Source organism: Diadema antillarum, unplaced genomic scaffold, assembly GCF_040938485.1.
Source record: "Diadema antillarum isolate AM-2024a unplaced genomic scaffold, OU_Dant_1.0 seq00000354_RagTag, whole genome shotgun sequence".
Lineage (NCBI taxonomy): Eukaryota > Metazoa > Echinodermata > Echinoidea > Diadematoida > Diadematidae > Diadema > Diadema antillarum.
Genome location: NW_027271360.1, coordinates 300,925 through 445,103, shown reverse-complemented (window position 1 = coordinate 445,103; position 144,179 = coordinate 300,925). Strand labels below are relative to the sequence as shown.

Below are 144,179 nucleotides of genomic sequence, written 5' to 3'. Positions count from 1 at the left end.
GGTTATCACTGAGGACAAATACAGATACCCTATTTCTTCTACCAAAACCACAGCACTGTATATTCTCATATTTCTACAGTATTTCGTCTCAACACTTGCCCTATTGATATTTCAAAGCATGTTTCCCTGTGCGCTCAAGAAACTCCCCCATTAAAGGAGACCTCCGGGTGATTCTCAGATTTTTACATTTGTACAACTATGAATTAGTTATACTGAGGACAGAGTTTCAGAATTTGTGATAATTGGGATGAAGAATAAGAACATTTTCAAAAAATAGAACAAATTGCAATGAAAAAGGATGATGACATGGGAGAGTCACCATAAGAATGCATGAGGTGGGGGTCAAGGAAGCAGAACAAAAGAATAAGGCATGCATAGATTATAGACTGGTGAACTCGCAAGCAAGCGGTATTGTTATGGAATTACACTGCTATCATTTCTGAAATATGTGAACTTTATAGCTGGTAAAATTGGGTCTTTGAGAGCGTCTGGGGGCTACGCCTCACCACTTACAGCGTCTGGCAACGGTCATGCATTTATTCTGTAAGTGTAAGAACAAGTTCCAGTGGGTTTCATGGGGTTACTTTCCTAATTTTCAGCTAGGCTAGCCTAGCTGGTAAGAGTTTGGTCTTTGGGGCGTCTGGCGGCTATTGTCTGGCAACAATCATTCAATTATCCTTTGAGTGTATCACAAGAACAAGTTCCAGTGGGTTTCACAAGGTTACTTGTTCAGCTAGGCAAGCCTAGCTGGAAAAAAGTTTGGTCTTTAAGGGCGTCTGGCGGCTACCCCCCACCACTTAAAACGTCTGGCAATGGTCATCCATTTATCCTGTAAGTGTAACGAACAAGTTAAACAGTGGGTTACATTAGGTTACTTTTTCAGCTAGGCTAGCCTAGCTGGAAAAATTTGGGTCTTTAAGGGCGTCTGGCGGCTACCCCCCACCACTTAAAACGTCTGGCAATGGTCATTCATTTATCCTGTAAGTGTAACGAACAAGTTCCAGTGGTTTTCATGAGGTTACTTTTTCAGCTAGGCTAGCCTAGCTGGAGTTGGGCCTTTAAGAGCGTCTGGCGGCTACCCCCCACCACTTAAAACGTCTGGCAATGGTCATTCATTTATCCTGTAAGTGTAACGAACAAGTTCCAGTTGTTTTCATGGGGTTACTTTTCCAGCTAGGCTAGCCTAATTTTGGGGGGTCCTTTTTGTGGCCCTCCTGGCCACACCCACCACCAATGACCAGCCAGACGTGCATTTCCATACTCAGGGGCATATCCACTAAATTGCTATACACATAAAAATTGGTAACCTTTTCAGCTAGGCTGACCCCCGCTGGCTCCCGGACGCGTTTTTTTTAAGACGGCACAGATTGGGGCATGGCGCGTGTTAAACCTATGGGAAAAACGTTGGGTTGGGGTTTTTGGTTATGGTTATGGTTAGGGTTAGGGTTAGGGTTGGGGTTAGGGTTAGGGTTAGGGTTAGGGTTAGGGTTTGATGGTTAGGGTTAGGATTAGGATTAGGGTCAGGTTTAGGGATAGGGTCCGTCTAAAAAAAACACGCCGGACGGACTATGTCTTCTGTATGTTCACAGGTGTTCTGTTGCAAACGCGGTGCGCTTAGTCTTTATTCAAGGCAGCGAAGGGAATATCCAAAGGTTATGATGTCCACAGCGCTTAGTCTTTATTCAAGTCGGCGAAGGGAATAGCCAAAGCTTATGATACAGTGTATATCCTTTTATCTAAAAGCAACAACAACAACAAAAGCAATTTCTCGAGAATTTTACCGTATTTTTCAATTATTTATCATTTTCCGGTGAAAACGCTACGGTGTAAATGCTAACACCACGCCAATGTTGCTTTATTTCCATCCAATAATAAAAGATAATGCAAAAACAATGTACCGTTACACTATAATACATTATAATGAATAATACTGTAAATGGACAGGGTGATTTTTGTTTAAAACTGATGTATTTGTTGAGAGGGTAGTATAAAAACAGTATAGATAATCCCTTTATGAGGAACTTTAGATATGATAACGGTACATTGGTCTAGATAAAGACTAAGCGCACCGCGTGACAGCTGTGGACATCATAACCCTTTGGATATTCCCTTCCCTGCCTTCAATAAAGACTAAGCGCACCGCGTTTACAACAGAACACCTGTGAACATAATGAATACAGTGCTCTTCTTTGTATAGCGGTTAGTTTCGATTCAGAAGTATAGGGATATAAAAACGAGACCAAATTGGTTAAAAAATAATTTATTATGACTAAGCTACTCATTTGCAAATGCTATCATAGCTTGATAAGCATATCTATGCCCGACAAACAAAATGACACCAAAAAGGTTTTGCTACCACAGGTGGTACCAACAACCCATTTCTCGAGCCTTGGCCCATGGACTACTAGAAAAAGGTCTAGCTCAAGCAATCTATTGCTTAACTCCGTATGCATAACCTTCTGCTTGTGCCGCACTAGTAAAGCGGGCGACGTATTTTTAGCCTAAATGAGTCCTTGATTGACAATCGATAGAGGGCGTGATGCAGGAGAGCTCTGTAGCCGGTGTAGTAGTCGACTAATACGTCTAGAAAGAACCTTAACCTCCTAAAAGAGGCGTGAAACCGGGTGTAGAAAGACAGTTGCCTGTCGTCAAAAAGTTTCATTGGTTGAGCACCAATGTCAATCAAAACGCATTGCAGCGCCCGAAGGAATTCTAGTCTACTCTCCTAGGTATACAGAGAATTTCCCCGTCTCTTTAACATTTTTACAGTATTTTCTCATCATTTCTCGTTCATTCTGCTGTGTATCACCTTTTACCTTTTCCAATACTTCAAATAAAAGAATGATTGCAGTCAATGCAAATATATGCATAATGAACATTCATGGGGGTTGTTGCAGTACAAATTGTCGCCCCCGGCACAGGGCGAAGGGGCAATTAGGAGACGTGTGGAAATCATTACAATACGTACGTACTTCCCAAGAAAAATAAATCATGTGCAATCACTCAGATTAATCATGAAGGTAACGATGTGATTGATAAAAAAGAAAAAGCTGAGTTATTCAATTCATATTTTGTAAGTATTGGCAAAAAGATTCAAGGTAACATTGAGATAAGTTCAGATAAAGATTGTAATGATAAGCAAATCACTTCAAGTGCAAATACAAACGTATTCCATTTCGGTGAAATTTGTGAAAGTGAAGTTTTAGATATTGTTAAAACTTTACAAGTAAAAAAAGCAAGTGGACTAGATAACATACCTGTATCAAAAGTGCAGCAGACAGCATCTTACATTGTTAAACCATTAGTTCATATCATTAATTTGTCTCTCACTCAAGGAACGGTACCTGTGCCATGCAAGTTATCTAGAGTAACTCCAGTATTTAAGAGAGGAGACAAATTAGATCTGGGAAACTATTGGCCAATATAAGTTCTGAATGTGTTTACCAAAATATTGGACAAAATCTTTTTCGGACAATGGATACCTTAAACAACACTCATTATTATGTGAAAATCAATTTGGATTCAGACCAAAACACTCCACGGAGACGGCACTTATAAATGTAACACAAAATTGGGCTGATTGTCTCGATAAAGGGAACGTAGTTGGAATGCTTACCCTCGCTTTTCAAAAGGCATTCGACACTGTTGATCACGATTTGTTGCTATCCAAACTCAAACGTCTGGGGATTAGAGAAATATCACTAAAATGGTTCCACGAACCGGGCACAATGTACTGTAGTTAACGGTATATCGTCTACATTGCAACCGATCGAGTGTGGTATTCCACAGGGTAGCAACCTCGGCCCACTGCTCTTTGTTATATACAGTACGTGAACGATAATATGTCAACCTGTTTGAAGAATTGTAACATCTCTTTGTACGCCGACGACACGTTAATTTATGCGCAAGGCAAGAATGCAAATAGAGTTGTCGATACGTTAAATAGGGAACTTAAAGTAGTGGATGTATGGCTTAATGATAACAAATTAGCACTGAATGTGAAGAAATGTGAATTCCTGATGATTGGTTCGAGGAAACGAATCAAACAAGCTTCTGTTCCAAGCGTTTACCTGTTTACAGTATATAGGACAAAAACAAATTCAGCGAGTACGAAAATGCAGGTACTTAGGGGTTATATTAGACGAACATCTGGACTGGACTGCTCAAACAGAATCTGTTATCAAAAAGGTGAATAAGAACATTTATTTACTTAAGAGGATTAAGGCTTTTATCAATCAAAAGGTAGCATTGGTGTTTTATAAGTTCGTAATTCAGACTAAATTTGATTATTGTGATATTGTCTGGGGGATTATGGGGACAGGACTACAGAACAGACTTCAAAAGCTACAAAATCGTGCCCTTCGAACAGTTATGGGCGCAAACTGGGAATTTCCTTCCGAATCTATATATCGTGAACTGAAAATTGATAAACTTGAAATTCGGAGGAAAAAGCGAATTCTTTATACAATGCATGAGATCGCACATGAAACGTTACCTCACGTTATTTGTAAACTTTTTCAATTTAAGAATAATGAGCACAATCTTAGACACCAAATGAACAATTTTCAGTTACCAAAAGTCCGTACTGAATTAAAAAAAAAAGAAGTTTGTTGTTTAGTGGGGTAAGAGTGGAATAGTTTAACGAATGAGATAAAAGGGCTTGGTTGGAACGACTTCAGGAGACAGGTGAATAATTTTATAACGTGAAACAATTGAGTTCAGTAAACACTGGAGATTAGTAAAATAAGTGGGCGGGGGGAGGGGGGGGGGAGAGATCAGTCTGCAATTAGCTGATTTCATTTGTGTACCTTACTATGACAATTATCTTAAATCTTGTATAATTACTGATAATACTATTCTGTACATATTTGTAGGTCTAAAGTTTTGTAAGTTTGTCATGCTGTTTTGTATTGTTTTGTTTGTTTTGATTTATTTTTCTACTCATTTTCAGTTATGTAACTTTTGTATTGTCCAATTCATTGTGTATCGTGTATCTTTAATTCACGGACTGACTGAAAAACTGCCTCCGGCTGAGTCCGGTACCGTGACAAAATAAAATAAATGAATGAATGAATGAATGATGTTACTGATGTGCTTCGTATGTATTACGTAACCTCTTTTTGTAGACCCCCTAATATCTTTATGGTTGTTGGAAATCGAATGTGCAAGTTCTCATATGTATGCTCCAAACATCTATTATAGAAATTAGAATGCAACAACGAAATACGCTGTAATAAAGCGAATAAACAAGACATATGACAGACGTTTTTCTCTCATGAAAATAATGATCGGCATTTGAAATTTGCAGCATTTCAACAACAAAAAGAGCAGATTAGATATCCCATATTACGTTGATAGTGACAATGGTGATTTCGACTGTTTAGTCTATTTTCTATTTTTTTGTATGAATTCTTTATAATCTGCTTATTTTCGGCTGTAGTCGCTCGATCATTCTTCGAACGTTTAGAAATCTGTGTTTTTTTTTTAGTCCATTGCTTTCGTAATTTCATAGTCAAAATGATTTTGCGATCATTAAGTTGCAAGGATTTTAGTCATACTCGACTGGTTGTAGTTCAATCAATTTTCATTTAGTCACATATGACAACTCATGCCCCCCCCCCCAAAAAAAAAAAATCTATTTGTCATTCAAAATTTGAAAGCACGCAAAATTTGCGAAGGGATCATTCAATTCTGCGAAAGAGATGTGATTACGGAGCGCTTCAATTGTAATACTCGACTATTTGGGAGCAAGGTATTTCGAGCAATAAAACGACGAAATGATTTTCCTTCTTAATTGATGTAATTAATGTTTTAATGCTATCACTAAGGCGGTTTAAGCACTCATTGTGCATGTGTCTTCTCTCTATCTATCGAATTATAGACTTCATGAAATCGTGTTGCAGCATTTTCATATTCATAAACGATTGCAGCAAATGCTCGTTTCCTTTATACAGTATGCTTATTGATGTTTAGAATAGTACTTCATTTTCTGTTTTTTATCGCGCGATGATTGATATACGCAATGAAACAAATATTGATTTACACTCATGAGAGAAGAGAAGATCGTTTCAGCGGAATTAGCAGTCTGTTATGAGAGGTCGAAGAATGTCAGAGAAATGTTGTATATTTCAACAAACATAATTGTCTTTTCCATATTTTCTGAAGTGATATACAGTGTAACGATGTTAACCATTCTTCCATGGTCATGTCGACTTCTTCAGCTTCCAGGCGGCCAACCTTTTGTTGCTAAATTGAATGAACTTCTCCGACGAGCTCGGAAATGCTTCCTGCGACTCTGAAGAAAAAAAAAACACGCTCTATCGCATAGAGACAAATGTGAGTTCTCGATGGGCAGTCTAAATTGAAAAGTGTGTAAATGCTACATGTTGAAGGAAGGAAGGAAGGAAAACAAAGCTGAATGAACACCTTCATGGAGCTATATCTTTTTCTTTTTTCTTTTTTTTTGGCGATTTTGAATTACCCAACTATGGATTGAAAGACAAGCATAGACAAAAAATGACTGCAAAATCTTTGCGTAATTTTGCACCATTTTGAACAGTCAAGTTTACCATTTTGCTTTTCATTTATCATACATTTGCTTCGATGAGTGCTCCTTCATTTTATCTCATCACATTTCATCACGTTCCTTTCCAGCAATCCACTTCATTCTCGTCTACAAACGTATAGATTTAGATAGGCCTACATTCATTGATTCCATTAGACTTCGTGAAATCGCATTGCAGCATTTTCATAGTCATAAACGATTGCAGCAAATGCTCTTTTCCTTTATACATTATGCGTATTTAATGAGAATAGTACTTCATTTTCTGTCTTTTATCGGGGGATGATGGTACACACATTAAAACAAATATTGATTTACACACGTGACATAAGAGAAGATCATTTCAGCAAAATTAGCCGACTGTCAGACTGTTATGAGAGATCGAAGAATGTCGGGAGAAATGTCGTTTATATATACTTCAACAAACATAATTATGGTCTTTTCCTTATTTTCTGAAATGATGTTGTGATTTAAGTTTCTCAAGCCTATGTGGCTTGTGCTTGCCATACTTCCGTAATTATGTCGGCTTCGTCTACAGCTGCCGGGTGGCCAACCTTTTTGTTGCCAAAATGAACTTCTCCGATGAACTCGGGAATCGTACTACGGAGCCCGTAAGGGGACATGGCAAGAATTTTTTTTTTTCCTAAGTCGTTCCCACGACATACTAAGTCGTTCCCTTGACTTACTAGGTCGTTCCCACGACTTACTAGGTCGTTCCCTCGACTTACTAAGTCGTTCCCACGACTTACTAAGTCGTTCCCTCGACTTACTAAGTCGTTCCCTCGACTTACGTATATCGTTCCCTCGACTTACGTAAGTCGTTCCCTCGACTTACTAAGTCGTTCCCACGACTTACGTAAGTCGTTCCCACGACTTACGTAAGTCGTTCCCTCGACTTACGCATAATCTCATAGAGACACGCCCACAACTACGTCACAACTGTCTGCTGCCCTCTAGTGGTTTGTAATTCAACAAATCAAGGTCTTGCATAAGAAAAACTTCACATGAAGGTAGTACAGTGCACTCCCGTTACAACGAACACGGTTATAACGAAATTTCGTTATAACGAAGTAAATCATCTGGTCCCAAAATTATCACCATTAAAGTCTATGGTACAAAATTCGCTTATAACGAACACGGTTATAGCGAAATTTCCGTTATAACGAAGTCTTTTCCGAGTACCACAGACAAAGAAAAACAAAAGAAATGTGCTCCGTTATAACGAAATGCGAATTGCTTTCGAAAATACGTAGCGGAACAAGCAGTTATAGCGTCTCTGCATGGGTGAACGCTTCACACCACTGTGTGTTCGCTCCTTGCGTAACGCACAGTTTCTGAGGGGAACTTGCGTTTATTATTGTAATACAGTTATCCCATCACATTTCACATAGCTTTCCAGTGTATGATGAGTATTCAGCAAACATAATATGATATATATACGTGGTTCCTTGTTTTCGTTATATATTGTATTTGTTCGGTTATAACGAAATTTCGTTATAACGAAAGAAAACTGCCGGTCCCGAGCATTTCGTTATAACGGGAGTGCACTGTATTTCCTTTCAAATTTACGGAGATTACATTATAAAAATGAAATAAGGAATAATACACATCTAAGCGTGAAAATGTCATTCATTCTCCTGAAATTTAGTTATAAATTAGATTGGCTTGGATTATACAGCTATTGTGCCTGTCTGAATAAAAGAATCTATTCAAGTATTCTATTGATATCTCCACAATTAAAAACAAGATAGCTATTTTATGGGGGTGGAGGAGGAGCTCTCCCAGTTTTGGAGGCAACATCCTCAATACTATATTCTTAACGTGCAGAGGTATCAACATACAATATTTTATAATAATGTTTTCATTTCATATACATTGCACCGCACCTTACACGAAGTAAATCATCTCTAAGAATTTTACAGCTTTACGGAAGTTTGCGAATGTGGAAAGGTCATTTGAGAATGATGCCGTTTACTTATTAACATCAAAATGGAGAGAATCCTCAGGCATGCTCCATCAAAAAAGTGAAGCTATAGGTTGAACACCTGATGGAACGTACATGTGAAATTGATTCATCAACATTGTTTGACAAAGCAGATCCTCTTTATGGTGATTAGAAAATATCCTTCAGGACAAAACCTTATTGATACTACAGTAACTAGATGTATTACAATTCCTGCACTTGCAAAATCCACCTTTCCAACTCTTTGGGGAGCATGCAGGCCAGAAATTCATCTTTCAGGGGCATGCATACCAAATCGGGTGCTGTTCGTTATTCCGAAGGTTCGTTAATCCGAACACACAAATTACCTATACCTATATAGAGGTTCTTTTAAAGTCATGAAATTCTTCCGTCGAGATGTTTTCATTGCAACTGATTGGCAAATTGCCTTACATCGACGTAAATAAGCACTGAATTGATCAGTGTTTTTTAGTAGTAGCCGTGATAAAAATCATGGGCGTACATACACGAGCAGGATTCGATCCTACGACCTCCTGATCACCGGACAGGCGTCATCTCCACTAGACCACCGAGCTTTCGCCCGACAGCAAGTGTTAGTTCTAAAACACTATCAAAAAGATGCTTATTGCTAATCGATTGCAACTTTGCAATAGATTCAAGGATAAAGGTTGCAAATTTTTGCAATAGATTGCAAATGTCATAATTGCGGCTGCTATATAAATGCTGGGGGACAAATCTCCAAATTTGTTCATTTCTTGTAAAAAAAAAGAGGAAAATATTCCGTACAAATTACATTTTAATGAAATGTATGATTGTGTAAGATACACTTTTTTTGATACCCCCGCATACACAAAGTGTTTAAGGGGGTATAATAGGAATCAGCGTGTGGTAGGTCGGACGGTCCGTTGCAAATCTTGTGTCGTGAACTCCTTCGACAGTTTTGAAACAATTTCAATGAAACTGGTTACATGATGACATTGAGATGAACATATTATGCAAGACATGTTTTTTTGTTTTGTCGGAGTAAGCGTTGCAATGGTAACCACAATATAATGATCTATAGGTGTAGTTATGTAAGACACACTTTGTGTTTGTACCCTACAAGGCGTTGCCATGGTAACGGCATGTTTTCTTGAAAAATCTTGTGGAATATTTCTTGAAAAATCTTGTGGAGTGAACTACTTTCACAATGTTGAGGCAATTGAACTTGTTAAAATATGGTGTACATGATGACATTGAGGTGTAGATATGCCAGACATTATTTTCTGTTCGTTTGTTCGTTTGTCGGAGAAGGCGTTGCAATGGTAACCACAATTTTCCCCAAACATTGTAGAGTGAACTATTTCCAGTGTTTAAGCAATTTATTTCAAACTCAGCATGTAGGGCCTACAATAATCTATAGGTGTAGTTATGCAAGACGCTCTGTGTTTGTACCTCACGTGTTGCCACGGTTACTGCAGCAGTCAAACTCACCAGGTACTCACAATGTACTAAACACATCTATACAGACAAACACACACACACACACACATAGCAAGGTCAGTGCAAATTTGTGCTGGGCACATTTTTCAAGAGTACAGTTGAAATTCTGTTGCCATGGAAACAGTGCATTTTGATCGTGAAATCAGGTTTAAAAATGTAGATTTAAATTCATCTGCAGTTCTTAAGAAATTCAGAAGAAATTTTGGCACATGTCGGGATGGTAACTTAGAGCTGTACAAGAAGTATTTTTCAGCAGCTGTAGAAGCACTAGAATGCCTTTTTTTTCAATTTAGATGTAAATTATGAATATGATGCATTACACGCTATACATACAGTTGTTGTATACACCATACCACACTAAAATTAACCTACTGTATACGCTCAATATTCTGCAAGGTATTATCTTCACGAATTTCCCAAGACAGCTGCTACATGTATCCATGAATTTATAAACACACAAAAATATCAACTCTGACACTGACACTGACATGAGAAGGCATCTGCATACACTATATATTTGTACATTCAGTATACCGTGTACCCCACAATCATGAATTTAAGTACTTGCACAATCGTCTCAAAGTCTTGATAAATACTTGCTAAATATATGGCGTATACAGCATAGCAAATTAAGCTTGCTCCTCAACCCCCCCCCCCCAACATATTAGATGATGGGCGATTGATGACAAGACGTGATGAAGACACAAGACACACTGTCTCTTTACAGTTTTGTCGAACATAAATACTTGTATTGTTTTCATAATGCTGAATTCTCTTATGCAATGTACACTGTTTACCAAGAACAAGACAATGTGCACTTTCACAGATATGTAGGACCCCTACATTGTACCTCTTTTCTTTAATATTGCTCACATATTGAAAGAAATTTTCATATAATGAATGATGGTAAAGAGAAATGTGCAAAAGAAAAGCATACTAAGTACTACGAGTATGAAAAGGCAGTTAATGAGAATGCACACCTTGCTGAGTACAGAAGAGCCATTCATACACTCCTCACAATATGAAACACTGATTACACTAACAAAAGGATAAGGGGTGAGCAAATCAAAGTGTCAATATTGTTATGATATTCAACATTAAACTATTACAAAGAATTACTAGTTTCAATAATTCATTACTGCTGATAATCAGTATGTTTCTAACATGCTGCTCTTTACGTAGCTCCCTGTTCACTGTGTGATTGGCAATATTGTTATGATATTTAACATTAAACTATTACAAAGAATTACTAGTTTCAATAATTCATTTCTGCTGATAATCAGTATGTTTCTAACATGCTGCTCTTTACATAGCTCCCTGTTCACTGTGTGATTGACTCCATCAAAGCTGTGAACAAAGAGTAATGACTTCATTAGTCCCTTGCTTGTGATTTTTCTATTTGTTTTTATGTTTTTTTAATCAATAAACAGTTTAACCCCATGAATACTTTAAACTGATAAATTTAATGTTCTTTGTATCATGCTTAATTGCCAACTGGGTGACAGTCTGCTGGAAACTCTTAAGTCAACTAGCTATCCTCATGAATAGGATTACTTCACATTCTCTCTTCTAAGGACATGTAGGCCCATCGCTAAATGTGTCAAAGCCTCCACATCAAAATCTGTATTCTATACCAAATGTCTTCTCTGCAGTTCAGCACGAATGAACACATACATATGTACAGTGTATTACATGAACCTCTTAATGATAACATCATGCAATCACATCTGAATTACACCAAGCTCTCCCCATTGCATAAACCGTCATGGGCGTCACCAGGGGGGGGGGGGGGGGGGGGGGGGGTGTGTGCTGGGTGCGAACGCACCCCCTTCAGAACCTTTAAAACAGAACAGAACAAAACAAAACAAAACAAAACGCTTCAGTCTGCGAGCGACCTCAACGCCGGACGCTAAATAATTATTCTTTTTTATTTTTCTTATTTTTTTTTTGCACCAGGAGGAAAAAAAAAAAAACTAAAAAAAAAAAACTAAAAAAATCGCACCCTGGCTCTGGCAGCACTGATGCTATACATGCATCACGTGTTTACTATCTATCACCCGTACTGTATACGTAAGGTATATTTCATTCATTGTGCAACGGATTATCAATTCAGAAAATGCAAAAGCTCCGTCGCATGGGAGGGAGATACCCCGCCCACACCCTCCCCCGTTATAGGTCTCTAATTAGTGGCGTAACCCCCCCCCCCCCCCCCAATCCGCTGGTTGAAAAACAAAACAAAAAACCAAAATGGTAATTCACGGGTTGCTTAACTGCTTTTGAAATTGACATGAAAGGGTGAGCAAGAATTTTTTTTCTCTAAGATTTCTTTTAACCATAATTAAAGAGGCATCAATAGTGTGAAACATTAGGCGTTTTCTCATCAGCCCGATGTTTCGAAATAGCGCGCTATTTTCTGACTTGGAAAGTTGAAAAATATCTCGAGCTTGGATTTTTTTCGGGCTGATGTGAAAACGCCTATTGTTCAAAAAGCCCGGAGCCGACAAAAGATTGTGATTCAGCGTGATTCCTGGTTGGCATTCTGAATGATAAGCAGGATGGAGCAGTGTACTCAGGACATCCGAACGGCAAAGAGTCGCTGCAATGGTGGTCATTCCTCCCCCAATCATGAACATAGACCGACATCCTTGACTACAAGTGGCGCACCGGCCCCCCTTAATTTCCAAAGCGAAAAAACATAGCTACAAACGGCAGTTTTTGGACTGTAAAACGTCAAAATTTTCACGCTCGCTCGATCCGTTCGCTCGTATGTAATCGCTATGCCATTCTTCTGATGTTGCTGCCAGTATTAAATTGCCAGCAGTTGCGCCCGGTGCGACCCCCCCTCCTTACACCAAAGCGAAAAGGAATAGCTACAAACGGCAGTTTTTAGACGGTAAAATGTCAAAATTTTCAAGCTCGCTCGCATTTTAATCAATTCAATTCAATTCAATTCAATTTTTCGAAAAGAACATAAACATTTCACTTTCTTTGGTAACATAGAATAAGGTTGCACAACCAAAACAAAGTAAATTGAGAAAACATAATTGTGGAACTCTGGGGTAACAAAAACGTTGTAAGGGAAATAGATTGACTGAAGTGATACAGACGATGATAATCGTTATGCCATTCTCCTGCTCGCTCGCATTTAATTTTCATGCCATTCTCCTCATGTTACTACCAGTAATTGCCAGCAGTTGCGCCCGGTGCGCCACCCCTCCTTTATTTCCAAAGTAAAGAAATATAGCTACAAACGGAAGTGTTTTTTTTTACTGTAAAATGTCAAGATTTTCAAGGTCGCTCGCTCCGCTCGCTCCCATTTAATCGTAATTATCCCATTCTCCTGATGCGTTGCCAGTAATTGCCAGCAGCTGCTCCCGGTGCGCCCTGCTTAATTTCCAAAGCGAAAAAATATAGCTACAAACGGTAATTTGTTGTAAAATGTTCAAGCTCGTTCGCATTTAATCGCTTTGCCATTCTCCTGATGTTACTGCCAGTAATTGCCGGCAGTTGCGCCCGGTGCGCCACCCCCCCCCCCCATTTAATCTCCAAAGCAAAAAGATAGAGCTAAAAACGGCAGTTTTTGGACTGTAAAATGTCAAAATTTCAAGCTCGCTCGCTCCGCTCGCTCGCATTTAATCGTTATGCCATTATCCTCATGTTGCTGCCAGTAATTGCCAGCAGTTGCGCCCGGTGCGCCCCCTTCATTTCTCAAAGCGAAAAAATATAGCTACAAAGCGCAGTTTGGGATTGTAAAATATCAAAATTTTTCAAACTCGCTCGCTCCGCTCGCTCGCATTTAATCGTTATGCCATTATCCTCATGTTGCTGCCAGTAATTGCCAGCAGTTGCGCCCGGTGCGCCCCCTTCATTTCCAAAAAAAAAATATAGCTACAAACCGCAGTTTGGGATTGTAAAATATCAAAATTTTCAAGCTCGCTCGCTCCGCTCGCTCGCATTTAATCGTTATGCCATTATCCTCATGTTGCTGCCAGTAATTGCCAGCAGTTGCGCCCGGTGCGCCCCCTTCATTTCCAAAGCGAAAATATATAGCTACAAACCGCAGTTTGGGATTGTAAAATATCAAAATTTTCAAGCTCGCTCGCTCCGCTCGCTCGCATTTAATAATGTTATGCAATTCTCTTTTTTTTCTTTTTACAAAAAGTCCCTCCGTGGGAGGGGTATCCCCCTCCTACACCTTCTCCCGCTCGGTTGCTTCGCTCCCTCGCCGAGGATCTCACACCGTCACATAATGTACCCCCGTAATAGTCCTTCATAGTATTTCTATTTTCACTATGCTCTGTAAAGGCCACTTTTACACTCTTGTTTTTACACAAAATTCCTACAGTGGGAGGGGTATCCCCCTCCCACACCCTCCGCACTGAAGGAGCGGAATGGATCCTCGCCGAGGATCTCACACCGTCACATAATGTACTTCCGTATAGTCCTTCATAGCGAAAGATTCGGTATACAATCACATGTAATATGTACAATATATGTGTAAATGTACATGATGACACAGGAGCCAATAAATCAAATCAAAAAAAAAAATCTCACAGTTTACATTTACTGTGAAAACGCACCCCCCTTGAAAAAAAAGCTGGTGACGCCCCTGTAAACCCCATCTGTCCCAGATCCTACCATCAATTTACACTGAGCTCAAAATGAACCCACATCTTTGGCTGAATATACATGGGCTCATGTGTGTGTTCCACACTGTCAAACATTCATGCACGTCTTTTATGCATGCTTGGTCAAAGATGTACTAATACAGTTGAAAATCAATACAACAAGGTATCAAGGTAGCTTATGTACATGTAACTTATCTGCATTTGTATACTTGTGCTGTGATCTACTCATACAAACATGCCTTTATTAAGTTTATGGTAACCAAACGTTACACCGAAAAATAGTTCCAACATGCAGAACTGTTGATTTTGCTCAAAAGTGTATGCAAAAATTAATGCCCTTGAAATGTGTACAATTATGCTACAATATCACAATGTCAATTGCGAAACAACATATTAACAAAAATGGATTGGCCATTGTGTTCATTATATAGCTTTGTACAACTGATTAGTAATCTTATCTGCAGTTTGGTCCACAGCAGTATGTCTACTGATCCTTTATGCTAGTGTGAAACAGACGCAGCTTGTTGGAAAATATGGTTTATTACGTATCTCGTAACTACCTGAAGGAACCACCCCTGGGCCCATGAATGCAATACATCATCATAATTTTAACCAGTACTTATTTAAGAACTTTGTTTTACCACCGAGAAACATGAAATGTCTCGCAATATACCTTCGCAGTTTTGAGTAGAACGATGTTCATTATTAAAAAGTACAACAGTGAAAGGATAATGATGTGTCTCATTATCCGTGCTAATACTGCAGAATAAATGAGTTTCGTCAGGGGCAAAATATCCAGAGGACTCTTCAATATCTGTGAAAAGCACAATGTGCTATCATTGTAATTATTACACTTGGATGCATTTGATGTAGCCGAGATTATTACTGCCCATGCACTTGCTAAAGCTCTGAAACACTGCTTGCTTGGTGTTTCCCTTGCTTTTTAAGGATGATGACCTCAGCCTGATGAAACGTGTTTAAAAAAATCAGTGCCTTGTTCTGTTTGCACTTTTCCTCATTGTTGACAGCGAGCTGCTCATCCTTTGCAGTGTATACCATCTCCTGACATCAAGTTTGGCCTGTCTGCCCTCAGCTGCCATTCCCCTTCATTCACAGAAGTTATACCTATACCTGATATAAGAAATATTGAAGAAATAAATGTGTGCATGTATGTGTGTATTACTCTGTCTGTCTTTTTTTTGTTTTGCTACCGCTTAGGAAAATTTGTTGTTGTTGTTGTTTTTCTGCATTTTTTTCTCTACGAGGGGACTGCATTCTACAAGCTCTGCTTTTTAGCAGTCCCCTCCATTTCCAGCAATATCGTTTATGCATTTACCACAGTGACGTTACAGTTATTTGTATCTCTGTTGATAATTTACCTATATTTTTCTTACAATGTTATTCTGTTCATCGCATTGTGGTACTGATTTCATGACGTCTGTGTATATTTCTTTGTATTTCTTATTTGTTTGTTGGAAGTGAAATAAATCAACTTGAACTTGAACTTGAATAAGAAATAGAAAATAAAAATGGCAACATTGCACTCAAAAAGACATTTTGTGGAGATCTAGAAGGTGTTTTGTATAAAGGAATGGTGCCAACATCTTCATTTAAAAATGAGAGAAATTTCACATAACAATCAGTAAGATACTGATGAGTATTACATGCAACTTCATGCGCCAAAATTACACAATGTACCTGAATCATGAAGGCCTGTACTTCAGGTTATCTGACATGAAATAAAATATATTAAATCGTGCTTATTTTATGTGCGCAGTAATGGTAAGGCACATCGTGTACATACATGTACATACTTGTACCTACCCATAGGCCTATCCTATACATACACATATATACCCATATTCATAAAACATATATGGATAGATAAATAAATCGATATATGTATGCACACATACATGCATCATGTATCACGTACATGATCATATACATTTGATTATAATACCTTAAAGAAATCAGAATGTTATCCTGGGGAATACTACTTAAGGAGGTGAAATTTTAGAGCCTTCTTAAATGAATACATAGTGGTCATGTTTTTAATTTCGGTGGGAAGGGAATTCCAAATGTCAAGGCCGGAGTGTCTGATAGAATGATGCGCGAGTGCGGTTTTGAGATTAAATAAATGCAGATTTGTGGATTGTCTGGTAGGATAAGAGCGAATCTCTGAATTTGACCGAAATATTCTGTTCAATATTGGAGGCAGTTAGAGGTTTGACTTGAGGCAAAACATAAATGTTTGGGATTCTTTCACAGAAGGGACTTCCACTTTTTGTATCCAAGTGATGAGGTGCAAAGTGTTGTGCCTCTACTAGAAGGGACAGTATGACAACACACACCATTGCTCAGCTAGACTTGAGACAAGTGGAATTCGAATCCGCGCCGGAACGCAAGTCTTTAGACTGCAAGCCATACGCTACCGACTGAACCATATTGCACCTCGTCACCTTTCATGGTCAATTATATAACTTTCCAGCTGGCAAGCGATATGATTCTCCTTCTGCTGAAATTGATGTATGCCTGCTCTTCCTTGACAAGACAGCGTCTGCTTCTTCAGTGAAGGCAGCAATGGTCGAAGCTTCCAGGGAATCGAGTTCCTCAATCCAGGTCAGACCAGTATTTTAGGGGCAGTTAACTAAATTCGATCATTAAAGTCCTTTAAAGGGGATGGCTAGTAACCGATCAGTGGGAATCAGTGGGAATGCAGACACGGCTGAGGGATGATTGTTCTAATCCTTGTGGGATTCGTTTAAGAGTACATTATATATCTACTGTTGTGTGAAAATTATTTGCTTCAGAACGGTCTCATATTCAAGTAATGTGCAGATTAATGCCCCGTCACTGACCAGGCACGCTAACCTGGAAACATTAAACTGCACATTGCTTGAATATGAGACCATTCTGAAGCAAATAATTTTCACATAACAATCACTATATAATGTACTCTTAAATGAATCCCACAATGATTGGAACAATCATCCTCCAGCATTCCCACTGATTCCCACTGATCAGTTACTAGCTTTCCCCTTTAATGGCAGTATCTTATCAGAGTAGGTGAAGACAATTCAGCTGAAGGTTTTTTTCTATCTTTTTTTACTCTCTTTTTATCAAACGAAACCGTTTCTTTACTGAAAGCACAAAATGACTAGGGAAACTGACATCTATTGATGTTGTATGGGATACTGATCCTGAAGAAAATAATCTTAACATTTTTGCGCAGCAACACTGTGCAGTCGTCTGACAAGAGATGGTGATGGCACCACTCCAATTTCAAATCATGATTGGGAGAGCGTAGTGGTTTCCTGAAAATTAAGATTGAAAAATAAAGAACTGCCCTCATTTATCAGCGCATAGATATCCAAGAATAAATGGGACGGACAACTCATCCTGAGCTCCTGATTCGAGACGGAAATGTCCAACAGAAATTGTGATCTCACAACCCTTCAGCTTTCCAACAACTTAGATGTGATCTACGCAAAGATATCCTTACAAAGGATGACATGTTTTCTGAAAGCATTTTCTGAAAACAGTACACAATCGCACGGATGAGCATGACATCACATTTTCGGCAAGGACTGATGAGTAACAAGGTTTATGGAGCAGCCAGCGTCAACGAGGGTAGGCATCATCTCGTCATAACGTGGGAGCAGATCATCAGAAACCACCCTATCTGCTCAAGCGGCGCTGTATCAACACAGAGACCCCAACTCTCCCGCTTTCGACCGGAGATCTCCCGCCGGAAGCCCATTTTTGCAAAAATCCCCTCTTCTCCCGCTTGAGAGTTAATTTCTCCCGCCCCGGCTCTGTGTCTCCCGCTTGAAATGATTTCTTACTTATTGTCAACGTATGTTGAAAAATAAACCTTAGATAGCACGGAGAGAGAATCTATTTTAGAACCTTAGAACTTCGCGCTTCGCGCACATCAAGTTAGAGTCTCCCGTTCGCTAGGGGTTTCAGGCGGGAGAATCTCCAGATCAGAAGGGGCTTGTTGTTGGAGTCTCTGTCAACATTTCGAAGATGAGTGCTGCTGCAAGTGAGTTTCTACTGGAATCATGACAGCATGGGTCATGATGTGATCCCTGACTTCAGGGAGTGGAGTTGGAGGAAAGATGGCACAGGTACATGGCAATTACTAGTACTATCAGCCACTCTCCGCAATGTTTCACTACCAAATTTCGTTCTTCTGCACCACAGCTGTTTCAAGGCATGCATTGGGAGGTGGAAAACATGTAAATGGAAAAAAATAATGAAATTAATGAATGAATAAATCTTCTTGCTTATGAGGCATCAGCAGCTAAATAATGCCCTAAATTGTTGTAGCCAAGTTACAGTCTCTGGAGTAGGGTGTGTTAGGTCCATGTTGTCAGGAGGGCTGAGATCAGGGCACTCACTCAAGATGTGTTGAGCAGTCTGTTCTGGTGCACCACACTGGCAAGCTGCTGACGGACGTAGTCCCCAACGATGCATGGCTGCATTGAAACGCCCAACTCCCGTTCGAATCCGATTTAGAGACACCCACTCACTCCTTGAGAGGTTTGCTCCTGGGGGACAGATGTATTGGGCGTGACAACGAGTTGGGCAGGTCGTTGGGTGTCTTCCCAGCTTGTTCTCCATGTCTGGCAGATGTTAAAGTCTGATCCTCTCAGCGTTGCTACATGGCGGGAGAAAGGGCAGCGAGACTTCAGTCGCTGATGCCGCTGACCCACAGTTACAGAGCCCTCAACTACGTCATGGAGGAGGTCGTCCGGGTTACTGAAGGCCTTGGTGACCAACCTATGTGTGTGATGTTCTCGGCGCATGGGGCGGGAGCGATGCCTGAGAGAAGAGGTAGAATTCTGTTGGTGTAGGCCGGAGACATCCTGTAATTAATCACATGGTGTCATTTAGAACTGAGTCAAATTTCTTGGTGTGAGAGCTCCTACACCACGCAGGGGAGGCGTATTCCGCGGCACTGTATACCAGTGCTAGCGCACTAGTGCGGAGAGTGGTTGCCGCGCACCCCATTTTGAGCCTGCAACTTGGCGAAGGAGGTTGTTCCTTGAAGACACTTTTGCACTTATGGCCCTGAGTTGTTCCTTGTAGGTCAGCTGCCTATCCAACCTCACTCCAAGGTAGGTTGGTGTGGCATTGTATGGAAGAGGTGTTCCATCAAGAATGACACTGAGCTGCCGATTAGCCTCCTTGGTGTTCAGGTGGAAGGCTGTTACCGTTGTCTTGGACATGCTAATCTTGAGTCTCCAGATCCTGAAATACTTCGTGATTTGCGACATATCTGCAGTGAGTGTATTCTCTACATTTGACCAGGCTCTGTCAGAGTGAAGAAGGGCAAGGTCATCTGCATAGCCATATTGTCGTGAGGTTGTGAGGGGGGGGGGGTGTCACTGATGTATATGTTGATGAGCAAGGGGGATAGTACAGAGCCTTGAGGAACTCCATTCCGCAGTTGGCGTGGTCTGCTGGACAGTCCATCACTCGTCTTCAGAACGAACCTCCTATTGGCTAGAATGTTGCAGAGGAACCTCATCATGTGGCCAGGTCTGCTGGACTGTCTATCACTAGTCTTCAGAACGAACCTCCTGTTGGCTAGAATGTTGCAGAGGAACCTCACCATGTGGCGATCAGGGATTGTCTTTAATTCAGAGTCAGACCCTGGTGCCACACAGTGTCATAGGCTGCAGTGAGGTCGACAAAGATGGCGCCGGCTTTGTGATTCTTCTCGAAGCTGTCTTCGATGTCATTGGTCAGCTTGACAATTTGGTGGACTGTACTCCGACCATGGCGGAAGCCCGCTTGTTCATCTGGTAATTGTGGGTCAACCACAGGTTCTATCCTCGCCAGAAGGAGACGTTCCAGAAGCTTGTAAGGGACACAGAGAAGGGAGATTGGTCTGTAGCTCTTGGGGTCATCAACTGGTTTGTTTGGTTTTGGGAGAGCAATGACAGTGGCTTTTCTCCATATCTTAGGGATGACTTGGTTGGTGAAACAGCAGAAATAGAAATCTGTAAACCACTTCTGACATTTGACCCCGCAATGAATAAGGAATTCCGGTGGGATGTTGTCCGGACCTTGGGCCTTTCCACTCCTAAGTAGGGCTAAAGCATTAGCTAACTCCTCCTGAGAGAAGGGGCCGACAACCATCCATCCACTCCCGGGGCCTGCCATAGGTTGGAAGTCTCCTGTTTCGAGATCGAGTGTGGGTCTTGTGGGTCTTGTCACAGTCCTTGAACCGCCCATTGCTAACAAGTTGTTCCGCGATGGAATTGGCTGACTCGGGACATGTTCTAGATTTGGTACTGTTTCCAGTGAGGCGTTTGAGAGTCTTCCAAGCAACTCTGCTAGAGTGAGTGAGAGTGAAGTCTATCCCTTGCACAGTTTCTTCCAAACGTTTACGACGCTTCCTGTCTAGACAATCAGTCAGTTCTGAGGCTTTGGTGGAAGCCATGTCTCCAGGTTCAGATCGCAAGAATTGGTTGTAGATAGCATCACATTCTTCGTCCCAGGTGGGGATGTAGTGTCGGCGAAAGCCGCGCGGGATGGAATTCGTTGCTGCCTTGATGAGCATATTGCAGAAATCTGAGTAAAATTCCAACGCTTAACAGGGTCGGTTGTGACTGGTCGGACTGGGTTTACCGGTATGAGTAGTGATGGCCTGTGTTGTGACTTGGGAAAGGGGTCTAAGATAATCCGGTGAGGTGATGGGCCTTGAAAGTTGACAAAGGCTAAGTCAGGATTTGACGTTGTATTACATCTGTAAGAGTGGAAGCTGTCTGGCTGTTTTGGGTCAAATAGTAATTGGACACCAGCTGTTGAGGACCAATCTTCTAGTGCAAAACCATCTGGATTAGAGGATGAGTAGCCCCATGAAGTACTGTGACAGTTGAAATCTCCAGCGTAGATGCAAGGAGCACTGAAGATAGGAAGGGTATTTGGCTGGAGTGGAAATGAGGGTGGCTTGTAGATATTTATAATGGTAACCTCTTCAACTAACGTTGCCGTCCACTTCACTGGTGAGTCTGATGGACATGAAACCAATGCTTTCCAACTGTGAGTACTCTTGACAAAAGTTGCAATCCCATGAATTTCGCTTACTGTATGTGCGGCCAGTGTGAAGCCAGGGATCTTGAGATAAGAGCTGTCCTTAGCATGAGTTTCCTGTATAAGAACTACTGTGGCTTTATGTGTCTGAAGTAACTGTTCAATAACATTGATCTTGGCTTTGGTTAGGCCTTCTACGTTTAGTTGCAGCACGGAGACGCCTTCCTGTATGACATCAAAAGATGCTTGCTCTGATAACTTTGTGTCCGCTTCAGGCTGTGAACATGTAGGATTCATCTTGTTTAGAGCTTTACTGTTGCTGCTGCTGTCTCAGATTGTTGTCATTCGCCTGATAAATCAGTCACCTGATCGATCAGTTGCCCCGGGCCACCACAAGGAGGTTGACAACACGGACCCACAAACACTATCCGGTGCTACTCGATATTCGTGTGTATCGACTCGAAGGCTATTTATAGCTCAGAGTTCAAAAGGAGAAAAAAGTGGACGTGTCCTTTAGCTCTTGTGACGTCACAATAATGAATTGCGTCAAATCTGGCTGATTACCGGTGCTTTGTGTGCGTTCCTAAAAGTCCGACTTATTGGCCCGAATTCACGAAGGTGGTACAAATGAAACCATGGTTTAAACCATGGACAAAAACCACGGAGCGCCAAGTGTCGCACGAAATATTTCGTTACAAAATTGGTAATTTTGTTGACAAAATGACCGTTTCGTTAACGAAATTATCATTTCGTGGACGAAATGTTCATTTCGTTACAAAATGTTGTCATTACGTTACAAAATAATCATTTCATCGACGAAATGACTGATTTCGTAACGAAATATTCCATGCGACACTTGGCGCTCCATGGTTTTTGTCTATGGTTTAAACCATGGTTTCATTTGTACCACCTTCGTGAATTCGGGCCATTAGGAGTTAGCTGCGATGACTGTAGGGGATGACGTCTCAATGAGGTTTGTTGACTGTGCGCACTTGTTGCATGTTTCTAGCGTATTCGCCTCAACCAACAATATGGAGTTGCCCTCTCCAAAGGTCAAAGTACTGTTCCTTAGTTTAAAGTTTGAAGTTTGAAGTTTGAAGTTTGATTTATTACTCAACGACCCTCATGGGGTATGGGAGTACAATGTCAATTGAAAATACACAAAATAGAAAAATTTCAAATAAGAATTAACATAATATACATGTATAATACAAATATATACAAGATATCAACATACTTTTCAAATAAAATTTGCATAAAAGTATGTTATAAATAATATACTATACAAATGTAAATCTATCACATGAATTACTAACAATGCAGGCACTGCCTGATCCAAATAATCACGCAAAGGTATATAAAATAAACTAAATCAAACGAAATAATAAAGTACAGTAACTAAATAAAAAAGGACATTATTACCTTACAAAACCTCGAAATGTTTGACAAAGTCTTTTTCTTAGTGGAATTGAACAATTGATTATATTTAAATGTGTCAGGATACTTCCTATGATACTTTTCGAGAAATATTTTACGTTCTGTCTTTAAGGAGGGACATACAAACAAATAATGGAATTCATCACCAATAGTTTTAGAACAACAAGTACACAAACGTTCAATTCTTGGAATGTCTTTGTAACGCCCAGACACTATTGGAGGCTTATGATTAAGGCAACGAAAACGTGTTAAATATTTCCTATTATTTTCATTAAGACGAATAAGATACTTTTCAAAGCATAATTGCTGCCTTAAAATTCTATAAACAGTGCATTGATTGTTTAACTCAATATCACTGTGCCACTCCTGTTGACTCATATCTTTAATTTTTGTATCTATTATTCTTTTGAATGAAGATAAAGATAGATTACTTGCTTGACTCTTCCACACGTCAGAAAGGCCTAAACTATCAAGAATATTCTTTACTTTGAGAATCCAACCCATCTGATTTTTCCCCTTCAAAGAAGAGAAAAATTCAAAGCTATAAATGATGCTTGATAATTTAGCTGATTTCCCATTTACGAGACGATACCAGAACATTAGCATTAGACTAGTGATAGTTTTTTTTTTCTAATTTGTAGTGCCCAAGTTCACCGTATGTCATACAATTGGGAGTTCTCTTGTTCAGACCAAGCAATTCTTTACAGAACTTCAAATAAAACGTTTCAATTTGAATTACATTTTCAAAACCCAAAACCTCACATCCATGTAACAGAATTGGCAATATCAATTGATTAAATAGCTCAACTTGAATATCAACAGGTAGACAAAGAGATGCGATTTTGCTCTTCATGGAGTACATATCTCTTTGTGCTTGAGTTACTTGTTTATTATAGCTTTTTTAAAGCTATTGTTATAGTTGAAATTTGTTCCTAAATACACATACTCATCACTTACACTTAGAGGTTCATTGGCAAAATAAAACTTCGGAATATTTCTGACTTTTCCTCTAGAAAAAATAACAACCTTCGTCTTCGTGGTATTAACAGTAAGATGCCACAATTGGCAATAATCAGAAAGAGCGTTAAGAGCATTTTGTAAGTCATTCGCACTTTCAGCAAGTACAACAGTATCGTCAGCGTACAAAAGAGTGAATGAATTTATATTAACATCCATTTCTTTCTCATAAAAGCAATCGTGAATTGATGTAGATAGAGAGCTCAGACCATTGTATCTCTCTTGTAAAAAAGATTCAAAATCATTCAGATACAGTGCAAATAAGATTGGACACAAATTTTCACCTTACCTTACTCTTACGTTACTCTGAAAAAAGTCCGATTTTTGTTTAAACAATTTAGTTTATTTCCACAAGTTCAGGTGGAAATAAACTAAACTGTTAAATAAAAAAAAAACTTACCACCATATGAAATGCAAGATTTATTTGCACTGTATCTGAATCGCTTGAAATTTTGCACTGTATCTGAATCGCTTGAATTTTTTTTTGCATATACTCAAATGATGCCTCGCTCGGATGACCTCATCAGTTTGATCAACTTGCTATCTTTCTTAGCATTTATACCATAAGTTAATCATAAACATTATATACTATACTTTGTACATCCCGTAAACATTGTAATATTCTCGATATCTTGAATTCTGCATGTTACGTCACTTCTGACTTTGATATGCTGTACAAAAACCCTATGTTATATTTTTGGAGCCCACATCCTACAAGCTTTGCTTTTTAGTGGGTTCCTCATATTACACGTTAATTATATGTCCTTATACATTTGTGCATTATTGGTTCAAACTGACCATTGTGTGAAAAATCATTTCTGCTTCAAATCAAATGGAATATAAAACTTGTACGAAATGTGGAATATGGAACATGAATAAAAAAAAATTAGCGTTGTCGTATATTTTGACTACACGCAATAATTTTCCATCAATCCCGTCCTTCAATAATTTAATCCAAAGCGAACTTCGATCAACTAAATCAAAAGCTTTTTTTATAATCCACAAAAGCACAATACAATTTTTTTCTTTTTTTCTAAATGCCAATCAACAATTGCGTGCAATGAAAAAATATGATCCATCGTAGAATAACCTGACCGGAAACCGGCTTGAACTTTACCAAGTAGATCATAAGAGTCAATGAACAAAGTAATGCGTTCATTTAGAATAGCAGTGAATAGCTTACCAACACAACTTAAGAAGGTGATACCCATGTAGTTGTCAGCAGCATCAGGTGAGCCTTTACCTTTAAACAAAGTTTAATCAAGCCTACCACCCAGCTCGAGGGTGTAATACCTGTATCAAGCACTACATTAAACAGTTTGGTAACAAGTTTCAAAAGAGATTTAGAACTATTCTTTAACAATTCGTTTAGAATCATATCATCCCCAGGAGCCTTGTCATTTTTAAGACGTTTAAGCTGCTGTATCACTTCAGACTCATCAATTCTTCGATTCAATTCATAATTCATACCAATGCCATAATCAAGTTCGACGACATCAGTATTTGAAGCTTGATTTTTTAAGCTTTTAAAGTGTTCAAAGAAATCTTCTATTGAAATGTTCGAAGGCGCTGTAGTTCCTTTTTTTGTTTCTACTTATAATATTCCAGTAATCTTTGGGATTTTTACTTTTCAAACTCCTTATGTAACTTATAGTATGTAAGTCAGCAAAGTATTTTCTTCTCTTTGATCGTACAAAGTTTTTATAACTCTTGCCAATCTGTACCCTGTTAATGGTGTCACTGTGGCACCTGTGAAATATAGTATATTATGCTTGTTCCCTACGTACATGGCGTCACCAGGACCGTCATGTTCTCTGAACGGCATATTTAGCTGTGGAGGCACGAGGACATTAGAATCGAACTTTCGAAAATAGCAAATTGATGCCAACCTGATGTACTAAAAACTCTCTTAAACACGACAGATTTTTCTTTTTTCATCCAGATTAGGAGTGATCTTCATAATTATTATTCCATTGAATTTAAATCTGAATTATGAATATCTATTGTGATTGAGGATCCCTGAACTGCAACAGAAAAATAAAAAACACTTCTCTTTTTAGTGGCAACGTCATAAGGACGCTGGTAATATAGAGAGTAGCCCCCCCCCTTATTGCTAAACTATTAATATACTAGGTGGCAATAGGATTCTATTTCTCATATATGTATGTTTTTATTGCATTCCTTGCAGATGAAGATGAAAGTAATAATCCAATAATCAAATCTTGAAAACTCTTTGAAAGGGCATTATACCCATAATTCTAACTAGGCTCTTTTGGCTGTCATTAAAGCAAATGCAAATATATTGAATTCCGCAAATCGATGACAAGTCGCTGAGGACATTTCCTCTTAGCGCCTGTAATGTGAAAATACTTAATGGAATGATTGTGACATGAACTATGATATTCCATAGCTTTGAACGCAACCTCACTTAAAAGCTCGTGTAGCCATATTATAACAGGCCATAATTGAAATGATGCAGAAAAAAATTACCGTAAGTAATCATTAAAATGAAATTGAAGGGTTACCAAGTCTTCAAATTTTATTGTGAAATAAGGATCTCTTAAACCTAATTACTTTTAGAAAGGGGTTCTTATTCATGAGTGTATACCTATAGTGTTTGAAATCTTAACACGAAAGCACATATATTGATGTTACTCGTGAGACAGCCTACCTCTCCCTCTCCCACAGCCCTCAACAACTGCAATTCTATTAGCAGGGCTGGCATTCCTTCTACATTGACTATAGGCAAGCCATTTTCTAAATTACCTATTGTGAATCTAATGGTTTGACCCCAAATGACCTTTAGGGAGACCTTATAGGGAAAATGACATCAGACCATAAAAACAACTTCAGAATCGAATTCCTTGACCCATAAAACCTCTAAAGCTGACTTTTCAAATTATTGTAACACTTTAAAGGGTTTTAATTGTTATACTGGCCTTTAAACGTAGGTGGCAGCCATATTGGATTTTGCAAATATGCCGCCCCGGAGGGCGCCTTTCACAAAAACACACCTTTTTTCAGCCGTCGACAACTGCAATTCTATTACTAAGGCTGGCATTCCTGGAATATTGACCATGGGCAAGCCATTTCTTTTTCAGTAAACTGTTATGAATACAATGGCTTGACCCCTAAATGACCGTAAGGTGACCTTATGAGGAAAAATTGACTTCAGACCATAAAAACAACTTCAGATTTGAATTCCTTGACCCAGAAAACCTCTCAAACTGACTTTTTAAATGACTGTAACCCTTTTGTTTTCAAATGCAAGTGACCTTTAAACCTTGGCCGCCCCAGAGGGCGCCCTTCTTGGCGCCCATCAAAAATCGAAATACTAGGCCTATTGTTTGGGCTACATGTGTGCCAAATTTTGGTGCTTTTGGAAAAATTTGAACCTAGAATCCCTTTTGCGCCCCCACTACAATTACAAGACGTTTGCACATCTCCCGGCGTTTGTACATTTCCCGGCGAGACGTTTGCACATTTCCCGGCGTTTGCAAATTTCCTGTTGTTTGCACATTTCCCGGCTCCACAGGGGACTTATTTAATCAAATTAAGATCATATCACCATAAAGATATCATCTGCCAAGTTTAGTGAAAATCCCTTTTGGAGTTTATAAGAAAAGTATAACAGTAACGTCGGTAAGGGTTCATTAGCAATTTTCTTAGACAATATCATCGGTACGTAATACATGTGTAGCAGCTCAACTTTCTCTGCTTCTCTCTCCTCTACAATCTCTTTCTCTCCGCTCCGATCTCTTTGCCTTTCCCCTCTCTCTATGGGTCATCTCCGCTGCCTTGTGATCCTAAACATAAACAGCTGACCATAACTTCATGGACTCGCCCTCGATAATTCACTCACCGAAGACCATTGATAGCATTCCTCTCCTCCACCGTTCCCCTCGAACATCATTATGCGGCATAAACATGAGGGTCAGACATGAAAACATGAGGCATGGTCAGCTGTGGTCAACGACCTTTTCGGGTCTGGCCGAGCTGTTTACATATGCTCTCTTTTTTCCCTCTTCGACTCACTTCTCATTTCGTCATTCCAGCTTCCAACTGCTCAATTTTCTGTCTCTCTCGACAACCAATGCGTCCAACTTTTCAGCTAAATGTGCTGAGAAGAAATTTGATAAAGTAACGGATACTTTTGCCTACATCACGGTGTCGTCGGCTGAGATCATTACGTGTTCGGCTCCTTCCCGTAGATAAGTGCAGTGTGAATCACTAAACATCTACAAACACATTCTCACAAACTGGTGACCCCGACGTGATTACGGAAGGAGCGACAATGTCCAGCACCGATGCATCAGCTGAGGGTTCTTCGACGCCATCGACAACGGAAGACGTCAACGTCGCATCTCTCACTGTTAAACTGCCTCCGTATTAGCCCGCTGACTCACACATCTGGTTCGCGCAGATCGAAGCCCTTTTCGCTACTCGACGGGTATCAAGCGAAAAAAAAAAAACAAATATTCACATCTGATTTTGTCACTGACACCCGACATCGCGCAGGAGGTTCGTGATTTAATCATCACACCGCCAAGAGACGAGCCCTACACGAAACTGAAGGAGGCGCTCATTCGGCGAACCTCAGCATCGCAGCAGAAGCGCTTGCAGCAACTGCTGATGGAGGAGGAGCTTGGCGATAGAAAACCGACGCAATTTCTTCGTCGCATGAACCAGCTCGTCGGCGATACAAAACTGGATAATTCAGTGCTACTGCAACTCTTCCTGCAGAGAATGCCGCTGAATATTCAACTCATGCTTGCCTCCACCGACGAGACGATGGACCTGACGCGACTGGCCGAACTCGCCGACCTTCTTATCGAGGTCGCGCTGCCTGCCACTCCATGGGTGCAAGCCGTCACAAATGCACCTCCAACGCCCACACAGGATCCCGTCGCACAGCTTCACTGCCAAGTGAAGGATTTGGCAGCCCAGGTCAGCGCGCTCACTACCGAACTACGACACCGGGATCGCAGTCGTGATCGACCACGACAGCAACAAGGACAGAGCCGTCCTAGTGGGCAAAGACCGCAATCCCAGCTGACAAACACGAATTTGACTGAGTGCTGGTATCACCAGACGTATGGTGATAACGCTCGGCGATGCCGACCACTGTGTAGTCAAGGCCTCCCGCCCTCCTCCGACCTTCACAGCCGGGAAACGACCGAGCCAGCGAATAGCTGCGACGGAATCCGCTGGCACTCAGAACATTAGTCGCCTGTTTAATGTGATGGATTGCGATACAAAACGGCGATTTCTGGTCGACACCGGAGCCAAAGTGTCGGTCATTCCACCTACCCCACAGGAACGATGACGAGCTGGTCAGGGCCCGCAATTATGCGCCGTCAACACCTCGCCCATACGGACATATGGCGAGAAGTCACTGACCCTTGATATCGGATTGTGGAGAACTTACAAATGGATATTTGTAGTCGCGGATATCTCAACGCCAATACTGGGGGCCGATTTTCTCCTATATTGACTAAAGGCAAGCCATTTTCTAAATTACCTATTGTGAATATAATGGTTTGACCCCAAATGACCTTTAGGGAGACCTTATAAGGAAAATGACATCAGACCATAAAAACAACTTCAGAATCGAATTCCTTGACCCATAAAAAACTTTATGGGCTCTTGGTCAATGTCCACCGACGAAAACTCATAGACATCGCGACCACCAGGAGCATTCAAGGCATCACCTTTCCGACAGCCATGTCGCCACGCCCTGCTATCGCTCGTCTGCTAACACAATCGCGATTCACCGCCTTTATTAGCGAACTATCCCTGCCTCACTCGAACGACATTCACAGACTCGTCGCCCACGCATTCGACCACCCACCATATCGTCACGAAGGGGCCGCCCGTTAATTGCCGACCACGCCGTCTGTCCCCCGACAAATTCGTGATCGCTAAAGCCGAGTTCGACCATATGCTCGAGCTGGGAATCATTCGCGCGTCCGAAAGCTGCTGGTCGTCGCCTCTTCACATGGTCCCCAAGAAAACCGAGGGTGACTGGTGGCCATGTGGTGACTACCGAGCACTCAATGATGCAACCATACCCGACCGCTATCCAATCCCTCACATCCACGACTTCGCTGCATCGCTCGCGGGTAAAACTGTGTTCTCCAAAATCGACCTCGTTCACGCATATCATTAAATACCGATCGAGCCAGCCGACATTGGGACAACGGCCATCACGACTCCCTTTGGAATGTATGAGTTCACTTGAATGCCTTTTGGTTTGAGAAATGCCGCGAACACATTCCAATGATTCATTGATGAGGTCATCCGCGGTTTAGACTTCTGCTACGCCTACATCGATGATCTCCTAGTCGCGAGCGTGGACCATGACGAACATGAGCGACATCTTCGGCAGCTGTTCCACCGCCTAGCCCACCAAGCTGTTGTAATCAACCCCAGGAAATGCGAATTCGGCTACGAAGCGCTCGAATTCCTGGGTCACCACGTCGATTACCAAAGCGTCCACCTGCTCGACAGTAAAGTCGCCGTCATTCGCGAATTTCCAGTCCCGACATCAGTGAGGAAACTTCGCGAATCCCTCGGATTGGTCAACTTTTATCGCCCATTCATTTGTAGGTATTATGGTACGGGCCTACAATCATGTAATACCTAACAACTCACCGAATGGCGAACAGGACAACAGGGCTGAAGGTACCACCAGCAGGAATGGTAGGCGACCATATGACAGTAGTGTGGAAAGCACCAGGGCACCAGTAGAGGTGAACAGTGTCCTTGTAATGGGTATTGCGCTTCCTGAACTAATATGAAATAATATGGACTAACTCCGAATACACTTAGGGTGTCCGAAGACGACAGTGTCCCATAGAAATATGTACAAAAGATCCAGCGGCAGCGTGGAGTATCCTCCGAGTGCCGCGGCTAGCACAAGCGAGGGTAGAGTCGATCCACTGCTGGAGCGCTGGATAGAAGAACTGCGCGGTCCCTGGCTGTGGTAGAGTCTGCACACCACGGACAGCTCGCAAGCAGGACCGAAGCAGCGATGTGATGGGACGCAGATCGCGTTGAATGCAGCGATGTAACGAGGCGCCGATCGCGTTGAATGTAGCGATGTAAAGATCCCCAGGTTGGAGTGTAGCCTGAAGAAAGGGCGAGCCGCGATGTGAGAAGCAGCGAATGCCGCGAAGTACGAAATCCGGGAAAGTGTATCCGTATCGAGTATAATCCGTATGAAATGACAGTCCACGGCGCGAGGTATCGTCAGCGCGAGAAGACGTGGGAAGTACATACGGACGTAGTATGCGGACGTGAGTGACTCCAACGATAGGACGTGCTCTCGGGATGAAAGCTAATCGTGAAGTCAGGAAGCGTGGAAAATGAAACAGCGTGGTCAGAGAAAAGTCGTCACGGACAGGAGCTTTGAGAGTGGTAATCGGCTGGTGAGACTGCACAGCTCGCCACTAATTGGTAGCTTGTTTCCGTGACAGCAAAACAAGGGGTGTGTTTATGAGAATCCGACTACTGTTGGAATGTGAAATACGCGTACCTCGGCACGATGACAAAGGCGGAGAATGTAGCGCGCACCTGTCTCGTGCCGGCGTACAAAGAAAGTTCACGTGGCTGTTGACAGAATGCTGGGTTGTCAGACAGTATGATTGACAGCAGGCAGACAATTAAATACAGAGATATTGGAAACCGCTACACATTCCTCGCTGCGCACAAATCGTGCACCCCTTGACCTCGCTCCTCTCAACGAAAAACAAACGCTCATTTGAACTCGACCAACATGCGCTTAGAGCCTTCGAGGAGGTTAAATCCGCTCTCGCCAATGTCACCATGCTCGCTCATCCTCAAATCGATGCGCCACTGAACATCATGGTAGACGCCTCCGATGTTGCCGTCGGTGGTATTTTGCAACAGCAAATCGATGACCACTGGCAACCAGTCGCCTTCTTCTCGCAAAAACTGAAACCAGCTGAGACACGATGCAGCACCTTTGGTAGAGAGTTTCTCGCTATCTACCTCGCCATCCGTCACTTTCGCCACGCCCTCGAGGGACGTTCCTTTCATGTGCTGACCGACCACAAGCCTCTCCCGCACGCCCTACGCGCCATGTCCAATCGATACTCTCCACGCGAAATACGCCACCTCGATTTCATTTCACAGTTTACCTCTGACATCCGGCACGTAAAGGGCGAGGCGAATACCGTGGCTGATGTGCTGTTCCGAATCGGCATCAACGCACTCAACTCTTCCCGCGGATCCCTCCCTGTCGATTTTGCGGCAGTCGCTAGGCAACAGCGCGACTGTGAGGAGCTGGCTGCCATATTGACGAGAGATCCCGGGAGTATACATCGCTGAAGCTGGAATCAGTCGAAATCGCCGATTCAAACGAAACGATGATATGCGACACATCGTCCGGACGCCCCCGCCCCTTCATCCCTAGCGAGTACAGGCGAGCGGTATTCAATGCCGTGCACGACCTCGCCCACCCCGGGACACGAGCTACACAGCGCTTGATCGTGTGCGTTTTGTGTGGCCCAGTATGAACAAGGATGTGCGTATATGGGCCCAATCATGCATCGCATGCCAGCGTTCAAAAGTTCACCGTCATACCGTGAGCCCCATCGGCACCTTCGCCGCACCGGACGCTCGATTCAGTCACATACACATCGACATCGTCGGTCCGCTGCCTCCATCCGAGGGGTATTCATACCTCTTAACGTGCGTCGATCGCTTCACACGGTGGCCCATGGCGGTCCCCATGACGAACATGACCGTAGACACGGTCGCGAAAACTTTCGTCAGGCACTGGGTTTCGAACTTTGGCACCCCGTCAACAATCACAACTGATCGCGGTCGGCAATTCGAATCCGGACTATTCGCGCGTCGCTCACGCATCTTCTCGGGACTAAACACATACGCACGACAGCCTATCATCCCAGTGCAAATAACGGCCTCGTTGAGCGCTTTCATCGCCAGCTTAAAGCCTCACTCATTGCCCGCGCGTGATCATACCAGATGGACCGAGACCTTGCCAATGGTTCTGCTTTCCATTCGCACGACTATGAAAGCCGACATGAATCTTTCTCCCGCTCAACTGGTCTATGGCACCACGCTCCCCTTGCCAGGACAATTCGTCGACCCGACGCCGCCGGCAGCCGACGACGATCCCGCTAATTACGCCCATCGACTACAACGAGCGATGTAATCCATTCGGCTTACGACCCCGCGACCACGGCAATCTTCGTCGCACCTCCCGCAGGACTTAGCGACATGCACGCACACCTTCGTTCGCCACGACGCGGTTAATTCGCCGACCTCTGCAGCCACCATACGACGGTCCCTTCCCCGTAATCAGCAGAACTAATAAATACTCGCGCACCTCGAAGTCGAAACTGCCTTCCCCGGTCTCGCGCAAACGACATCGAGCCCGACCCATCCCCGCAGGCCTTACTTCCATCTGCCGGCCCTCCCCCGCCGGACCGTTCCCGAGAGCCCCATACCCGCACTCGCTCGGATAGGAACGTTCGTTGGCCGACGCGCGACTAGCCGACTTTGTCACAATATAATTAGTCACGGACACTCTGTTAATTGTAGCCCCAAAGCGTTTCACGTTGAACTTCTATGTTGAACAATGGATATTGAATATTGAACAATGAACATTGCCTTTATTATGGAACATTGAACATTTTCCTGTTTATGCGTTATCCTCCTTGCTTTATTTCTTTCGCCACTTCGTATTATTGTTGGTTTACATTTCATTATCGTCCATTGTGATTATCGCCCATATAATTCTGATTCTCTTCGCTTTTTCTTCCTCACTCTTTTGCGTTTTCTTTCTCCATACACTTTTTACGATTTTCCATCTAAAACTTCACTCCTTCCTGCAATTCAATCATTCTGCCGTAAGCTATAATATGTCATCTCATTTTTGTTTCCATGATTGCCGCCGATTGATAGGCGGCAATTTTCATGTATATAATTATGTATCATATATGTCTATGTTAATAGATTTTGTCACCAACGCGTTATTGGCAGTGTCTATTACGTGAGATATCAAATTCTTCGTGTAGCTATAGACTCTAAATATTGTCATCAACGTTCGTGCACTTACTGCGTTCCTCAATTTCCATCGCCATTCGTTTTCGTTACTTTCGCACTCAGATCGTCCTTAATTGTGTGCAGGTGCATTAAAAAAAGGGCAAAGTTTCGTCAATCTGTAATCTATTTCGCCATTGATGAATTTCATTTCGTACATCCCTAACGTACATGTATTACATGATACAGGGATAAAGTTCAATCGATTTCGCCTTGTTTTATGCTTTACATAGTTTCATGTACTGTGTATGACTCAGTTCTCAAATATTTGATACAAATTTGTACTGAAGGTAGTGTTATGTTCTCGCTCACTTGTATTGCATGGAATTGTTTTCTTTTCTTCTCGTTCGCCTCATCCTACTTTGTTTCTGACGCTCACTAGGGGGGGGGGGAGCTACTGTAGCAGCTCAACTTTCTCTGCTTCTCTCTCCTCTACAATCTCTCTCTCTCCGCTCCGATCTCTTTGCCTTTCCCCTCTCTCTGTGGGTCATCTCCGCTGCCTTGTGCTCCTAAACATAAACAGCTGACCATAACTTCATAGACTCGCCCGCGATAATTCACTCACCGAAGACCATTAATAGCACTCCTCTCCTCCACCGTTCCCCTCGAACATCATTATGCGGCATAAACATGAGGGTCAGACATGAAAACATGAGGCATGGTCAGCTGTGGTCATAACGACCTTTTCGGGTCTGACCGAGCTGTTTACATAATTATATGCTCTCTTTTTTCCCTCTTCGACTCACTTCTCATTTCGTCATTCCAGCTTCCAACTGCTCATTTTTCTGTCTCTCTCGACAACCAATGCGTCCAACTTTTCAGCTAAATGTGCTGAGAGAAATTTAATAAAGTAACGGATACTTTTGCTTACATCACGGTGTCGTCGGCTGAGATCATTACGTGTTCGGCTCCTTCCCGTAAATAAGTGCAGAGTGTGAATCACTAAACATCTACAAACACATTCTCACACATGCATGTACCGTTGAAATACATGTAGGTCCTACGTGATCTTTACATTTCCCGGCAGCGTTTTTACAATTCCCGGCAAAATTGAACGTTTTTACATTTTCCGGCGAGACGTTTTTACAAATCCCGTTGATGTAATATTCGAGATTTTTACATTTCCCGGCGGGACGTTTTTACAATTCCCGGCATTTGTACAAATCCCGGCGAGACGTTTTTACGAATCCCGGCGTTTTTACAAATCCCAGCTCCACAGCCCTCCGTTTGGGGGTTGATCCGTAGCCATCAAAGTAGTAGAGCAGATAAGCCGAAGAATTGTGCAAAATTTGACTAAAGCATGAAACTTTCACCATTGTTAGTACATGCTATAAGATTAATTTTAAAATCGGGAGGTAAGTCTGAATTGACCTCTGATGACCTCTAGAGGTCAATAACCTCAAAATCTAAGAAAATTGATATTTTACGTCATTGGTTATGTTGTAATAGTGGACCGGATTCAATGATGAACAGAGGACATAGTTGTTTAACGATAAATTGAACAACTTTAATCCACTATCACAAACTAGCGTCATGTAATGACTGCTGCTCTGACCGTATCACTCAAATATAGAATACATGGAATATGCGTACACTTGTGATAAATGTAGTGCGCTCATATAACACAACAGGTTAATGATAAACACAGTAATGATGTACTAAAACTTAATTTTTGTCACAGTGAAATTGTCTTTACGTTCAACAGAGCCCTGACAGGTTTCTACCTTTGGCCTCTGATGACCTCCAGAGGTCAATGACCTCAAAATGTCAGAAAATTGATATTTTGCGTCATTGGTTAATGATAAACACAATAATGATGTACTAAAACTTAATTTTTGTCACAGTGAAATTGTCTTTGTTCCACAGAGCCCCGACAGGTTTCTACTTTTGACCTCTGATGACCTCCAGAAGTCAATGATCTCAAAATGTCAGAAAATAGATATTTTAATGCGTCACTCATAACTGAAACACGATAAGTATGTACTAAAAACTAATTTTTGTAAGAGGAATTGCCTCAATGTTCCACTGAGCCTTTCGAGTCAGATTTCTACCTTTGACCTCTGATGACCTCAGATGACCTATGATGAGGTCAATGACCTAAAAATGTCAGAACATCGATATTTGGTGCAATTGGTTGATGATAAACATGAATTAGATGTTATATTTATTTGTATTACAATTAAATTGTTTTCCTATTCCACAGAGCAAGAGAAATTACTCACGTGTCTCTACCTTTGACCTCTGAGGAAGGTGACAGGTCAATGACCTCAAACTATCAGAATATTGATATTCTACGCATAGTCAATGGTCAACTTACACCCGATGTACAATCATTTATGCTATAATATACGAATAATTTATGAGTTGTGAGTGCATTAGGGCACGAATATCGCACGAAGCGCGAGATAAGCCGCTGGTCTATTCAACAAGGCGCGTAGCTCCGCGTTGAATAGACCAGTGGCGAATCTCGCGCCGAGTGCGATATTACGTGCCCCAATGCACGAACAAAATCATAAATTATTCGTTTTATACAACACCTTGTCCACAATCACAGTACTAAATAAGTGACCGCCAACTCAGGAAGGCCCAAAAATAAATGTAACAATTAGGCCGAGAATTGTAAACCACCCAGTGTACTGCTTTCAAACACTCGTCATGATTCGACCACACAGTCACAGGAATCACAAACTCTGCATGGTCTATTATTGTACCCATTCTACACTAACGTTAGATCGAGTTAGGCCTGACTGGTAGGCCGATCTGAGATGTCAGTAGATCTACTAGTAGCGTTAGGTCTAGACTTTGTCTATTTTCGAAAATGATTTTGTATAAAAACACAGAAAAATAATCAAAGTACGGTTTCTCAACTTGAAATGAAGTCTTGATTTTGGGATCACTGTGGTCCATGTAGCAGATGGAGTCAAAAGTAAAAACACAGCCGTAGGTAAGGCCGCAATACATGCAACTAGCTGCGCGTATTACACACGTTAACGTTGCAGTACTCCGCCGCGCCTGGTCTGTGAGACTTACCGGCAGCGCAGCACGTAGTTTGCTGGCGCTTTGCTAGCGTGAGCGGCCGTGCATTAGTAGCCCCCCGCGAAGCCTTGCTATAGTACCTTCGAGCCGTGCAATAGGCCCTTGCCATGGGCCTATTGCACGGCTGTCACTCTCAATGAGTTTGATAGGTATTTTCTATTGAATGCCATGTGACATGTTCTTGGCCAATCACAATTCGACATCATTCTAAGGTGTTGTATAATAGAAGAATCTTGTCATTCCATGGATGTATAGCCTGTGCATTATATTCCAACTTTGACCTCTCAGGACAATGAGAGGTCACCGAGCTTTTAGAATATCAGAATATGTGTAGGCTTACCTGTATTGATGTTTGGCTTCATTGGTTTAATCGTAAATGCTTAATCATGCACAAATCACGCATTGACGTTTTGATCAAACTATGTATGCAATTCCACAGAGCATTGGTTTATAGTAACAGGTCTCTGAAATGTCAGAGGTCGATTACTTCAGAAATAAAGCTTAAGTTTCTTGAGTGATGGCAGTGACCTCAAGTATAACTGTTATGTTTGGGTTAGTTATGTAGACTAGCAAATATAGGTAAATATGACCATTATCTCGACACTCGAGGAAAACAAGGCCCACGAGACTGATATACAGAGTGTTTAATCTATTCAGTGTAAGTCTCATAGATCTTTTCCCCCATTTGTCGGACTCATTATGGGACTGGTTTGCCTAAGTGTCAAGCTCATGGGCAATATTTGCATAGTTTCCAGCTGGTGGGTGTAATGTACGGTTGTGTACACTTGACAAACTCAGACCGTATTCAGGAATTATAGAACTCAACTTTATTGTCAGGCATCTTAGAGTGAGGCTGGCGGTTGCACTTTCGCCATGATAACAACAACTTATTGCCGTAGGTGGCGGCATACATGTGTATACATATAACTGCGGGATATTACATCCCTCCCTTTCTTTAGATTTGTTTTGTTCACAAAACACAATCAATTTGCTATGACTGTATGATTTGCTATTTCTTGAGTATTTCAATAAAGCCAGAAAACATTTACAAACGTTTTTAAGTTGTTTCATTCGCATACATGTCTGCTTCTAACCATATTGTAACTGCTAAATAATAATGGGTAACTGAGTATACTTCAGAACTGAATTAGTCAAATGGTGGTTTGTGTTACAAACTGACAATATCACAAAACAGACTTAAATTGTCCTATATAACATTATGTGGAGTATAAAACCACTTGGTAAAACCATATTTACATGAAATGGAACTTTCACAATGCAAAACTTAAAACAGAACTTTCACGATTACATGACATGGGACTTTCATAATATGAACTGTCTCAATATACTTCACAGACCTACGTACATGTGTAAACCATCAAAACATCCTTTGTACATTGTATAATGTTTTATAAAAAAAAACACACAGCTTGAGTGAGTAATTTATTGGACCGAAAACACAGTAACATTCATTTCACATATTTTAAACAACAATCATGTATAAAGACAAAATTGTCTGGTTTCATATTCCTCAAACACTTCCAGTTTAACATATTGTATACTGCTACAGTAAAGCTACTGTATGAACATTTATCTCTTCATTTTCACTTTTTGTAACTTCTCATTTTCCAAAGTTTCCTACCTAATTACAACAAAATTTCTTGTATGTGTGATACAAATAAAACCTTTGAGTACTTCTCCTGTTTTCTTTAATGTGAGTGTTTAAAAAAAATGTTACACAGTATACATTATCAACATGTATACATGTATGTGTTTAAAACCCCAATACATGATTATTATAATCAAATAGCAGCACCCGTGGAAATCCACGGGTCTGAGGGGTTTTATTTTTTTTTTCTCATAATACGATTTTGCACATTTTTATTGAAGAAATAAAAAGAAAAGTCTTCTCATTCTTTCGTTAATTGTGCTGTCTTCTAAATGACCACCCTTCCCAGAAATTTTATAATACATTTTTGTAGTATATGCCAGGCGATCCGGTCCATTGGTAGGGATCATTCCCGCCACTACTTGCTTTTATTATAGAACTTGAGTTTCGAGGGGTTATTTGCACCCGTTGAAGTCCAACAGTTGTCTTGTTGCCCCTCACCCCTCCCCCCACCCTCACGCACACACACACTTCCACCTCCGCAGGGCAAAAAACAAAAACATTCAGGGAAAAATTACCAAAAACGCAAATGAGATTCCCCGAAAGTTCTGCCCACAGGTTGTTCCCGTCGAAACGGGAAGATATTAACACTATGACTTTGATTACCCCCTGCTCTTGCATCCACGCGGGCACCCGCGGGAATCCACGGCTGGTCTCAAGGCCTCGGTTTGTTTTGTGTTTTTTTTTCATGTTTCTTTTCCCCACGTTATGAGAGAAAAATAAGATATTTTCGTCTTCATAATTTTGCTCCCTCCTTTTTGTTTTTAATCACCAAAACTTGGCTTGATATATCATATTAATATAGAACTACATCTGCTTCAGATTGTACATTATCATAATTAATATTAGGCCTACAATTATTGCTCCTATTATTGTTATTATTATATCATTATTATCATTATCCTTATTATTATTATTATTATTATTATTATTATCATCATTGTTATTATTTGGGGAGGGGGAGATCATAGTCATCAGGTTTAATAGGCACCCGTGGGAGTAGGTTCTCACGACCTCGTATTTTTTTTTTCTTTAATATTTTTCCCATGTTATGGAAGAAAGAAGAATATATACATCACTGCATTCGTCCTCATTTGCTCCCTCTTTTTTTTTTGTCACCAAAACTTGGTTTGATAGACCATAGAACCACACATTCTATTTCCACTTGCAACTTTAAAAATAGGCGGTCGGCAAAGCGAGGTTTTCCTCTACGTCCGCTCATCTTATGAATATGTATGACTACAGCAGCTCTGCAGTAAACGAATGGACACAGCTGCGCGTGTAATCTGATATGTAAGGGTACGTCGGCAAATATATTTAGCCGCGTCCTAAACAGTCTGCGTACAATGACACCGGACTTGAGAGCAAACGGCGAGCAAACTAAATGACGTACCTGAGCTGCATAACAGTATTCTGCAGTTGTGCAAAATACAATTACATAACCAACGTTCGTTGTTTTCATTTGGGGACGCCAATAATGGCGAACTGTACGTAAATGCCCTTGTAGTCCATATCACGCACACACAGATTCGTGTAACCATCGTCAATACATTCAGTACACGTAACAGGCGGAGGCAAAGGTACATCACAGAACTATACACACAGTGTAGAGTGTGTATAGAGTTCTGCGAGGTACATTGTGTGTGTGCGTGCGCGTCCGCCGGAAGATGTCAGAGATTTCGCTGCACCATCATCTTTAGTATCCCCCAGTGTCTCTGCAAGCTAAAAGATGGAAGATCGAGAAAGCAGGAGGCCAGCGCAGGTCCGTGAATATTGAAACGCTCGGCTCTTTCGTCACGCACAAAAATGCATTATGCATGTAGCTAATTAATTTTTCTTTTTCGTCCTCGACGTCGACACGGAGGCGGAGAGGGGACGAAACCCGCGCCATTCGATGTAGGATACTCTCCTGCGGCCGACGGCACCGGTCGCAACTGCCCGGAGCCGACGGCTCGGGAGGAGATAGAGAAACCAGCAACGCCGAAATAAAACAGGAAATACATAAGGCCGCGACAACAACAACAACTTCGAGTATTATAGTATAGGACAATTATCTTCTGAACAATAAAACGTATAAACTTCTTATCTTCTGTCATCAGTACACCTCTTCACAATTTTGAGGAGTCATTGTAGTTTATACATAAGCCTGTTTGAATTTTGCTTTGAAATCACTTTACATAATCCTTCAAGTAAGAAGGTGTATTTCTGGTGCGGCGTGTAACCGCAGGTTCCACATGCTCTTCATGCTGGTTAGAGATGTTAGAGTTTTGAGCGAGCTGTGACTGGAGAGGGTGATCGCTTAAAGAAGGATACATTGCGTGTGATCCTCCTGGATGTGGACTGACATTCAGCTGTAACCATATTTCCCTTTCTCGCGATAATCACCAATGGCGTAGGATCATATGGAGAGTCGAATTTGTCGCGTTGTGCATTTTTGTGCACAATGACGGTATCACCAACTTTGAAGTCACATTTTGCTGTGCGGAGTCGCTTGTCGGCATCGGATTTCTGCTTTGCTTTCGCGTCACGATCATTTACTCTCGCTTTTGTATGGCTAGCCGCGTTTTCGTCGTTCGAGTTGTCGCGAGTACCTGCGTCTACGTCAGGGAGGCGCGTGACTGGTTCGCGATTGAACATCAAACAAAATGGGCTAACACCTGTTGAGGAATGTGGCGTGGCGCGATACTGGCGGAGGTACGTGTAGAGTTCCTGCTTCCAGTTTTTCCTTTGAAGATGAGCAGCACGAATAGCTGTGATGAGTGGCTTGTTGAATGCTTCCGCTTGGGCATTCGCTCGAGGCCAGTGTGGAGTAATGCGGCGGTGCTTGAATCCACAGTGAGACGCGTATTCTGCGAATGAACTAGAGTTGAATGGGCTTCCATTGTTGCTCTTGATGACTTTTGGAAATCCAAACACAGACAAGACTTTGTCAAGAACTGGTATCACAGCTCTTGCGGACACTGAACTCACAATTTCCACAACTGGGTATACTCATCGATCAATACCATCAGATATTCCCCTGTGGGAAATGGCCCGCAGAAGTCGATACTCAGATTCTGCCATGGCCCACTTGGCATTTCTGACATTTTCAGCGGTTCCAATGGTGTGCGATTTTCACAGGTTGTTTGACATGTTGGACACTCGCTAACAAGAGCTTCTACTTTTCTATCCATTGACGCGAACCACACCTTTGAGCGGAGCAATGCTTTTGTACGCGTCATTCCTGGATGACTCTTATGTGCGATATCTATGACACGCGAATGGAGGGATTCTGGTATGACGATACGCTTATCCCTCAGGACAACACCATCGCTAGTGACTGCGATCTCTTTTCGGACATTCCACATTGCGCGATCAGTGCTTTTGATTTTTTCCCACTTTCCATCGCGATACGCTTTGATAGTGGCTTGGCGTGCAGGATCACGAGCTGTTTCCTTGCGAATATCATCGAGACTGACAGCTTTAGGTGTTGCGTGATGGGCCACAAAGTTGACGTAAGCTTCGACGTCAGGCAGTGATGCAGAAGGGTTGTCGTTACATGGATGCCGCGAAATGTAGTCCGCTGGGTTTTCCTTTCCAGGGGCGTGAATAACATCCATGTCGTAGTGCTGGAGTTTCAACATCCAGTCGGCAATGCATGCTGATGGTACAATCTTTGGCTTCCCAAAGATAGGGATCAGTGGTTTGTGATCCGTAACCACTGTGAAGTTGCGACCAAAAAGGTACGTATGAAAGCGGTGAACACCCCATGCTATGGCCAGGGCTTCTCTTTCGATTTGGCTGTACCGCTGTTCTGTAGGGGTGAGGGAACGGCTGGCATAGATGATTGTTTGTCCCTCTTGTGTTAGCATAGCACCTAGTCCCACTGGACTGGCATCGACATGTATGGTCGTGTGCTTTGCTGTGTCAAAATATGCTGAGACTGTGCTCTTCGATATGGAACCTTTCAATGCGTTCCAGGCTGCTTCATGCTCCTGGTTCCATTCAAATTTTGCACCCTTTGTCATGAGGCTACGTAGCGGTGCGGTGATCGTCGAGAGATTTGGAATGAAACGCGAGCTGTAGCTTGCCATGCCCAGAAGACTTCTCACTTCCTGAGCATTCGTAGGACGTGCAGCTTTGTGGATAGCATCGACTTTGTCGGGATCAGGCGATACCCCTTCCGCTGAAAAGACAAGGCCAAAGAAGGAGATCGTGGACTTGCAGAATTGGCATTTCTGCTTGTTCAATGTAAGTCCTCGTTCATGTAGACGCTTGAAGAGCGCGTTCAGCCTCTCGTCATGTGACGCTTGATCAGGTGCATGGACAAGGATGTCATCCGAGACATTGAGGACTCCTGGTATGCCCTCTATTGTCTGACGAATTGTATTTTGGAACACTTCACTCGCTGATGAGATACCAAAATTCAGTCTTTTGTATCGTTTCAGGCCGACATGTGTTGCAAACGTGGTGATGTATCTGCTCTCAGTTTCAAGTTCCAGCTGATGATACCCACATTTCAAATCAAGCTTTGAGAATACTTGCGATCCATTGAGCTCAGCAATGATTTCATCCATTGTGGGTGTAGGATGACGTTCCCTGATGATGGCTTTGTTAGCCGCTCTCATGTCCACACAAATGCGAACATTGTCAGGATCATTTGGTTTGAGGACTGCTACAATAGGTGATACCCATGGGGTAGGACCCACAGCATCCTCTATGATGTCAGCTTCTTGAAGCTCTGCAAGCTGCTTTTCGATTTGTTTTCGCAAATGAAACGGTGTGTTGCGATAACGCTGTGCAACTGGAGGAACCGATGTGTCAATGTGAAGTTTCACCTTCTTGTCTTTCAACTTCCCCACACCTGACCACAGGTTTGGGTACTCAGCTTCGTAGTCATTGGTGACAGCATTGGCAGTGTCATGATGAAGTGTGATCAGGTTCAGCTCCTGTGCAGTGCCGAGTCCTAGAAGACATCCTGCTGAGTCTTGAACCACACATATGTCTGCTACAGTGGTTTTCCTGTACGTTTCAATGAGACCAGTAAAAGTGCCAAGCACTTTCAGTGGTTTGCTTGCACATATGGAAATATTTTGATGGAAGTCTTCCTGAGTTTCATGTTCAGTTTCTTGAACGTGTTCTTGTCGATAATGTTTCGCGAACACCCAGTGTCGATGATCATGGAACATGGTATGCCATTTATATCCACGTGTGTCAATGGCTTGTTCATGGATACAGAGAACACATAGTCCTGCACGAAATCAACAGAACTCCGTGGGTTAGAGCTGTCAGCATTGTGAGGTTCAGCATTGTCATCACCGTCTATATACTGAACTGGTTTTCCACTACGGCACACTGAAGCAAAATGGTTGAGTTTATTGCATGCGTTACAGCGTTTTCCCTTGGCAGGACATTCTCCTGAATGAGGATAAGCATATCCACAGTGTCCACACTGTTCTGATTTTTTCTTTCTCGTTGCCTTGTCACCCTGCTTCTGCTTCTGGCGTGCTGGTGTCTTACCACTACCAGACTGGGTACCTGTGTGATTTGAGCGCTTCTTTTTGTGTTGTGTAGAAACACGATGAACCTGTGATGACGTATCACGTTCGACGCCATCTGCACGCTCCTGTGACAGTTCAATGGATCGAGCAAGGTCAAGAAGTTCTTTTAGAGAAATCTGCTTCTCTAGAGCTCGTCTTCGCAGCTGTCCAGATCGGCAACCAGTGATGATCTGCGTCAGCAGTTCACGCTCGACGTCAGCAAACTGACATTTCTCTGTCTCTTTCCGAAGTCGTGTGCAGAACTGTGCTACATTTTCATCCGGCTGTCGGGCAAGGCGGCGAAACAAAATCGTCTCGTAGACAATGTTCTTTTGTGGTACGAAATGGGCTTTCAGAGCGTCCCGTGCCTTTTCGTAATCATTTTCAGTTCCAGTGTCGGGCAGTGTGTCGAGCACATTCTGCAGAAGTTCATTTCCGTAGTGCAGGAGTAAAGCTCTCTTCCGTTTCGGTGTGGTGATATTAAACCCAACCATAGCCCCCTCGAATCTTTTGATGTATTGCTCCCATCTCTGACTCAGGGACGCACTGTCACCGTGTGGATCAAACGGCGGAAGAACTGGCATAGACATATTGACGATACGTAAATGGCAATGTGTGGGGCTAATCTTGGTACTCACTCACAACCGTGGGCAGACATGACGCTGGTAGAAGTCAGATATCTCACATACTGCAATATGGATGAAGTTAGAACTTGAACTGAGGCTCCACTACTCGTCGCCATTGTAATGTACGGTTGTGTACACTTGACAAACTCAGACCGTATTCAAGAATTATAGAACTCAACTTTATTGTCAGGCATCTTAGAGTGAGGCTGGCGGTTGCACTTTCGCCATGATAACAACAACTTATTGCCGTAGGTGGCGGCATACATGTGTATACATATAACTGCGGGATACTACAGTGGGCCAGTATTGGTTAGTACAATGTATGAAGCTGATGGGTTGTTACAGTATGACTGCGATGAATGACTCATGGTCCTGGAGTATACAGTCCACAGCTGCGACATCATGGATCATCGTGAAAACTTCGACACACTGTGAGGCCCCAACATGCATTCCACATGAAGCAATCCTGTGTATTGCAACTAGCTATTGCCATCCGAGACCTACCCAGGGAATAGATAAGCATTCATGGCAAACCATGGAGAAAGCGGATTGTGCAAAATATTTTGGAGTCTACTCCAATAGGAGGCTCAGCTGAAATCACATCGCCACAGCAGCTTAAAAAAGTTATACTTCTTCAACCAAAGACTCTCTCCAGACGAAGATATGAGTATCATAAAGTTCAGGCGTTTTGCTACTCCATGCCGCTCAGGACTGTCCTGGAATATGCATGCATCATCTGGGATCCATTCACCCAGGTGAAACATCATGAAGTTTGGAATGATCCAGAGAAGATATGCACTCTTTAGCTGCAATGACCATCATATGCAAAACAAGCAGTGTTACAGCCACACTTGAAAAAGAAAAAGAAAACCAAACAATACAAAACTATAATGGCAATCCCTGTAAGAAAGTACAGCACAGGCAAATTCAGCGATGATGTTCTGCATCAAGAACCCCACAACATCCACTCCGCAGGAAGTTGTGGCTCCATTGCTGCATTCATCAAAAAGGGCCAATGACCAAATATGTCAGGCATCATTTGCAAGAACACAAAGTAGGCCTACTCCCAAAAAAAGGTGGCGGCTACTCTAGGCCACTGTCTCTTGTATCTCTTTGAAACACTTCAGGAGAGAGATGCTCAATATTCAGCTCTGTTATTAAAGATACATAAATCTCTCTTTTTGTTTTTGCATTTGTTTGTTGTTTTTTGCTTCATATAGCTCTTTGGATACCTTTTTTAACCAATTAAGGAAAGGCTCCATGGCAGAATATTACAAGATTACACAGTATAATGAAGAAGAAGAAGAAGAAGAAGAAGAAGAAGAAGAAGAAGGAGAATAGGAAACGAGATCTGCTGTCAGTGATGCAGAGCCAATACAAATCAGTTCCATGGCAGATCTTAGTCGGCACTGCAAAGGTTTGGATGTCTCTCTCTCTGTTGACAAAGGATATTCTAAAGCTCCAAGTAAGTCCATGGGGTGGTTTACATTGTCTGGGCATAGAGGGTTGGATTGGGTATATGAGGATATGATGCTTTGTTATAACAATTAGGTCTGAGATATCCGTTTGTTATGTTTGTTTAAAACACATCGTTTTGACTATCCGGCATGGATCTCCAACGAAAAGGAATGATAATGTGTTAGACCCAGCCGCCACCGTGTTTTTTCAATAGATTTTGATATTACAGTGTAGTTGAGAAAAAAGTAACCGCTCATTGTCCTAGATGGAAGTCAAAATTGAACTGTGTGTGGAATACTCTGCATACAATTTTGGACACACACACACACACACACACACAATGCATTTTTTATACAATTATTATTTCATAAGCAGCTGGCCATTACAAACCAATGAGACCAGACATCAATATTCTTACACTTTGATGCATATCTTTCAATATCCTCCAGAGGTCAGAGGATCATCGCCAATGTTCATGTGAAATGAGTACACGCCTTTTGAATTGCTCACTTTTATTGCTATAGAAATACACAATATGTGCATCATGTCAATCATTAAATATTGTATCAGTTTTATTTTCAGTCTTGGATTATTTCTTCTATGTGCAAATAAAATCGTGGCAAAGTAAACAACTTTCACATCAAAATATAAACGAGAATACTAAAAAAGAAATAGATGTAATAACGTGCAAGGCAAATACCAGGCCTACATCATCTTAAGGTGTACAGGTGATGGAAATCACCTTATTGATAAACAATTTACTTGACTGGGATAGCGACCACTGAACAATGTAAATATTGTTTCTTAAAACTCTCTTTTCTTTTCAACAAGTGGAATAAAACACATGCACATACCGGGGCATCAGTTTGGAGGAGGGGTGGGGTGGTGGCAGGGATAGTTGACCCCCACCCCATTAAATTCTGAAATGTGGACTATGTTTTGTTGTTAGTTTTTGTTGTTGGTTTTTGCTTTTTAGACAGAAAACTGCCAAAATTTTTCATTTTAAGTGTGCATCGGATTGTTGAAATTTAATTCTGAAATGCAAAATCTCCGTTCTGTGAGAGGGGATATCTCTTTTCAATAGACTCCTTCCCCCTGCTTGGTTCCTTCCAGAGATATAACATACTTTGGGGAATTATAATTTCCCTGATTCTATGAAAAACGTTCTTAAGAGATATTTTTATTTGAATTCCAAAGATGAAAAGGCTTTCCTATGTATGCACGAGTGTTCATTTTGGAGGGCAAGAGGCATTTGCCCCGCCTCCCGAGAAAATAAGGGAGGGGGAATGGTGGGGACATAAAACTTTGCCTCCAAGTATTTCCTGAGATAGAGATTTTTTTCCCTCACTTTTTTGACAGAAAATGAATTGTCACTGAACATTTCAGCTATAGTATGCACCAGATTAAAAGGCAGAATCTCCTTTGCATACCCCCTCCACCACACTATCTTTCGTTATGTCCCCTTCCATATACGCTCAGAGCTTTTGTCCCATTTTTGTTCGATATCATCAAAAAGTATGTACTAGATCTTTAATTTCAGTTCCGACATATTAAAGAAAATCCCTCTTGTTAGAGGGGGTAGTGTATCTTTCAATTAACAATCCCTCCTCGGTTTCTACCCTTAGATTGGTACACTCCTTTTACTGATAATTTCCCAAATATTCCATCATAAATGTGCATACAAGATTTTTTTTTAACATTTCTATTCTTACTGCAAAGGCTCCCTCGCATGGGAATGGTTGGGGGACAGCCCCTTTCACACCCTCCTCTCGATCGCTGTATCAACCTCTCCTCCATGCATTGATTATGGCTACACATTTGGGTATAGACTTTTTTTTCAAAATGGTAGTTCAACCAAGAGTGGCACGAGATCATTGAATTGCAAACAAAAAAATGCAAAAACTCCATAATTTTGGAGTGGGATATCTCCACCCACATCCTTCTGTCAAGTGGTCTCCTTCCATAGATGGCTGACTTACTACACCTTTCTGATACAAATTTTGAGATATTCCTTCAAAAGTGCATGTGTGCCGGATCGTTGAATCTCATTTCTCAAAAGACAAGAGCTCTCTCGAATGGGAGTGGAATATCCTACTCTCGCCAACGCTGCTCTTGCTGGGTTTCCATCCATATAGACTTGGTACACTTTGGCGATCCATAATTTTCCAAATATTCCCTAAAACGTATGCATCAGATTCTAAAAAAAAAAAAAATCAAAAACTTCGTCTTTGGGAGGGGGGTAGGTGAGATGCGCCCACACCCCATCAACTTCCGTATAAGTGATGACGCACACATGCTAAACAAGAGCTACACTGAATCACTGATTTCAGGTCTAAGCCTGCAAAAATCCAATCCCCCACCCACACCCTCCCCCTCCCCCTCCACTTCATTCCTTTGCACCATGAACTTATGCTTTTACATATTTTCCAAGTCCCCCCCCCCCCCCCCCCCCACGTGAAAACAGATCGATACCCCTTGCTCTGTGCACATATCCGACTGAGATAATTACCTGAAAAGTTCTGCAGAATGAGTAGCCAGTTTTTTGGTAACAGAAATGCATGGTTTGTAAGCCCTACATTATAAACAATTATTAACTATTAACTATCGCAATATCAATATTAACATATTAATATCGCAATATCGCAATATCAATATTAACATCAATATTAACATATTAACATCCTCACATTTCATTAGAGGTATTTGACCTTGTGTGATTTTCATAGGTGAAAGGTAATGGCTCGTTAATAACAGGGAGGTGAGCTCTCACCTCCCTGTTAATAATAGTCTGGGTGCCAAAGCCACTTTTTGGGCCTAACCTTGTTTTACCGTCCACCCAATGTTTTTTGATGGTTTCGCCCTATTTCGAGGGTGCTGAATCCGAATCTGGATGATGCAACTCTCGCATCCTTGAGGGTTTTAAGATATTCAAGATGGCCGCCAAAATGGCCGCCCAAACCGGAAATTCCCATGTATTTCCTTCTAAATGGTGAGAAATTGAGAACAATTGATGGTTTTGCCCTATTTCGAGGACGCTGAATCCAAATCTAGATGATGCAAGTCTTGCATCCTTGAGGATTTTGAGATATTCAAGATGGCCGCCAAAATGGCCGCCCAAACCGGAAATTCCTATATATTCCCTTTTAAATGGTGAGAAATTGAAAACAATTGATGGTTTTACCCTATTTCGATGGTGCTGAATCCGAATCTGGATGATGCAACTCTTGCATCCTTGAGGGTTTTGAGATATTCAAGATGGCAGCCAAAGTGGCCGCCGAAATGACCGCCAATTAAAACCAGAAATTCCGATGTATTTCCTTCTAAATGGTGAGAAATTGAAAACAGTTGATGGTTTTACCCTGTTTGGAGGGTGTTGAATCCGAATCTTGATGATGCAACTCCTTCATCCTTGAGGATTTTGAGATATTCAAGATGGCCACCAAAATGGCCGCCAAAACCGGAAATTCTCACGTATTTCATTCTCAATGGTGAGAAATTGAAAACAATTGATGGTTTTACTCTATTTTGAGGGTGCTGAATCCAAATCTAGATGATGCAACTCTTGCATCGTTGAGGATTTTGAGATATTCAAGATGGCCGCCAAAATGGCCTCCCAAACCGGAAATTCCTATGTATTTCCTTTTAAATGGTGAGAAATTGAAAGCAATTGATGATTTTACCCTATTTCGATGGTGTTGAATCCGAATCTGGATGATGCAAATCTTGCAACCTTGAGGGTTTTGAGATATTCAAGATGGCCGCCAAAGTGGCCGCCGAAATGACCGCCGATTAAAACCAGAAATTCCGATGTATTTCCTTTTAAATGGTAAGAAATTGAAAACAATTGATGGTTTTACCCTGTTTGGAGGGTGCTGAATCCGAATCTTGATGATGCAACTCCTGCATCCTTGAGGATTTTGAGATATTCAAGATGGCCACCGAAATGGCCGCCCAAACCGGAAATTCCTATGTATTTCCTTTTAAATGGTGAGAAATTGAAAATAATTGATGGTTTTACTCTATTTTGAGGGTGCTGAATCCAAATCTGGATGATGCAACTCTTGCATCGTTGAGGATTTTGAGATATTCAAGATGGCCGCCAAAATGGCCGCCCAAACCGGAAATTCCTATGTATTTCCTTTTAAATGTGACAGTGCACCTCAAAACAAACAAAAAGTCGCCAGATATGAATTTTCAGTTAAAACCATATTCTGAAAGAGCAGACTTTAAGCTTTAAAATGATGTATAACTCACATCAAATGGACTCTCCTAACCTATCTCAATATTGGAAAGAAAGCACAAACTCAGGAAAAGTGTGAACTGAGAAAAGAGGCTCTGAAGTACAGTGTCTATTCAAGCGCTTAATCTTTACCAAACCGTGCTGGCTGTGGGATGAATGGGACAAAAAACAGGAAGTAAACCACCAAGATAACAACAATGAAGGGATTATCAAATTAAACTGAAATTAAGCATGCCTCATTAACACATTCTGTCCATAATTAATGCCAACTTTCAAAGCAGTAGCTCTACTTTTTCAAAAGTTATTAGAGTTGAAAGTGAAGAGTGTGGACAAGGTTTTTCAGAAATGAAAAAGGGATTCCAAAGACGCACCTAATCACACTATTCTGCCAAAAATGTTCGAGATAAACTGCTAAAAAAACACACTTTCCTGCCCGTTTTATGATACCAAATTTTAGCATAATGTAAAAGAAGACCCGCTCTTTCAGAAAATATGAAAAAGTCAAGTTCGGCTAGGTTGACCCATTTCACTTATTTTCAGTCCTCACGCAAAATCAGGGTGTGCGACTTTATGTTCGTTTTGAGGTGCACGGTCACAAATGGTGAGAAATTGAAAGCAATTGATGATTTTACCCTATTTCGATGGTGTTGAATCCGAATCTGGATGATGCAAATCTTGCAGCCTTGAGGGTTTTGAGATATTCAAGATGGCCGCCAAAGTGGCCGCCGAAATGACCGCCGATTAAAACCAGAAATTCCGATGTATTTCCTTTTAAATGGTAAGAAATTGAAAACAATTGATGGTTTTACCCTGTTTGGAGGGTGCTGAATCCGAATCTTGATGATGCAACTCCTGCATCCTTGAGGATTTTGAGATATTCAAGATGGCCACCGAAATGGCCGCCCAAACCGGAAATTCCTATGTATTTCCTTTTAAATGGTGAGAAATTGAAAATAATTGATGGTTTTACTCTATTTTGAGGGTGCTGAATCCAAATCTGGATGATGCAACTCTTGCATCGTTGAGGATTTTGAGATATTCAAGATGGCCGCCAAAATGGCCGCCCAAACCGGAAATTCCTATGTATTTCCTTTTAAATGGTGAGAAATTGAAAGCAATTGATGATTTTACCCTATTTCGATGGTGTTGAATCCGAATCTGGATGATGCAAATCTTGCAGCCTTGAGGGTTTTGAGATATTCAAGATGGCCGCCAAAGTGGCCGCCGAAATGACCGCCGATTAAAACCAGAAATTCCGATGTATTTCCTTTTAAATGGTAAGAAATTGAAAACAATTGATGGTTTTACCCTGTTTGGAGGGTGCTGAATCCGAATCTTGATGATGCATCTCCTGCATCCTTGAGGATTTGGAGATATTTAAAATGGCCGCCAAAATGGCCGCCAAAACCGGAAATTCTCACGTATTTCATTCTCAATGGTTTAGAATTGAGAACAATTGATGGTTCTATCCTATTCCGATTTCAAAATGGCCGCCAAAACCGGAAGTTTCCACGTATTCCAATTCTAATGTTTCGCAATTGAGAACAATTTTATTTATGATTCTACCCTATTTCGATCACTGTGCTGAATGCGAATCTGGACGATACCACCCTTGCATCATTGAGAGTTTGGAGATATTCAAGATAGCCGCCAAAATGCTCGCCAGAATGGTGAGAAATTGATAACAATTGATGGTTTTACCCTATTTCAGGTTTTCGTCAATGGCAAAATCTAAACCCAACCATACTCTGCTGATAAACGAACGCATATTGTACATCCCAGTTTGAACTTGCTGTACTGTGAAACCAGCTTTACCGGATATCTTGGAGTTTGTAAGATACAGCTGTGCCAGGAATGAATCCTGCAAGACTACAGATGCGGTTGAATGTTTGAAATATTACACTGTTTCATCTACATATCATGGATACGTTTTGAACACTAACAATCAGTGGACAAGACATACCCATCTCGATCAAATAGTGATAGTGATGTAGAGAAGTATACCGAGATTCCCAACATTACCTGTTTTAATCCATGAACAGTTTTAATCGTTTCATCCATGAACACTCACATTGGTTAATTGGTTTATATTGGTGGTCTTGATGACATTGTTGAAGACAAGAGTTGGACATTTTTATAGTTCTGCTTCAAAATTTTCTTCAATATGATGTAATATCATATATAATAAATGTGGCGACAAACCTCGTATCTACAAAATGTCACATGTTCAGGAGAGAAAAACAAAAACAAAAACAAAAAGCAAACAAACATGGCAGCCAAAGCACTATAACAAATGAGAGAACTTTTCCTTTGACATGCCATGGTAGCTTCATTTTTGGGGTAACACAGCTAAGGTTTGGACAGGACATCATTAACTGATTATCTGACTGTTTTTTCAAAAAAGTCATTTTCACTAAAATTTCAGATACAGGGTCTTGTCGACCAAGCGACGATATACACACGAGGGGATGGAAAAATCACAGGTAACTCGCAGTAAAAACAAACGACAACATGTAAGGTAATAGTTGATAGTCCAGTACTTACGAATATCATAATCACGCAGAGTGCTTTTGAAATTACCCTTATATTGATATCTACTATAGTGGTCATGGATGCAACCATTTCTAGTGACGTAATCAGAATATGCCACAAGTTTCATAAGAGTACGCGGCGAGACTCATAAAAATACAAAAAAAATTTCGACACCAAATACCAGCAGGCCATAATTTGATATTACTCTTATAGCCAAAAAGGATTAACTTCACATCAGTCTGCAGAGCTCTTATTGGCTACCACAGGCATTACTTTATAACAACTGTGCATAAAAAATTCAGTCTTATCTTTGTGTTTGTACGTTTCAATATGATGTCAATATCATTTTGCTTTCCATTGCGTGTTAAAGTTCCGTTTGAGACATATCGGAATATCTCAGTATATTACAATACCATTGTGACAGTCATTTTGGATGCCATTAATTGTTGGCTGATTTGACAAATTTGCTCAACCGAGTTGAATTCAAGAATACGGATTATTGCTTTTAATCCCTCGTTTCACGTTATAGCACAATATTTTACAATTTATAGGAAAATATCAAGGAATTTTCGTTTATACAGGACATTTGTAAATATCTCAAAGCCTTCAGCATCCTCGAAATGGGGTGAGACCATCAATTTATTTTCAAATTTTCACCATTTAGAAAAAAAAATATTAACATTGGAATTTCAATTTCTGCCAATTATTTTGGCGGTCATCGTGGACATCTGATAACCCTATAAGGAATGCAAAAATGGCAACAACAAAATGTCGAGGGTGCTGAATGGGGTCTCAAAAATTTCAATATTGACAGTTATTTTGGCGGTCATCTTGGAATTCTCAAAAACCCCAAAACATAAGAGTTGCATCGACCAGGTTCGGATTCAGCACCCTCAAAATACGGTAAAACCACCAATTGTTTTCAATTTTACACCATTTAGAACGGATTAGGGGGCCTACATGGGAATTTCCGTTTTTGACGGCCATTTGGGGCCATTTTGGCGGCCATCTTTATCATCTCAAAACCATCAAGGATGCAAGAGCTGTATCCTGCAGCTTCAAATTCAGCAAACTCAAAATAGGGTAAAACCATCAATTTGTTTTCAATTTTACACCATTTAGAAGGAAAAAGGGGGTCTACATCTGAGTTTCCATTTTGGGCGGTCATTTTGGTTTCCATCTTTATTATCTCAATTAGAAACCCTTAAGGATATAAGAGTTTTATCAAGATTCTGATCCAGCACCCTCGAACTAGGGTAGAACCATCAACAGTTTTTCAATCTCTCACCATTTAGAAGGAAATACAGGGGAATTTTCGGTTTTGGCGGCCATTTTGGCGGCCATTTTGAATATCTCAAAATCCTCAAGGATGCAAGAGTCGCATCAGCCAGATTCGGATTCAGCACCCTTGAAATAGCTTAGAACTACCAATTGTTTTGAACTTCTCACCATTAAGAAGGAAATACATAGGAATTTCCGGGTTTTGGCGGCCATTTTGGCGGCCATCTTGAATATCTCAATATCCTCAAGGATGCAAGAGTCGCATCAGCCAGATTCGGATTCAGCACCCTCGACATAGGGTAAAACCATCAATTGTTTTCAATTTCCTCACCATTTAGAAGAAAATACATGGGAATTTCCGGTTTGGGCGGCCATTTTGGTGGCCATCTTGAATATCTCAAAACCCTCAAGGATGCAAAAGTTGCATCATGCAGATTCGGATTCAGCGTCCCCGATATAGGGTAAAACCGTCAAAAATAGATTGGGTGGACGGTAAAACAAGGTTCAGCCTTTGGCACCCAGACTATAAGCAGGACCTACGAGTGCTCTCCTGAACATCATCATGTTTACCATTGATGATGCCAAACTATTCTGATACTTTGAGGTCATTGACCTCTCGAGATCATCAGAGGTCAAAGGCAGAAACTCGTCTTGGTGCCTTGGAATATGAAGACAATGTCATTGTACACAGATATGCTTGTTTTGTATATCTTTACCATGTTTGACCTTTCACCAATGATGTCATAGTTCAATATTCTGATATTCTGAGGTTATTGACCTCTCAAGGTCATCAGAGGTCAAAGGTAGAAACCTGTACCTGCTCTTTAGAATATGAAGACAATTTCATTGTAAGACAGATATGCTTGTTTTGTACATCTTAACAATGGTTACCATTAACCAATGATATCACAGATCAATATAATATGTTGAGGTCATTGACCTCCAAAGGTTATCAGAGGTCAAAGGTTAAAACCTGTCAATGCTCTGTGGAATCATAACATGGTTTCCCTGAAGTATGTTTAGTGAATCATAACCACATATATCATTCACAAATGTCTAAAAACATCGATATTTTGATATTAAAGTTCATTGACCTCTGGAGGTCATCAGAGGTCAAAGGTAAAAACCTGTCAGTGCTCTGTTGAATCTGGAAATGAGTTCTCTGTGAAATGCATGTTTAGTGCAACATAACCACAAATATCATTCACAAATCTAAAAACATCGATTTTCTGATATCTAATAAAGTACATTGACCTCTGGAGGTCATCAGAGTTCAAATCAGACTTACCTCCCGATCTTTATTCTTAGTGTACTAACACTGGTGAAAGTCTCATGCTTTAGTCAAATTTTGCACAATTCACGTGATTTTGAGGGCTTAACCGCTCTACTATTGGTAGCCATACAGACACCGTGCGTACGATCCGTCCGCGGCCGGCCGCGCCTCCGGGCTTCGGGTACGGTACATCAATGTACTTGCACTCACGCTACGTACGAGTACATTGTACTATAGTACATGTATAACGCCTCCATATATGTGGCGCATGGCGAAGAGAAAATGCCAGTGGTCAGTATTATGAATATCATCTGTACTTGTGAGACAATTTTATGACGCTCCGTAGCCTAATGAAGTGATGTGATAGATTTCGAAATGACTCTTCTAGCATTAATCAGTCGCTTTGTGCGTGGAACATTGCTCAAATACGAAACGCTTGCATTGGTCTTCGCGCTGTTGTTTCTCTACGGCTACGTCTTCCACAGGGACCACATACTTCGTTCTGTGTTCAGACGGACTCTCATGCACACGGACACCGGGCCTGGGCCGCCTGTGTTTACGCGGTTACCTGGAGGAAGCAAGGGCGGTTCATCAAATGCAAGATCAACGGGAAATGGCAATTTGAGATATTTTAGGGAACCATGGGAAGATAATGACGAAGTTGAACACTGGGAATTAAGGAAAGATAATGTAGCAGTGTATGCCATACAAGGCAGGAGGCCTGGAATGGAAGACCGTTTTGACTACGCCACTGGAGAAAGGGATGGATTAACTGAAAAATTTTATGGGATATATGATGGCCATGGTGGAGAGGTAATTAAAGGGAACGTAAACCCAAATAGCAATGTGGATTGAGTGAAAGCAGCAATATTAGTAGAACAAACCAGTGAAAGTTTGAGGAAAATTGGACAATTGATGCAAAAGTTATTTTTAACATTTTTAACATTTTGGTGTTGGAACAGCTGGATATGGAGACTATGTAATGTTAGAGAGGTTATGACTTAGGAGAGGATAAGACGACAAAGAAAATAATTACAAAGAAAATTCATCAAATTTCACTTTTTTAGCATTATGAAAGAGCACTTGACTAACCACTTTCAGAAAGCAATGGGGATAATTCCTACCCTTTAAGGGTAGCAATTATCCCCATTGCTATAGTTTTAAATATCAGTATCAAGTTGATGGAATTTGTAATTTTTCATGAAAAAAGAATTTTTGTTGAATTTTCTTTTATACCGTTATTACCGGTATTTTCATTATATTGCTGTCCACTCATACGTCCTCACCTCTAGTAGTCTCCTCATCCAGTGGTTCCAACACCAAATACAAACTTTAAAAATTCATAATTTTTGCATCAATTGTCCAATTTTCCTCAAACTTTCACTGATATGTTCTACTAATGTTGCTGCTTTCACTCAATCCACATTGCTCTTTGGGTTTATGTTCCCTTTAACCTGTGTGTGTGTGTGTGTATGTTTGTGTGTGTTTAAACAGTTCCAGGCAAGATGATGCATGGTGCATGATATATTGAGAAAAAATTGATTTCAAGACAAAATGGGGTAAAATCGTGAAATGGGTTCCACCGCAGTGCGCGTGAAATAGGTCCCCCCGCATTACGCGTGCAATTTGTGCATAAGAGCAAGCAAGGTTGCATTAGGTTTAAAGGACAAGTTCACCTTCATAAACATAAGGATTGAGAGAATGCAGCAATATTATTAGTAGAACACATCAGTGAAAATGAGGAAAATTGGACAATCGATGCAAAAGTTATGAATTTTTGAAATTTTTGTGTTGGAACTGCTGGGCGAGGAGACTACTACACAACTTGTGATGTCATATGAGTACAACAGAATAAAGAAAATGTAAAGAAAATTTGTCATATTTTCACTTTTTTCACACAACAAAAGAGCATTTGACTTGCCTCTTACTAAAGGCAGGGGGAATAATAATACCCATAACATATGTCGGTAATGAGTCAAGGGAATGTGTGCTTTTTTCAAAAGGTGAGATTTTGTGAAATTCTCTTTATATTTGCCTAATAATATTGTTGTACACCTGTGACATCGTACATTGCAGTAGTCTTCTCATCCAGCGGTTACAACACAAAAACTTCAAAAATTCATAACTTTTGAACGGATTGTCCAATTCTGCTCAAACTTTCAATGATGTGTTATACTAATATTGCTACATTTTCTCAATCCTTATGTTTATGAAGGTGAACTTATCCTTAGGGAAGCAGTCCTGAGATTTTCACTGTACTGATAATTAAGAAGAGTAAAAAATATAACCTTTCACCAATTTATACGCGTGGACATCAAAAATTGTCTCCGTACGCGATTTTAAAAAAATAATTCCTGCAAGCGATCGTGTAAGAGCCTGCCAAAAGGTGCAACGTCATTGATGCCCTACTCTCAAGTTGACAGCCGTGCCTCAGAAAACCAATTTAAGTGTTCAAAATGATCATACAGTTGAACCTCTTGTATCCGGACAAGTCGGGACCGGGGCTCATCCGGATAAGGGATTTGGCCGGATACGGGAGACTCAATGCTTTATACATGTACATATACATATACACATGTACTGATGTAGCCCATTGTAGTACCACATGTAGTAATGTGTATACTGCAACCTTTTCATTGTTACACTCAGTAACAGACCCCAAAATAGGGGTTCGTGTTTGCAAGAATGAAATCATTTTCTTTTATAAATTCTTGGGATGATTTACCTAAATAATTATGAAGAAACGTATCAAGTATATGTAATTCATGTGTGTTTGTGTAGGAGTTCTCAAGGAGTTGGGAATCCCCCTTTCCTCCCGTAATTATTAAAAAAAAAAAATTACGGCGAGATTTCGTCCGTATAATAGAGAGATCCGGATAAAGGGAGGCCGGATAAGAGAGGTTCAACTGTATCTCATTTTTTCATAAAATGTGACAATATGTTGTTTTATTATTTCAAACAAAATATTTCAAGCTTGTATACAATTAATATGAAAATAAATAGTAAACATGTATTTATAAATAAAAACTTGGGATGACGAGCTGAACATCGCTGGAAAGAGTTGTGCATCGATGACGTATGACTCTCCGCCAAGACTTGCTCATTTGCAGAGTCACACTTTTTTAACCAAAATGTACGAGCTTATTTGGTGATTTGAAAGTTTGTTTTTGATGAAAGTAGTTCATTGGAGGTACCAACAACAACATATTTTTTTTTAAATTTTGTGAGGACTGCATCCCTTTAACTAGAAAAGCACTCTGAGAGCTCAGACCTCTTGGATCTGCCAAGCAGCTAAGACCCATAACGTTACTTTCCACCAATGATCTTGCTCTTACATAGAGATCAGTGATTTCCACCCATACGTGCGTAATCTGTGTGCATGCTGAAAAATCACCCAATTTCCCAATATACGTTGTAGAAGCCTTTGTTACTTCATAAACCCTCAGCTGGGCGGTGTGCCTTGCCCGAGCAGAAACTAGTAGTCCGGGAGCCAGCGGGGGTCAGCCTAGCTGAAAAGGTTACCAATTTTTATGTATTTATATAGCAATTTAGTACATCTATGCCCCTAAGTATGGAAATGCACGTCTGGCTGGTCATCAGTGGTGGGTGTGGCCAGGAGGGCCAAAAAAAGGACCCCTCAAAATTAGGCTAGCCTAGCTGGAAAAGTAACCCCATGAAAACAACTGGAACTTGTTTGTTACACTATGACCATTGCCAGACGTTTTAAGTGGTGGGGGGTAGCTGCCAGACGCTCTTAAAGGCCCAACTCCAGCTAGGCTAGCCTAGCTGAAAAAGTAACCTCATGAAACCCACTGGAACTTGTTCGTTACACTTACAGGATAAATGAATGACCATTGCCAGACGTTTTAAGTGGTGGGGGGTAGCCGCCAGATGCCCTCAAAGACCCAACTTTTTCCAGCTAGGCTAGCCTAGCTGAAAAAGTAACCTAATGAAACCTACTGGAACTTGTTCGTTACACTTACAGGATAAATGCATGACCATTGCCAGACGTTTTAAGTGGTGGGGGGTAGCCGCCAGACGCCCTTAAAGACCCAACTTTTTCCAGCTAGGCTAGCCTAGCTGAAAATATAACCTAATGAAACCCACTGGAACTTGTTATTTACACTTACAGGATAATATGCATGGCCGCGTTGCCAGACGTTTTAAGAAGTGGGGGGGGGGGGGGGAGCCACCAGATGCCCTCAAAGACCCAATTTTACCAGCTAGACTATAGCCCTGGCTGGAAGAGTAACCTCCTGAAACCCACTGGAACTTGTTCTATGTTTGTATCTCACCTGATAAACACTGTCGACGTAGTATTCTGGTGTTCTTTCAATAACTTTCCACACTTTTGAGCTATATGACCACCAAATTCACTCCTCAGATCATCTAATGATTGCTGTCAAGTGTTGATATTGGTGAAGTCCGACTACGTCAACAGTCAAAAAGTCAATGAACTAGGCCTATGCCATTTGAAAATCTCTGTAATCACAAAGTCGATACTTGGACGAGACATATCACTTCGCTTTTGCCTTGTTAGATGGTGAATATTTGTAAGCTTCCATTTCTAATTCATACAGCACCAGCATACATATCTGAGAATAGCGGTAAAGAAGATTAGAGTCTTCGGCAACAAGTGCAAAATTAAATTCTGTGCCTTATTTGCTAAACAAACGTGGTATAGTGATAGGAGGACAACGACCTGTTAGGCAATATGGCGGACCAATAGCTCTATATTATTAGTGTTATAGAATAAATGACAATGATGTAGTTCTGAAGCATACTTTTCATTAGATGCTTTTGCAATGAATCAATGTATACTTTTAATCGAACTATTATATCCACGACTTGCTCATGAATTACGGCAGAACGATTCGGTGAGGAAAGTTTTCTGTCATGTCATTACGGAAGAAGTGAACGTGTCAATATTTTGCTATTTGTTCCATAATTATTTCTGAAGTGGTTAAATGTATTTTCCTAAAACATTTTTTCTTTTTAGTTTTATAATATTATAATACCTACGTTGCATCCAAATGCCTATTCGTTGAAAAAATGCGGGCCATGTATTCAAAGGTCAAAGATCATCTAGGTTAATAGAAGTAGGGCATACATTGTACAACATTTCACTAAGTTGTTAGGTTTTTTTTTTTTTTTTGGGGGGGGGGGGCATGATTCAAAGTGTCCTAAAACCTTGTATAATACATGTATTTAGTTTTGTAGTCACGACTCTTGCTATGTATGATGAGAAACTCTTCCCGCTCATTCAAATGCAGCCGTTTCAGGGAAATAATTATGATAATGATTGGTAATGCTGAAGTGGTTCATAACATTCCATTGATACTATGTATAGAACAGAAAGTGAATTTGACAATGGTATATGATATCCGCAATTTACTCTTTGACAGGTTCTATCATCCGATTGATAATGTATAAATTGAATATACAGTAGTCCCCTATTCAGTAACTAAAGTTAGATAAGCTGCATTCATTTTGCACGCGACCATGGCGTTATACCGTATAGCCAAAGATGATTGAATTCTGTAAATCTCTGTGTGCCTGCACAGGATTGGAAAACGAAACAACTTTCTGTGTATAGAACAACGAAACAGAAACTGGTGCATGCATTATTCTCAGTCACTTTGTTATGCATAATGATGGTTTGCTCAGTGCAGTTCCGGAATCTCAGCTCGAGGGACTCGAATTGATCCCAAATCAGTCGGCATGCGTGTATCACCCAATACAATATCTGAACACAATTATAACTGCAGTCCTCCATAGTCTCTATTGGTTGCCGATAAGGGCTGGTATCAAGTTTGATTTTCATATTATGTACAGTACCTTGTATTTAAATGTTTTCATCGAAATGCCCGTATACGGTATGCGTATCTCAGTTAACTCTTTAAACCATAGTTGTAATCTACGTGCCAAGAATTTCATGTTTGCAATAAGCGTGAACTCCAAGACATGTCGTGATAAGGACTTTAAGACAATTGGCATCGTCATTATAAAACGAATTCCCCTTTTACAAGACACGTTTTAGATTTTAGATAGAAATATGGATTCGTTTGAATGCATACAAACAGCTTCTTAATCCTCTTACATTTTGTTTTTAAGATATGATGTATACTTTAGAAGTGTAAGAAGCATGCTCTTGTTTTAGAGGCTTTGAGTACTGGTAAGAAGCATATGTTATTCTTATAGATTATGTGAATAAGTACGCATTCAAGAACGTTTTGAATAAAATGTATCCAGACAACTGCATATCATATTTTCACCTCTTCCTTCATGCAGATGTATACTCTTGCCGAGAAGGTTAACTGTTTGATAGATATAGTGCTCACCTTATTGAAAAGGTACAGACTCATTTGGGTAAATTTTTGGTTTCAGTATATTATTCAAAGTAAACACAACTAAGTTAACTTTTACATTAACATTTTCACAACTCACAAATTTCACACGCACACACATTTCATGATTCACAAGATCCAAGTTACACTAATCCTATTTACTTTGCAGAGTGCAACAACAACATAAGTTATATACTGAGCAAATAGGCTTACATCAGTTCGCACTATTCAAGGTTTAGAGTAGTTAAGGAACTAAATCGTACCCGATTATGTGATGCTAAGTTGCACCTTGAGATGATGGGCAATATTGCCCCTATAAAGGAGCAGGCAGTGACACTGACTTGCTCCTTTAAAGGAGCAATTTTGCAGCAGTCATGGAGTAAATAAGCACCACATAGGTGCAACATCATACCAATAAGGCACAAGATTGCACCCTCAAGAGAGGGTACATTCTTGCATCCTTCGGGCATAAAGTTGCACCTAAAGGTACGAGGTTGCGCCTTTTTCAAGGGGGAAAAGTTGCTCCCGAGGGTGTAACTTTCACCCTTTCTTGCGGGTACAAAGTAGCACCCAAAGTTCCAAGATTGCACCCTCAAAACAAGGCACAATCTTGGAACTTTGGGTGTTTCTTTGCACCCTCACAAAAGGATGTAAAGTTGCACCAAGATGTAAAGGCTACACGGGGTGCAAAGGTGCGCCGAAAGGTAAAGGGTGCAAGATCGCACCCTCAAGAAAGGTGCAACTTAGCACCACTTAGTGTGGGTGGAAAGATGCACCCTCTAGAAGAGGTGCAATCTAGCACCACTTAGTGTGGGTGGAAAGATGTACCCAAGGGAACATTTTCGCACCCTCAATAAAGGGTTCAACTTTGCACCCTCTCTGCAGTATTATTTCATACACACGTGAATTCCTTGTTCCTGTGAGCTACGTTTAATATGAGCGTGACCCAGTATTAGACACGTGTCAAGCCTTTGCAGACACATAATTTTTTCTTCATATTGTTTAAAGGTCATTTAAAACAAATTTGAATATATATTTATTTCTTCTAAGTTAAGAGGAGCAAATGTGGAGATCATGACCTGTGATACATGTTACGGGAAGTGTATATTTTTATGTGTACTCGTTTTTTTTTTCAACTACAAGGAATTACCTATGAGCTAATTGGATAAAGAAGCTGAGCATTCCTTTTTTTCATCAGTTAATGTCAGTGCTGTTGTATTATTCTTGAAAAGTTGGCATAGCTAAATGTCCTCCAAACCAAGTACTTACTGTATAAAATTATATTCCTGTGAGTTACATTTCTTATGAGCATGACAGATCTGTAGACACGTGTCATAGTGGTTACAAACACTAAGTGTCCTTTGCTTTCATCGTTATCAAGAAGAGATTTTGAACAATTTCAGATGTTCTGGTTTTTTCAATTTCGTTACGAGAAGGCAATAATGATTTCATGTAAAACATGTAAAGGAAAGTTGATAGTTTGGTTATTTTATCATTACTCATCTTCGTCTTCTCAACAAGAAGATGATACACATGAGCTCATTTGCTAAAGAAGTTGAAGGATGTTTAATTGCTGGTAGCCACGTAAGGGCTTTTGTCATAACATTTTGTATCTTAATCCCTCGAAACTAAGTACATGCAGTATTAGTTTATAGATAACATAATATTTTTGTTGTTGCTGTGAGCTTATTCATATGAATTTTAGACATGTTTGTCATATGTTTCTGTCATATGCTTTACTGAAGAACAGCAAATGTTGAGTTTATTGGCAAGAGAGGTTGATCATTACTTTAAATTTAAGTTCATTGAAGTGCCGGGGCATAAACTTGTCTTGAAATATTAGCATCCAAAACCCTCCAAACCAAAAACGTGCAATACTATGACAGGAATTCCTTGTTGTTGTTAGTTATGTTTCTTAAAAACACACATTTTTTCTGCTTTTTGCAATGTACTATGTTCAAAAACACTCTTGAACAATTTTCAGATTTCGTTTCTTAAGAGAAGAAAACGGTGAGGTCATGTGAAGCATGTTCCTATAAGTTTCATTTTGTTTATAATTTTTCTTTACCCATCTCCTCAACCGTAAGGTGATACGGTACCTAAAAAGTCATAGGCCAAAGGTGTTGAGCTTTACTTCCCCTTTTTAAAGTAAATTTAAGAGCTGGGGCATTATTTTTAAAAAGTTGGCATTTTAAGCTGTGTACACCGAGGATGAGTCTTACTGAATGGATTTCTTGTTGCAGTAGAATTGTATTTTTTATGAGCTTGATGGAGTATTAGACAATTGTATAAAGTGTTTGCAAAAACTGTTAATGTATTCCCTTTTGCTAATGTCCAAAGAGTTCATTTGCCAAGTTTTGATGGTCTTTTGTTTTACACATCAGAGGTTTGTTTTATCATGGTCATAGAGGAAAGAAACTTAATTATTTAAAAAAAGCCTTCTATTATAAGAAGAGATACTGTAGGACACAATTTCATCAAAAGTTGTGATTTTCAACATTTCCAAAATGCAATTGATGAATATTTCTCCCCAGGGCACAGAAAGAAAGTAGTTTTTGGTCTTGGTTTTTTTTCTTTTCACGTCAGTATGTTATAATACCCGCTGGTTTACGCCCATCCCACCAATTTCCATCCGGATACTGTACCCGGCCCTGTTTTTTTGTTTTTTGTTTTTGTTTATTTTTGTTTTACACTGCAAAGAAAATGAGAACACTGATGTTTGAGAAAAATCCCGACATGTTTGATTGGGCAATTCTTTTTTGATGTCTATTATTCTTTCCAAATAAGTTTTTTGGTTATCACTGAGGACAAATACAGATACCCTATTTCTTCTACCAAAACCACAACACTGTATATTCTCATATTTCTACAGTATTTCGTCTCAACACTTGCCCTAGATTGAAATTCCAAAGCATGTTTCCCTGTGCGCTCAAGAAACTCTCCCATTAAAGGAGACCTCCGGGTGATTCTCAGATTTTTACATTTGTACAACTATGAATTAGTTATACTGAGGACAGAGTTTCAGAATTTGTGATAATTGGGATGAAGAATAAGAATATTTTCAAAAAATAGAACAAATTGCAATGAACAAGGATGATGACATGGGAGAGCACCATAAGAATGCATGAGTTGGGGCTCAAGGAAGCAGAACAAAAGAATAAGGCATGCATAGATTATGGACAGGTGAACTCGCAAGCAAGCGGTATTGTTATGGAATTACACTGCTATCATTTCTGAAATATGTGAACCTTATAGCTGGTAAAATTGGGTCTTTGAGAGTGTCTGGGGGCTATGCCCCACCACTTAAAGCATCTGGCAACGGTCATGCATTTATTCTGTAAGTGTAAGAACAAGTTCCAGTGGGTTTCATGGGGTTACTTTCCTAATTTTCAGCTAGGCTAGCCTAGCTGGTAAGAGGTTGGTCTTTGGGGCGTCTGGCAGCTATTGTCTGGCAACAATCATTCAATTATCCTTTGAGTGTATCAAAAGAACAAGTTCCAGTGGGTTTCAGGAGGTTATTTTTCCAGCTATATATAGGCTAGTCTAGCTGGTAAAATTGGGTCTATGAGGGCGTCTGGCGGCTATCCCCCCCCCCCCCCCACCACCACCACCATTTAAAACGTCTGGCAACGGTCATGCATATATCCTGTAAGTGTAAAGAACAAGTTCCAGTGGTTTTCACAAGGTTACTTGTTCAGCTATAGGCAAGCCTAGCTGGAAAAAGTTTGGTCTTTAAGGGCGTCTGGCGGCTACCCCCCACCACTTAAAACGTCTGGCAATGGTCATTCATTTATCCTGTAAGTGTAAAGAACAAGTTCCAGTGGGTTACATTAGGTTACTTTTTCAGCTAGGCTAGCCTAGCTGGAAAAATTTGGGTCTTTAAGGGCGTCTGACGGCTACCCCCCACCACTTAAAACGTCTGGCAATGGTCATTCATTTATCCTGTAAGTGTAACGAACAAGTTCCAGTGGGTTTCATGAGGTTACCTTTTCAGCTAGGCTAGCCTAGCTGGAAAAATTTGGGTCTTTAAGGGCGTCTGGCGGCTACCCCCCACCACTTAAAACGTCTGGCAATGGTCATTCATTTATCCTGTAAGTGTAACGAACAAGTTCCAGTGGTTTTCATGAGGTTACTTTTTCAGCTAGGCTAGCCTAGCTGGAGTTGGGCCTTTAAGAGCGTCTGGCGGCTACCCCCCACCACTTAAAACGTCTGGCAATGGTCATTCATTTATCCTGTAAGCAGGGCTCGACACTAACGGTGGCCCGGTGGCCCGGGGCCACCAAAAATGAAAGTCGGGCCACCAAATTTTTAAAAAGGGCAAATTTGGTGGCCCGCCTCGGGCCACCAAAATTTCTTGAAAAGTATGTCAATAAATTCGTAACTTTTTGCGCCGGAAATTAGCAGTTAAATTTGTTCAAAGGATGGATGAAAAGGACTGAATGAATGCCTGAGAGTGAGTGTTGCAAGTTTGTTGAAGTTTATTTATGAGTAGATATGTCCAACTTCTAATTCTTACTATCATAAATCTTAAATATTTGACTCATAAAAAAGGACTTTTAATGTTTTTTATTGGGTTTTTTTGGACACCAAATTTTTCTCTCGGGCCACCAAAAATTTGAAATTTAGGATTTTGGTGGCCCCATCGGGCCACCAAACAAAAAAGTTAGTATCGAACCATGCTGTAAGTGTAACGAACAAGTTCCAGTTGTTTTCATGGGGTTACTTTTCCAGCTATTACTTGTAGGCTAGCCTAATTTTGAGGGGTCCTTTTTTTTGCCCTCCTGGCCACACCCACCACCGATGACCAGCCAGACGTGCATTTCCATACTCAGGGGCATATGTACTAAATTGCTATACACATAAAAATTGGTAACCTTTTCAGCTAGGCTGACCCCCGCTGGCTCCCGGACTATAGAGCGCGCACTTTAGTGTGCACATGAAAACCTAAAAAATGTGCAGCTTGAACTCCCAAGTTTATTGACCCTACCTACCAAAATATCGAAAATCCTTCAAAAAAATCCATAAAAATTTCCTGATCAATAAAATTTAATCATCTGTTCCTTGTGTCATGCTCAACCTTTTCTGCAAGTTTCATCCCAATCAGTTCCCAATTTTTTGAGTTATTTTGCACACAAACAAACCAATGGTGATGAAAACATAACCTCTTTCCTTGGTGGAGGTAATTAGGGATAGAGTTAAAGTTAGTGTGGTAAACTTTTATCATAGATCTGTTCTATTTATCGTTTAATTAATCGAGGGACATTAAAAGACAGAAAGAAAAAGAACAAAGGGATAAAAGGGAAAGAAGGAAGGAAGAAATAATATGCTACGCCACGGAAATCAACCACTACATTGCAGTCATGTGTAAACGTTGTTTTGTGGGGGCGCATTCATGAATATTATACTGTGGAAGAAAGCACCACCACTGTGCGTTTGTGCTGTTGAACGCCACACAGTGGGGCTGAATTCACGATTGGGGAAAGCCACCATAGCAATAGTACAGACAGGCAGTGGTTGGTCCTATTTCACGAGTATGCCCAATGCAAAGTGGGGAAACCTGATGGATAAGAAATGTTTTTGTTTGTAGAATTCTAATTGTATTAAAACAAAATATTACAGAGTCCAGAAAGGACCATGTCAATCATGGCACGACAGTCTTACTACTTTTCCCATTAATGATCAAGTCCACAGGACCTGCATTATAGTTTGATTCCAAAGCTTAATTTTTATACTACGAAGGTTTGTTAATTCTTATAATTAGGCTCGTTATTTTGCAGGCTCGCTAATCCAAATATTTGCTATACCTGGGATTTGCTATTCCAGAAGTTCATTAATCTGAAAATTAAATAAGGTTTGTTATATTCCCACAAGTTCATGATTTTGGAAGTGAGATAATGTTTAGTGTTCTGAGGGTTTGTTTTTCTGAAAATGAAATAAGGTTCGTCATCCTGAAGTTTTGTTAATGTAGTAGTCTGGTTTACACAGTCCGGAAAGAAGAAGAGAACAATGAAGACTCGATTGAAGGGATGAGTTCTTTTATTGTGGTGGCAGCCTTGGTGCTCTCATGTAGAAAGATAAAGCCACACACACACACACACACACACACACACACACACACACACACAACATTGCATAAGTAGAATTAGAAAACATACATGTAATTAGTACAAGTTGTACATGGTCATGATTTGACTCACTGCATTTGAAATAACATCAATGGAAACATGGAAGCATGTCACCAGTGAGAATAACATGACATTGTAATAGCATCTTACTTGCAATTAAAATATGACTTCATTCATATGTTCAACCATCAATTCATTAACTCCAACTTCATGAACCTCAAAACAATGTAATGCAATGTAAAAAAAAAAATAATAGTAATTTCCGACCATAGCAAATTGATATTCCATTATATATCTTATTACCATACAAACCAATATTGATCTGCTTGTAACTTCATCCCTCATTTTCACATTTTAATACTGGTACATGTGTATACATAATGCAGGCCTACATGTATTAAATACAAAACTAACTTCAGTGTGTAACCTCACATCATGTGAATACCAAACAGCTCATACTAATTGATTAACCACAAAATCCAATATTTTATCTTACAGACATACATGTACATACGTACACATGTTCACTGATGGCACTATCACTTTAAATTAGCTAAGCACATACCAAATCTCTTGATGAGGATGGATGATATACACTATATATAGTGAAAATAATTGGGCCATCCTGACTCTTAACTCACCCAACTGAGGTTTTGTTCTCACTAGCTTGGGCTCCAACTACAAGACCAATAGACTCACCAGCTGAATTCTATTGTGTGTGCACAATAAACCCTACTGAATTGTATTAAACAACTCTAGATCATGAACAACAATAACAGTGATTAAAACCAACAACCATTGTAACATCAGTATTACCCAAGTCCCTATCCATAATGTCATGATTCAGGCATCAAAATGATCTGAATTACTTAATCCTCAATGTACAATTATTGTATGTACATGTATGTGAATACAACCATAATGCTCGCAATTGTAACTGCATACAATGTGATAAACTCAAGACAGATGTTGACTTCCGCTAATATGCTACAAATCACAAAGAGCAATAGCATACCGTACATCATATATTTATTTAAAAAAAAAAATGTGGGGTATCTCTTAATCATGCTGTTCTATAAAATGTCTGATCCTTTTTCCATGTGTTTACCATATATACAATTGTATAATACACTCATGCTTAACTCAAAATGCTTTTATGTTTCAATGATCTCTATAAGGTGTTTTTTATAGGTAGGCCTATTTATATTCCACAAAATGAATTTAGTCAATCATGTACAGAACACCTCTTCAACACTGACGAACTTCAATACATGTAATCATATACCAAATATTACAACTGATGTTACTTATTGATCAAACCATAAAAACCATAACTGTATTTAATTGTTTAACAAATACACAAAATTCTGATAAAGAAATATATATACCTTCACTCTTTCAGAAAGTTCTGTAACCCTATCACCCTCTAGTGACACCAGACTTTTGTTCTCCCACAAGACAGAACCCTAATATGATTAATGATGATATGACCTAAGTTTGTACATGTATGCTTTTGTAATCACATTCCTAGTAGACCCAAGCACACAGCAATACAGCTTATTACATGTGATACAATACAAGTACTATAACACCATAGCCATTAACTGCAAATAGAATAACCCTCATCTATAAACTGTTAATGTTTACTGCAACTAAGTCTGAAAGAATAGACTAACCCAAACTAAGTACAGGGTACAGTATCGTACTTCCAAAATGTATTTACAACTGTAGAGTGAATAATATACCTGTACAGTACACTGTGATGACCCACTGCCCGCCGGGCCCGGAGTTCTTCATGTACCTCAACTCTTCCTACATTTTTTTTTCTTGTCAGCTGAAGTCCCCCATTCCAGCAGCCCTGAGACGTATATCAAATCAGTGCAACTGTCACACTATTTGCTATGTATGCTGAAAACATACTGTGATGTGACTCATGACCTTTAGAAGGACCCCATATACAGTGCAGGGCTGGTCCAAACCCGGCCTCAATTGCGGTACTCAGCCCTGCAATTCTGTGCATTTACAGTGGCGGACTCGGCCTAGGCTAAATTCAAACCTAATATTTTGTCATAGTGGCGGTCTGCGTGTAAACAAACAATCGTTTATGGGCATGCTGGAGTCACAGTGTAGTGGCTGCTGGCACAGGCTATTTGCATGATGCAATGAACAACGAAGGCAGGGCTACGCAGTCTTTATACACAGCGAACTTTCAAATAAAAAAAAAAATGGATGAGGAAGATTAAATTTGAAGAATTCAATTTTGACAGGAAGATGAGGAGACAGCGATTCGAGAAGAATCGCTGCAGAAGGAATAACCTGCTGCTCAAGTTTGCAATCACACTCACTTGCACCGTAGACCAAGGTGTTTGATACAATGTACCACTCGGGTCATTTCTGGCAGCAAGTAGTGAATGAAGAATTTACTGCTCAAGACTTCAGAGAGAATTTCGGGGTCAGTAAATCCACCTTTGAATCCTGGTGCGGAAAATTGGAGCCTGTCATTAGGAAACCACATTTCAGGAAGACTTGTGTTGGTGAGGAAGCATTTGGCCATCACATTATGGAGGCTCTCTACAAACTGTGATTACTGTACATACCAGACAATTTATAATAAAAACCTTGTTTAATTTTCGGATTAATGAACATCCAGAATGATGCCATAAATGCTTGTAGTAACAAACTTCGTTTGATTACAAACAGATTAACATATAATAACAAAAGTTCTCCTCTGAAATGGTGTTTGACACAAGGAGCAAACGCAAAACGATTTCTATTGAAAAACACACTGAAATGTGAAGCGTTCAGCTATGTACGCTGCTGTAGAGGCTCTGTGAATTTGAAATTAAAATTTTGGCATTTAATAGTACAACAAAATTTATATTTAAGCTGTGTTCATTGTAACGGGCGTGCACCTTACTTAGTACAGCAACTGCTGCTTGATTTGGAACGTCTGGGAGACCAGTTTTTATAGCTTACCTGAGCTGGAGGCTCAAGTGAGCTATTGCGATTGCTCTTCGTGCGACATCCATCGTCCATTGTCCGTCATCTGTCATCCATATACTTTTTACATTTTCATCTTCTTCTTGAGAATCCCATGACCGATTTTCACCAAACTTGGCAGGTAGCATCCCTTGGGGGATAGACCTCATTTTCTTCAGATGGGCACTATGCTCTCCTGGGGGGCTCCCCAGACGGGTCCACCCATCCCCACCCCCAATTAAGGAATCTAAAAAAAAAAAAAGAAAAAAAAAGAACCTTATCTATAACCAGAAGTGATAGAGCTAAGTTAATATTGTGAGTTGGTACATTGGTGACTGTACACATGGTATGTACATTGTAGTTTCAAGTTTTTTCATGACGGAATCAGGGGTTCCCCCCATGGGACCCAGTGGAGAGGGGTGAGGAGGGGTCCTAATGGGGCCTAAATTGTACATTACAGTATATTCATCTTCTTGAAAACCCTATGATGAATTTTCACCAAACTTGGCAGGTAGCATCCCTAGGGGGATCGACCTCAACTTCTTCAGATGAGCACCATGCCCTCCTGGGGACCCCCAGATGGGCCCAATGCCCTCCCCCCCCCCATCCCCAATTAAGGAATCTTAAAAAAAAAAAAAAATCCTTCTCTGGGCAAGCCCAAGATAAGGTCCCCTCAGAAGGCAAAATTTCATCTTTGTTGAATATTGACATGTTTGGCATCATTTTGAAGCTTATGAGTTGAAGTTTCAATTTCCAGGGAGGAAAATGTGATATTATGTAAATTTATGCAAATTTCAAGGGCTTCATTTGCATAAATGTGAAATACAGTGTTACATATGGGACATTCATTAAAATTCATATTTATTTAAAGGAAAGCAAATTATATTTGATTAATATGTGGACATTAGAAGTTCATCAAATAGTTTAACTTGGTATGAAAATTTAAGGATTATGCAAATGATTATGCAAATTAGCTCGTGTCCTATCATGAGATGTCCCATATGTAACAAATTGAGGTCTTTTTTTAGGTTTTTCCTGAAATCTTTAAGGTTATTTGAATGACCTTTTGGGAAGTTCTAATTTATTGTTTAAAGAAGCTAAATAACACAGAAAGAAGAAAAACTAGTAAAAGAAATATTTTTCATTAGGCAATTAAATAATGTTATGTATCAATGGGACAAATGCGTTACATATGGGACATCCTCATACATATTGCATGTGAATGCATGTAGCTAGCAGGGAAGGTCTCTCAGTACACAAATCGTCAATCATCCTGCAGAAAGCATCAAAACTTTGCAGCTACTTTTGAGTTATAGACACTTGAAACAATACATGTACTTGACTGAACAATTTTCAGAAAGGGGGAGGGGGAGATGCCAAAATACACGATGAAAATCAGCATTAAAGGGATAGTATAGTTTTCATAGAATAGAAATGGGGATTCAGTTTTCAACATTTTACAAGATGATTGGAAACTACTTATATGAATGACTAAAGAACATACAATTCTAAGACTAGAGAAATTCAATGTTTATTTGATGAAGATCCAATTTTAAATGGCTGAGATATAAAAACAAAACAAAAAACAAATACAAAGTAAAACGAAGTGGTCCTAATGAAAAATGTGACCCACCTTTTGACACCACCTTTCTGGATATCTCAGTTATTCAGTTTTTAGTAGTAGCCACGACAAAAATCATGGGTATACATACATGCACTGAGGTGTGACTCGAATCAACAACCCGATTGCTAGACAGACATCATTTATCTACTCGATAAATGGGGTTCCATGCAGCAGGTACTGCATATTTATTAAAATTTATATTTCTTGTGTCAAGTTGTTTTTATTGAAACTGAGTGGCAAACTGCCCTTCATCAATGGAAGTATACACTTTACTATTCAATTTTTAAGTAGTAACTACGTTGTATCCTAATAAAAATACAGGGCATGCATACTCAGGTTGGTCATAAAAACATAAAATTTGATTAAATATGATTATGATGGTAAATATTTGGGGAATATTGATTCTCTTGACAATCAGGATCAGTATTTGAGTAATTTCAACTGATTCTATTTCAATAGTTATGCAAAATACCCATAAACATGGTTCTCCACACACTAAACGAATGGGAGACAAAGGGCATGTATACTCGGGATGGTCATAAGAATTGATGGTAAATATTTGGGGAATATTGATTCTCTTGACAATCTGGATCAGTATTTGAGTAGTTTCAACTGATTTTACTTCAATAATTATGCAAAATACCCATGAACATGGTTCTCCACACAATAAACGAATGGGGGACAAAGTGTCCCATACGTAACTGTCCCATAAGTAACACGTCATGTCTGTCTTTAATCAGAACCTGTAATTAGTGCTTTTTGCCTCATGACTTGAAACTTACCTCTGATAATCTTGAGTGTTGTGACTATCATCACAGTGAGTTACAAGTTTTAGAATGAAATACTTTTAGAGTGTTTTGAGGTTGAAAAAATTTTTCCAAAAAACAATTTTTCTGATCCATACGTAATGGCACATATTTTCTCTTCTAGAATGTAATTGTCAGGGTCATTTTTCTCCATTTTTTACATGATCATACTTCTTCTAGATATCAATCACCATTGATGATAAAGTTCAATATGATCAAAGGCTATTAACACTATTTTTCAGGTCATAAAAGTCTCTGAATGTCCCATACGTAACACGCGCATTATCTTGGACTTGCCCCTCTATGTAAACCAGAAGTGATAGTGCTAAGTTAATATTGTGAGTTAGTACATTTATGACTGTAGTTTCAAGTTTTTAGCTCACCTGAGCCAAAGGCTCAAGTGAGCTATTGCGATCGCCCTTCGTCCGGCGTCCGTCGTGCGTCGTGCGTCGTGCGTCGTGCGTCGTGCGTCGTGCGTCGTCCGTCGTGCGTCGTCCGTCGTCCGTCGTGCGTCGTGCGTAAACTTTTTACATTTTCATCTTCTTCTTGAAAACCCCAAGACCGATTTTCATCAAACTTGGCAGGTAGCATCCCTAGGGGGTTAGGAACTCAATTTGTTAAAATGGGCACCATGACCCACCCAGGGGGCCCCCAGGGGGGCCCAAACCCCCCAAATTTAAGGAATCTTTAAAAATCTTCTTCTCTAGAACCAGAAGTGATAGAGCTAAGTTAATACTATGAGTTAGTTCATTGATGACTGTAGTTTCAAGTTTGTTCATGGCAGAATCAGGGATGCCCCCCTTGGGACCCAGGGGAGGGGGGTGGGGAGGGGTTCTAATGGGGCCTAAATTGTACATTTTCATCTTCTTCTTGAGAACCCCATGACCCATTTTCACCAAACTTGGCAGGTAGCATCCCTAGGGGGTTAGGAACTCAATTTGTTAAAATGGGCACCATGCCCCACCCAGGGGGCCCCCAGGGGACCCCCAGGGGGCCCAAATCCCCAAAATTAAGGAATCTTTAAAAATCTTCTTCTCTAGAACCAGAAGTGATGGAGCTAAGTTAATACTATGAGTTAGTACATTGATGACTGCAGTTTCAAGTTTGTACATGGCAGAATCAGGGGTGCCCCCCTTGGGACCCAGGGGAGGGAGGTGAGGAGGGGTCCTAATGGGGCCTAAATTGTACATTTTTATCTTCTTTTTTAGAACCCCATGACCCATTTTCACCAAACTTGGCAGGTAGCATCCCTAAGGGGTTAGGATCTCAATTTGTTAAAATGGGCACCATGTCCCACCCAGGGGGCCCCCAGGGGGGCCCAAACCCCCCAAATGAAGGAATCGTTAAAAATTTTCTCTAGAATCAGAAGTTATACAGCTAAGATAATACTATGAGTGAGTACATTAATGACTGTAGTTTCGAGTTTGTTCATAGGAGATCCAGGGGTGCCCCTCTTGGGGGCAGGGGTGGGGGGGGGGGTGGGGGTGGGGGGTTGGTTAGGAAGGTCCAAATGGGGGCCTGAATCGTACATTGTCATCTTCTTCCTGAAAACCTCATGATAGATTTTCGTCAAACTTGGCAGGTAGCATCCTTAGGGGGTCAGGATCTCAATTTATCAAAATGGGCACCATGCCCCACCCAGAGGGCCCCAGGGGGCCCCCAATCCCCCAAATTAAGGAATCTTTAAAAATTTGGGCCCTTATTGTACATTTTCATCTTCTACTTCAGAATGCCTGGTCAAATTTTGGTAGAGCTGTGAATAATTTAGATTAGTGACTGCGTGAAAGGTGAACTTGCGATACTCAGGTGAGCGCTAGACCCGCGGGTCTCTTGTTTTCATGGTGGAATCAGGAGTGCCCCCCATGGGGCCCAAATTGTACATTTTCATCTTCTTGAAAACTCTATGATAAATTTTCACCAAAATTGGCAGGTTGCATCCCTAAGGGGATAGAATCTCAATTCCTTCAATTGGGCACCACACCCCACCTGGGGGCCCCCAGGTTTCTACTAGTGAGCATAAATATGTGTTTTTGCTCCTACAGTCTGTTTTTACACAGTGTGTCCATCTCTTGGGTGGTCTTCCTTGTGGTCTCTTACCAGAGATTCTTCCCTCCATTGCTAATTTAGGAAGGCGTGTTACCAGCATATGTATTACGTAGATGCAGTGGCGGATCCAGAGGGGGGCGCAACCGGCGCACACCCCCCCCATTATTTTTTGTGAAAAACAAAAGAAATAAAAAGAAGAAAATGAAATGAAACCCGGAAGTGCCACCAGAAATATTAGTCACGCCCCCCTTTACAGAATTCCTGGATCTGCCGCTGAGATGTCTAAGATATTGTAATCTTCTTTGAGAGATTCTATTTGATACCGTTCCTGTTGCATTTAATTGGTTCCTTATCGTGGTGTTCCTTATTCTATCCATTCGTGTTACGCCACATATTTCCCGCAGGCATGTCATCCCAAAAGCCATCAGTCGGTTTTCATCTTCTTTCCTTAGTGTCCATGTCGCTGCTCCATATAATAATATAGAGAGAATTAGTACCCTGTATAATTCAGTCTTTGTTGATGACTTAATATTTGTTGAGCTCAATATGGTGTGAAGTTTCTGGACTGCCCACATGGCTTTGCCAATCCAGTTTTTGATTTCCGGAGTGTTGGATCCATCTTGACTGATAATTCTACCTAGGTAGGTGAAATTTCAACTTGTGTCAACTCTTTGCCTTCTATACTGATATATATTTGTTTGGGCTCTTTGCTGATATACTGCACCTCTGTCTTCCTGATATTTATCTTCAGACCTAAGGAGGAGCTGCTGAGGTATACCTTGTCAGCAAGAGTTTGGAGATCTTCTTCACTTTTTGCTATCAAAGCAATGTCATCTGCATAGCATAGGTTGTTGATGACTTGTCCTTAGATATTATGAAGTATGATGGGGCAATTGCTTGTTTAGATTTTGGGTGCAATTGGCCAGAGGCCAAAGGTCAAGGTCTAATCATGAAATTGCATCCGTTACACGATAACTCAAGGCTTGATGAAGCAACTTTCACAAAACTTGATCCAAGGATGACACATGATGGGATGAATAAGTAAGCAGTTTTTGAGTGAATTGGCAAGAGGTCAAAGGTCAAAAGGTCAAGGGCAAATGCTAATAATTTTGCTATTTCCCCCATATTTATACAATGCCTGAAGGTATTATCTTGAAACTTAGTGAAGACATGTACTACTGAATAAAGATTCTCCAGAGAGAGTTTCATGTCATGAGGTAAAGGTCAAAGGTCAGGCGCAAATGTTAAAATTAGCTTTTTTTCCATATCTCGCAAATGGTTCAAGGTATCTTCATGGAACTTGGTACATTTGTATGTACTGACTTGCAAGGATTCATTAGGAAATTTAGGGTCATGTGTCAAGGTCGGGGGGTCAAAGTTCAAGGTCAACCCCCTCCAACCCGCATTCACATTAGTCCCCGCAACGAGGGGACAGCTTCAAGATATCTTATCTTTTTTATGACTAACCGTCCACACTGCTATCTCATCTGTCTCCGCGCTGTGGGGGCAATTGGGGCTTGGGGCGAGCTCTGCCACTTGAAACCAGGCATACCGCATGCGCACATTTGATGACCACAACTGGACGCTATCAATTGCGCTCTCCCCTCCTCTCACTCTCCCCTCCAAATCTTGTCCCCGTACCCAACTTGCTTCGAGGGGACGAGGGGACAAGTCCAAGCGAGCATTCACATTATGGTTTTGAGGAGAAAGTCCCGCAGCATGGGACTTTCCCTGCATCGCGGGGACCAGTGTGAGCACGGGGAAAATTTCACTATTTCCTTCATATATATTCAATGATTGCAGGATTTTTCTTGAAACTAAATATGTATTACTATTAGATAAGGAGATTCTCTGGGAAATTTCCTTCCAGAATGTCAAAGGTTAAGGGTTGAAGTCCATGCAAAGATGCAATATTTTTTCTATTTTATACTGAAATTAGTGTATGTTTCCTAACCTTGAAAATTACTCAGTGCATAAACTTATAAAAGGGTCGGACAAAAGTCACTTACACGTAGTAAAAATCATCAAATCCCCAGATACACTGTACATGTACAATTTGTACCTGCACTCTGAGACAATAGCAAACCTAGTTCAAGGAGAGTGAACATTCAACACATTTGTGACAAACCTGTCATTTTAATATTTTGCAAAGTGAAACTGTCATCACACATTGTGAAGACATTGTACTTAAAAGGGGAACCGTGCACAATGGCGGAGGCATACCAGTCACCATAGCGACATTTCTAGTTTGTTTTTTGTTTGTTTGTTTGTTTGTTTTTGTTTTTGTTTTTGTTTTTGTTTTTGTTTTGTTTTTTTTTTTTTTGGGGGGGGTTTGGTCTAGTCAGTGCAGTACAGTACTGTATGCCATCTCCAGACAGTGTATGGCATTGTACACATGTTCATACTGGTTCCATGACATTTGCTCCTGCGACAATTACTCCCATGATATATCTACATGCTAAGCCAAACGTAAATTCAACCCATAAACGTAACCCTAACCCTAATCCTAATTCTCACATCAAACTAAACCTAAAACCCTATCACAACCCTAACCCTAACCCTAAGTCCTTAGAGAAAATAAGACCGGAGCAATTGTCGCAGGAGCAAATGTCGTGTCACCGTTCATACTAGAATTCAATTTGAATAGCTTTATGTACCATTCATTGTGAATACCTGCTTGTGTACTTAGTTTAGGAACTAAAAATTCCCCTGACCAGGTAGTCATGTCAATTTTTTTAAAAAAAATCTACTACTTCTCTCATTTTTCTTCTTTTTATCTCTCTCTCTCTCTCTTTTTTGGGGGTGGGGGGGGGGGTCATAGAGTACAGTGTACAATTATAAAAGGGTATTTCTATGTGTAGCACACATACTACATTTGTACATCATACTGTATAGGCCCTACCTGTAAAATCCATTGTGCAAATCAGCCCTGAGATGTACAATTTCCAATTACACATTACATGTTATTTTCCATTTTGTCTCGATCATTTCACATCAACTTCATAACATGGGCGTAAATCGTGGGGGGGATGGGGGGATATATCCCCCCCTGAAATGGAGGAGGGGGGGATGGCCTGTACAATCATCCCCCTGAAATTTGAGGAAAAAATGGAGGAAGCAGAAATGTGCTTTTATCAATTTTGACATATTTTTATTGCATGACGTTCGTACGCCCGCCTTCAGAGAGGTAACAGAGCTGAACAGTATTCCATCTTGTAGGATAATGTATACATAATTTTCTCAAGCGCTCGCTCGCTTCGCTCGCTCGCGAAGAAAGTAATATCGACATAAGGTATGGTCCAGACGTTGACAACGTCAAATAGCATAGGCTTACATGTAAACATGCTATGACGCGAGCAACTCGGGACCATCTGCAAATTATGTATGAAAACAAACAAACAATAACAAAAACCATACCGCCATAATTGAACCCCCCTCCATTTTCCTGAATCATTCCTGAAACGATGATGACTCTGATACATCTATGGGCATACCCAGGGATGATGAGGGGCGTCGAATCTATCTTGGGGGAGGGGGGGGGGGGGGCAAAGAGGCATTTGCCCCACCCCTGCGGAAGTGTTGGGGCAGACAAATCATTTGTCCCCCAAGCAATTCCCGAGATGAGGACAAATCTCGAACTTTCTTTGTAGAAAATTGTCCAAATACCGCCAGAACTATGCACCAGATCGTTGAATTGCAATCATAAGCATGCAAGAGCTCCGCTACTGGATCCCTTTCGATAGACTTTGAACACTTTTGAGATTGACGTATTTCCTAGTATTTTATCAAAGAGCGTGCAGCAGACCTTTCACTTACAAAAGCTCCCTCATTGTATGCAGAGGCGTCGATGGGGGGGGGGGATGGTACCCCATAAAAGTATTGGGGACAAACATATTATCATATTGCTCCTCCCGAGATGTGGAAATGTTCTTACTTTTTTGATAGAAAACTGTCTAAATATTTCATCCAAAGATGGCTGAATTTTAATTCTGCAAAATAATACAAAATCTCCCTCGTGTAAGAGGGGGTTAGGCCTACCCCATGCCTCCTATACCCTCCCCGTTCAGTTCTTTCTACTTAATACACTTTAGATTAACATATTTTAAAATGTTTCATCTAAGTGTGCACCATTTCTGTTACTTCAGTTTTAAAAAATGCAAAAGTTCCGTGGGTGGAGATATCTAGATACCTTCAATTAACAGAGGGTCCCCCCCCCCAAAAAAAATCCTGATGTTGCTGCCAGTAAATGCCAGCAGTTGCGCCCGTTGCGCCCCCCCCTTAATTTCCAAGCGAAAAAAATAGCTACAAACGGCAGTTTTGGGACTGTAAAATGTCAAAATTTCCAAGCTCGCTCGCTTCGCTCGCTCGCATTTAATCGTTATGCCTGATTCTGATATTGCTACCAGTAACTGACAGCAGTTTCGCCCGTTGCGCCCCCCTTAATTTCAAAGACGAAAAAAAATGTAGCTACAAACGGCAGTTTTTGTACTGTAAAATGTCAAAATTTTCAAGCTCGCTCGCTTCGCTCGCTCGCATTTAATCGCAATGCTATTCTCCCGATGTTGCTGCCAGTAATTGCCCACAGTTGCACCCAGTGCGCCCCCTTAATTTCCAAAGCGAAAATGTAGGCCTACCATTAGCTATCAAACGGTAGTTTTGGGACTTTAAAATGTCAAAAATTTGAAGCTCGCTGGCTTTGCTCGCTCGCATTAATCGTTATGCCAGTCTCCTGATGTTGCTGCCAGTAACTGGCAGCAGTTGCGCCTGTCGCGCCCCCCTTAATTTCCAAAGCGAAAAAATAAAGCTACAAACGGTAGTTTTGCGACTGTAAAATGTCAAAATTTTCAAGCCCGCTCGCTCGCATTTAATCGTTATGCTATTCTCCTGATGTTGATGCCAGTAATTGTCAGCAGTTGCGCCGGGTGCGCCCCCCCCCTTAATATCCAAAGCGATAAAATATATAGCTACAAACGGCAGTTTGGGGACTGTAAAATGTCAAAATTTTCAAGCTCGCTCGCTTCGCTCGCTGGCATTTAATTGCTATGCTATTCTACCGATGTTGCCGCCAGTAATCGTCAGCAGTTGGGCCCGGTGCGCCCCCCCCCCACTTAATTTCCAAAGCGAATAAGTATAGCTACAGACGGCAGTTTTGTGGTTTTAGAATGTCAAAATTTTCAAGCTCGTTCGCTTCGCTCGCTCGCATTTAATCGTTATGCTATTCTCCCGATGTTGCTGCCAGTAACTGGCAGCAGTTACGCTCGTTGCGCCCCCCTTAATTTCCAAAGCAAAAAAATATAGCTACAAACTGCAGTTTTGGGACTGTAAAAATGTCAAAATTTCAAGCTCGCTCGCTCCGCTCGCTCGCATTTAATCGTTATGCCATTCTCCTGATGTTGTTGCCAGTAATTGCCAGCAGTTGCGCCCAGTGCGCCCCCTCCCCTCCTTCTTAATATCCAAAGCGAAAAAAATATAATTACAAACGGCAGTATTTGGACTGTAAAATGTCAAAATTTTCAAGCTCGCTCGCATTTAATCGTTATGCTAATCTCCTGATGTCGTGCCGATAATTCCTAGCAGTTGAGCCCGGTGCACAACCCCCTTAATTTTGAAAGCGAAAAAATATCGCTACAAACGGCAGTTTTTGTACTGTAAAATGTCAAAATTTTCAACGCTCGCTAGCATTTAATTTTTATGCAATTCTCCTGATGTTGCTCCAAGTAATTTGTTGTTTCACACCGTCATTCTGAAAAACTTACAATGTTGCTCAATGACTGCGCTGTGGAATGTTTGACATATCGTTATGTATTGTAGTCCCCATTAAGTTTGCAGACTGACAGTGCACGCACACACGCGCACACACACATACACACGCAAGCACGCATAAGCATACACACCCTCAAAATTACTATTCCACGAGGTGCCCCCCCCAATGTCTTGACCCACGGTACGCCACTGTGTGTCTGTATGTGTGTGTGTGTGTGTTTGTGTGTGTGTGTGTGTGTGTGTGTCTGTGTGTGTGTGTGTGTGTTGAGGGGGGGGGGGGGGGAGCACCAGGCTTCTCCACCCCATCCCTCCCAAGGCTGCGCCGGTCCAGTTATGGGCTTGTAATCGTGGTAATGGTGACTATCGCCGATCATCCCCCCCACTCCTCAGTACGGATTTACGCCGTTGCTTCATAACAGTGCTTGAATTTATAGACCATCAATGTGTTGATAGTCAGCTGTAATGGATCAGTAAGACCTCCATTCCCCATGACTGGAAAAGAAGAGGAACAAAAAGAAGAGAATAATAATAATAATAATCAGTTCTTAGAAACGCATAATACCATAAGATACCGGTAGTTTCTATGCGTGTACAAAATTAATGAAAACAAAATCTACAGTTGTAAAAAACTTGTATCACATATTTCTAAAGAAGAAGAAGAGGAAGAAGATGCACACTTCAAGTACCGGTATTCTACTACATACTTGATATATCCCATTCTTATTTTTAATACAAAATTAAGGTGATACATTGTACTTGCAGTGTGTGCACTGACTGCAACTATTTAATAATCTTGCTGACAAAAAAAGTATTTAAAAAGATTAACAATCCAAAATACTAAATCACTCAGCATCATACACTGTACATCATCAAGCAAAAAGCATTAGGGCCTACACAGCACTGTACCACATTGGGTGTACGGATGTACATTGTACTGGTATTCAATATTTACAATGGCCTGTAATGTAAAGAATAAAATGTGGTCAAATTGGAATGTCACATATGTTTCAGTTTATAAAATGGATCTTTCATATCACTCTGCCAAATTGTAGACAATGCTCTTTTTGGCTTCTGCTGGCCTCTTGACAGACAGGACTCTAAAAGCATTTCTAAATTCTAATTTTCTATCTACAAATATAGTTCCTGTGGGGCCATCTAATTGTTTAAATGTGTGCCATTTATCATTGCAGGCTGATTCACAGTGTGGATGTACGCCTTGAAAAACAACCGCCTAGAGATCACGAATATGGCAGTGAATGTTTCAGTAATTATGATTTTACATGTTTGTCTAGAAAAAAAGAAAGAAAATGTTTTAAAGGAATGCTGGAAATTGTGAAGAGAACTGTGCATCTTCATGCAGTAATCATACCCCCGCCACACTTAGTGTGAAGGGGGTATATAATAGGAATCACTGTGATCTTGGTTGGGCGGTCGGGCGGTCGGTCGGTCAGTCTGTTGCAAAATCTTGCGTCACGAATTCCTCCCACAGTTTTGAAGCAATTTAAATGAAACTTAGGGTAAACGATGATATTGAGGTATAGATGTGCAAGACATGTTTTTGTGTTTGTCGGACAATGCGTTGCCATGGTAACCATAATTTTACCAAAACCTTGTGGATTGAATTACTTCCATAGTATTTAAGCAATCAATTTCAAAATTGGTATCTATGATGATCTATAGGTGTAGTTACGCAAGACACTCTTTGTGTTTGTACTTGACAAAGCATTGCCATGGTAACCGCATGTTTTCTTCGAAATCTTGTGGAGTGAACAACTTCCACAGTTTTGAAGCGATTGAAATCAAATTTGGTAGGCATTATGGCCTTGAGGCATAGATGTGGAACACATAATTTTTGTGTTTGTCGGACAAAGTGTTGCCATGGTAACCATAATTTTACCAAAACCTTGAGGATTGAATAACTTATACATCATTCACGCAATTAAAGGGATGGTACAGTATTGGTGGAGATGAGAATTGGGCTTTGAACTTTTTGCGAGATACTAAGAAAACACTTCAAATGAAATAGTACAGAGCATACCATTTTAAGAGGAATTCAAAGTTTATTTGATGAAAATCAGGTTAGGAATGACTGAAACATCCCAAAACAAAGTACAGTTGAACCTCTCTTATCCGGCCTCCCTTTATCCGGATCTCTCTATTATACGGATGCAATCTCGCCGTGACTTTAAAAAAAAATAATTACGGGAGGAAAGGGGGATTCCAAACTCCTTGAGAACTCTTACACAAACACACATGAATTACATATTACTTCCAACATGATTAACATACATTACATCAAATTTCCTTCCAAATTGCTTACCTTCAGACATTTTAACATCCCCAAACATCCCCAAATCATCGCAAGAACGTGGACAGATTATGCGCTCGAGTCCTCTCATATCGCATTGCCAAATATAGGTCCATACACAGCCGTCGATATGACTAGGTAGACATGCATTGTTTCGAGTCATTGGCTGAGCAACGAATGATATTGAACACTCAAAAATTGTTCACACACAGTACACACACAAAGAGAGAGAGGGAGACCATCTAACAATGGCGACCTACAGTCGACTTTGCCGAGCCGTGATGATCGAATTTTGAAGCGTAGTTTCATCGACCCGTACTGTTTATTTTCAAGATCTACTTGATACATTTCTTAATAATTATTTAGGTAAATCATCCCAAGAATTTATAAATGAAAATGATTTCATTCTTGCAAACACGAACCTCTATTTTGGGGTCTGTTACCGAGTGTAACAATGAAAAGGTTGCAGTATACACATTACTACATGTGGTACTACAATGGGCTACATCAGTACATGTGTATATATATGTACAGTTGAACCTCTATTATCCGGCCTCCCTTTATCCGGATCTCTCTATTATACGGACGCAATCTCGCCGTGATTTTTTTTAATATATATAATTACGGGAGGAAAGGGGGATTCCCAACTCCTTGAGAACTCCTACACAAATACACATGAATTACATATTACTTCCAACATGATTAACATACATTACATCAAATTTCCTTCCAAATTGCTTACCCTCAGACATTTTAACATCCCCAAACATCCCCAAATGTAACAATGAAAAGGTTGCAGTATACACATTACTACATGTGGTACTACAATGGGCTACATCAGTACTTGTGTATGTATATGTACATGTATAAAGCATTGAGTCTCCCGTATCCGGCCAAATCCCTTATCCGGATGAGCCCCGGTCCCGACTTGTCCGGATACGAGAGGTTCAACTGTACATGTATAAAGCATTGAGTCTCCCGTATCCGTCCAAATCCCTTATCCGGATGAGCCCCGGTCCCGACTTGTCCGGATATGAGAGGTTCAACTGTACAACAAAGCGATCGCAAGAAAAGGTGGGGTCCACACTTTACTAGAATCGCTCTGTTTTGGATATCTCAGCCATTTCAAAACCAATTTTCATCACATAAATGTGGAATTCCTCATGGAATTAAAATTCGTCGGTTGAGAATGATAAGGGCGTTAAGTGACCACAAAACCCATAGTGTTCGAGAAGACTTAAAGCCCTTCTCATTCTCAACAGATGAAATGCTCTTTCATATTTCATAAGAGGTTTCTCATTATCTCGCCAAAAAATGTTAGAAACCCGAAATTAGGTCTCAACCACAACTATACGATCCCTTTAAGGTCAAATTTAGTATGTATGATGATTGGGAGGTGTAGTTAAAATGCAAGACACCAATGTGTTAATATAAGAAAAATGTGTTGCCACGGTAACCACTCATTTTTATATCAAATTGAACCATTTAATCTATGAAGGTGAAATTTGGTGTGTATGATGCTCTTTAAGTGTAGTTTTGCAAAGTGTCCTGTGTATTTGTATCGGACAATGCATTGCCATGGTAACTTTATTTTTTTTTTAAATCCTGTGGAGTGAACTTCTTCCACAGTTTTCAAGCAATTGAAACCAAATTTGGTAGGCATCATGGCCCTGAGGTATAGATGTGGAACACATAATTTTTGTGTTTGTCACACAAACTGTTGCCATGGTACCACAATTTTACCAAAACCTTGAGGATTGAATAACTTTTCCATCATTCAAGCAATTAAAGTCAAATTTAGTATGTATCATGATCTAGAAGTGTAGTTTTGGAAGACACCAATGTGATAGTTTAAGGAAAATGTGTTGCCATGGTAACCACTCATTTTTGTATCAAAATAAATCATTCAAGCTATGAAGGTCAAATTTGGTGTGTATGATGGTCTCTAAGTGTAGTGATGCTGGGGGAAAGCATATTTCCATTTGCTGTCCAGAGGTTTTATACTCAGTGTCAACTCTGTAATTGTACAGTAAACTAAAATTATTCTGTTTCCAATTCAACAAGTGCACAAACTTGGTATTAACGTCATTGCCCTCATGACATCACATACTATAAAACAACACTAGGGGCGGGGGTATTAATCACCTTCAGTGATAATTCTAGTTGAAATCTGTTTTGAATTGTGTTGTACAGATCATGCACATTTTGAAGTACCTACAAAGAATCTTTTTCTCTCCAGTTTGTGTTTCTCTGTAGAAGTGTTTATGCCTTGTGCGCCATGCCAAGTCAGTACCTGTAGTAGGGGTTAATGTAAAATACAATATTGTATCATGTACAGTTATGATTATATTCAGAACATTGCTGCAGTATGAAAGCATTGACATTGGCTGTTAAAAATGAATAGGATGCCCATTTCAATGAAACTTGCAGGAAAAGTAATGTTTGATATAATGACATGAGGGACAGATGATTAAATTTTGGTAATGATCTAGGATTTTCAATGGATTTTTGAAGGATTTTTGATATTTTGGCATATAAGGTCAATGAATTTGGGAGTTCAAGCTGCACATACTGGCAGTTTACATACATGTACAGTGTGCATGCACTATAAAACGCAAGCTTTGCTTTGTCAAGACACTGTGCAGCTGGAAGCTGATGACATACAATGTGTACTACTGTAGGTGTTACAACAGACATTTCCCATTTTGATCCTCAATGAGCCTACAATGTAAAATGCTAAATTTCACTTCCTCCATATCTCAGAAGTGGCTCAAGGTATCATCATGAAACTTAGTACCGTATAGAACTTATACCTTCATGTACATGTAGTGCACATGCATGTACTGCCTGACAGTGATTCCCTGGGTAATTTTAGGGTCATGGGGTCAAAAGGTCCAGGTCAAAGGCCAGATCAAAATGTTTAATTTTACACTTTTTTCCACACATTTGAGATTAGTCATTGCATAAACTTTATTTAAAAAGTTCAAAGGTCAGGGAGAAATCCTCAATTCCCAAATGCCTGCCCTCTTAAGCAAGGAAAGTGAACAATCAACACATTTGTGACAAACATGTCATTTCAATTTTTTGCCAGTTATGTGAAACTGTCATCACACATTGTCAAGACGTATATAATGTACTGTAGACTTCTTGGGAGAACTGCAAATTGTACAATGTAATCATTATGATGGAGGCATACCAGTCACCATAACGACATTTGTGGTTTATACATGAAACACACAATAGCATTAACCCATTGAGGATGAGCTGATTTTGCTGTAACAGGCATTTTCCACAGACTCCTGCCCGAGTATACCTGTACTCAGGACTTAAGTCTTCAATGGGTTAAAGAGAGCCTGAGACTTGTGCATAAGTGCACAAGCAGGTACAGTGTACACAAGGTGCACAAACATACTTTGTAGGCCTGAATTCACAAAGATGGTTTAAACTTAGACCATGGTCTAAAATAAGCATGAAATAGGCGTACACCTTTGATACATGATGTATGTGGGTATCAGTGCGCGTTTGCTATAACTTGTCATACAACATGTATGCTAGCATACGCAGTCTGTAAATCGCATTAATTATGCAGAAGAAATTTGCATAAACTATGGTTGAAACCATGGTTTCAATTGTACCACCTTCGTGAATTGAGGCTGTAGTGTACAATTGTTGTACATGTCTCAGAGTGCTAAAAAAAACCATTTTTTTTTTTACTAGCAGCACTCACCCAGTTGGTCAAGCAGATTTTCACATTGTTGTGGAACACTTGCTCGTGCATGAATTTCACTTGCCTGAAAAGAAAGTCCAAATATATACATGTAAGAAGATGATGTACCCAGAAAATCACTTGCTTGTTCAGGGTTTTATGAAGTATAATCATTTGAATCATATCTACAAAAACAGTACCTTGGTTTGCTCATAAAAAATACATCGGATTAACAAACTTGGCTCAATCATGACTTGGCATTGCATTGCATTTGGACTTTGCATTTGGATCAAATAAACGTTGAATTCCTCATGGAATTAAAATTGGTCGGTTGAGAGTGATAAGGGCGTTAAGTGACCACAAAACCCATAGTGTTCGAGAAGACTTAAAGCCCTTCTCATTCTCAACAGATGAAATGCTCTTTCATATTTCATAAGAGGTTTCTCATTATCTCACCAAAAAATGTTAGAAACCTGAAATTAGGTCTCAACCACAACTATACGATCCCTTTAAGGTCAAATTTAGTATGTATGATGATTGGGAGGTGTAGTTAAAATGCAAGATACCAATGTGTTAATATAAGAAAAATGTGTTGCCACGGTAACCACTCATTTTTATATCAAATTGAACCATTTAATCTATGAAGGTGAAATTTAGTGTGTATGATGCTCTTTAAGTGTAGTTTTGCAAAGTGTCCTTTGTATTTGTATCGGACAATGCATTGCCATGGTAACTTTATTTTTTTTTTAATCCTGTGGAGTGAACTTCTTCCACAGTTTTCAAGCAATTGAAACCAAATTTGGTAGGCATCATGGCCCTGAGGTATAGATGTGGAACACATAATTTTTGTGTTTGTCACACAAACTGTTGCCATAGTACCACAATTTTACCAAAACCTTGAGGATTGAATAACTTTTCCATCATTCAAGCAAATAAAGTCAAATTTAGTATGTATCATGATCTAGAAGTGTAGTTTTGGAAGACACCAATGTGATAGTTTAAGGAAAATGTGTTGCCATGGTAACCACTCATTTTTGTATCAAAATAAATCACTCAAGCTATGAAGGTCAAATTTGGTGTGTATGATGGTCTTTAAGTGTAGTGATGCTGGGGGAAAGCATATTTCCATTTGCTGTCCAGAGGTTTTATACTCAGTGTCAACTCTGTAATTGTACAGTAAACTAAAATTATTCTGTTTCCAATTCGACAAGTGCACAAACTTGGTATTAACGTCATTGCCCTCATGACATCACATACTATAAAACAACACTAGGGGCGGGGGTATTAATCACCTTCAGTGATAATTCTAGTTGAAATCTGTTTTGAATTGTGTTGTACAGATCATGCACATTTTGAAGTACCTACAAAGAATCTTTTTCTCTCCAGTTTGTGTTTCTCTGTAGAAGTGTTTATGCCTTGTGCGCCATGCCAAGTCAGTACCTGTAGTAGGGGTTAATGTAAAATACAATATTGTATCATGTACAGTTATGATTATATTCAGAACATTGCTGTAGTATGAAAGCATTGACATTGGCTGTTAAAAATGAATAGGATGCCCATTTCAATGAAACTTGCAGGAAAAGTAATGTTTGATATAATGACATGAGGGACAGATGATTAAATTTTGGTAATGATCTAGGATTTTCAGTGGATTTTTGAAGGATTTTTGATATTTTGGCATATAAGGTCAATGAATTTGGGAGTTCAAGCTGCACATACTGGCAGTTTACATACATGTACAGTGTGCATGCACTATAAAACGCAAGCTTTGCTTTGTCAAGACACTGTGCAGCTGGAAGCTGATGACATACAATGTGTACTACTGTAGGTGTTACAACAGACATTTCCCATTTTGATCCTCAATGAGCCTACAATGTAAAATGCTAAATTTCACTTCCTCCATATCTCAGAAGTGGCTCAAGGTATCATCATGAAACTTAGTACCGTATAGAACTTATACCTTCATGTACATGTAGTGCACATGCATGTACTGCCTGACAGTGATTCCCTGGGTAATTTTAGGGTCATGGGGTCAAAGGTCCAGGTCAAAGGCCAGATCAAAATGTTTAATTTTACACTTTTTTCCACACATTTGAGATTAGTCATTGCATAAACTTTATTTAAAAAGTTCAAAGGTCAGGGAGAAATCCTCAATTCCCAAATGCCTGCCCTCTTAAGCAAGGAAAGTGAACAATCAACACATTTGTGACAAACATGTCATTTCAATTTTATGCCAGTTCTGTGAAACTGTCATCACACATTGTCAAGACGTATAACCATGTACTGTAGACTTCTTGGGAGAACTGCAAATTGTACAATGTAATCATTATGATGGAGGCATACCAGTCACCATAACGACATTTGTGGTTTATACATGAAACACACAATAGCATTAACCCATTGAGGATGAGCTGATTTTGCTGTAACAGGCATTTTCCATAGACTCCTGCCCGAATATACCTGTACTCAGGACTTTAGTCTTCAATGGGTTAAAGAGAGCCTGAGACTTGTGCATAAGTGCACAAGCAGGTACAGTGTACACAAGGTGCACAAACATACATTGTAGGCCTGAATTCACAAAGATGGTTTAAACTTGGACCATGGTCTAAAATAAGCATGAAATAGGCGTACACCTTTGATACATGATGTACGGTATGTGGGTATCAGTGCGCGTTTGCTATAACTTGTCATACAACATGTATGCTAGCAGACGCAGTCTGTAAATCGTATTAATTATGCAGAAGAAATTTGCATAAACTATGGTTGGAACCATGGTTTCAATTGTACCACCTTCGTGAATTGAGGCTGTAGTGTACAATTGTTTTACATGTCTCAGAGTGCTAAAAAAAACCCATTTTTTTTTTACTAGCAGCACTCACCCAGTTGGTCAAGCAGATTTTCACATTGTTGTGGAACACTTGCTCGTGCATGAATTTCACTTGCCTGAAAAGAAAGTCCAAATATATACATGTAAGAAGATGATGTACCCGGAAAATCACTTGCTTGTTCAGGGTTTTATGAAGTATAATCATTTGAATCATATCTACAAAAACAGTACCTTGGTTTGCTCATAAAAAATACATCGGATTAACAAACTTGAATCAATCAGGACTTGGCATTGCATTGCATTTGGACTTCTTCCCATCTAGCAATTGGAAAGTTGCTGAAATGCATCACTACTAGTACACAATACACAGTCAGTATGGTGGACTTCAAGGGTTTGAGGGTGGAAAAAAAAGTGACTTCAAATATCTTTTGCTTGCCCATTTAGCACAAGCATTTCTTTCTCACTGTTCCTAAATACTTGCCAAACTTGGATTTTTGTCCCGGGCAAGCATTCATTACAAATACCTGGTAGCAGGCATGTCTGTAGTAAACTATTGCAAACTCAATTTGTTGAAATGCTGTACAATTGGGTATGATGCAGGATTCCTCTGCCATGAAGGGTTGATGATATCTTCTGACACACAGTGGGATGCACATCACTAGTTACCAGGTACTGTAACACCAGAATTTTTGTACATTCATGAAACTTGCATTGATTTCACGAGGATCCAAGATTCACAAAAGTTAATGATGTACAAGTACAAAAGCTTTGTGTTTGTTGAGGGCAACTTTTGTGAACAAATCATGCATAAAATCTGAATACGTATACTGGTACACAGAACTGGTCTATTACACATTGTGCCAACAATGTGTCTACACAATGTCAATGCATCCAATTCCAGTACACATGTAGCTCTGTACACCATCAATGTCAGCAATTAAGAAAATTTAATCCATCAAGTATCCACCAAGCTTTGTGTTTGTTGAGGGCAACTTTTGTGGACAAAGCTTGCATAAAATCTGAATACTTATACAGAACTGGTCTATTACATTGTGCCAACATTGTGTCTATGCAATGCATCCAATTCCAGTACACATAATGTACAAATCTGTACATTGTATATGGCTGTACACCATCAATGTCAGCAATTGTGAAAATTTCTTCAGAAAAAAAAAGGGTTGCTGTCTCTGAATGGTAGGGATACAGTGTACCTCTGAAGCACAGGGCTGTGTAGTGATCCTCAAATTTTCTAACAGCAAGGAGAGGTCTACCATGAACATACAAACTGTAAGTCCAACACTTTTTGACCTGCATTTCAACAGTTTGCAGCAGAGTTCACCGAGAAGCTGCTTTCACAGGCTGTTCTGGCCAGACTTGCTACGGCGAAGAGGCGAGACCTCCCAGTCAATCACTCCCGCATCCTCATTGAAGAGATTCTGGCTGTTGATGAGAAATTCCTCACTGTGGCAAAGTCCAATCTGGACATGGCAGGTAAGAGCAGTTACGTTATGATATTGATTGTAGTTATAATGGTAAATATGATTACGATCATGATGAAGTACATGTATTTGAGGGTAGCAATTACTGCAGTGATGATAATGTCACAGGGCCGGTGGAGCGTTTTCAGAAGTGTTGGGGCCCACTTCAAGGTTTCATGAGCTAACAAGCAAAAAAAAAAAAGTCCTCAGCTCGTCTCTTCCCTTCCATTTCCGGGTTTCTTCAGCTAACAAGCAAATACAAAAAAAGGTCTTCAAGTGAAAAAACATACCACCTTACACTTCAAAATCTCTGTCTATTTCTATTTAGTGCCACTTGCGTACTTCCGGACTTCCGGATTAAAAAAAGTGTGGGGGCCCAAAGTGATGACACCTTATACAAAAATGTATTCCTTTGTATGGTGCACAAAAAGCACCGAGCCCCCATGGCCCCCACAGTTCCGCCAGCCATGGTCATAATAACGATAATTATGGTATTCATTCAGTAATTAATGATAGGATACTGATGTAATCATGATGATATTGACTGTAGTGTAATGATAATGATGAGATTGTGATAATGATGTGTATGACATATAACTATGGTGATGACAGTGATATCCAACAACAACTGAATGAGTATAGTGTTGATACCAACAGCTGATTATGGTATTTTTGGCTGGTTGGTAACAGATTTCAATACAATTATGGGCATTATGGTGATTCTTTGAGAGATGCCTGCATTTACGCTATGTACGTGTACATGTACTGTAGGTCCAGGATCACAAGGGCAGATCTTGTCTTTCCTTTAATGACCGACAGTCCACACTACTGTCTCATCTGTCGCCAAGCTGGGGCAATTCAGGGCTAGCTGTTTTTGATACCAGCATGCACGCAAGTGCAGAATCATCAGCTGGGTGCTATCAATAGACTGTTTCTGTACTACAGTTGAACCTCTCGTATCCGGACAAGTCGGGACCGGGGCTCATCCGGATAAGGGATTTGGCTGGATACGGGAGACTCAATGCTTTATACATGTACTATATACATACACATGGGTCAATCCACGTCAAATCATCCAATTTTCAGAAAAGTTGTCACCCGACCCCCTCCGATTTTCTTTAAAATCGCACCAAATGTTCCCCAAAGTGTCTGACGGAAAATCCAAAAATATTTTGCCCCAAGGTCAATTGGTTGCTAAGATACAGCCTCACATAGCAACCGGTGCGCATTCAGAAAAATTAGTTAAAAGAAAACAAGGAAAAGTAGAAATTACGCGGTGCGTAATATATGTCCCCGCCGGAAGTAGCATTTTGTAACAAAATGTGCAATATAGGTAAAAAATCAAGGTCAAAGGTCAAAGAAGTCAAAGGTCAAAATTCTGTGTAGAAGTTTTGAAGCCCTCACCTAGTGCCATCACATAAAGCAAATGGAATCGAAATTGGGTTAGAAATGGCGAAGGAGTAGCATTTTGTAGCCAATGTACAATATAGGTCAAAAATCAAGGTCAAAGGTCAAAGAAGACAAAGGTCAAAATTCTGTGTAGAAGTTTTGAAGCCCTCACCTAGTGCTATCACATAAAGCAAACGGAATCGAAATCGGGTTAGAAATGGCGAAGGAGTAGCATTTTGTAGCAAAATGCAGAATATAGGTCAAAAATCAAGGTCAAAGGTCAAAGAAGTCAAAGGTCAAAATTCTGTGTAGAAGTTTTGAAGCCCTCAACTAGTGCCATCATATAAAGCAAACGGAATCGAAATCGGGTTAGAAATGGCGAAGGAGTAGCATTTTGTAGCAAAATGTACAATATAGGTCAAAAATCAAGGTCAAAGGTCAAAGAAGTCAAAGGTCAAAATTCTGTGTAGCAGTTTTGAAGCCCTCACCTAGTGCCATCACTTAAAGCAAACGGAATCGAAATCGGGTTAGAAATGGCGAAGGAGTAGCATTTTGTAGCAAATGTACAATATAGGTCAAAGGTCAAGGTCAAAGGTCACAACTGAAATTCTGTGTAGAAGTTTTAATGCTCCCATGTAGTGCTATCATATAAAGCAAACAATCAAAATTGGCTCATAAATGACAGAGAAGTAGCAAATTGAACATTTTGATCACACACGGACGCACACACGGACGGACGCACGGACGGACGGACGCACGGATGCACAGACACACACACGTACGGAGCCCGTTTCATAGTCCCCTGCTCGAACTCGTTCGGCGGGGACAATTAGGCATTTTTGATTGATTGTGGTGGCATGGATATTTATGCAAAAGTGTTCATTTTCTGGAAATTGAGAGAACTTTATAGTCTTTGCAAGAAAAACTGACTGTGACGCGAAATTGACTTTTCGTTAACGTTCACGAGGTCACCGAAAATATTGTTAAATGTCAATTTCCAAAATTTTGATGCATGTTTAGAGGTTAATATCTTCCACATTTCATCACATTAGGTTCTAAAATATTATGCTGTTGAAGGCTTTGACTTGCTCAGTAATTTTGAAAAAAATCGGCGCATTCATGCCCACCGTTTTTACGGAGAGTGCCCTCAAAGTTGACAAAAATGAAAAATGTGCCGAATTCAAGGTCACGGATCACCCTTTGTCCCACCTAGGAATGGCACCAATTTTTGTGTATTGATAGACATTTACCTATATTATCTTGGGTTACCGAAGAAATTTTGCTCCCGAAATGTTCAATGGCAAATTTACCCTACCGAAAATGGTCGTAAATGGCCAAATTCCCATGTAATATCACATATTGAGTTTAGAGGACATTTCAAATATCCAGGCTTTCAAGATAAAAAGGCCTAGCCCTGTGATATTTGCAGTAGGGATAGTCTGTTATACATATTTTAGTAATATATACCACAAAACACTTTCATTACATAATAATGACCTTGAAATTTAATCAAAATTTTGATAAAAACAATAAATTGCTCCATTTTCCTCATTGCACTGCATACAATAATGACTGTAATACGTGTTTTGTAACACTTTTCACAGAGCAATATTTCAAGAATTATGAAAGCTGACAGCCTACCACATTAAGGTTCTAAAGCATTTGTGCTCTTCTTTCAGATCTTGTGTCAATTTGATCATGAATGTTAAACCCTTGACCTTGAAGTGCTTCTAAAAATAGCTGTAAATTTGTTAACTACAAACCTACACACGTGACAGGTGTATTATGGCGTGCTATACTTGTGATTCTTTCACAAACACAAAAGCTTTTTATGGTGTAAATGTATATACTGGAATTAATCTATACATGCTTGCAAGATATGTTAAATCAATTACTTTGTTCTGATAATGACGCTCGATTTATGACCTTCAAAATCATGAGAAATGCCTATTCCTTTCCATAAAGACCTGTATTTAAGTACGTATTATGGACATTGCGCCCAACATAATAAGACTCTTATTCTAGCCTGTGAAACGCACATTAAAAGGACTGAGAGTCTTCTTTTTCGGGGGGATTTGTTCTGTACCTTATGAAATCTTCCAAATTCATTTCAATTCTTGTGTATTTTCTTGTTTTTGGAATTTCTTATGTATTTCTTTGTTTTTCTATTTTCTTCATCATAAACCATTTTTTTTTTAATTGGAAATTGTCACAGCCCACTTTTCTTACATAACTACAATAAAATTAATCAAAGTGATAGATAGTAAAAAATGGTCAAGTTTTTATGAGTTTCACCACAAAGCACTGTTTTCTATAGGAAATGCACACAAAATCACAAAATATTGCTGTCCCCATTTTTGATTGAAATTGAGGGTCATTGTCAGAACAAAGTAATTAATTGTAACATATCTTGCAAGCATGTATAGATTAATTCCAGTATATACATTTACACCATAAAAAGCTTTTGTGTTTGTGAAAGAATCACAAGTTAGTATAGTATGCCATAATACACCTGCCATTGTGTGTAGGTTTGTAATTAACAAATTTACAGCTATTTTTAGAAGCACTTCAAGGTCAAGGGTATAACATTCATGATCAAATTGACACAAAATCTGAAAGAGCGCAAATACTTTAGAACCTTAATGTGGTAGGCTGTCAGCTTTCATAATTCTTGAAATATTGCTCTGTGAAAAATGTTACAAAACATGTAAATCATGCAGTGCAATGAGGAAAATGGAGCAATTTATCGTTTTTATCAAAATTTGGATTAAATTTCAAGGTCATTATTATGTAATGAAAGTGTTTTGTGGTATATATTACTAAAATATGTATAACAGACTATCTCTACTGCAAATATCACAGGGCTAGGCCTTTTCATCTTGAAAGTGTGGACATTTGAAATGTCCTCTAAACCCAATATGTGATATTACATGGGAATTTGGCCGTTTATGACCATTTTCGGTAGGGTAAATTTGCCATTGAACATTTCGGGAGCAAAATTTCTTTGGTAACCCAAGATAATATAGGTAAATGTCTATCAATACACAAAAATTGGTGCCATTCCTAGGTGGGACGAAGGGTGATCCGTGACCTTGAATTCGGCACATTTTTCATTTTTGTCAACTTTGAGGGCGCTCTCCGTAAAAACGGTGGGCATGAATGCGCCATTTTTTTTCAAAATTACTGAGCAAGTCAAAGCCTTCAACAGCATAATATTTTAGAACCTAAGGTGATGAAATGTGGAAGATATTAGCTTCTAAATTGGCATCAAAATTTTGGAAATTAACATTTAACACCATTTTCGGTGACCTCGTGAACGTTAACGAAAAGTCAATTTCGCGTCACAGTCAGTTTTTCTTGCAAAGACTATAAAGTTCTCTCAATTTCCAGAAAATGAACGCTTTTGCATAAAAATCCATGCCACCACAATCGATCAAAAATGCCTAATTTTCTTCTAACTAATTTTTCTGAATGCGCACCGGTTGCTATGTGAGGCTGTATCTTAGCAACCAATTGACCTTGGGGTAAAATGTTTTGGGATTTTCCGTTAGACACTTTGGGGAACATTTGGTGCGATTTTAAAGAAAATCGGAGGGGGTCGGGTGACAAGCACTGGATGATTTGACATGGATTGACCCAGATGTACTGATGTAGCCCATTGTAGTACCACATGTAAATGTGTATACTGCAACCTTTTCATTGTTACACTCAGTAACAGACCCCAAAATAGAGGTTCGTGTTTGCAAGAATGAAATCATTTTCTTTTATAAATTCTTGGGATGATTTACCTAAATAATTATTAAGAAATGTATCAAGTAGATCTCGAAAATAAACAGTGCGAGTCGACGAAACTACGCTTCAAAATTCGATCATCACGGTTCGGCAAAGTCGACTGTAGGTCGCCATTGTTAGATGGTCTCCCTCTCTCTCTTTGTGTGTGTACTGTGTGTGAACAATTTTTGAATGTTCAATATCATTCGTTGCTCAGCCAATGACTCGAAACAATGCATGTCTATCTAGTCATATCGATGGCTGTGTATGGACCTATATGTGGCAATGCGACATGAGAGGACTCGAGCCCATAATCTGTCCATGTTCTTGCGATGATTTGGGAATGTTTGGGGATGTTAAAATGTCTGAAGGTAAGCAATTTGGAAGAAAATTTGATGTAATGTATGTTAATCAGTGGCGGATCCAGAGGGGGGCGCAACCGGCGCACGCCCCCCTTTATTTTTTTGTTAAAAACAAAAGAAATAAAAAAAATGAAATGAAATCCGGAAGTGGCACCAGAAATATTAGTCACCCCCCCCCCCTTTACAGAATTCCTGGATCCTTCCCTGTTAATCATGTTGGAAGTAATATGTAATTCATGTGTGTTTGTGTAGGAGTTCTTGAGGAGTTGGGAATCCCCCTTTCCTCCCGTAATTATTTTTAAAAAAAAATCACGGCGAGATTGCGTCCGTATAATAGAGAGATCCGGATAAAGGGAGGCCGGATAAGAGAGGTTCAACTGTACTTATTACAATTTATAGATATGTTTTGTTTGTTTCCTACAGCCTAGTAACGAAGCATTTCATTCACCTGCTCACTCCCATTATATTCCATCTTCATTTATAAGCAGGAATTCACTTACAAATTGTACTTTCTGCTGGGCAGGACAAGCATCCATCAAGCTTTATGTCTGTTGAGTGCAACTTTTGTTAACAAAGCATGCATAAAAACTGAATAGTATACACAGAACTTTATTACATTGTGCCGAGGTCAATCTCCCCTTCAAATTTGTCCCCTGACCCACAGTTTGACATTTAACAAGCTTCGCAGGGACACTGGGAGAAGTCAGTCCGTATGAGTGTCCACACTATCTTATCATTTTGGAAGGGAAAGTCCTGCAGTGTGGGACTTTTCTTGCAATGTGGGACCTAAACACAAATTACATTTGAAACATACATCATGAATTGTTGATTTTCAAAATTTTCTTATTCAAGTCCAAGCTTGATAAAACTTCTACCATTCTACTGGCTTATCTTTTCATGTTAAGTTTTTAGAATAGATAAATTTGAGGAAGATATGAAATTCGCAGTAATGCACTATTGAAAGTTTTAATAGATGTACCCTTGGTGCATGTAGAGTGTTACAAGGTGACTTTTCCCATTAAATTGTACGAGTGGCATATTTAGAGGGTTCCAGGATTCTGAAAAATTGAGAGCATTGTACCAGTTTGGGGACATCTGTACTGATACGAAAAACACAGCCAGCGGAAGTTGTAGTTGGCAAACACATCTTAGAATGGTTTAAACCTCAGTTAACTCTGATGTGCAAACCTTGGGAGTGCTCTTTAGTTGGTTGTTGGACAATGTATTTTACACAATGGGTTCAACTGTGCCAGTTTGGAAATAAGGCAAGCAGACCATTGTGCTGTTTGACGAGCACTGCACATGAAGGCTTAATTAGAGGGACCATATTGTACAAGTATGTAGAACACAGCAATGTTGAATTATTATTGGCAGCCCTCGATTGTATGGTGATGTGTTCCCTCTTTGTGTAGTAATCCTGCAGTATTATTCATACCACACATTTTAACTTGAAATCAAACTTGTGCTTAACATCCTTGCCATGGCCTGTATCAGAGCATGTTCTTAATCTATTGATCACTGTCCTATTTAGCACCCAGTATTAGAGCATAATATTGTGCTCACCCGTTAATTGGGAACTGCTTTAGCGGGAACCCCGCTTATGTGCAACAAAACTTGATGTAACAAATTTTTCATGTGTTATTTCCACCACTAAATCAGAACCATGAACCGCTTTATTGGTAAAAATCTCATTGAAATACTTCCATTGTTCATCATTATAAGCAAATCCTTAGAAATAATCGCAGGGATTTCATTTCTTGTCAACCAGAAGGATTATTTTCTAACCAGTTCCCAATAGATTATGCCAACTGCACTCTAAACATTTAAGGTAGTGAGATGTAGCGCAGAGGCGGTCATCTTACCGAGCGTCGTCAGCTCCAAATTAGTGTAAAACATTATATATTCGCGGCATGAATATTTCGCGAATTGGAGCCGATGGCCTTTCTCGCAGCATGAAATTTTAGCGACTTGCCACTGGCATCCAATGCATATTGTGTAGGCAAAAATTTTCGTGTGCATTTTAATTTCGCGAATGTTGCCGCTTGCGAAATTCGCGAAATTAAAATGCACGCAAACATTTCTCGTTTTACAGTATGCACTGACACAGTACACCCCTTCAGTGCAATACGGAGAGTCACCTTCCTCCCTGTTTGTACGTACGTGTACGTAGTATGCATACAGTGTGTATGTTTGTGTGTGACAGCATAACACGGGGCATGAATATGAGAAAAGTGTGTTTGTACGATCAGAGACGATTGTCGCAATTGGTGTCATTGTAATGTGTATGCATAACATGTTAAAACAACATGTGTGGAAGTTAGCATATAGCTGCCTCTTTCTATGCATCAATAGGGAAGGCATCGTGACTTTATGTGTAATTTGGACCAAAAAAAAAGATTGTTTTGTGGATCAAATGAATGAAGCTTTATTCTGATGATGTATTTGCCAAAATTATGAGGCTGCTGTGTCTTATCGCCATTTTGTGTCTACGTACGTTTCATAGCATATCAAATATCTGTACTTGTTGCTGTGGTTATTGGCGGGTTCAATAACTGTGCATACTGGGCTTCATGTTCTGTGGTTTGCACATGCCAATATCAGCCACCGTTTTAAAGGGGCATTCCAGTCAGTTTTCATAATTTCACATCTTGTAGTACGAGGTACTGTACATCAATCAACAACTCCATGGATGGATTTGTGAAATCTAGTGTGGTCCTTGAGCAGAGAAACCAATACTTAGAGAAGAACCTTTACTGGTTACAAGTTACACTGAACATTTATGATGATGTTAGAGAGGCTCACATACAAAACTGTATTTCAGAAATGCAGCAGTGTAATTCTCTGCATGTTACATGCATGTTAAATTGTTGTGTTGATTAAATATTCATACAACTTTTAGCATTAGAGCTACTCCAAGTACAGTCTTTTAGTTCTATACTGTCTTAAATGACTTGTTTTGAAGGACAAGTTCATCTTGATATATGGATTGAATGAATGCAGTAATATCAGTAGAACTCATCAGTGAAAGTTTGAGGAACATCAGACAATCTGTTTAATTGTCATGAATTTTTTAATCTTTTGCACAGTCACAGCTGGATGAGAACAATATTAGGAAAATACAAAGAGAATTCAACAAAATCATTTTTTGAAAAAAAAAAAGTACACATTCCCTCAACTTCCCGATGGAATCCCATTTTGTTTGCTCAATTTTCCACTAATTCCCTGTAACCCTTGTTTCAAAAAGGAAAAAAATATATTGTTTAAAACAAGAAATATTGTACTCTTAGATATTGAGTTCACTTTCAAAATTATCCAAAGTAGAACCAGGGGTTGGGCAGGGATCAAAAGGGGGCAGTCTTTATATTTAAACACCCTGTCACCCCTTTCCAGGCAAGCTACGCGGGCCTCACGCCTGTTGTACGGGCACTGCAAAGTACCTGCGTTGCAACTGTGTGTTACCTGCGTGGGAGTTGCCTGTGACTTGCAGTACATAATAAGTAGCTACAGGCCTCCTACTGGTATTCTCCACGGACCTCTGCTGGCAATCCCTGCGACTCAACCAGAGCAGGTTGAGTATAATCAAGGGCCTGTCATCACCTTTTCAGGCAAGCCTTGCTTGTGACATGCGGGGGACAATTTTTGCTACCCAGAGGTCCCTGTAGATGGCCCGCATGTGGCAGTACCTGGCACATACCGGGTAGTCGCCCGTAGTTGCCCGGAGGTGCTCACGCAGGTCCAATTTACCCGCAACCAAGTTTCAAGCATGCTCAAAACTTGTTCCGGGTGAGGTGCGGGAATTGCCAGCAGAGGTCAACACAGAAGATCAGTAGGAGGCCCGTAGCTGCTGCAAGTCACAGGTTGAAATACTTACATTGTAGTTTGGCCATGGATCTGTGCCTATGCGCCGGACACGCATTTAGTTTGCTGGCATTCTATGAGCATAATATGGCTGTTTTACTGACAAGGAATAGTGTTGATACGACAACATCTGTGTAGCTGGTCAGTTCTGCGGGCATGGAGCGAGCTATACGAGCAAATTGCGTGCATGCTGAGGGTCCATTACTGCCTTTCTGCTGGTTAGTTGAGAGTCAGCTGGGGCCAAGATGATCAGCATTCTGTTGGACCTACATTGTATCTTGCTGTGCCAATTAACCCATTGAGGATGGACAGATTTTGCTATAACATGCATTTCTCAAAGACTCCTGCCTGATTATTCTCGGGACTCATTTTCAATGGGTTAATAGTCCTTCAGGGGTTTCCTTTACCGAGTTGTCAGCCCTCAGATCACAGAGAATGCATGCAAGTAGAACATAAGTAGCACCTGTCCAGCAGGTAATATGCATGCGAAACTCACCAAAATCCTTGTCCGCCCGCGGAAAATTGGGGTGCACGTCACGAGACCGACACCCACGAGTCATACAGCTCACAAGTCATACAGCCCATGAGTTCGACACTAAGCCAACAAGGCCCATGAGACCGACACATTACGCACCGAGTTGTATCTGTCGAACTCGTGGGCTGTCTTTACCTACTTGTAGTGTTGAACTCATAGGCTTTATTTGTCTAGTGTCGAACTCATGGGCTTTATTTGCCTAGTGTCAAACTCATGGGCTGTATGACTCGTGAGCTGTATGACTCATGGACCTGTTTTCAATGTCAAACTCATGGGCTGTACGACTCGTGGGTGTCGGTCTAGTGGGATGATCCCGGAAATTGTCTTGCATGCTGGAAAATCCCTACATGCAACAAGCCTGCACAGCTTGCCCAGAAAGGTGTGACTCGGCCTAAACTTGGTTGCAGGTTAATAGGACTTCAGTGCGCACCTCCAGGCAACTACGTGAAAGATACATGCTCTGTACTGTCATGTGCGGGCCATCTGCAGGGACCTTCAGGTAGCAAAAATTGTTCCCCGCAAGTCACACACAAGGCTTGCACGGAAAGGTGCGACAGGGCCTTAAAGGGATGGTGTAGTATTGGTTGAGATGAGGATTAAGCTTTTAACCTTTTGATTGTTATGTTCGCGCTTCCTGTTTCATACGTGCGGTTTCTACTCCGAAGAGTGCACGTCGAAAACGTTCAGTAGCAGTATGTATTTGTTTAACGCAATTTTAACCTTTTGTGAAATACTAAGAAACCACTCATGAAATGTCAAAGAGCATACAATTCTAAGAAGAAATGAAAGTTTATTAGATTAAAATATGTTTGGAAATAGCTGAGATATCAAAAGACAAAGTAAAACAAACAGTCCTAATAAAAAGTGGGTCCTACCTTTTATTAGGACTGCCTTGTTTTGGATATCTTGGTCATTTCAAAACCAATTTTTTTTTAAATAACTTTGAATTCCTCCTAGAATTGCATGTATCATATATTTATGCATTTTCATAATTCATTAGAAGTTTCTTATCTCACCAAAAAAAAAAAAATGGAAACCTGAAGCCCTGATCTTCACCAAAATTACGTAATATACCATCCCTTTACCGGGTAAGTCCTTTTTTCTTAACTGCATAGTCACATTTCCTAAATTTATAAAGTGTACTTGGCAGACCATTTTTACCAGTATGATGGAATGCAAATGGACACCATGCCCCCATGGAAGCCCTCAAAGCTGCCCCCGCCAATCAAGTTTCTAATGCTCTCCAGATGACATATCAATATTGTAAAACCCGAAATTTGCGCAGCAGGATTGTAGACACGTACTACATAAAGGTGAGAGTTTACTTCAGTCAGTCACAGTTGGAACGCACAGGTTCGTTCATTTATTGAAGACATCAATACCAGCTGGACTCGTGTACTTGTGACAAACACGAACTTGTGTTGAACCAAACTTGTGGAACACACGAACTTGTGTACTTGTGTGCTTGCATACATGGTGTCGAACCTGAACTTGTGGTACACACTAACTTGTGTGCTTGCATACTGCTGTCGAACCCGAACTTGTGGTTCGCTATAAAAAGAGAAAAGAAATAATAAATGCTTAGTTATCACTACCTTGAACAGCTTGTAAAGTTTAATTATTTCTGTGTCTTCCAAATATACTTAATACTTGTAATAATCGAGACACCTTTCGATTTGTGCAACTAACATAAACAACAGTAACAACTTTACACTGTTAACCCAAATGCATGCAACCATATGCAGCAAACACATGCAGTGCACTAAATATGCAAGTGTTCGGTCATAAACATTAACACATCAATGTCTTGTAGAGACATACATGTATTCTGACTCAATATCTTGATGTACATTGTATGGTCCTGCATTTCTCAGTGTACAAATACACTGCACCATAAAATAATATTATTGTTCTCAATAACCTGACTCTATCACACTTTGTTTACTTTGATCATTCAAACAAATTATACATTATGAAGTGACCTTTATCTCTATCACTCACATGTAATTCAGTTCAAATGATGCAATTGCATCCCTACAACACTATCATAAAATGCAGCCTGCCTTTCTGACGATAAATAAATCCAAAGTCATCTTTCCCTTTAAACCCTTGAATGTCTTTCCTTTTGAAGAAAGAAGGAAGGAATTAACCCTTCACAAACATTGAATAAGTTAGCTCTCTAACTGCAGTTATGTATGGGATTGTATTGACCGTATGGTATACGTACATGTACGTGTGTAAATCTAACAGTATACAGCTCTGTGAAAGTGACAAAAGTTGAATCCCTTAATTCTGATTCTCATTCCTATATAACCATGACACAATATTCTTCTGAATATGGAGTCTTACATTATTCCTAAATAAAACATACACAGTATTGTAAGCTTCAATCATACACTCACACTTCCAACATTTCTCTTCCCTGCCTGCTAAGCAGGAATCATGTACGATAATCAATACCTACAGCGTACCGTACTGTTCTACGTGTAATCACTTTCTATACGAACACCGTATCGAATCGTTATGTCAACCTAAATTCTGAACTCAATTACAAGCTAACGACATAATACATATCACTACATAAATGATTAAACAAAGCTACAGCAATCAAACATTCGTCTGTTTTCCATCATAATTTCTCTTACCAAACTGTTTAGGTTCCTAAAGTAAATCAATCACAGATCCAAACTCATTCTTTTTTGATCGTGTCTTGCATCTTGGCCCATGTCTTTTGCGTGGCTATCGTGTAGTACGCATGCAGCATACTAGTACGTAAAGCAAAATCAGTGCGCAAGCAACCGAAGGAATGCGCACTTGACGGTGTATCCAAGGTAACGATCTGCACCTTAAAGGGGCGTAACAGCCTAAATTGTTCCAATCAAATATTTCTTGAATGATTCAATACTGCCGCTACAAGGATATTTTCGCAAATTGGAGCCAACGGCCTTCTTCTTTTTGCAAGTTGCCTCTAACATTCAGTGCATAAAGTGTACACGAGAACTTTCCTGTGCATTTTGATTTTGCTAATCTTGGCTCACAAAATTCGGGAAAATTAAAATACATGCAAACATTCCTTGTTTTACAGTAGTCTGCAAGAATGCGTGGCAAGTTAACTTGCAAATACTAGTTACTGTAGATGGCAATTACCCATGACAAAAATCTAGATCTGCATGGAAATGGTAAAGATTTATAGAGATGGTTAAAACCTAACAAAGCTGCTAGCAGTTGCATTCCACTGTGGCTCTATATCCACACAGAGCTTGAATGTGAAGAAATTTTTTTCGATAGCATGGCAACCAATATGTTTTGTGCCCTCTATGTATATGTTAAAGGGTGTGTACAGTTCTGGTCGAGGTGTAGATTTAGCTTTTAAGGTTTTGCGAGATATTCAGAAACCACTCTATGAGATGTCAAAGAGCATGCAGTTCTAAGGGGTATCAAAAGTTTATTCGATGAAAATCGGTTTTGAAATGGCTGGGATATCCAAAAACAAGGTGAAACAAAGAGATCCTAATAAAGTTGTAGCATGTCGCCTTTTTAGCTCACCTGAGCCGAAGGCTCAAGTGAGCTATTGCGATCGCTCTTCGTGCGGCGTCCGTCGTGCGTCGTGCGTCGTCCGTCGTGCGTCGTGCGTCGTCCGTCGTGCGTAAACTTGTTACATTTTCATCTTCTTCTTGAGAACCCCATGACCGATTTTCACCAAACTTGGCAGGTAGCATCCCTAGGGGGATAGGATCTCAATTTGTTCAAATGGGCACCATGGCCCACCTGGGGGGCCCAGGGGGCCCAAACACCCTAAAATTAAGGAATCTTAAAAAATCTTCTTCTCTAGAACCAGAAGTGATAGAGCTTAGTTAATACTATGAGCTAGTACATTGATGACTGTAGTTTCAGGTTTGTTCATGGGAGAATCAGGGGTGCCCCCCTTGGGACCCAGGGGAGGGGAGTGGGGAGGGGTCCTAATGGGGCCTAAATTGTACATTTTCATCTTCACTTTGATATCCCCTTGTCTGATTTTCACCAAACTTGGTAGGTAGCATCCCTAGGGGGATAGGATCTCAATTTGTTCAAATGAGCACCACGGCCCACTTTAGGGGCCCCCAGGGGGGCCCAAACCCCCTAAAACTAAGGAATATTTAAAAATCTTCTAGAACCAGAAGTGATAGGGCTTAGATAATACTATGAGTTTACATTGATGACTGTAGTTTCAAGTTTGTTCATGGGATTGGTGGAATCAGGGATACCCCCCCTCCCCCCTTGGGACCCAGGAGAGGGGATGGAGAGAAGTCCTACAGTTGTAATGGGGCCTGAATTGTACATGTTCATCTTCTTCTTGAAAACCTCATGATGCATTTTGACCAAACTTAGCTGGTAGCATCCCTAGGGGAATAGAATCTCAATTCCTTCAAAAGGGCACCATGTCCCTCTTGGGGAGCCCCTAGGCCCCCCCCCCACATTAAGGAATATTTAAAATCTTCTACTCTAGAACCAGAAATGATAAAGCATAGTTAATACCATGAGTTTGTACATTGATGACTTTAGTGTCCAAGTTTGTTCATTCGTTCCAGGGCTGCCTGCCCCCCCCCCCCCACACCCAGGAGGGGGGGGGGGATCCATATGCAGACCTAATTAGTTTCCAATATTCTCAGGTACATGTAAGAGTGTGCAAGAATGCATGGAAGGTGAAATTGCGATACTCAGGTGAGCGCGTGACCCCCGGGTCTCTTGTATTATTAGCACTTTTTTTTTGATATCTCAGCCACCTGAAAACCATTTTTCATCATAATAAACGTTGAATTCTTCTTAAAATTACATGCACTTTCATATTTCATAAGAGGCTTTCCATTATCTCACGTAGGAATGTTCAAAACATGAATCCCTACCTCAACCAGTACTGCACAGTCCCTTTAATGCCATTAGATTATTTTCATATTCTTTTCTTGTCTTATCAGGATCAACAGTGCTGGTGGCCCTTGTTACAGATTCAGATGTGATTGTCGCCAATGTTGGGGACTCCCGGGGTGTCATGTGTGACCACAAGGGGAAAACAGTGCCACTGTCCTATGACCACAAACCACAGCACCAGCAGGAAAGAAAGCGCATCAAGAAAGCTGGAGGCTTTATCACCTTTAATGGTGTGTGGCGTGTTGCTGGCATCCTTGCAACATCACGTGCCATAGGAGATTACCCCCTAAAGGATCTCAAGTTTGTGGTTGCTGACCCAGACATTCTGACATTTGACATTGAGGAACATGACCCACAGTTTCTCATTCTTGCCACCGATGGATTGTGGGATACGTTTACCAATGAAGAAGCCGTCCAGTATGTCAAAGAGCGTTTAGGGGAGCCTCACTTTGGTGCAAAGAGCCTTGTACTACAAGCCTTTTATCGTGGATCCATGGATAACATCAGTGTCATGGTCATAAACTTCAGAGGACAACATTTAAACGGGAATGCAACAAATGTGCAATAGTGTCCATGCTTTGAGTTTTTAGGGGATGTCACAGTTATATCTTGCATTGATTTTCTATCAGTTCTACAGAGTGCGAATTTCACTTTCATACATTTTGTTTTAATCAGTTCAGTTTTACATAGGTGTGCATGCCAACATTGTTATTTGACTGCTTTTCAGTGTTTTGAATGGTAAACTTTTGAAATGTATCATGTTCATTCCTTTTCAGTCCAAAGTCATGTCTATTCCTTGTAATCATCATATCACAAAGTGTGTGATTTTTTTTTTAAATATATTTATGAAAGACTGAATATTACTAATGAAAACAATACACAATGTATCCTGATTGCACTGAACTCATATCGGACCCTTCAAGTTTTATCCTAAAGTAGCAGTTTTAGTATCATAACTGAAGTGCCATTTCATACAAAGGTTTATAGATTTAAGAGTGAAATCAAAGTGACAAAATATATTTCTTCCAAGTCAGGTTGAGGATGGGCTGATTTTGCTACAACACCCATTGCCCATAGACACTTGCCTAAGTATACTCGGGACTGGTCCTCAACGGGTTAATGAGATAGCTCCAACTGTATGAAAATTTAGTGATAAAGTTGCAAAATGTTTTCTTGCAAAAGTGATACATGTAGAGACCACATGTGCAAATTGGATGAGGTGACAATGTCATTGATTTCAAGTTATGTGTAGATGCTAGTGCTGGTGTTAGTGCTATCTCAGCATGTAGCACTAGCAGTAATGTGGAACTGGAAATCAGTTGGTGTTTGGTTGACCTCAAAATTGTGACATACTGGTAACTAGTGTTGGCCTCATGTTGAATGTTGTCTGCTGACTTACTGTAGCTTCACTATTTTTTGTTTACATGCTTTTTTCCCATTGGCTAGCACCAGCTCTAAGAAATATCAAATTTGTCATATCAAGTTCACCTTTGGTGTAAGCGCTGTGAATTACAAGACCCATATTCACACCCATGGATTCATGATCCCCCCCCCCCCCCCCACTCATATCAAGTACAATGTACTTGTATATTATAATATCTAAACTAATTGTGTACAAGCAAAGATCCTGCACAACGTAAGATGATAAAATCTCCCGATTTTACACGGCCGCTGGTGAAACAGAAGTGGCTGCCGCCCGCTAGCATTGAGCAAGTGAAAGAAACAATCTAGACTCTAGATATTCACTGAAGTTGATCAAACAATCAATTATGTACCTTTAATACACTTTGAAAATAAAACATTAAACTCTTTTGTGAATTGCTTGTATCGTTTGACTTACTAATGCCAAAAAGCTGTAAAATTAATGGAAACAGAAATTGTGCTCATTCTTAGATATTAGTGAACATTTTCTCTGAAATATACACTCAAGTGACTATGATACATGAAACTTTTGCGTGAAGGAGTAATGGAAGCAGTTACAACTGTTACATTTAACAATTATTGCTATAAAAAGCGAAAGGTCTGGGTAAAACCTAGTTTAGACTTGACTAGTCCTAGGCAAGCCTCACCTACAGTATGTCCTACTTTTCCACATTAAATTTATAGGCCTACCTGCCTATTTGTTACATTGTTTATTCCACACAACACTAAGAAAAGGGGATTAGATAAATATTAGATGGCCAGACAGCATAATCATGTAGGGCTATTGCTGTCTGAGAATCTAACTTGTTTCAGTGGTAATATGTAGTCGAGATATAAGAACAAATTCTTAACATGCCAGGCCTAACGTTAGATCAGTAGGCCTGTACCAGGATGTTGAAATTCCAAACAGGTCCTAATTCTTAGAAATATGTTCTTCTTTCACAATCACGTAAATTATTTTTTACCTTTTTAGTGAGTACTTTCGCCTCCTACTGGTGGCTTCTTCCGACTGCTTCGTACAGTAGATGGCAGTATGATGCTGGATGTGAGAGAATGGGATCATATGCATACATGTGAGAGAATACAATGTATATTGGCCCAAGTCTCTGTTCATTGTGTTAGCTGTTTACCTGTTGTGAATTGCCTCCCTTACCCATCTTGATGGGCGATCTTCTCTGGCAAGAATACGGCTCTCATTCCATTGGATGGAATGGTTATTGATGGCAATGTATATGATCCCATTCTCTCACATCTAGTGTCCTACTGTCATCTACGACACAGTCTGAAAGAAAAACATACTTTATTTCTATGAAATCACCAATCAGATGGACCTCATCCACGGTCCAAATTCTGTCTGCAAGATTCTTCAGCTTATTGAAGGAGGCAAACTTAATAATGATAAGAAGAAGAGAATTCAGAATGTTCAACTTTGCTACTCAAAATTCATGATACATGTATACATGAAAATCTTCTCACTCTCTTTTCACACATTTAAGTCTTAAATGTGTATGAAAGTCAAACTTGGGTAGTTTTAGTGGAATTCAATGCATAGGCCCTAAGTTCTGACGGCAAACACGGTAAAGTCTAAAATATCAAAGTGATCGGAAATACAACCCCCTTTCTAGTTGACACATTATTGCCCAGTTGTTGGGTGTCCGGACAGGTTAAGCGTATATTTCAAAGAGTTAGATTAGACATTGTTTAAAAAAAATTGGAAAAAAAAAATGTTAACTGATGCAAAATCTCTTCATTTTTTTGCACAAATGTTAGACAGAGTCACGGGAGAACATTACATATTGATGACAATTAGCACTAATGAATGCGTAGTTTTTGTTAAATGTAAAGACAAAAAAGGCGGCTTCATTTTCTGCTTTTCCGGGCACTCTAACGCCATCCTTATGTTTGATAGATCTAAAGAGAATCTACATCTATCATGAATGATGACACACATATCTTACCTTCCTGGATCTTTTCGAAAAAAAAATAATGCTTAACCTGATGATGGTTTGGTGTAGCTATTGGTGCAGTTTAATGCACTGCATCAATTCTTAGATTTACTCATGATTCTTTACAGAAAATTCCTTCTTTCTTGTCTTAGCCTGTCTTGGTCTCAAACAAACATATCAGGAAAGTACAGCTCACGTGGAAACTTTACCTGCTCTATGCTAGTTGGCACACTCTTTGGTAGCATTTCACTTTTCGACCGAGAGTTGGCCATCTTACATAGTGTAGGATCTTCGATACAAGTTCAATGTACTTGTACATTAGCATGATGATACAATAGTCATTCGAATTCATGAAATTCTTGCGTCAAGGTATTTTCATTGCAACTGATTGACAAATTGCCCTCCATCGACGTAGATAAGCACTGAATTGATCAGTGTTTTAGTAGTAGCCATGATAAAAAAATCATTATGCAGTACCCGCTGCATGCTTTAAGGATTAGAACCAACACTTGCTGTCGGGCGAAAGCTCGTTGGTCTAGTGGAGATGACGCCTGTTCGATGATCAGGAGGTCGTAGGTTCAAATCCTGCTTGAGTATGTACACCCATGATTTTTTATCATGGCTACTACTAAAACACTGATCAATTCAGTGCTTATTTACGTCGATGGAGGGCAATTTGTCAATCAGTTGCAATGAAAATACCTCGACGCAAGAATTTCATGAATTTGAATAATTACGCAGTACCTGCTGCATGCTACAAGGATTAGAACCAACACTTGCTGTCAGGCGAAAGCTCGGTGGTCTAGTGGAGATGACGCCTGTTCGGTGATCAGGAGGTCGTAGGTTCGAATCCTGCTCGAGTATGTACGCCCATGATTTTTTTATCATGGCTACTACTAAAACACTGACCAATTCAGTGCTCATTTACGTCGATGGAGGGCAATTTTTCAATCAGTTGGAATACAATAGTCATTTGTGGAAAGTATGTGAACACTATAGAAATGGCCACATAAATCTATGCCAAATGGCATTGCATTTGGAGGTCTTAACACATGAAATATTAGTTCTGAGTACATACATAACTGTACTGTAGAAATGAGCAGGCATGTCTATGGGAAACGTGACTCTGTGCTATAGCAAAATCAGATTGTATTGAATGGGTTAAGAAATTTTGTAACTTTTCAGTCCTTCTTCCACATAATTTGTCTAAAAGCATTAATGCCTGTCTACAAATACACTCAGCAAAAAAAGAAAGTAAACACTTTTTCGAGGTCATCATCATATTTTTCATAGAAGATTTTTATGAAAATCAATGTATTATATACCATAGGTAAATTTGATTTAATTGGCCATTAAGCTAATAGGTTAATAAAAAAGAAAACTTTACGCATGAGAGAGCACATTCATTTTCGTCCTCCAAGGCACAAAAGAAAAAGTTGCAAAAATTGAGATGTTCTCTTTCATTTGCAAATGCTTGTCACGATAACATTGACAACAAAAGACCAGTTTAACACAATGCGAGAAGTGAATGAAATAGGAAAAATAAGTTTTTGTTCTCTTTATCTCTTTATAACCTCTAAGAAAAACAAAGTGGGAAACTAAAGGGAAAAATAAAAATTTTCTGTCAAGTCAAACTTCAAATGACAAAGGGAATGTTAAGCATAAAAATAATTCAATGAGCAGAATTTCTTTATTTATTTCTTTTAATCTAGTGATTTAAAATCCATGGGAAAATTTCAAGAACCAAACATTATTTACAATTTCCTAATTTGAAAAAAGCTCAAATTTCTACAATTTTTAGCTCACCTGAGCCGAAGGCTCAAGTGAGCTATTGCGATCGCTCTTCGTCCAGCGTCCTCGTCCGTCGTGCGTATACTTTTACATTTTCATCTTCTTCTTGAGAACCCCTTGACCGATTTTCTTGGCAGGTAGCATCCCTAGGGGGATAGGATCTCAATTTGTTCAAGTGGGCACCATTCCCTACCTGGGGGGCCCCCAGAGGGGCCCAAACTCCCCAAAATTAAGGAATCTTAAAAAATCTTCTTCTCTAGAACCAGAAGTGATAGAGCTAAGTTAATACTATGAATTAGTACATTGATGACTGTAGTTTCAAGTTTGTTCATGGCGTAATCAGGGGTGCCCCCCCCCCCCCCTTGGGACCCAGGGGAGGGGGTGGGGAGGGTAATGGGGCCCAAATTGTACATTATCATCTTTTTCTTGAAAATGCCATTATGAATTTCCACCAAAGTTGGCAGGTAGCATCCCTAGGGGGAAAGAATCTCATTCCCATCAAATGGGCACCATGCCCCACCTGGGGTGCCCCAAGGGGGCCTAAATTTGGACCAAAATTGTAAATTTTCAGCTTTTTCTTGAAAACCCTATCACTAATTTTCACCAAACTGGGCAGGTAGCATCCCTAGGAGGATAGAATCTCAATTCCATCAATTGGGCACCATGCCCCACCTGGGGGGCCCCAGGGGTCTCCCCCCCCCTTTAAGGAATCTTTACAGATTTTCTCTAGAACTGGAAGTGATTGAGCTAAGTTAATACAATGAGTCAGTATATTGATGACTGTTGTTTCAATTTTGTTCATGGGAGAATCAGGGGTGCCCTCCCTACCCCACCCCCTTGGGACCCAAGGAAGCGGGATGGGATGGGGGGTCCAAATGCGGGCCTAAATTTTCATCTTTTTGCTGAAAACAACATAATGGATTTTCACCAAACTTGTCAAGTAGCATTCCCATAGGGATAAGATCTCAAAGTGTTTGAATGGGCACCATGCTTTCCTTGGGGGCCCAAGGGGGTCCAAACCTCCTAAATTAATGAATATTAAATAATATTTTTCTCTAGTTCTAATCAAAAGTAATAGGGCTGTAAGTCTTTCTTCCCAAGCTGCATAATCCAACATTCTATAAAGTACAGTGTACTTGGCAGGTATTTTTACCAGTGTGATGGAATATGTAAATGGACACCATGCCCCCATTCTCAAAGCTACCCCCACCATAAGTTTCCAATATTCTCAGGTAAGATTCTGCAAGAATGCATGGAAGGTGAACTTGCGATACTCAGGTGAGCGTGTGACCCACTGGTCTCTTGTTGTTAATTATTACTTTGACATAAGATGCTTTATTTTCCTCCATTATCTTTAGCCTTCATTGGTCTTTTGGGCTTTAAAGATATCATAGAGATCAAAGGTTTATGTTTGCAACTTAATTCATGTTTTTTTTTGTGCAAAATTTGTTGTTTGTTCTTGTTCTGTGGAGGAGCACTTATCAATGAATGACAACTTGTTCAGTCTGCAGTTTTTATGCCTCCGCCACGAAGTGGTGCCGGAGGCATTATGTTTTCGGGTTGTCCGTCCGTCCGTCCTTCCGTCCGTCTGTCCTTCCGTCCGTCCGTCCTTCCGTCCATCCGTAATGAATTTTGTGGACAAGGTAACTATCAAAACCTCTTGAGGTATCCTAATGAAACTTGGCATGTATATGTATTAGGGGGTGAAGTTGTGCCTATCAACTTTTGGGTGCACATGCTCAAGGTCAAAGGTCAAAAGGTCAAGGTCAAATACATAAAATGTCACTATTTCCACCATATCTATTGAATGCCAGAAGAGATTTTCTTGAAACTTAGTGTATACATGTATTACCCAATTAAGATTCTCTGGTGAAAGTTTGGGTCATGAGGTCAAAGGTCAAAGGTCAAAAGGTCAGGGTCAAATACATAAAATTTCACTATTTCCACCATATCTATTGAATGTCTGAAGATATTTTCTTGAAACTTAGTGTATACTTGTATTACCCAATTAAGATTCTCTGGTGACAGTTTGGGTCATGAGGTCAAAGGTTAAAGGTCAAAAGGTCAAGTAAAAATATTAAAACTTCTTTGTTTTCTCCGTACCTTGGAAAAATTGTTCAAGGTATCTTCATGGAACATAGTATATACATGTACTGACTGGAAGTGATTATCTAGAGAATGTAGGGTTCATGGGGTCAAAGGTCAGGGGTCAAAGGTCAAGTGCAACACTTCAAAATTTTACTATTTCCCTCATATTTATGCAATGCCAGCAGGGTTATTTTTTTTTACACTTGGTGTATGCATGTGTAACCTAATAAAAATTCTCTGGAAAGTTTTTTTTTTCTTCTTTTTTTTGCCTCAAAGGTCAAAAGGTCAAAGATCAAGTGAAAGTGCTGAACTAACTTTTTCCTCCATATCTCGGAAGTGGCTCAAGTTATCTTGAAACTTAGTACATATTATGCATGTTCTACCTGAAAGTGATTATCTTATGAATTTTAGGGTCAAAGGCCAGATGAAAATGGTAACAATTTACTATTCAATTCAGAAATTGCACTTTTTCTCCATACCGGTACCTTGAAAATTACTCAATGCATAAATGTATGAATGGGTCAAAGTCAAGTTAAAGGTAGGGGATACCTTTTACAGACCTCCCAAAATGCAGCAAAACATTAAATATGAACCTCAGGGGACTTGCTTAGGCCACTGCTTAGAAATTTGGAAGTCAACAGTTATCTAAAATTTGAATGATGCACAAAACTTAACTACTCAGTAGTTCTGTGTCAGCCACACTTAAGCCTTTTTGTTGCAGTCTTCTGTATTTGTTATCTATAAACACAAATCTAAAAGTACAAGAGCTGATGTAATAACATATAGAGTGTGTGGCAAGAATGTATATAGAACTGTTTGTAAGTGTTGATGAACTTTCTTCACAAAATATACATGATGGACACACATGCGGTGCATGGGTCTGCAAAGGTAGCCTAGTAATGTACTGGAATTTACGGTGAGCCCTGAAAAAAATTCAATTCAAAATCTAACGGTCAAAAAAATGCACTAAATGTTACCTTCCACTTTCAATACTTTATGGGAGTTTCTAAAATGATACTCTCTTCAACATACCACTGTATTTATACAACTCTTCATTTAAGGCATGCAAATGGGATTCCCTACCTTTAAGGTCCTTAAATCCCCAAATACATGCTCTCCTATTCATCCAATTAAACCTTGGTCAAGGAAGGTGAACATTGAACACATTTGTGACAAACTTGTCATTTCAATATTTTGACAATTTTGTGAAAATGTAATCACACATTGTCCACATGTACTATCTAGACCTATTGGGGAAATCATGCATTATGGCGGAGGCATACCAGTCGCCAAAGCGACATTTCTAGTTACTTTTGTGCTCTGGAAGAGAAAAACAGTGGTGTTCACTCATGCATAAAGTTTCTCTTTTTGTTGACCTTCCTGGTTGATAGCCAATTAAATTACCTTCAATATGGTATATAAAACATTAGCTTTCAGCCAAATATTCTATGAGAACATAAACTTGAAAAAGCGTTTACTTTCTTTTTTTGCTGAGTGTATATTCATTTGACTTGAACCAGGCATAATCACTTTTCATTGTGCAATATACCAACATAATAATGCAATATTCCAACATGATAATGCAAAACTTCACAGCGGGAACCTGTGCTCATGATTGCTATCACTTGCATTATTAAATCTGACTGTCTGTTTTGGAGCATGATTAATGCAGTTGTGTGGGAGAACACAAGCACTAGCACTGAACTTCACACAGTGCTTAACAAGTCAAGTGATCAACTCTAAATTTTCTTGGCTGCCATGAAATCAAACAAAAGAGAAATGTGACCGTGCACCTCAAAACGAACATAAAGTCGCACACACTGATTTTGCGTGAGGATTGAATATAAGTGAAATGGGTCAACCTAGCCGAACTTGACTTTTTCATATTTTCTGAAAGAGCGGGTCTTCTTTTACATTATGCTAAAATTTGGTATCATAAAACGGGCAGGAAAGTGTGTTAATGAGGCATGCTTAATTTCATTTTAATCTGATAATCCCTTCATTGTTGTTACTCTGGTGGTTTACTTCCTGTTTTTTGTCCCATTCATCGCACAGCCAGCACGGTTTGGTGAAGACTAAGCGCTTGAATAGACACTGTACTTCAGAGCCTCTTTTCTCAGTTCACACTTTTCCTGACTTTGTGCTTTCTTTCCAATATTTAGATAGGTTAGGAGAGTCCATTTGATTTGAGTTATACATCATTTTAAAGCTTAAAGTCTGCTCTTTCAGAATATGGTCTTAACTAAAAATTCATGTCTGGCGACTTTTTGTTTGTTTTGAGGTGCAGGGTCACAAATATCATTTGTGTCAGAGTTCTAGCTCTGTTGCAATAATCTAGAAGTGATGGTGTTTTTTAGTAGGAAGGATTGCAGTGGTACAATGTAGATAAACCCAAAACATGATTTTATAGATAATTTTCCACCATCGCCTACCCATAGTGTGTAAGAGTAGCTTAAGAGGGTATGCCAGAATCACTCTGAGGATGGGTGGTCGGGCAGTCAGGTGGCTGGGCAAGTGGTCAGTTATTCGGTAGGGTCAGATGATAGGTCAGTCCATTGTACAATATTGGGTACATTCAAATTACTGCCTCAGTATTTGAGCAATTATCCTAAAATTTGGCGTTTAAATGGAACCATATACCACCACATAGGTAAACATGAAAGACAATTTTTTGGTCAGTATGAAAAAAAAAAATCATACAAGATACTGTGTACATACATGTTTGTTAAGTACATACTCTGATATGTTATTTTCATCTCTTTTCTTTTCTAATCAGTTCGCAATATCTAAAATTAGTCTGTGAGTCTGCCATAACCAGCACTTGAATGATATTCCACACATTGTGCTCTTGAAAGCATTTTGTGAGCTGTTCTCAAGTCTAGATGAAATTTGCTATCATAGTTAACATTGGAAATTGCATGCTTTCAACAGAGCATATTTTGTGACAGAAGATAGGTTGAAATCTGAGGGACTTTGACTTCTTATAGTTTCATGTTTCTCAGTTGCTTTTGATGTTGATGCACAGTGGGGCCTCTTCCCAAGAACCTCTCTTGCATTTAAGTGACAGGTCCTGCTCAACATTGGAAGTTTCAGTGATGTGATACTACAGATTGAAGCAAATCATCTGTTAGTATTCAAAGATTGTTGCCAAGGTAGTTGGAGCTTTGGGTCCTTACATGTATGTTGAGTCTTGGTTTTATGCTGTCATGCATGCACTATTAAAGTCATATGTGAGCTAGAGCAAAGACTTTTGTGATTGATGATTCTTTGTGATCTGCAGCTCCTTCTAATGTATGATTTTGCCACTCTAATATACTGCTCATTGTCTGGAGGTCATTAGAAGTAATTTTGTTGTTTGTTCGTGTGAGAGTTGTCTTGTGTAATTTCAGATGGTGTAGTGTTTCAAGCACTGTTTTAACATGTTTGCTAAGACAATCATTCTATTTTGATTGGGAATTTCTCTCTTTTCATATATGCTGCTGCAATTGTAGCTGCTCTTTAGCTGCTAGACTGCCACTTCCTGTTTTGCAAAGAAAAAAGGGAGAATAAAAGAGATTGATATGTAGATGTTCAGCAAAATCATTTTGTCTTGGTAATTTGATAACATTCATCTCTTAGTAGTTTTACATACTACATCCATTGTAGATATTAACTATTAGCTATTTCGAAATTAGCATCATCATAATGTTTAAGTGACAATTTGTAGTAAAGTGTAATTGATGGTTGCTACTTCAATGTATATCAAGTGTTATGTGGTATAATGTGAGATACAATAACATATATTTCTGTGCCATGTGCTATGAGTCTGATATTCTATCAACCTCACCTCTTGCCTGAATCTTTCATAGTTTCTCAAATGATAGATTCTGAAGCTCTTAAAGGGAACCAATACTTTCAGGTTAAGTTTCAAATGCTTGACATATTTGATTTATTTATTGCAAATTTGAGCTAGACCAGACGAGGAATTAGGAAGCTACAGCTGTTTAAATAGAACCATAAAGGGCGACAAATTAACTGAGGATGGAACTTATGGACAACTTTCCATTCATTTTCTACACAAAGTTTCACTATTTTGAAGTTTTCTCTTGATTCACATACTGCATAAATATGGTTCAACTTCCAAATATGTGCTTGCAAAATTTATTTCTTCCTGCCATATTTAGAATTCAGACAAGGGAGTTCCGCTCATTCTTGAGAAAAATTGAAAAATGTGAAATCTTATGACTTGAACCTTTGGAGACATGTCCATAATTATGCCACAAGCTTTCTGCTGCCCTCTACTGACTGTTGAACTTTGCAAAGCTGGGATTTCCTTGCTCCTTGCCCAATTTGCCTCAAACTTGCAGTGATTTAATTCAAACATACCAAGCATTTGTAAAAGAATAACTTCACATGAAGGTTTTGGTTCCCTTTGATGTTTTGTATACAGTATATACTTTTTTTGGTTTCCTTATTGCCTTATTTGCAAATGATGAGTGATAATATTACTTAAGCTTTGACAGTGGTTTTGTAGTAATGTTCTATACAACAGAAGATAGAATTAACTGCCCATGCCAAAAGTGTTACAGATGATTAAATCAGGACAGCTGTGTGATATTCTTTTGTATATTCCTAGCATTATGTAATTTTTGTAATTTTACTTTCACCTTGTTTTACTATTATTTGAATATCATTTTCAAGTCCACTACCTGTGTTTGTGCCTGCTAGATTTATGTCCTTGTGAAATACTAAGTATTATCTACAGTCCAATGCTTTTTAGATAGAAGTATCAACAGAAAGATATTTTGTTCACTTCTATTTTTTGTACTAGAATTTTGTTTTAACAAGGAGACCATTATTCTTTTTGCAAACAGCCGCTGTGCCTGATACTGAAAAACCCAAATTTGTAATGGTTCGAGGTACACTTCATTGTGAAAAGCATCACATTGACTTTTACAGGTAGTAGACATGGTACAGGTTTGAAAATGGAAGTACCCGTCACACATCAGTGTATCCTTACAATTTTCTGTGTCACTTTTCTCTTTTGAGACACAAAACACACCAATTACACAACTGTATGAAAAAGGGAGACAGCATCACAGTGGTGATTTCGGTTTGAACTGACAGAGAATTATACAATTTCAGCAGATGTAATTGCAATCTGCTTCTATAGTAAAGAAAAAAAAGTAATGACATTTAGGCTTATTATATACATGTACTTAACTATTATTTTTCACTTCACTTTGATGTATTGTGCTTTGCTGAATTGGAGAGAGAAATGCACATGTATAGGTACTACTTTGAATGTGACAGTTTTCTCAGGAGGAATTTTTAAAAATTCTCATCACTTTTGAAGTCACAAACAACTTCTCTTGTTCAGAAACTTTTCCAACTCATGCTAAACTTACAATGCGCTCGCATTACATTGTCATGGACTCTTTGTAACTCATAATAACTTGCCTCCTTCAAGTTCATCCGAGTGCTATACAAGCTTCTAAGAGTGGAGTATGAGCACTAGACTATGTTGCGAGTCAGGCTGGGTTACCCATGGAATTAGCGCAAGTTTACAGTGAGAACTCACACCAAGTTTGCATGAGCCTGTCCTGAGATACAGCACACGTTTTGCATTGACCCTATTCAGAGTTCAGTTCAAGTGTACCCTGTTGTGTCAGCTGGCACCATGAAATGTACCGGTAGTGATTTTCGTTATCTTACTCGCATTAAATTTCATGGGCAACTCAGCATGACTCGTAACACAGTGTTAGATCTTATACTCAACTCTTGGAAAATTGTGTAGCCTCAAATTTACTTGAAGGAGGCGAGTTATTACAAGTCATATAAAGTTTATCTCGAGCTGTTTTACAAGTTAAGCATGAGTTGCAGCGAGTTGCAACAAGTTGGTAAAATTTTTGAACATGTATAAAGATTGAGGACTTGCTCATGACTTCAAGCAGAGTTGTGCCCAGTGATGCAGAGCTATGTCAAGTTGTTGCAAGTTATCCCGAGTTAAGTGAAGATCTTTATGTGAGTTACCATCGGATGATAGCCTCAGGTTTGAATTTAAGGCAACTTGCCACAATGCTCTATTACTCGCCACTACAACTGGGCTGAGTGGGAACCCTGCTTAACTCCAGGCTTATTGGGAACCTGCTCAACTCTGGCCTATTTTCAGATTTTTACATTTCGACAAATAGAAATTTAGTCTAGTGGGTATAGATTTTCAGAAGTTAGTGGGATTGTAAGGTATAAAAATGTTTTCAAAATTTAAAACAAATCACAATGAATGAGGATGATAGCATAACAGCTTCACAATAAGAGTGCATGAGTGGGGACTCTAGGAAGTATAAAAAAAAAGTGTGCATAAATTCTACACAGGTGACCGTGTTAAGGAAGTAGTATTGAAAGGGATTGCATTGCAACATTTTTGTCTCGCCCACCGGAGGTGAAGGCGAGACTAAGGGATCCAAATGGCGTCCGTCCGTCGTCCGTCCGTCGTTCGTCACAAATGTTAAAGTTTACCTGCAAGACTCTCTTATGATGCATAACTTGGCAACTGTTACAGCAATGGCAGCCACACTTGGGTGATAGAAGCACTAGGGGTATCTTCATGTTATGGTGTTGTCAGAGGTCATGCGATGATGTCAAAGGTCATTTGAGGTCATATATTAAAGAGTATGTGCAAGACTCTCTTTTCTATGTTAAAGTTTACCTGCAAGACTCTCTTTTGACAAATAACTTCACATAAGTTGCTTGGATTACAACCTTACTTGGGTCATAGATGCACTGGGGGTACGTTCATGTTATGGTGCCGGAGGTCACAGGATAAGGTAAAAGGTCATTTGAGGTCATACGTTAAAGTTTACTTGCAAGACTCTCTTATCACATGTAACTCGACACATGTTGCTACAATGGCAATCAAACTTGGGTGATGGATGCACTAGGGGTACCTTCATGTTATAGTGCCGTAAGAGGTCACATGATAAGGTCAAAGGTCATTTGAGGTCATACGTTAAAGTTCACTTGCAAGACTCATCACACGTAACTCAGCACATGTTGCTACAATGGCAATCAAACTTGGGTGATGGTAGATGTCTCTTGGGAAATTGAAGGTAACCACAAGGTCAAAGGTTACAGACAGGGGTCAACAAACTTTTAGGGCCCAATGTTAAATTTTTAGGGTGCATTTCGTTTATGGCTCATAACTTTTGATCCCTTTGTCCGTTTGTGACCAAACTTGGATGGAAGGTGTCCCTTGGGGAGGTGAAGGTTGTCACAAGGTCAAAGGTCACAGACAGGGGTCAACAAACTATTAGGGCCCAATGTTATGTTTTTAGGGTGCGTTTTGATTGTGGCTCATAACTTTTGATCCCTATGTCCGTTTGTGACCAAACTTGGACGGTAGCTGTCCCTTGGGGAGTTAAAGGTCATCACAAGGTCAAAGGTCACAGAAAGGGGTCAACAAATTTTTAGGGCCCAATGTTAAGTTTTTATGGCGCGTTTCGATTATGGCTCATTACTTTTGATCCCTTTGTCTGTTTGTGACCAAACTTGGATGGTAAATGTCCCTTAGGGTGTTGAAGGTCACCACAAGGTCAAAGGTCATAAGCAGGTCAATTAACTTCTGGGAGTTATGAAAAATATAAATTCCTTGTACGCGAATGGGCGAGACACAATTTGGCGATTGCCTTGTTTAAATATATGAACGTTCTACTTACATGTATGCATTGTTATGGTAAAGCTGCTACCTTGTTCAATGTAATTTGTTTTGAGTTTTTCAGATTATTGGTTTCTCTGCTCATGAACTGCAATCACTTCCACAAATCTAAACATGGAGTTGTTGATTATGTACTACATGATGTGACATTGTGAAAATCACCTGGACTTTCCCTGTAACTGCAACTGTGAAAAGTTTTCTGGTATGTAAAAGCTGATATGTCCACATAATGCAGAGAAATGCATATTTGATTTATTTAATATTTTAATTTATTTAATATCAAATGTTTAGGATGGAAGAACATTTTCTTTCTAGATGTTATTTTACCTCATAATTTGTACACTGAACTGCTACTTTACTTGTAAGTTAAGAGCGATGATTTGGCTCTTGTTATAGTTTTCATCAATGTTAATGTTTCTTTGTGATCATGTGGAGAGAGAAGTCATGCAGAGTCTGGAGTAATCTGTATCAGTTTTAATTTTTGTGCATATTTGATGTGAGAATGACATATACATGTCATTTTTTTTTTCAAACTCAGTAATATTTCGGTGAAATGGTGTTAAGCACGAGTAATGATATGTAGGTGTAGTACAATCTGTTTATTGCCAATAGTTGGGAGGGATTGACTGTTTATGCATAGCGGTTCTCTTAAAAGGTGTCCAAATTTTAATTCTCCAAGTGCATGATCATTTGCACATCCTCTGTTTCAGTAATGCAGTGGGATTCTGTTGAATAGTAGTTTAATAGTTTAGCTAATGTGGGTACTTTATATGGATGAAAATTATATCAGATCAGGAAGTGCATTGACCACCGCAAGTGTAATAAGTCACCAGATTATGTGAATGAAAGGATGATTTGTGTAGTAAAGGTAAAGATATCCATGTGCATGAATTATTTTTGATTGTTACCAAACAGTATTAGGATTGTGATTGGATTGGATGGCTGATATCCATTCTCTTACCAGAAATAAGATCATGAATTCAATTATTGGATATGACTGTTTATCTTCACTTTTGCAATATTGATCATGTGTGAATTTGTAGGGACATGTAATGTACGTACATACATGTACATGACTGATACACATATGTAAATATTGACTAATGAAAATTATGCTTATGTTGCATGTAGTTTACGATACAACTGCATTACCACCTCATTTTTTAGATAATTTTACAAAAATCAGTTGAAGGTTATATTTAACAGTCTTGCTCCAGTACCCTTTTGTGATGGTCCACTCATCAAGCACTTGTAAAATAGGTGTATAACAGAACTGCCATCTACATGTAGTAGGCCTACATGTGTCTTGTTTTGCCAAATAAAAAAGGTATAAAAAAAAAATGTTTTCTTTTTTTGTGCCTCCGTCATGAAGTGTCGCCGGAGGCAGTATGTTTTTGGGTTGTCCGTCCTTCCGTCCATCCGTCCTTCTGTTCATAATCCATTTTGTGGACAGCATAACTAAAAAGAACGTTTGAGGTATCCTAATGAAACTTGGCATCTATATGTATCAGTGGGCGAAGTTGTGCCTATCAACTTTTGGGTGCACATGCTCAAGGTCAATGGTCAAAAGGTCATGGTCAAATGCTCAAAATTTCACTGTTTCCCCCATATCTATGCAATGCCTGAAGGTATTTTCTTGAAACTTAAAGTATACGTGTATTACTAAATAATGATGCTCCAGAGAGAGTTTCAGGTCATGAGGTCAAAGGTCAAGTGAAAATGTTAAAAAGTCACTCTTTTTTCCTTATCTCGCAAAGGGTTCAAGGTATCTTCATGGGACTGAGTACTATACGAGCTGAAATTTTCGCAGTGGTTTTATTTTCGTGAATTTCGTGAATTGCCTTTGAACCGCGAAAATAACAATGCATGAATAAGTAAGTTCAGTTAGACCCTCGCAACCGCGAACTTAATAATACATGAAAATGTCAAGTAGCAATTCACGAAAATATTTACGCGAAAATTTCAGCTCGTACAGTACTTTATATGCATGTACTGACTAGCAGTGAGTATGTAGGGAATTTGGGGTCATGAGTCAAAGGTCAGGGGGTCAAAGGTCAAGGTCAACTCATGATTTCACTATCTCTCTCAATATGCAATGCTTGCAGGATTTTTCTTGAAAGTGAATATATACATTATGTACCCAATAGAAATTCACTTCGAAGTTTCTTGCCAAAAGGTCAAAGGTCAAGTAAATGTGCTAAGTTCCTCTTCTTCCTCCATATCTTGAAAGTGACTCAAGGTACTGTCATGAAACTTAGTACATGTCTAGATGCATGTTCTACCTGACAGTGATTCTCTTGGATATTTTAGGGTCATAGGGTCAAAGGCCAGGTTAAAATGCTAAAACTGTACTATTTGATACTGAAATTACACTCTTTCTCCATACTTTGAAAATTACTCTATGCATAAACTCATCAAAGGGACAAAATTCGAGTAAAAATCCTCAAATCCCCAAATACCTGCACCCTTAAGCAATATAGCCATTCATCCAATTAAGCCTTGTTCAAGGAAATTGAATATTTAGCCCTAGTGACAGGGTATCAGAAAAATAAGGAACTGCATATTAATGCCTCCCCAGTGAAGTGTTGCCACAGGCACCATGTTTTGGGTTGCCCATCCTCCCGTTCATCTGTCCATGATCAGTTTTGTGGACAGCGTAACTTAGGAACTGTTTATGAAACTTGGCATTTGCATGTATGAGTAGATGAAGCTGTGCCTATCAATTTTTGGTGCACATGCTTTAGGTGAAAGGCCAAGGTCAAATTCTTAAAATTTTTATTTCCCAATATCTCTGTAATAGTTAGCAATATTGTTTTGAAACTTTGTGCGTGCATTAACAGATAAAGAATCTCCCCCCCCCACATCTAAAAAAATAACTCCTGGTATCGTTATGAAAACTTAGTACTTATCGTCTTATGCATATACTGCCTAACAATGGTTCTCTTGAAAATTTGTAGGTCGTGGGTCAAAGATCAGGTTATTATATTCTGCTATTAAATGCTCAAATTACACATTTAACTTTATCCATTTTGAAGATTACTCTAATGTATACAGGAAATAACACTGGGCATATACATGTACATGCTTTACTGCACAGTCATTCTGTTGGGAAAGATTGGGTCCATGGGGTCAAAGGTCAAGTTAAAGTGATAAACTGTCATAATTTTTCCCAGATTTTGAAAAAAAAAATCAGAAGTATTGTCACAAAAATTAGATATTACCAGTTAGTGATTATTTGAGGAAAGCTGTGGGCCATGGGGTTAAAGGGCAAAGGGTAAGAAAAATGCCTGAATTCCCAAATACTTGCTCTCTGAAACTATTATTTAGCCATCCAGATAAAACAAAGTTTTAGGGAAGAAAACACTCAACACATTTGAGGTGCCAAATTGTCAAACACTTTATATTAATTTTTAATAATCATGTGAAACTGTCCTCTCACATTGTCAAGTTATGCAATAGACCTTTTGGGAAAACCATGTGATACAATGGAAGTGTAGGATATGCTAGAGTGACAATTCTAGTTCATTGGATAAAAGCTATTATTTACTGAGCTGTTTGAAATGAAAATAGCAATATTAATGTCCGTTTGTCCGTGGAGGTCACCAACTCTGGCCAAAAGTAGTTAATATCTATATTTAATCCTGTTAACAGGTAGGAAATTATCTCTCCAACACTATATCTTATCCATACAGTTGCCTGCAAATGAATTCATACCTTAATATTTAATTGAAAATTCTATAGCAGTGGACAGCTAGAGTCGTTAAGAAATTGTGTATCTGCACCGATGTGACAAATACCAGGAGATGAAGATGTATGATTTCATGGTGACTTTTAATCACAGTGGTGAGGCTCCATTTGTTGGTATAACATATTTATTCATTTGCTTATTGCATTTATGGTGCATATTATTGATCAGACTGTAAAGTTGATTATATGTACGCTAAGCTCTTGAGGAATGGACATCGTAGTGTAACTCTACCAATGACATAATTATGGTGAAGTGACAAGTCCCCGTATACACTATATGTTATGTGTAATGCAGAGTTTTGTGGACTGATATTCAGTAGTCATGAGAGTGTAGGGTATTTAAGTTTCATTTAACTCAATTCTACTTTCACAAATCTTTCCTACATATTATGTATACATACTGTTTGTGATGTCCTTATCAAGTTTGATATACGTATATGATTAAATGGAATTTGAAATGATTTGAGCCCCAAATCCTTTCAGTGTAATGCTATTTCATGATAATCTCTCTGAATCTTGCCAATCATTGCATTTATTGAGCACAGTGAAGACTGTCTGACGGTATCGTGAATTAAAGCAATCGAACTCATTATGTATCAAATCAGTCAGACATAGATTAATTATCAATGTGAATTGCAGATGAAATCATGTCTACCATAGCCCTTGGTTACTTGCTTTCCCTTCATTTCCATGTACAGGGAAGGTGATGGTACTGCTGAATTGAATGATTTGAAGCTTTACAAAATAGTGAAAGAGCAGTATGATTATGTTCAAAGATTCCTTGTATTTGCAAATTCTGTCATATTTAATTCAGGTTCGTTAGTCTGAAACATGCAAATTCGTCATACCCACATCTTTCTTTATCCTAAGTTTGAAAAAAAAAAGACAAAAAGATTTTGTTAATCTGAATATTTATGGCATAAGTCCAACAGTTTCTTTTTCTGAAAGTTTGTTAATCTGAAAATTAAATAATTTTTTTTTCTGAAAATGAAATAAGGTTTGTTATTCTATTTTTTAAAGTCTGAAATGAAAAAGGGTTCATTGTTACGAGGGTTCATTAATCCCAAAATGAAACAAAGTTTGTTAATCCAAAAATGAAAAGAAATGCATATACACTGTATACTAATGACCCTTTGGTATTACTGACCTTCATCCATTTTCGGATAAAATATGTCCATTTTATTGTTGAGATGTCTTAAAGGTGATGGCTAGTAATCGATCAGTGGGAATGCTGAGGGATGATTGTTCCAGTCCTTGTGGGATTCATATAAGAGCACATTATATATCTACTGGTGTGTGTTAAATTATTTGCTTCAGAACGGTCTCATATTCAAGTAATGTGCAGATTAATGTCCTGTCACTGACCAGGCACGCTAACCTGGGAACATTAAACTGCACATTACTTGAATATGAGTACCATTCTGAAGCAAATAATTTTCACATAACAATGGATATATAATGTACTCTTAAATGAATCCCACAAGGATTGGAACAATCATCCTCCAGCATTCCCACTGATTAGTTACTAGCCATCCCCTTTAAAGACAACATCTTAGACCCCATATGCCCAATATATACCAGTATACAGTTGCATTTTTTTTCATCTGTAGATAACAGTTTATGAACAGTTGTCAGATGGATGAAATCTAGCTGTATGGTGACATTCATGACTTTTGAAGTGTGAAATATTTAGCAGCATGTGTACGATTTCACATTGTTACAATGAAGAATTCTTGAAATTTGACGTTTGTACATCTCCATTTAGTTTGTTGATGTCAAAAGTGTATTTTTTTGACATGCTTTCCTTATTTTCAATGGTAATCTATGTGTGTCAGTTATATTGTGTCCATGGTTCAGTGAGTTTAATTTTCATCTAAAGAACAAGAGACAGTATGTGTTAATGCTAATGATTGTCAGAAATAAAATGCCACAAGTTTCTTCATGCCATGTAAATGTGTCACTATATATGTCTTTCTCTTCCACAGTTAGCATTTTTTCTTAAAGTTTGCATGGAAAGTTAATTCTTGAAAACAAAAATGATAATCCACCGAGCTCCCCCCTTTTTTCTTTCCAGAAAATTAACAAAGAGAGGTTGACAATTTGTTGAGTACATGCATTTTTATTCCTCTGCCACGAAGTGTCGCAGGAGGTGTTATGTTTTGGGTAGTCCGTCCTTCCGTCTGTCCTGCCATCCATCCATCTTTCCGTCCGTTTGTTGTCGAGCCCACCGGAGGTGAGGGGAGACTAAGGGATCGCCTGCGGCGTCTGTCCGTCCGTCGTCCGTCGTCTGTCCATAATGCTATGTAAACTTGAAGAACTCTGTACTCGGGGCTTCAATTTGAATCAAACTTGGAGGGAAGAGTGGTCATACAACGTTTTACCTTTTACTAAGTATGAAGGTCACCTCAAGGTTAAAGGTCACAGCAGGGGTCAATGAACTTTTAGGGCCCAATGTTAAGTTTTTAGGGCGTGTTTCAATCATGGGCCATAACTTTTGATCTGTAAGTGTATTTCTGACCAAACTTGAATGGTAGATGTACCTTGGGGAGTTGATGGCCACAACAAAGTCAAAGGTCACAGGCAGGGGTCAATGAACTTTTAGGGCCCAATGTTAAGTTTTTAGGGTGCGTTTCGATTATGGGTCACAACTTTTGATCCATAAGTCCATTTGTGACTAAACTTGGATGGTAGATGTCCCTTGGGAATTTGATGGTCACAAGGTCAAGGGTCACAGGCAGGGGTCAATGAACTTTTAGGGGCCAATGTTAAGTTTTTAGGGTGCGTTTCAATTATGGGTCATAACTTTTGATCCATAGGTCCGTTTGTGACTAAACTTAGGTGGCAGATGTCCCTTGGGGAGTGGATGGTCACCACAAGGTCAAAGGTCACAGGCAGGGGTCAATGAACTTTTAGGGCCCAATGTTAAGTTTTTAGGGCGCGTTTCGATTATGGACCATAATTTTTGATCCGTAAGTCTATTTGTGACCAAACTTCGATGGTAGATGAACCTTTGGGGGTTGATGGTCACCACAAGGTCAAAGGTCACAGACAGGGTCAATATTAACTTTTTAGGGCGCATTTTGATTATGAGTCATAGCGTTTGGTCCGTAAGTCTATTTGTGACCAAATTTGGATGGTAGATGTACCTTGGGGAGTTGATGGTTACCACAGGGTCAAAGGTCACAGGCAGAGGTCAATGAACTTTTAGGGTCCAATATACTGTGCATTTAATTATGACTCCTAACTTTTGATCCATAGGTCCATTTGTGAACAAAATACCCCCAAAAAAGGTGTACGTTTGTGGGCGAGACACATTACGGCACTTGCCTTGTTATTCCATCCATCCATCCGTAATCAATTTGTGGACAGCATAAACTAAAAACCGTTTGAGATATCCTAATGAAACCAGTCATGTATATGTTGAGCTATTAATGTTTGGGTGCACATGCTCAAGGTCAAAGGTCAAGGTCAAATGCTCAAAATTTCACTACACCTGTACTTCCCCTATATCTATGCAATGCCTAAGGATATTCTCTTGAAACGTAGTATGTGTACTACCAAATAAAGATTCTTTAGACAGAGTTTTGGGTCATGAGGTCAAAGGTCAAGTGAAAATGTTAAAATTTTAATTTTTTCTCCATATCTCATAAATGGTTTAGGGTATCGTCATGGAACTTAGTACATTTGCATGTACTGACTGGCAGTGATTAAGCCTATCGAGGGAATTTTGTGGTTATAGGGTCAAAAATAAGGGGTCAAAGATTAAAGATACTCCTCTAGATTTCACTTTTTCCCTCAATATTTGATATTAATCTTATTGGACGATTAAAGTAAAAAAAAAGGAGAATCTTATGCTAAAAGTGCTAAGAAATTAAGAACTTGTTAAATAAATGGCCTTTCAGAGTTTAAAATGAAACATGTCTATTTTTTCATAAAATGAAGGGAAGTATCTGTACAGTTCATGTCGGCCCATACTGGGTTACATCATAAATTCTTCAGAAATGGTCCCCGTGCACCCCCCCCCCCAAAAAAAATCTACGATATGTTCCAAGATCGTCAGAACATGTATTTTGCGAATCTGGTTGTCGCCAGCGGAAAAAAGGGTTGCGCGTGCGTCTAATTTGCATACTTCTAAGATGGCCGCCGCCCGTTGCTAGGAAACGGATTATTTTTGAATAATTGAATAACTTTAGTTAAGAATATCAAATTACCATAAAAATGGTATCATAATAAAGAGAATTAGATTTCCTACAAGTTAATACCCCGTTTTATGTAATAAAATAGTTGTCCTGAAATACTAAGCAAGGATTTTTGTTTTTTTTACATTTTTCCCAAGAAATACGGATTTCAGTAATATATTTTCCATACATTTAATTTCTGTTTACAAATAACATTGGAATTTTCGTTAAGTTAAACCCCAAAAATAAGTACACGACAATAATAAGTACATCGCACTCGGCGCGAGATTCGCCACTGGTCTATTCGACGCGGCGCTACGCGCCTTGTTGAATAGACCAGTGGCTTATCTCGCGCCTCGTGCGATATTCGTGCCCTATGCACTCACAACTCATAAATTATTCGTATAATATATACACACACACATATATATCACGTTTATATTTATGCAGGTTTGTATACGTGTGTGTTGTGTGTGTTTGTGTTCAAGGATGTATGTGTATGACTAATGTGTTAAACATTTGATATTCAGAGTGTAAATGTTTAACCACAACGAATACAATAATTTCATGTTTTCAACAGAAATTAGACATCTATTATAATTTAGATAAATTTGCTAAAATGATTTGAAGTGTATCTGCTATAAGCGCATCTGACATGCAATCCACTTTATAGAGCGCATGTAAGTTCCGCTGGAATAACAACTCATGCATGAATTGAATACACCATCCAATGTTTTCAGATATCATGCCCTACTCGTCGGCTGATCCTTTTTAGATAGAGTAGATATAAATGTGCATGATCGATACCCAAAAGATTATTGACATTGCACGTTAAACACTTTCACTAGGTTCCCATTGTCGCGCGTCTCAATATGCTAATACAGTTGTATATGTATATATACTATCTACCACAAATCGATTCTTAGTCTACGAGTGATCGTGGTAATCTTATCATGGCTTATCACATCTTGAGGTCTATGGTGGTAATCGTGTTGATCATAGAAGAATTATTGGACTGTTCGAAAAATTACTACGATCAACACAATGTCTTTGACTGACATCAAGATTTGATTATCTGGTGATCAGCACGATTAGTCCCCGAGTAAGATCACGATTTCGGGCGAATCGAGAAAGTGGAACCAGCTTGGTGAACTCAACGAGAGTGGTAACGTACCATAAAGGATAATCAACACTAGTTTCAATACCCTACATATCAATATTTACATATTTTCAAAGATTACTTCACCTATATACTAGATTCTTTTTTATGCCTCCGCCACGAAGTGGTGCCGGAGGCATTATGTTTTCGGGTTGTCCGTCCTTCCGTCCGTCCTTCTGTCCGTCCTAATGAATTTTGTGGACAGCGTAACTAAAAAACCTTTTGAGGTATCCTCATGAAACTTGGCATGAATGTGTATTGGGGGTGAAATTGTGCCTATCAACTTTTGGGTGCACATGCTCAAGGTCAAAAGTCAAAAGGTCGAGGTCAAATGCTTAAAATTTCACTATTCCCCCATATCTCTGCAATGCCTGAAGATATTTTCTTGAAACTTAGTGTATACAGGTATTACCCAATTTCCCTCATATTTATGCAATGCCAGCAGGACTTTTTTTAAAAGATCTTTTAAGATCAAGTGAAAGTGCTGAACTTACTTCTTCCTCCATGTCTCGGAAGTGGCTCATGATATCTTGAAACTTAGTACATGTACATATTTATGCATGTTCTGCCTGACAGTGATTCTCTTATGAATTTTATGGTCAAAGGCCAGATGAAAATGGTAACAATTTTCTACTCAATACAGAAATTGCACTTTTTCTCCATACCTTGAAAATTACTCAATGCGTAAACTTATGAAAGGGTCAAAGTCAAGTTAAAGTCCTAAAATCTTTAAATACATGCTCTCCTATTCATCCAATTTAATCTTGTTACTTTCGCGTGGCTTTTCTTTCTATAATAACTTATTATGCAATTTGTTATTGCTATCAGCCGGCAGCATAGCTTTCGGCGGCTTGTGATATCATTAAAATTAAAACATTGAGCTCTCCATAGCTGACAATTGTAAAGTAGTAGCCCGCCAAAGTTGGATTACCTTTTTTTGATAAGCACTGTATAACCTGAAAAACAGATTTATTGGGTTTTTATCAATTGTACATTACAATAGCCACTCAAATAATGATGTATTGTTTGAGTTAGTCTTCGTACACCACTTAATTACCAATTGCTAATAATAGTCGTAATCTTCGTTGTAATATTAAGCTAGAAATGTCGCTATGACGACTGGTATGCCTCCGCAATAATGCATGATTCTCCTAATAGGTCTGTAGTACATGTGGACAATGTGTGATTACATTTTCACAAAATTGGCAAAATATTATAATGGCATGTTTGTCACAAATGTGTTGAATGTTCACCTTCCTTGACCTAGGTTTAATTGGATGAATAGGAGAGCATGTATTTGGGGATTTTAGGACTTTAACTTGACTTTGACCCTTTCATAAATTTACGCATTGAGTAATTTTCAAGGTATGGAGAAAAAGTGCAATTTCTGTATTGAGTAGAAAATTGTTACCATTTTCATCTGGCCTTTGACAATAAAATTCATAAGAGAATCACTGTCAGGAAGAACATGCATAAATATTTACTAAGTTTCAAGATACCATGAGCCACTTCCGAGACATGGAGGAAGAAGTAAGTTCAGCACTCTCACTTGATCTTTGACCTTTGACCTTTTTGGCAAAAAAAATTGCCAGAGAATCTCTATTTTGGGTTATACATGCATACATCAAGTTAAAGAAAAAAGTCCTGCTGGCATTGCATAAATATGAGGGAAATAGTAAAATTTTGAAGTGTTGCCCTTGACCTTTGACCCCATGAACCCCAAATTCCCTAGATAATCACTTCCAGTCAGTACATGCATATATACTATGTTCCATGAAGATACCTTGAACAATATCCAAGATACAGACCAAAAAAGTAGAATTTTAACATTTTCACTTGACCTTTTCACATTTGACCGTAACCTCATGACCCCAAACTTTTACCAGTGAATTTTAATTGGGTAATACCTGTATACACTAAGTTTCAAGAAAATATCTTCAGGCATTGCAGAGATATGGGGGAAATAGTGAAATTTTAGGCATTTGACCTCGACATTTTGACTTTTGACCTTGAGCATGTACACCCAAAAGTTGATAGGCACAATTTCACCCCCAATACACATACATGCCAAGTTTCATTAGGATACCTTAAAAGGTTTTTTAGTTACGCTGTCCACAAAAATTCATTACGGACGGAAGGACGGACAACCCGAAAACATAATGCCTCCGGCACCACTTCGTGGCGGAGGCATAAAAAAGAATCTAGATTACATAGGTGAAGTAATCTTTGAAAATATGTAAATATTGATATGTACGGTATTGAAACTGTCGTGTTGATTATCCTTTATGGTACGTTACCACTCTCATGGAATTCACCAAGCTGGTTCCACTTTCTCGATTCGCCTGAAATCGTGGTCTTACTCGGGGACTAATCGTGCTGATCATCAGATAATCAAATCTTGATGTCAGTCAAAGACATTGTGTGGATCGTAGTAATTTTTCGAACAGTCCAATAATTCTTCTATGATCAACACGATTACCACCATAGACCTCAAGATGTGATAAGCCATGATAAGATCACCACGATCACTCGTAGACTAGAAGAATCGATTTGTGGTAGATAGTATACATACATGTATTAGCATATCGAGACGCGCGACAATGGGAACCTAGTGAAAGTGTTTAACGTGCAATGTCAATAATCTTTTGGGTATCGATCATGCACATTTATATCTACTCTATCTAAAAAGGATCAGCCGACGAGTAGGGCATGGATATCTGAAAACATTGGATGGTGTATTCAATTCATGCATGAGTTGTTATTTCAGCGGAACTTACATGCGCTCTATAAAGTGGATTGCATGTCAGATGCGCTTATAGCAGATACACTACAAATCATTTTAGCAAATTTATCTAAATTATAATAGATGTCTAATTTCTGTGGAAAACATAAAAATATTGTATTCGTTGTGGTTAAGCATTTACACTCTGAATATATCTAATGTTTAACACATTAGTCATACACATACATCCTTGAACACAAACACACACAACACAAACGTATACAAACCTGCATAAATATAAACGTAATATATATATATATATATATATATATATATGGATCAGAATTTTGAACGATGTACAATTGAGCCAAAACAAGGCAAAATTTAAAAAGTAGGAAATTCTCCAAATTATTCATCTTACCAGAAAGAGTATAACTCAAGCTTTAATATGAACCCAATTATACTAGGATTTTCCCAGAGGAACAAGTTTTTATTCACCGCTGAAGTTAACCATGTCCAGAGCAGCGAACGTCCGTGAGGAATAGTACTGCACATACACTTGAATACCATTTAACATAGTTTGCAAAGATCTGATTCAGTTCAAAATCCTAACGAAATATCTGAAGGGACATGTGTACGTGCTTGCAGAATATTAAGCTTGTACTCTTAACCTGTGCGTAATGGTAGACAACTGATGATTTAACTAAATTCGTCGTTTCTGTTGAAATATTGCTCTTCCGCTAAACACTTTCTCCACTTTACGCGCATTTTTCAGAAACTCAATATTTTCACCTCTTATTTCACTATCCCATACTTTAATCCTCACTCCCGAATAATAACATACCTTTTTTAAGATGTGTCTGATCTAGGCAGTCTCTATAACCCAACAAACATAGCATAGTTTTCATCACGGAGGTTCGCATGTAGCTCACGGACGTTCGGAACAAACAAGATGCAGCTCTCTTGAGTTGGAAACGTATTCTACTCACAACAAACAGCAATTTCATGTCGAGAACAAACTCCTCTGCAAAATCATGAATAGATATTACCAATTCACAATTATATAAGCTTGTTTATCTTCTCATACTGAGGAATCTAAGAAAACAATTTTCCATCTCTCGTAAATGAACGTACAAACGTACGTGTAATCTCAGTGACGTAGTCCATCCTTGAGAACGAATATACACATGTATTTATCAAAATTTCGTTATCATGAAGTAAAGATTCAGGTCCTAAATTTGTTATCTAAAGTCTACAATGCAAAATTTGCTTATAACGAACATGGTCACAGCTAAAATTATGACAAAGAATTAACATAGAAAGACATTAGAAATGTGCTCCGTTTAAAATATAGAAATACGAAGTTTAGCATGGGAGGACAAACGAATACGTTGGGAAGAAATCCCTCTATGTTTGCTCCTTGTGTTACACACTGTTACCGAGGAGAATTTGTATTATCATATTAGTCAGAAATGATAATAGGTTCGATACTGCGAAGTTTCGTCATAACAAGACACAATAAGTCCATATAACTTGGATGGATGTTTGTGAGTTCGATATCTTACAATACGATTTATGATAGCAAACATTTTGTAGCGCGTCATTTCGGAGGCTATAGTTATTCATACAGTTTGTCAATACGAAAATTGATAGAGTTCGTATAATTATGAAGCTTTTTTATTCGGTAAATGATAGGAATCTCCGAAGGTTAATCGAAAGGTTTATCAATTGGAACATAAAAAAATCATGTTCGCTTATCCAAATGTGGAGCAACAAGTTAACTAAAATCCTCCAAATTTCAAAACCTCATAATAACCGTTTTCACCTAAACGAATATCAGGCCCTCTCCACTCAGTTTAGAAGAACGGACCAAAAAATAATGATCCTTAATATTTATTTTTCGGACTAACAAACTTTCGGAATAAGAAGATTTTTAATAACAAACCTCCTTAATTAACTACAAACTTTTTTTTTTTCATTTTCGGAATAACAAACCTTTGGACATCGGAGTAACGAATCTTAGGAAGAGTGAACGTATCAAAGTGCAACCTCAAACCTATTCTTAATCATTACTTTTTTAACATGTGTTTTCAAAGTAAGCACAAAAGCACAAACAAAATGACGATCTCTCTGTCTCTTAAATGTAAAATGAAAAATAAAATCCTGGAAAGAATTACAAATAAACATTGCTTTTCATTGATGAGTATAAAACAACACCATGTAATGATAAGCGGAGGATTTGTTTGTTTTCATCAGACAATAATTGTATACTGCATTGTTTTTGTTCGCTTGTGACGGCATTTCGATGAATAAAAAACATAAACAAACAAACAAAAACTTCTCCAGAGGAATTTGGTATAACGACAGTGCACTGGCAATTCTTTTCTCTGTGTGTTGGAGCTTGATCCCTTCTCTGTTTCTCAGTTATTTTCATTCAACTGCTTCCACGTCCTTTTGAAACTTTTCCATTTTTTATTTAACACATGCCCATTACAGACTTCTTCCGTCATTATCCTGCATGTGATTACGTAGCACTTTTCGGATTTGTTTTGGTTTGTTTTGTTTTGTTTCTGTTTTCTGTTTGGTTGCAGCATGTCCAGGCTATTGAGGGAATGAGAGAAAAATCATCATGAAGAGAAAAATAAGAATGAATTAAGGCATTTAATATCATGACAATTACAGCGAACGTCCGTTATGGAGACCAAAACTGGATGTGTTCTGTTTGAGACGGCAGCTACCATACTCAAAAGATAAACACTTGGAGCACCTGTCACTAAAAAGTGGCACTGATCCTCTTTCTCCTACTATGTAATCCATTGACTTATTCTACCAACGAACATCCGTGACCAAAACGTTTTCCTTTTTGTTATTACAAGTAAATTGAGTGCTGAACATTATTCACTTTTGGGTATGAGCGGCTCGGTGATTTGGTAATATTTTCAACTAACATTAACTTTATGTGCAGTGATATATTTGTAATTATCAGAAATTTCCTTTCTCGGACAGAACGTCCGTAGGCGAAACTTTCAGAACCTGTAACAGTACAAATTGTCTCCAGATCCTCATTAGAAAGAAATTTAAATGCATAGAAATTGCAGATTACGCAAAATTCCATTTTCCTATAGCTTTGTTTTCAGTGTTTAGCTGTTTTTGTATAATTAGAGGGAAAACGAACGTAAAATTGTGAGTAAATTTTCAACTGTTTGTTCATCATGATCACATAACGCCTTAAAGATTCTGAAACTACTGCTCTAAACTCATTGTTTACTTTGTAAAACTTTATTTGTGGCTATTGGAGCTAAAAGTTTTAAAGAATACAGGACACTTTCGGGACAAGTTATCCCTATTGGAGGGATTGCATACGTCACGGACGTTCGCTGCAATTGTCACGGACGTTCGTTCTACTGATAGGGTCATGTTCCAGGACGGATAACTAATCGGCAGAGAGTACCTATTCTTCCTAACTCTTTCAAAAATTTGAAAAGGTATTGTCAATGCAAATTAAAAGAAATTTGACATCTTTACAACATATGTATTGCTCAGAGGGGGATCAGGAGGTGAATTTTCAGAGAAAATATCAATTATTTGCTTGGTTTTCGGTGAATTGCATGGTCCAAAAACTGCGGACAAGCCTCAGTCCGCTCCAAAAATGACATGCAGCTCCTCGGCTAGAGAGCCAAAGGTAAAATGCACCTTCATCATCAAAGCAAAATGGTGTCCCACTCGAAAACGTTTTGATCATCACGGACGTTCTTTTTTTCTCGGAGGTTCGTCTAAAAATATAATTTCGGTTCCTATTTGACAAAGGATGGACAGAAACTCAAAACAAAGATATTATCGTGTGGCTAGATCTTAGCTGATTACGACTCAGAACAATATCGCCAATAACGTTTAATGGGATAAGATCTTTATTAGAAAATAGCGGAAGCACGTCCGTGACGAAAATTGAGTATAATTTTGCATAAAAGAATATTACGTCCCATGTACAGCCAGCAGACGTACAATTTTGGCAGGATATGTTCATTGGGTGGAACACCAAATTTTCGTATACATTACAGTTGGGACAAAAAAGTAGATTTTGCAGCAGCGATAGAAATAAAAGCATCACGGACGTTCGTCAGTTTAGGACTTTCATATTTCAGTTGTTCTCTGTGATTTTATACGTGCTCATAAAGTTCTTATAATTTTGTGGTTCATACCCATGATATGTCAGATCCAGAACATGGTCAGATATTAGATGCCGCGTACGCTTAAAAATGCACATCATTAGTTTGAAAAACAAAAATTATTGTGAAAATAGCGTTTTTACCGTATTTTTACGCTTTAAGTCCTTGTCAAATGAAAAATATCAGGCAAAAGTCAACCAAACCATATATTTCCTGAAAGGGAATTTACCAATCTTTGAGATGACATGAAAAAATCTGGTTTCTTAGATCATCCTGGCGTGTTCTAAGGGAAAGAATATCATGAGGTGCGAAAATTGGCAATTGTATCATCGTTCAAAATTCTCACCCATATACATAGTTATAGTATATACATGCACACATACATACACGCATGCATGGTTAATGTTCCCTCTGGCATTTCCCTCATGTTTTATAGATCCATGCATTAAGGTCTACTTAACCAGAACATTCTCTCTCTCTCTCTCTCATGTTTGTATAATATTGATTATTAGTCACTCCGAACGCATTTAACAACCAAGTTTACATTGTATTGCATTTGAATCAACCCATGTAATAAAGTTAAGTGCATGAAATCATTTTTTTATCAAGAAAAAAACCCACAGAATTTGAAAGCGACTGGATTTGACTTGCAACTACTCGTTTTTATCAATGCCATTCCTTGGTCTTTGTAATCTATCTATTAGTTTCTTGGCAATAATAAACGTATGAGCAATTATGTTTAAAGACCATCAGGCGAACCAGCAAAGAATAATAACATGTATGTGCGATCTTATCATATAAAAATAAATTGATTTCATGCTAGAGCATGGTAAGAATTATTTCGTTTGTGCGGTATACATGTATCTCTTATTTCGACATCTAAATAAAGCATTCGAGTTTGATGTTCCATGAATGCATTATTGGCGTATTCAATAAATTCACGAAATTCACGACTGAGCTCATTTCCCCTGCATGAATGCCTGTGTGTGATACTGGAGGTGTATTTGTGTGAAGATGATCAGAAGAATAAGAGTTGATGGAGAGAAGTTTGATTAATATCAATATGTTGGAAACCCCTATCCAGGTAAGTCCGTTTCGGCCGTCATGAAATTACACCTCTCGTAAGGCCTTCGCTCTATAATTTGATGAAAAAAGACGTAAACTAAAAGTGAAGCTGAGTAGATCAAAGGTGATAGCGAATAGAACATCTAATATTCTTTCATATTCCACAAGATTAAATGATATTTAATCAATAATTTGGATGTAAGAAGTGATAGGGTCTCATACTTGCAATAATTATTACAGTATTACACGCGTTACGCAAGTGCGGCCGTCGACATTACCCTTAAATTTCTGTATAACCGTATTGAACCTTTTCCCTTTAATGTCGTGTAACTTTTAAAGGAATTGGTGTATTGAATAGCCGCTTTCACATAATAATGCGTATTTATGAGGTTTAACTTAAGGAAAATTCCAATGTTATTTGTAAACAGAAATTAAATGTATGGAAAAAACATTACTGAAATCCGTATTTCTTGAGAAAAATGTAAAAAAAAATCCTTCCTTAGTATTTCACAACTATTTATTACATAAAACGGGGTATCAACTTGTAGGAAATCTAATTTTCTTTATTATGATACCATTTTTATGGCAATTTGATATTCTTAACTAAAGTTATTCAAAAATAATCAGTCTCCTTTATAGCAACGGGCGGCGGCCATCTTAGAAGAATGCAAATTATATAGACGCACGCGCAACCTTTTTTTTTTTCCGCTGGCGACAACCAGATTCGCCAAATACAGGTTCTGACGATCTTCGAACTTATCGTAGATTTTTTTTTTGGGGGGGGGGGGGTGCACGGGGACCATTTCTTAAGAATTTACGATGTAACCCAGTATTGGCCGACATGAACTACATAGATACTTCCCTTCATTTTGTTATGAAAAAATAAGATAGCCATGTTTCATTTTAAACTCTGAAAGACCATTTAACAAGTTCTTTATTTCTTAGCGCTTTTAGCATAAGATTCTTCTTTTTTTTTTCACTTTCAATAAGAAGAAACTGTCATGTCTAATTTTTTTTCTGTAACTGTTTAATATCAGATAAGTTGTGATTAATTCCACGTTCTTGGAGGGAATCCAAAAAGACAAGAAACTGTTGATATGGGAAGCTCAATGGATTGAGTTTGGTAACACAGAATAGAAAAAAACATTTTTATTTCATATAAGGAATAAAAAGTGTAATTTCTCTTTCTTACTTCGCCGATTTCGATGAGATTTGATCAATAGATAGCAGTGATTTACAACAAACCCCACATACAGAACCTACGCAATTGCGCGCGGAGACATAACCCTTAGATATTGCTGTCAAACCTATTGAACCATATCCCCTTTAATGTTGTGTAACTTTTAAAGGAGTTGGTGTATTGGGAAGCCGTTTTCACATGATAATAGCTATGTTAGGGGGATAATTTTAGGAAAATTCAAATGTTATTTGTAAATGCATATCAATTGTATGGAAAAGAACACTATAACCAAATTCCGTACTTTTTAAGAAAAAATTAAAAAAACATAATTTCTTCCTTAATATTGCATGACAACTATTTATCCCATCAAATGGGGTATCAACTTGTAGGAAATTTAATTTTCTTCAAAATGATACCATTTTTATGGTAATTTGTTATTCTTAACTAAAGTTATTCAAAAATAATCCGTCTCCTAGCAACGGGCGGCGGCCATCTTAGAAATATGCAAATTAGACGCGCGCACAACCTTTTTTTTTCCGCTGGCGACAACCGGATTCGGAAAATACAGGTTCTCATGATCTTCGAACATATCATAGAATTTTTTTTTTGGGGGGGGGGGTGCACGGGGACCCTTTCTGGCTGCTAGACTAATTGTCAAGGGGACAACACGTCAAGATGTACCGAGACCTATTGAGAAAAGCATGCAATACGGCGGAGGCATACCAGTCGCCATAGCGACATTTATATTTTTTCTCTGAAAATGTGTGCATGTAGTTAAGTTTTCCTTGCTACAAAGATTTTGTGAGGATTGCACGTGGCTAATATGATTGCAGGTAAAGTGGGATGTACAAATTATGCATTTAATCCATAAAAAAAAAAGAAAATCAATGTCTAAACGTCTTCCTCGTGGCAATTCAAATAATACAAACACGTAGGCAAAATCAATATTGGGTAAAGAATGATGTACCTTTTTTATTGTTATTTAAGTGATCAATGGCCCAGGTGCCGAACCTACTTTGAAATATCTGGTTCTATTTTTCTCTGAGTTTTGTAACTTAACCTTTGCAAGTATGAAATCAATTTCCAATGCTGTAGGCTAAGTTTACGGTGTATCCCTTTAAAACAAAACCTTCATTTAGTTTATTTCTTTGTTTACCATTGTTTCTCTTTAATTATTAGAATAGCTTACTGTGGAAAAAATGCAAAATCATAGTCGAAGGCTACAAATAACTATATTGCGCAAAATATACCACATATTTTGCCAGTAATACACAAGTATAAATATTACATAACCCTCCGTCACAGTTTACTTGACAAAAAAAAAAATGCCATATTCTAAAGATATTATACATTGAAAAAAATCTGAAAAATGTTTTATTTGTTTGTTTGTTTTTAATGCAAAATCATATAACAAAAAAGCCACTGGACCTATAATACATAGAAAGCAAATACAGAATCTATATTCACATATCACTACTGAATAAGCATGTTTCAACCATTAGTTCTGTACCAAGAAATCAGAATTAAAAATAAATCATGGTTAAAATTGAGAATTAAACTGACATAATGACGCATCTACACTCCTGGCTCTTACTTGTCCACAGTTTAGCCACATGCATGCATACACACAAACGTACACACACACACACACACACACATACACATATGATAATGCGGTCACAGTACCAAAAAAAATTAAGACAATACCACAAATACATAATAATTCACAATATCTAATAATCTGATAACACCTCATTAATCATTTTTCAATTGTCAAGTAGCATAACAAAAATATAGATTTCTCTATCACTGTTTACCACCTGAGCTCTTAAAAAAAGTTCCCATATTTCCCGTATTACCATATCAGTCAAAGAATACATTAAACAATTTACAATATATCACTATTAACAACTCATATACCTGGGGCTTTACAAACACTCCATGATTAGATACAAAGACAAGCAAAGACACATACACTCTCTCACACCATGGAGATGAGCCTCGCCTCCCTGCTTACACACACAAGCACAAGCACTCTGACACACGCGTAATAACCAATTTTTTTCACATTTCAATAATGCATGTACATAATTATAACTAATTCATTGATACTACCCATTGATCATCTTGTGTTCATTAATGGAATAAAACTACAAATTGTGTTTCTACATCTTTCCGTTTGCATCTCAATGTAAAAAGGGGCAAAATCAAATCAGATCTGTGCATCTATCGCAACTTACACCAGAAATATAATCGAATTTGCACCTGTATAATCGTGTGTGCAATGTACTAGGTGTTACAAAAAACATTTCCCACTTTTGATGCTTAAGAAAACTATATATCAGATAAAACTGTCATTGATATGAGTAATTGCTGAATAGTGTACAATTTAGTTGGTGGCGATTTGAATATGAAAACCCATATCAGTTTCATGAAATCCATGATTGATTTCAAAGATTTTGGTCAAATTTTAACCCTCTGTACAAAACCTGAACTTTACACAGGAACTAATGATGTGTGCGTGAGTGTGTACTTACAATGACTGTGAGCAATGGACATGGATACCATCTGTTCAGAGCTCTGCTCCAAGGCACATGAATGCTTTATTAATTATTCATGATGGATTGCCTGGGCACCGCTCGTCTGAATTCTTTGCAAAGGGTGAAATGCATGCACATGAAAAAAGTAAGCACATGTTTCCACGTTTTTGCATACTCCACATTTCAGAATGAATAAAGACTAGCTGTGATAGTGGAATTTTTCACGAATAAATAGTTGAATAATGGAGCATTCAAATCCTGGTCATTGTCCAGGACCATTGTCTGGGTGTCAACTACACATTCCCATACACACCAATTGACTTCTGTGCAAAGTTAAAGTTTTGAACACAGGGTTGAAAATAGAGCAAAATCTGAAACCTAACTGAAAAATAAATGTTTGCTTTAATGAAACTGAATTATGCTGTCATTTTGAAATTGCCTTCAACAAAATTGTACACTATTCAGCTATTGCTCATATCAATGTCAGTGTTATCTGATGTATAGTTTTAGAACTATTAAGGATCAAAAGTGGGAAATGTTTTTTGTAACACCTAGTATGTCAACGTTATTGAGATTACGTTAGGGCAGAGGACTGACCATGGTCAGCCAAGTTTGTTTTGTTTTTTTTGACAATGACAATGACAATGAATTTTATTCTTGAACGGCCCCGCCAGGGGGCATGGAAGAATAACAAACAGGTAAATGTTTTATGGCAAAACAAAGCCAAGTGATGGCAGCTTACTGTTGTGGCACAAATTGTCGCCCCTGCACAAATTGTCGCCTCCCGAAACGGGTGACAAATTGTGTTAATTGTGTGTGTGTCTGTTTGTGTGTGGGTGTGGGCTCGCTCGCATGTGTGTTCGTGAGGGATGTGTGTGTGTGTGTGTGTGTGTGTGTGTGTGTGTCTGTCTGTCTGTCTGTGTATGTGTGTGTTTTGATGATAGTTGGTGAGTGAGCACACGTTTCGAAGTCCGCTCCCGATTCCCCATAGTGATAGTTACAGTTACTGTAACATGATGGCCAGCAATCTGTGGAACAGCGGTATGACCGCCGCACCAAAGAGGCCTCGGGCCTCCGCCGGAGGGACGCCGCCCAGCCCACAAGACAGTCTCCTGCCAAATTTCCGTGCTCTCCTTGAGCAGCAAATGGAGAGAATCGAGGAGCGATTTTCCCTTTTGGACCATAACCTTCAAGGAACAAGTGAAACATCTCGAGAAGATGTTCTTTGACATCAAAGCTTCGGTCAGTTTCCAAGCAGAAGAGACTGAGAAATTGAAAGGAAGGGTAAAGGTCTTGGAAGAAAAATTGGAGGAGAAAGACACTGCCTTGAAGGACGAAACTGACAAATTGTCGATCTATGTCGTGCGGGAGAACTTGGTCTTCATAGGGATACCGGAGAAGGAGAACGAAAATATGAGCGAGATCCTGAAAGAAGTCCACATTAAGAACTTAAAACTACCAGCAGACGAGGTTGCGGACATAGAGTATCAGCGTATTCACGGAATTGCTGCGAAGTCGAAACCACGCCCAATTAGGGCTCGGTTTGTTAACTATGGCGACCGAGAGTGGATCATGAAAAGCGCTAAAAATCTCAAAGGCACAATAATCTACATTAAAGTAAAAAATAACGTTAATGGTAGGTGGAAAATTAAGAAATGCATTTGAAGGGCATATAACTAATAAGATCAGTTAAATGGATGAATGTTATGTATAGAGGGCATTGGTTAAGCCACCTGTGTTTCTGGAATAGAATATAAAGACATTAAAGTTGAAGGAAAAAGAAGTTTT

At 39.4% G+C, this 144,179-nt stretch overlaps 1 protein-coding gene across 1 annotated transcript; it reads left to right on the top strand.

Moving 5' to 3' along the window:
- The first annotated feature begins 56,238 nt into the window (after positions 1-56,238).
- On the top strand, positions 56,239-108,209 carry LOC139731053 (protein phosphatase 1L-like). The gene is made up of 3 exons (XM_071641930.1): positions 56,239-56,678; positions 91,719-91,887; positions 106,742-108,209. The coding sequence occupies exons 1-3, from the start codon at positions 56,241-56,243 to the stop codon at positions 107,260-107,262; spliced, it is 1,128 nt and encodes a 375-aa protein (XP_071498031.1). The 5' UTR covers positions 56,239-56,240; the 3' UTR covers positions 107,263-108,209.
- Positions 108,210-144,179: the final 35,970 nt, after the last annotated feature.

Coding starts and splice junctions, on each gene's coding strand:
- LOC139731053 (XM_071641930.1), top strand. CDS start 56,241: ATGACTCTTCTAGCATTAATCAGTCGCTTTGTGCGTGGAACATTGCTC. Junction 56,679..91,718: donor ATGATGGCCATGGTGGAGAG/GTAATTAAAGGG, acceptor GCATTTCAACAG/TTTGCAGCAGAGTTCACCGA. Junction 91,888..106,741: donor GTCCAATCTGGACATGGCAG/GTAAGAGCAGTT, acceptor TTGTCTTATCAG/GATCAACAGTGCTGGTGGCC.